At 42.8% G+C, this 144,179-nt stretch overlaps 7 protein-coding genes across 11 annotated transcripts in view; 3 read left to right on the top strand and 4 right to left on the bottom strand.

The window, feature by feature from the left end:
* Positions 1-6,965, bottom strand: part of LOC149275643 (beta-1,4-galactosyltransferase 5-like) — a 19,442-nt gene extending 12,477 nt beyond the window's left edge. The window contains exon 1 of the mRNA XM_089504508.1: positions 6,845-6,965. The gene's annotated coding sequence lies outside the window, so the exon portion shown is untranslated. The remainder of the gene's footprint in view (positions 1-6,844) is intronic.
* A 19,957-nt stretch (positions 6,966-26,922) lies between these two features.
* On the top strand, positions 26,923-46,601 carry LOC149275642 (sodium/hydrogen exchanger 8-like). Its single transcript, XM_089504510.1, has 16 exons — positions 26,923-26,936; positions 28,063-28,241; positions 29,412-29,492; positions 30,862-30,920; positions 32,312-32,395; positions 33,565-33,666; positions 34,028-34,062; positions 35,214-35,357; positions 37,866-38,007; positions 39,372-39,477; positions 39,601-39,717; positions 40,242-40,324; positions 43,598-43,709; positions 44,251-44,471; positions 46,152-46,298; positions 46,494-46,601. The coding sequence occupies exons 1-16, from the start codon at positions 26,923-26,925 to the stop codon at positions 46,599-46,601; spliced, it is 1,734 nt and encodes a 577-aa protein (XP_089360636.1).
* A 6,368-nt stretch (positions 46,602-52,969) lies between these two features.
* On the top strand, positions 52,970-60,968 carry LOC149275641 (plasmanylethanolamine desaturase 1-like). Its single transcript, XM_089504491.1, has 6 exons — positions 52,970-53,150; positions 56,227-56,346; positions 58,873-58,964; positions 59,940-60,084; positions 60,434-60,646; positions 60,847-60,968. The coding sequence occupies exons 1-6, from the start codon at positions 52,970-52,972 to the stop codon at positions 60,966-60,968; spliced, it is 873 nt and encodes a 290-aa protein (XP_089360617.1).
* Positions 60,969-66,656: 5,688 nt separating this feature from the next.
* LOC149275640 (ubiquitin-conjugating enzyme E2 variant 1) lies at positions 66,657-70,495 on the top strand. Of its 4 annotated transcripts, none has more exons than XM_089504493.1 (4): positions 66,657-66,672; positions 69,080-69,228; positions 69,489-69,614; positions 70,349-70,495. In XM_089504493.1, the coding sequence occupies exons 1-4, from the start codon at positions 66,657-66,659 to the stop codon at positions 70,493-70,495; spliced, it is 438 nt and encodes a 145-aa protein (XP_089360619.1). The 4 variants fall into 4 exon arrangements, with proteins under 4 accessions (XP_089360619.1, XP_089360621.1, XP_089360618.1 ...); XM_089504495.1 differs by having other exon boundaries at positions 66,657-66,678; positions 69,089-69,228; XM_089504492.1 differs by having other exon boundaries at positions 66,657-66,678.
* Positions 70,496-73,449: 2,954 nt separating this feature from the next.
* LOC149275639 (DDB1- and CUL4-associated factor 7-like) lies at positions 73,450-76,154 on the bottom strand. The gene is made up of 7 exons (XM_089504514.1): positions 76,017-76,154; positions 75,327-75,485; positions 74,996-75,107; positions 74,723-74,841; positions 74,361-74,570; positions 74,133-74,250; positions 73,450-73,622 (listed from the first exon to the last, which is right to left on the bottom strand). The coding sequence occupies exons 1-7, from the start codon at positions 76,152-76,154 to the stop codon at positions 73,450-73,452; spliced, it is 1,029 nt and encodes a 342-aa protein (XP_089360640.1).
* A 2,865-nt stretch (positions 76,155-79,019) lies between these two features.
* Positions 79,020-117,931, bottom strand: LOC149275638 (voltage-gated inwardly rectifying potassium channel KCNH6-like). The gene is made up of 14 exons (XM_089504524.1): positions 117,856-117,931; positions 108,428-108,658; positions 95,638-95,796; positions 94,955-95,169; positions 90,331-90,756; positions 89,728-90,127; positions 88,970-89,169; positions 81,814-82,066; positions 81,227-81,420; positions 80,750-80,855; positions 80,294-80,602; positions 79,807-79,987; positions 79,507-79,705; positions 79,020-79,289 (listed from the first exon to the last, which is right to left on the bottom strand). Exons 1-14 carry the CDS (start codon positions 117,929-117,931, stop codon positions 79,020-79,022), a joined length of 3,219 nt encoding a protein of 1,072 aa, XP_089360650.1.
* A 4,912-nt stretch (positions 117,932-122,843) lies between these two features.
* On the bottom strand, positions 122,844-141,233 carry LOC149275637 (angiotensin-converting enzyme-like). Of its 2 annotated transcripts, none has more exons than XM_089504501.1 (25): positions 141,021-141,233; positions 135,849-136,016; positions 135,251-135,344; positions 134,441-134,584; positions 133,529-133,720; positions 132,959-133,056; positions 131,277-131,449; positions 130,733-130,956; positions 130,434-130,578; positions 130,153-130,251; positions 129,822-129,944; positions 129,517-129,728; positions 129,235-129,371; positions 128,836-128,994; positions 128,514-128,601; positions 128,104-128,247; positions 127,638-127,829; positions 127,328-127,425; positions 127,002-127,171; positions 125,801-126,024; positions 124,962-125,106; positions 124,554-124,652; positions 124,274-124,396; positions 123,377-123,558; positions 122,844-123,055 (listed from the first exon to the last, which is right to left on the bottom strand). In XM_089504501.1, exons 1-25 carry the CDS (start codon positions 141,231-141,233, stop codon positions 122,844-122,846), a joined length of 3,858 nt encoding a protein of 1,285 aa, XP_089360627.1. The 2 variants fall into 2 exon arrangements, with proteins under 2 accessions (XP_089360627.1, XP_089360628.1); XM_089504502.1 differs by having other exon boundaries at positions 122,844-123,031; positions 123,383-123,558; positions 141,021-141,140.
* Between the last annotated feature and the right edge of the window lie 2,946 nt (positions 141,234-144,179).

The raw sequence follows: 144,179 nt of genomic DNA, 5'->3' as shown, positions 1-144,179 counted from the left end.
TATTAATATCCTCCAGTTACAGAGATCACAACGAGTATGGGGAATGCAGACCGCGCGGTCAGTCTCGCCGCGGTATCCATTACCAGTCACTGGATGTTAATTCACAAATGGAACGTCACATCTGAATGGGCTCTAACTGCCCGACCTAAGCAGAGGCAAGCCGGAGAAACAGCCTGCGCCGTGTTAATCTATTTCATGTCCCTAATACAGAATGTCCAGCATCGCGCGCTGAAGGTCATTTAAACCACGTTTACAATACACTGGGGAATGGCAGCCTGGGCCCACCTAATAACCTACCCCAATTACCCCCCGGACAGACAAAACTGAAACGAGGCATGTTGAGAGCAACAATGAACCACTTCTTAAATCCAAAGTGTCCCGAAAACCTGTGCACCTTTTTACTCTCCCCGGTGCCCCTCTTTCCTAGGAGGTCAGCATGTTTGCTGGGTATGGGGGTATCACAGGGTTCTACGACCCTAAATGCCCCAATAATGTGTATAGAAACAGAATGTTTGGGCACGAGTATCTAAGCTCCTGGAAAAGATGGACATCAACGGAGGAAAGAAGGATAGGGGAATGTGGGTCCTAACCAGCGACATTTGGGAGGTATGGGTTAAGTAACTGACCTTCCTGCCACACTACTCCATAACCATCAAGACAAAACAGAAGAACACCAAGTCTGATTTACCAAGACTCAACCAGATTACAATGTAGACGTCATGAAAGGATAACCAGAGTACTGCTACTGAACTTGGGCTTTGGGACAATCCTAAATTTATGATACCGCAAGGCGATACTTAAAGCTGAGAATCATATGAATACTATTCTCGTGCCTCGTCCTTAGTGTGACCCAAGCTGGTGTCACAATGTTGCACCATAAAACCAACGGATCAAAAGGCGTGTCGAAAAGATACAAAGTAAAGCCACCACTAAAAAGGATTGCTCTACTAGAATACTTACTAGATTACTACATATACTTACTACATATATTCTAAACCATCAAACCAATCGGTGCACGGGCACCAGAGAGAATGAGGTTGCGTGGTCTTACTGGTGGCCAGTGGACAAATCTCACTATGTACATCTAAAAAAGTACGTGCCTTCAAAACAACACATTGATGGCCATCTTACCCAAATCAACTCTAGAGATTTTGTTTCATTAGCCGCAGGTGAGTGAACCTGGGTTCATTGACCATGCATAGGGGAGAACGTGGTGGACAGGAACCTACTCAGATCGATTAGGAACTCTGTGGGGTCAAGGGTTCTCCTCTTGTGACAATGACATCATTTGCTATTTAAGAGCAGATATACCATATTCATGCACGTATAAGTCAGAGAACACAATAATAAATAAAATAATACAGTTACACTGTATACAATCTCAACTGATTAGAACTAGAAGTGTCCGGGTGACTTTTTCCTAACCAGGTTTTTCTGAACACAGCAAAGGAATTTCGTACCATATTAAAAATGTGTAAATTTAAACATAGCCAGCTTTAAACTTAAAATTAGATCCGTTTTCTATTTTGTCCCAAACCTGGATAGTTTCATACACACTTGGCAGCCATTTACTTTCTTTGATACAGCTACATGAAAGAAGATGACTTTATTTACTGAATGGTATCTGAATAATAAAAAGGGAGTTTGTTTACTCACAGGGTGTACATGGCAGAGTTTTAAGTTATTAGTGTGGATGGAAGCCAACCTCTGGCTCCCTGGTTACTAAAAATTACAACTATGAGTTGCAAGAATCGACTCAATTCCCCCGTTTCCTTTTTAATGCATGAACACCTGTGCATTTTCCTTCATTCAAATCGGTGCATGCATTCTCCTTTTATAGGAGAAAGTGGGACTTCTGTCTCATTTAACTCCTCCCCCTGCTGAAGACAGGAAGTGTGCTCAAGTACACTTCCTGTTCGTGCACTGTAGAACTCCTAACTCAGTGCACAGCTAGTGCACAACTCACAAGCATGGAAGGTGAAATGTTTCTGACTTGGAGTTCATTCCAAAGGGACTCCACTATGGTCAAGCTGTTGAGTCTCTGTCCCGTTTCCATGATCTGAATGATGGTCCACCTTTTAGAGCCAACAAACATCCTTTTGAATTTTTACCCAATAGGAAGATGCTTTCTTCATTATCCTGTGCGGGTTGCGTAATAAGTCAAGACTCCTGCCCACACACGACGCCACGACGCAATGCAAGAGTTAGGCAGAGACGGTTAATTCTCTGGGTTTTCAAGCCTGATCCATTGACATAATAAAGAATGATTCGACTTGACAAAACGTCCCTGGATGCTCTCAAAAAAAAAAAAAATATATATATATAATACAAATTTTTTAAAAAAAATAAAGACTTGAGGGATAGCTCGGTGAACAAAGGTTTATATAACATGAGAAAGAAAAAAAAAAGGTTAAAAAAAAATGGCAAAATCATGCGTAGCCATTCAAGACCTATAAAATACATAATACATGCACTTTTAGCACCCAAGCCTAAAAACATTAAAAGGTATCATTTAATGTTAGAAATATTTATACAAGAAATGTTACATTGTCAAAGTATAAAGTTTTTTTTCTATGCTGTATTTTCTGTAAAGGGACCGTCAAGCGCCCTAAGCTGTCTCACCGAGCATGAACTGGTATTAAAAGTTATGCCATTATGTCTTGCCGGGAAGCAATCATTTCACGGACAGGTTACGGTTTGCCCCAGTTACAAAAGCAGCACTTCCTTGATAAAGCAGGTAGAAGTTCTCAGGTATTACGAGGTTGAGATTACTCAATGTCCTTCACCGGATTGTTTGGATCTTTCCGCCCACAGAGCGTTCTCGAGTTTCATCATACACACAATCACTCACACACCTCAAAATGTGATGTTCCGTTTTCTGGTAAGGACTTTAAGAAGCCGAATCTTAGTCCTGCCAGAAGACACAACAGAATCTCAATTTGGTGGAAAAGGTGGCTTATAGAATTCAGGAGTGGACTTCCTAAAAAATGTTATTGGTTATATGCACACCATGGGCCGGTTAAAGGGACACAGAGTATCTGCTTCAGAAGAAGCAAAAGTGGTGGGGGAAAGAGAACTAAGCCTTGGTTGTGAACCCAAATTAAAGACCTATTGTCTGCATGTATCTGTATGCCACAAAACGCGTTGGAGTCCAAGCAAAACGCGCTGGAGTCCAAGCGTTGGGCTCTAATGTGCATTAAAGATATATAGTTAAGGACCTGAAGGTCCCTTTAAATCTGGTGGAATGAGGTTAAGTCATCTTGCAGCCAATTCTCAGATGAGTGGCGGTTTGTTGGGAGGTTAGGACCTCATTCAAAGGTGGGAGTTCTGGTCAAAATTTAAAACAAATACAGATTATTATTATTAAAAAAGCATAATTGGGACACGTGGCTGATTTAGAACAAGGATTCAAATATTTCCGGACGGGTCTCTTGTCTTCTCCTGTCTGATTTTTGAGCTCAGCAAACTCAAGCCGAGTGGTAAGATGTCACGGGTTCAACAAGTCTTAAGACACAGCACGTGAATACATACACAAGAAGGTCCCCCACCCCCTCTTACTTTTGCAGAACTGAATTAACCTCTAGCCTGCCTATGGGGTGGTAAATAGCACCTAGCAAAGCAGAGGGCGTATGTGACCTAAAAAACAAAAACAATTTGGTAGAGAGGACCAAGGGCATATTTAAGTTCTCAGATGAATGTAATGTGCATTTATACACGGGTTTCATTAGGAGACATCTGGTTCACGCTTTTAAAAGATGGACCACTTCAGAAAGATGAACCTACTTAAATTTACAATGAAATCCTTTGTTCACTAAGTTCAGACCTTTTTACTTCTGCAAAAAAAATACCGAGATACAGACGGGACCATAAAACATCCATTCTCTTGTGGTGAAGAGCCAAAAACAGCAAGGCCATCCACCACAAAGATCTTACATGTAGCACTCATCCCTTGGTGAGGCTACCCTCGGCCGCCTACTCATTCTGCTCAATTCATTCTACTAAAACAGTAGAAAACTTAAGTTTTTCCTATAGAACAGAGCTAGTGTGTCCCCCCTTACTACCTACCTAAACAACTCTTCTTACATTCTTAGTGTCTTATGGAGGACCACCTTCTAGGTCCAGAAGATGCAAGGTGGCCATCAGCCAAAAGTCTTTTGAACCGACGTTCTAAACCCTAGTGATTCCATATCTTATGAGTGTCTAATTGTGACTGACCGCAAGATACAACTGTGTAAAAAGTTACACGTTTTCAGTCTTCTTTCCATCTCTTTAAGATACATTTTTTTAAATTCTACTCTAATGAACAGTATGTATAAAAACAGACTAGGATAACCTCAAAAAACCACCATAGTAATACTAAAGGGAAGAAATGAACCTATCGCTGATCATGTTCAGCTTCTGGAACCCCCAATCTTAGAGGCTGAAGTTCTAGTAAAAAAATAAAAATATAATAATTTGTCAAATATTCTACTATAACATTTCTGCAAAATAAGCTTCGTGGCGGCGGTATAAATCATTGATTGGGTCCTTGGACACGTTGTAGAATCATAGGTAATTTTTAACACATCCCTGTTTAAAGAATTTGGTCTGCGCCTGCGATGGGTCCCACTGTGGGGGAAAACAGGAAGCTTATTTACTACGAATTACAAGAAAAAAAAAGAAAAAGAGGAACTCCACTCCCCCTCCAGGCACATGTAAAAAAAACCAATAATAGTAACGACCTGTCAGTATCCTCTTATGTTTCCTGTGTATATTTGAATCAATGAATCGGCTTCCTCTGGTGCCCTCCCAGTCTCCTCCTGGACAGAGAAGAAGAAGACACGACGGACAAAAGTCTTCAGGGATATGCTAGGCTGGTTAGCTATCCAACCCACAAATCCCATCCGTAGACCCTCAACTCAAAAGGTCCGTTCAATGGTCACAGTCGCCAGTAAAAAACGGCAGGTCGTGCATCATGAAGGCACCTTGATTAGTATAGGATGCTGGAAGATGCATAGGTCAAAAAGTGACATCTAAAATTTTTTTGGGGTGGGTTGCGAGGGGGTCGATATCTACCCTACCCTCCAGTGAGTATACATACCACAAGCTCAACACATCTTTGCGGCTACTTTTACAAGCTCAACACAATTTTTACGTCTCTATACAAGCCAGATGCGGATGACGGGACCACTCAAAGGATGCTGCAAAAGACGCATGGCTAATTATTAACTGAAATTGGCAGAAAGGGGGGGCTTTTAATGTATACTGAACACGGGAGGTCACAGAACCCCTATGTGTCTCTGGCATCCCATATCTGCCCGACAAATGCACCCAACAGAGAGAAGACAGCAGTGGCCACTGCAATGCGTCTCGTGCAGCTCTGCCATGCTACCCCCATTGGGTTTGTTGACAACAGGGTGGCTCGAATTGCACGGTGCCGGTAAAGAAGACCCCCAACCAGGAAGCTGCCAACTAAAGGGTTCGAACTGTACTAGTCTACCAGACACATTAAAAGAATAGGGTTTTTTTATGTCACTAAGCCACCATGTGATAAAACGTAAAAAAAAAAAAATATTAAAAATTTTAATTTATATAGATGCCGTAAATAATAAAATAATTTTGCGCTAAAAAATTAAAATTCATTAAAATGAATTAAATGTAAATAGGGGGGCAGGAACATTGGCCCAACTATCTCAACGGGCTGCTTTTACCCGTGTATTCCCATTAGAGTATTACAGAACCCATTAAAAACCATGTCCGCATGATACAAAAATCCAGGATCTCCGCGGTGCATGGGTTGGGAACCTTTGGATATTCCCAAAACCAGCTGTGACTGAGCTACACAGGTTGGGGAAACCCCGACAATGACTCACGGCGTTCTCCCATCCGCTATAGATTGCAAGCTCCCTGGCATTTCTTCCTTGCGGCTCCTGAAACCATCGCAATTTAACCTTTCGCTAACAGCAAACGCTAGATCGTAGCAGCATAGAAAATCATTAAAAAAGGAATTGCATCGCGTGGACTCCTGACCCAAGAGGTCTACAACAACAGTGCTGAGGAACCGGGTTAATCAGCCTTCAAATTCAACACGTTATCGAATAATTTCCTCCTTCCCCATTAAAAAAAATCCACAATTATTTCAAGCAGATCTCATTTTTCTTTTGGTCGGTGGGCACTTTGGATCACATATCGAGGATAAGGCGGGTGCACCAGCCTTTAAAACAGGTTTGATTATGAAGAACACAAGCAAGCCTATTGTATTGGGTAAACCCACCCCCAGAGAAGGCCTTATGGAGGTTACATAGAATCTGACGACAGATCGGCCCCATTTGGCCCCCGTCTACTAGCCCGTTTCTACTGCTGTAAAGACTCAAACCTTAATCAGTCGTTGGTCTCGTCTTAGATTCAGGAGCCGCATGTCTATCGTATGATGGGCGTACGGCTATAGATCATGGTTGGTTGGTTGGTACCGGTTACATTAAATACAACATATATAGATTCCAAACTATAATCCCATATGCAAGTCTTAACATTGGCAGCAGAGCTTACAATCTATTCCCCAAATATAGAAATCCAAAGGTCCCATCACATAGGGGGTTCTAAGAAGGCACCCTTTGGAGCGTCTCCTCATTATAGGAGGGATAATTCTTAAATTCTGTTAATACTAGAAAAAAAATGCAGTATTCCAAATAGCTGGAATTCTAATTTGGAATGTTTATACATTTTGCTTCTCCTCCCCCCTTTCCCACGTTGTTTAAGGGGTCTCCTGCAATGTGTCAGCACACAAAGGGCATCTGATGGGTGGGTGATCACTGATCACATGCAGGGATAGTAAAATATATTAAAGAAAAGAGGATTGTCTTACCTATTCCTGGAGCGGCGTATATAAAATATAAGAATGAGGAGGACAGGGAGAACAGGAACAGAACTGCGATCACTGATCGGTTGGGGACGCGGAGGATCTTCCTCATGGTAGCAGAAGGCATTTAAATGATGTCTTTCAGGGGGGGAATAAATATGTGATCTCTGGAGGGAGAGAGAGAGGATTCCTGGAAAGGCTGCAGAGGATTAGATGCTGATCTCAGGGCTGGTTAAATTGGATCTAGGAAATAATAATGATTAATCCCATAGAAATATCCAGATCTGGGCTTTGGATCTGCAGGGAGGCAGCAAAAAAAAAAACCAGAAATCCAGGCTTCTGCAGATGGGTGTAAAATAAGGAGAATGGGGTGTGTGGGTGTAAGAGGTGCCAATGGAACTGTGTGTGTATATATGGGGTGTGGGGGATTTGCCCTAAGAGGGGGTGAGGTCCTAAGGGAAGGGCACAGATGGGTATCCCCTGTCTGAGGCTGGGCTCATGAATGGAGAGAGACCAGAGCAATCAGGGTGGGAGGTGGCTGGGGAGGGCGGGGAAAGAACGCAGGGGGCGGGGCTTATCCGGCTGCTGGGAGAGGCTGAAGAGAGAGAGAGAGCGAGCGGAAGGACTCTTGTTACAATGTTACAATGAATCACAAACAAGGAATGGGGCGGGGCTCCGCAGGGAGTATCTGCAAACTATCCACCGCTGGAAATAACGTAGGGCTCTCCCTCTTTTTTTTTTTTTTTTTGCTTGGACACATAACCCATTTAGTGCCAAAGGGATACAGGGGTGGTGGTTGAGGGGTTAACATGCATGGGTTAATTATGTGTTAAATATGGGATGATGCAAGCTGTGTTTCCTGCAAGGTAAAAATACTGCAATTATATTATTAATATATATTATTATGTCATATCAGAAAAGGGGTTAGAATGTTCTTTAGGAACATGTATTATTGTATTGGCCTCTACCACTTCTGCTGGAAGGCTGTTCTACTTATCTACCACCCTCTCACTAGGGTAGAATGGTGTGATGTCTCATTGACACGTGTTTCTATTTGGTGCAGTTGGGTGCCCTGGGAAAGTCTTACCCCAACCGGGGACGTTACAAGAAAGCCAATAGATTATAATTTAGGTTTGATATTAACTTTGTCAAAATTTAATTAGTTTTGTAAGTGAATAGGAAAATGTAAAAAAAACCCAAAAAAACAAAACTAGAAAAGACTGAAATAAAGTGTCGTAAGTCTTGGGAGATGACGTTATTTTTCTTCTTAAGCTGAAGGACCAACCCCAGCAGACAGTTCAAGGACCTCGACGATTAGCAGCTGAGTCTCTGGAAAAGTCATATCTGATGTCACAAGGTGTGAGAGAGGCAGCACAATGGAAAATGTCACTTTAGGTTTTCTGTTATCTTATCACTTCATAGCGCTTGAAAGAACTTGGGTAAGAGACTCGATCAAAGGCAGAACTGGGGGAGGGAGGCCAGGAGTCGGAATAATTATGGAGTCTTGTGTGTTTCTGAAGAGCCTAAAGGAGGGATTCATGGGCTAGATGGACCAAGAAGGAAGACACTCGAGGACCTCTCCTTCGCATGGCTCTGGAGCTCCACTGACAAAGAATGCAGGGATATGACATCACACACATGGGAACAGAGCAAATGCGACGAGGGCCACCAACGGCATGGACCTTGCTGTTGCCTCAAAGTAGACCTGTACACAGTATGACACATTCAGATGGCCATGACAAGGGCCACTATACCATTGTTAATAAGTGCAAGAAACCTTAGAGGCCCTAAGCTGGTATGCTGTACCACCTACATGGATCATGATTCCAAACAGGCCACATGGAGAGCCAATGGGCCCTCTGGCACTTAGGACCCGGTTCAATAGCAATCCCTGAAGCTACATCACTGACCCCAAAGGTGCATTTTACCCCTTTAGAACACACTGTGATAACAATATGGACCCCTCATGGTGTAACAACCCAGCCCCCTGTCTACAGCTCACTTCTCCCTTGACCCCCTAACCTCTCCCATTCCATGCCCTTTGCCCAGTAGACTGCCAAACCCCAGTCCACTCTAAATAGATTTCCCCGAAACACAATGATGACACATTTAACACACAGATAAGGGTTGGTCATTTTGCGTCCTAATCACAGATATCTGCCGAAATGCCAATACCACTATTTATAGATAATATTGTGCATACAGCACTGGTATCAATGCTATATGATGTATGATGTCATATGAATGAAATCACTGCTCTGGCTTTAGTGTCGGCTATTTTTAGTTCTGTCACTCTCTTCCTCATTCTTACCATTTGAGTCAATGTTTCCTTCTACCTGTCTAATTTCACCTTAAATAAATAATATTAATAAATTATTTTAATAAAATAATAACAAATAAATACAGTTAATGAATTAAATAAATAATATTAATTGTTAGAAAATTTTAAGATCTTACTTAATTTGGTGGCTTAGGAAACAGAAAATAAAATGAGAAGTAATTATTATTATAACAATAATTATATTATTTATTATTAATATTGTTATTATTATTATAATATTAATAATAAGTAATTTAAAATTAATTTCCAATTTTTATTCGAAAGGCTAAAATTCTTGGTTTTGTATAGAACCCTTATTTATTTAATTTAGTTGTCTTTATTTCAAACCACAAAACATCAAGCCCAGAAAGGGTTATGAATACTGCGAGAATACAAATAGACACAATGACGTATCGCACAATATAATGGAGGATTAGACGAGACTGCGGTTTTAAATAACAAAGTCACAGATTAGGTGAGTTGATCCGGTGTTATCAGTTAACAAAATAAATATTACAGTTATGTGTTTCTCGGCAAAGCAAATAATGGGAAAAATATTTACAACTCCTGGAAGTTAAGGCCGGCTATACGTGGAGGTGATCATCGCGATGGAATCTTCAACTAGGTGGTGATCACCAAAAGGGAAGCTTCAACTAGGTGGTGATCACCAAAAGGGAAGCTTCAACTAGGTGGTGATCACCAAAAGGGATGCTTCAACTAGGTGGTGATCACCAAAAGGGAAGCTTCAACTAGGTGGTGATCACCAAAAGGGAAGCTTCAACTAGGTGGTGATCACCAAAAGGGAAGCTTCAACTAGGTGGTGATCACCAAAAGGGAAGCTTCAACTAGGTGGTGATCACCAAAAGGGAAGCTTCAACTAGGTGGTGATCACCAAAAGTGATGCTTCAACTAGGTAGTGATCATCAGGGCTGGACTGGCGATGACGAGGTGGCTCTGGTACTTTCAGGCCAGCGGCCGCCTAATGACATAAGTGCAACCGTTGACCACGCATACCCAGCCACTAGCTGCAGCACCGGGTCTTGTGTCTGTGGCGCTGTCAGTCAGCAGCCCACTGGGCAGTTACCCGGTGTGCCTGATAACCCGTCCGTGCCTGGTAATCATCAAAAGCAGATATTCATCTAGGTGGTGATCATCGAAATTGTCCTTTGTACTTGAGAATTCTATCTTGAGAAATGTGATTATTTGACGTGGGTCCAATTCACCAGCTGTAATTTTATTGGTTGGTCTTTGCCTATGTCTTGTGTCTCTCCTCGACCTGTTCTCTGGAATTCCCCTCCAGGCTCCCCACTGCTTATTCCAACTTTAAATGCTCTCTAAAACCCCACCTGTTCCGAGAAGACTCTTGGAGATCGTGGAGATAAGTTGGGTTCCAGTTACGATACCCTCCCTTGTGGTTGAACCACCACAGTTGGGAACAGCATAATAGAATAAAGACCAAAGGCTAAATACTTCAGATAAGTAAGACAAAGGATATAAGTTTTTGTACACTCAGGGGATCATGGCAACAAAGAAAGAAGATGTGGCAACTAAACTAAGCTAAGTGGGAGAACTTGGAGCTGGTGGAGCTGCTTTGAGTTCCATTCACAATACCAACCCTTGTGGTTGGACCACCATAGTCAGCAACAACCCCAATAGAAGTAATTAGGGTGGTCAGATAGAATAAAGACCTAATAAGATTAATAAAACAAAAGATTAAGGACTTCAGACTAAGGACTGGCAGAGCCAGGCTGGCCATGAAAAGGACACTAAAGGCTTGACGAACATTCTTAAAAGCGTGGCTTCACCATAACTAAGTGTGCAAATATCACACGCAGCCATGCATGCCGGGGTGCGGAAAATTGTATGGTTGAATCACAAATGGACTACGATGGGAAGTTATGAGGGACGGGGCTGACATGTCTTCTGCTACTACAATGTTTTGGACACAGAAACGCTCTTGCAAAACTATGAGAACAATCAATCCATCGTGTGCCAGATGGTGCACAAAGAATTGACAGAATGAGTCACTTTTGGTCAAGTGACTCACATAACCTTTTGTGAAACTGAATCCATACGCCTATTCCATTCCCTCACTGTATCATCCTCTACCACTTCTGCTGGGAGACTGATCCACTTATCTGCCACACTCTCAGTAAAGTAAAACTTCCATTCCATCTCAGAATCTGACCCTCTAGTGTTAGATTCCGGTCTCTTGTTGTAATTTTTCTCCTCCTTTGAAATAAACTTCTCTCCCGTCCTTTATTAAACCCCTTTATGTATGTAAATAGTTCTCTCCCATCCCCTCTCTCTCTTCTCTCCCATCTTCTCTCTCTTCTCTCCCACCCCTTCTCTCTCTCTTCTCTCCTATCTTCTCTCTCCCTTCTCTCTCATCCCCGCTCTCTCTTCTCTCCCATCCCCTCTCTCTCTTCTTTCCCACCCCCTCTCTCTCTTCTCTCCCACCCCCCTCTCTCTCTTCTCTCCCATCCCGTCTCTCTCTTCTCTCCCATCCCGTCTCTCTCTTCTCTCCCATCCCGTCTCTCTCTTCTCTCCCATCCCGTCTCTCTTCTCTCCCATCCCCTCTCTCTTCTCTCCCTCAAGCGTTTTAATATAGATGTCATTTTCCTTTCATGTTGTATACATTTGTTGTTCTGCTGACGATAGGTATATAAACAGTGTAGATATGTAATGTAAGCTGTTGGCACACATCTTGTGAGTCATCCGATGTACCTGCATCCCATATGAAGAAAGATATACTTTGGTTTCGTGACATCACATCAGATCACAAGCTCTGCTAAGAAATTGTGTGGAGGTGCAGCCCTTGGATTTCACAATCGGCAGCGAGCAGTTTTTAAATGGATAACAAATACTTGACAAATAATTGATGTTACGTCAGCCACAAAAAAGGGCAGGAGTGGGAGCTTTATGTTACATTACAACACAACTCGTAACAAGGGCAGAATATGACATCACAGCCATCCTTTTAAACTAAACTGAGTATATCTAGATATTAGAAAGAAGTCATAATCTAAAGCTAGAGGGTCAGAGGCTGAGATGGAATGGAAGGAAGTTTAACTTGACTAAGAGGGTGGTAGTTAAGTGGAACAGCCTCCCAGCAGAAGTGGTGGAGGGTAATACAGCGAGAGTATTAAACACGCATGGGATAGGCATAGGGCTCCTGAATCTAAGACGAGACCAACGACTGATTAAGGTTTGAGTCTTTACAGCAGAAGAAACGGGCGACTAAACGGGGGCCGATCTGCCAGCAGATTCTATGTTTTTTATGACATATCATTGATTAGCCCAGCAAAAGGAAGCCAGAAGTTGGTAAGTATGCCTGTGAGGTCCAAACTTGTTGAAATCAACCCTTGGATACTGACACAGACAGAGGAACGTAATCACTAAACCAGGACTTCTAGGGTAGATGAAATTTTTCATCTCACTCAAGTCACTTAATGCTCATGGATGGTTAAATAAACATAGAATCTGCCTGCAGATTGGCCCCATCCGGCCAGTCTAGTCTGCCCATGAAGACTCTGTAAACCTTAATCAGTCGTTGATCTCGTCTTAGATTCAGGAGCCGTATGCCTATCCCATGCGTGTATAAATCCCCTCGATGTATTACCCTCTACCACTTCTGCTGGGAGGCTGTTCCTCTTATCTACTATCCCCAGTAACATGAATCATGTTGCTGTAAAACTAATTTTCTGTATGGCTCAGATTCCTCATAGGACCTATCTGCTTTAAGCCGCTCTCACCTTGTAAATTAATCAGGATGTTCTCAATGAGGCGTAGCCACCAGATCTCACATTACCCTCAAAACAACAAATAACCGGAGTCCCTTCAAACAAACACGGCTCACTTTGTGTTGTCTTTTCCTGATGAGGCCTTTGCTTTGTGTACCTTTAAAGTTCTGCTGTTTTCAGACGTTGTCACGTCTAAAGTAAATATTTTGAGTACACCAAAAAAATAGAAATATAATAAAATTACTTTAAAAATAAATACATTTTAAAATAACACAATTAAAAAAAAATTTGAAATATAATATAAAAACTAAAAAAAATTAATTCTGAAATCTAAAATGAATAAAAAAAAAATTTTGAAATACAATAAAATTAATAAAAAATTTTTTTTGAAATATAAAATAATTCAAGAAAAAGAACTTGAAATAAATATTATATTCATTTTTTAGAGGTTGTAGATAGAAGTCTAAAAGATGTCGTTGGTCTCAGGTTCAGGATCCATATGTCTATCCCATACATGTTTAAATTCCTTCACTGTATTACCCTCTACCACTTCTGCTGGGAGGCCAAACCACTTGCGGATACACCCAAAAATGTTTCTTTTTTTTTTTTAAAAAATGCGAAATAATTACTGCCAGAAGTAAGCAGCATGATCTAGCTACATCAAAATATATGTAAAAATACAATTTTTTAGAATTTTACTAACCGCAATGAAAAAAAAAAAAATAGCGCATCGGGATTTTTCTGGCTGGCGCAGCTTTACGAACGGAAAATTTGTTATGTCAACAAAAATCATGATTTTAGAAATAACTGTTCAGCTTTTCAACCTTAAAAGTGTTTTTCCGTCCCTTTTCCAGTATAGCCCAGATGGTATGTTTTCTAATAATTTTGGTTGAATTTGCCCTTTAAAAGTAGCTCTCGGTGAATATAATGGCGGATACGCAAGTATCGTGTATGGCTTGAATGAATTCTACAAGGTCGATAATTCATTAGATCCACGTAGAAGTTCGGATTCGGAGAGTGGCAGCTGCATTCTGACGCCGTCTAAAGTTACATGACGAGAGGTCAGCCACCGAGCGAGCGCCTGCTGTAACAGTAGACAGAGGCATATTGCAGCCGAGACTCCATGACCCCCACAGATGAGTCAGCTCAGAGCGCGGAGGCATCGCTTTCTTTCTGAGGGGGCAATTATTCGCCCAAATGAGGTGTAAACCAACAGGCAAAACACCAAACATCCTAAACTCCAGGAAAAGAGGAACATCATGGGGAGGAAAGAGGGACGGAAGGGATCTGGGGTCCGAGAAGGGACTGGCTAACCTAAACAGGGACACTTGGTCCAGTTTGCCCCTTGGGCTGAGCGTCCTCATCCAGAAACCACAGTCGTTAAATTGTCAATAAGGGCGCTGCGCGCTGATGCGGGGTATACGTTATATGATATATATAGTATATGTTAGTGATATACACTAGAGATATAACTCCTCGGGAGGTAATATGTGTATTTGTCCAGCAGCTGTTAATTACAACTCCGACATGCCCCCCGTTACCCTGCTGCCTGTAGGGATAAGGCAAATAAGGCACATTTGGGCAGCGTTGATTGGAACATCAGGCATCGGAGCGCGAGTCCTGCTCTTGGAATAGCCTGACCCACATTGGGACAGTTGGCAGCTATGCAAGGATTCTGGAGACCAGGATATGCGCGGAAAGCTAATTTTAGTGGCACCCAAAGGTTCAGAAGTGTTTCCTGGCATTCATCATGGCCCTTTCCAATAAACTACTCTCCTCATCAAGTAAATAAAGCCATGTGACTGATGCCCCCCCCCCTGTGGTGTTTTCGCAGCTGAGTCCTGCACCAGTTTGGGCTTCTCCAGCTGTGCAGATCCATCAGAGAGGTGCGAACGCCTAACACCTGTCCGCTGGTGTATGAACAGTGTCAAGAGGCACACGCAACACATTCTAACACTATTCCTTGAACTTTACTCCGTTTCCGTTTGCTGTTGCTGTCGGATCGTGTTGCACGTCTCTGCACGTTAAAGGGTTAATTCATTAGAATATTTCATTTTATTTACAGAATATAATTTTGAAAACAAACTATGATATTCTTCTTCTAAAGCCTTTCTTACACAAATAGCGCTCAGGTCGCAAAGTCACATACATTGCAGTAAAGCCACACCCCAAGCCACACCTCTAACCACACCCCCAAAATAAAAGTGTCCCTTTTTAGCTGTTTTGAATGTTGGGAGTTATGATATCATAATATATGAAGGGGAAGTTATTTTTATTATTATCATCATCATTAATATAGTTATTTTTCTTATTATTACTATTATAAACAACATAAATCATGATAGTAATAGCATTATCATCAATATTATTATTAATATTTTTGTATTTGTTATGATTAATATTATTTCTATTATTATTATTATTACTATTATTATTATTATTTTGGCATCATAAATATTATTATTATAAACACTAGTAATAATAATATTGTTTTATTATTATTATGAATATTGTTGTATTTGTTATGATGAATATTATTTTTGTTATTATTATTATTATAAACACTAATATTATTATTATTACTAATATTGTTGTTATTATTAGCATCATAAATATTATTATTTTTATAAACACTAATATTATTATTAAAATTATTATTATGAATGCTGTTGTATTTGTTATCATGATGAATATTGTTGTTGTTATTATTATTATTAGCATCATAAATATTATTATAATAAACACAATTAATAATAATATTAATAATAAAAAGAAGATTATGAATGTTGTTGTATTTGTTATCATGATGAATATTGTTGTTGTTATTATTATTAGCATCATAAATATTATTATAATAAACACAATTAATAATAATATTAATAATAAAAAGAAGATTATGAATGTTGTTGTATTTGTTATCATGATGAATATTGTTGTTGTTATTATTATTAGAATAAATATTATTACAATAAACACGATGAATAATAACAATAATAAAAAGATTATGAATATTGTTGTATTTGTTATCATGATGAATATTGTTGTTGTTGTTGTTATCAGTAGTAACAATGGACAAAGCCATGTAATAAAGTCTCTAACTGAAACTCGTCATTGTCTATGACATCATGGTGACAGAATGCCGGAAAAAAACAGATGCCGCTTTTAATAGTCACATTTAATGAAGAAAGACCTGGAATTATTATTTCTTGGCTATTCGTAAAATGCTGTGAATTTGCCTCCAAACCAGGCTTCTGAGCCTTAATCCACTAAGTGGAGCAGGTGTGCAATCACAGAGCGCCCTGCAAGGTTAGAAGGTCAAGGGAAGAGGGGAGTCTACGCATGAATCCACAGCCCTGGGGAGATACAAGATGGAAGCATTTATTCTGCATCGGTGCGCCTATCCGTCTTACAGACACAGCCACACATGAGGAAAAGCTGGATTTTAATCTAAAAAAAACAAAAAACTTGTCCTGTGCCCTGTAAATAATTACTGGATCTTGGAGCCAAATCCTTGTGTCCCTTTTTCCATCACTGATGCCCCTCTTTCCACCCCACGTCTCCTTCTTTCCTCTTTTGTGACCTTCTTTCCTCCCCTGATGCCCCTCTCTCCTCCCCTGATGCCCCTCTTTTCTAGGATGTCAGAATGTTTGCTGGGTATGAGGGTTTCACAGAGTTCTACAGTCCTTAAAGCCCCGATAATGTGTATAGAAACAGCAGACGGTGCCAATAAACCCCATTATTCTTCTTCTAAATGCCCCGCTCAGTTACACAAATACCCAGCACTAGCCATAAAGTCACATTAAAAAGTCTGGTTAAAGCTCCACCCCCAACCACGCCTCCAACCACACCCCCAACAAAAGTGCCCCTCTCTGGCCACGTGAAATGTTCCTAGAAGCACTTTCCTGAAATAATTATTGAATCATCTAAAATATATGATTTATGCCCCACTTTTTTTCCAGGGAATGCTTAATTGTCACATGATTCAAACTCCAGCACTGAAAGGTTGTCTCCGCAGGAACTTAAAAAAGCTTTTAATGTAATTATGTGATTAAACTGTCAGCGTAAAGAATATATTTTCTGATCCGCTAAGGTTTATTTTTCATATTTTCTTAGAAACGGATTATGTGTCGACATCAGCCGCACCACAAGGGTGTGAAGGAGAGAGATGAGTGTTTTACTTACATACATGTTTATGTACATCTGAAACATCTGCTGGCACATCGGCCCCATTCGGCCTGCTGTAAAGCTATACCTATCCCATGCATGTTTAAATTCCCTCATTGTATTAGCCGCTACCACTTCTGCTGGGAAGCTGTTCCACTTATCTACCACCCTCAAAAGTGTAATTGAATGTTTAAAAGAGACAATTCAAATTAAATAGTTTTATTACTGGGGAGGAAGTATTAGGTTAGCAAATGCTCTGGCAGTGATGTACCCCACGCAACCCATCGAGAATGGTAGGAATAAGGAAATAATGTTTTACATCCGACTGCATGTGGTTGTAACTCAATATCTTGAAAAGCTTTGTCTCTTGGCCCCGACAAACAAATGGTCTCAAAGGACGTCTCTCGAATTCCCAGAGCAAGAAAAGCACCTGGAAAATCTCCTGTTAGCTACACGAGAAACAGAGATTCTTTGTACTCTAAGAATGAGAGGCTATGTTTCTAGACGGAAGGTAACATTAGCTACGTAATTTAAAATGTAGAACCTATTGTATTTATTATACATATGTAGCCGCTTCTACGCATTCACAAGCCTTTTATATTTAATGGTTTTATATTTGATGTGCTATTATTTTCATTTACCTGGGGGAAGCAGTTTTCGGTTACTCTCGTCACTTCCTGTGTCTTAAAACCAACCTCAGAGCCAGAAGCGGTCACTTTATTTCCATCGATCCTATAACTGGCCAAGAAGCTGAAGAACACAATTTGATTTCAGTCTTAAAATGAATCTTGCAGTTTTAGCCTCGTACAGAAAGCATCGTTTGATTAGCGGTCAATATTTTTAATCAAAAGCTCAGTTATTGTACAGAATAATTGAATGCCAAGGTGGGGGGGGGGCACCATGTGCAGCAAAGGCCGGAAAATTAGATTGGAACTTCGCCAAGGTCGAGATAATTTAATTTATGGATTTTTGTTAGTCATTTTAAAGAAACTGTGTCATGTGATCACAAATTGGAGCAAAGGCAATTAAACGCTATGATTCCATGCCTGAGACTACAAGTCCTATGATACGTAACCACTGTTTGCTAGAGGAGCATCATATGACTTATAGTTAAGGCGTAGCATGACAGCTATGGAGTATGCCTGGTGGGAACCATAGTTGTGGAGATCTAAATTTTTTACCATCCATGTTTGGCCCCATAAAAGTGATGGGTGGGGTGAAGCTAGGCTCAAGGTGGTGGACCTAGAGGAATGGCAGAAGGTGGCACTTGGCCAGAACTAGAGAACACACCTTCAACCTGAAGGCCAAAGACTACTCCGGGGGCTTCTCCAGGTAACCATTTATGATGCCCGGAGCTTGAAGGACACATCTGAACATTTCACGGGTATACTAACACTTGGCAAGTCAGCTGAATGTCAGTGCCAGAAAATTAAAGAGCGTGAGGACAACTGCCCCTTGGAGTAATAACATTCCATTGGTTGCTACGGTGACTGCACCATTTCTACCAATTTGTCTATTTATACATAACTCGGATGATTTATACAAGGGTTTTGGGGTGATTATAAAGCCGGGGGTCGATATTCCATAATGACTAACCAAATACTATAAATTTCCTCTAAATGCACCCCACGGGGACTGGCATTCTAGTACCCGTCTAATTTTCTGAATATGCCCCAATATTACAGCCAACACACTGTATTTGCAGCATGCTCACACTGTTTGGTAGGCCTCGTATTATACATTTGTATTATTTGAGCCTGAGACTAGCTTAGCGCACCGACATTTTTTCTTTTCCTTATGAGTTACTTTACCCAAAAAAAGGCTTGTGTCACGAACTTTACAAATAGCTACACAGACACCTAAGAAATACCAAAAAAGAACAATGAATCAATTGCCTCTATTGAAGTTAAAAAATATTTTTATCTGGGACTTCCTTGTGCATTCCTCAAATTCTTCCCGTAACCACGCTTTGTGCTAAAAAATCTGCAGAAGGAATTTTCTGTGTGGCAACCAACCTATATGTGAATGAACTCCTCCCACCCGGAAAATGGTGTTTTTACCCTAAAAACTTAAATGTTTGCCATGGAGTTTCTTTGGTACGACTCTAGTTTTGGTCCATAATCTCCCTATGTGCCCACCTATTCAAGCTATACATACACCCAAAAGTTTGGGGTCACTTAGAAATGTGCTTGTTATTAAAAGAATAACATGAAATGGATGGGAAATCCAGCGCAGACGGGGTTAATGCTGTAAATGACTATTGTAGCTGGAAACTGCTGATTTTTAATGGAATCTCTTCATAGGAGTACAGAGGCCCTTTATCACTCCCATCACTCCTGTGCTCCAATGGCCCTTTATCACTCCCATCATTCCTGTGTTCCAATGGCCCTTTATCACTCCCATCACTCCTGTGCTCCAATGGCCCTTTATCACTCCTGTGTTCCATTGGCCCTTTATCACTCCCATCACTCCTGTGTTCCAATGGCACGTTGTGTTCGCTGATCCAAAGTTTAAGTTTAAAAGGCTAATTGATGGTTAGAAACCCTTTTGTAATTATTTTACAGCCAGAAATGTCCTCGTTTTCCATGAAAACCGCTCAGTGACCCCAAACCTTTGAACCAATATTATATATTTTATGGAATATAAGATCACATGATTAAAGAACATTTCCAAAAAGTCTTTGAAGAAACAATGTACGTACATATACTAATAGATTAGGAATGTAGGGGTACTTCATTAATAACACATAACAGCACTTGGGGCGCTTCTTTCTGCAAAGTCTTTATTCTTGACATTATACAAATATATAGATTTCATCTTTAACTTTATAAAGTCCCTTTCTGAGGTTAAACATATTACATACATGTACTGGCATTTACACGGGTAAACAACTTGTCTTCTTGTGTGAGCCATACAAGCAGAAACAATATAATCCACAGTGATCTTCAGCATAATCCACCGTCATTAAGAGTCTTTTTTTTTTTAAATTTGTTCCGGCTCTTAACAAGTTCCCCGTTCGTAAAATGAATACATTTTTAGGAGGTTGTACTGGGGGATCAACCTGACCCAGTGAGGCAGCTTGACGACGAAATTTGGATCATCATCAATTCGGGTCATTGCATATCACCAGTGGGTTTGGATACGGTGGTGGTGGGACGTTCTCTTGAGTTCAGTCCTCGAGCCAAATCTTCATCGGAACTAGGACCTCTGGTGTCCAGTGGGGGACCTCTTGCTGGATGCGCACCCCACTTACGCTTACTCGACCCAAAGAAGTATAAGGAACTAGAACTCTTCAAAATCCTGATTGGCTTGGTTTGTTTGTTGTGGTCACATGAAATGTTTAACCTGTAATTTCTGCTAATGTATGATTTGTTTGACGTCGGCTGCATGATGGAAGTTTTTAATGTAATCTTACATAGTTTCATCATGGAGTCAGAAACCGAACAGGAAGTGCTCTAAAGAGCAGGTGCACATAAAAACGGTTTCCCCCTAACAGGTGTAAATACATCAGCTGCATGTTTTTTGTGTTTTCTGCGCACTAAAGATGAATTGGGTGGCCTCCACATCATTGTCCATGCTTCCAATTTTGTGAGAAGATCTCCATTTTTTATTTACGCCTTCAGAACGATTCATGACCTCACAGGTGAAATAGGCAGCCTATAAATTAAACTGTCGACTGTCGAGTCTCCGGAATGTTCCACATTGACCACATGGCTTAATTCTGTGGTGGCCACCATGTGAATTTCACTCATTCCAAACGCTTGCCCAGAACCACAAAATGAATTGGATCAATCTTTTCGGCAGCCCTGGTCTGGAGTTTTTATTCAACACTTTCCCTTGGTTCCATGTTCCATTAAACTGTCTACAGCTTGCGAGCCTGGCTTTGCGTTTATATTTAAACATATACACCGATCAGCCATAACATTCTGACCGCTGACAGGTGAAGTGAATAACGCGGATAATCTTGTTATCGTGGCAGTGGGGGAAATATTAGGCAGCAGATGAACCTTTTGCTCCTCAAAGTTGATGGGTTAGAAGCAGGAAAAATGGCCAGGGGTAAGGATCTGAGCGACTTTGACAAGGGCCAAACTGTGATGGCGAGACAACTGGGTCACAGCATCTCCAAAACTGCAGCTCTTGTGGGGGGTTCCCGGTCTGCAGTGGTCGGTATCTATCAAAAGGGGTCCAAGGAAGAAAAAGCGGCGACTGGCAACAGAATCATGGGCGCAGGGCCGGCCCAAGGTAAAATGCCGCCAGGGGCGAATTTTAAAATGCCGCCTCCCCCCCCCTTATCTACTCTTCCTCCCGGCCCCCCCCCCCTCCCGTTGTGCTTACCTTTCAGCAGTCCTGCGGCGAGTCTCCCCGTTCGGTCTCGGTGCCGGCTATGAGGAAATCTTCCGGCACTCAGCATTACAAGCCGGCACCGAGACCGCACAGGGAGACTCGCCGCAGAGGAGAGAGAGAGGGGCGCCGAGCGGGTACTGACAGCTTGGTAAAAACCACTCGCGCCCCTTTCTCTCTCTTTCGCTTTAGAAGGAAAAAAAAAAGGGCTTGGGGCGGCGAAGTGCCGCCTGGAGCGGCTGCCCCACTCGGCTCCATTGTCGGGCCGGCCCTGCATGGGTGCCATGGCTCATTGATGCGTGGGGAGGGGGAGATAAACAGGTTTGGGTTTTTTTTTGCCCTTTTACCTTCTGAATGAAGACACCTGTATTCAAGGAGGAGTTCCAGCTGTGATTTAGAAATAAGAAAAGCACCGATTCTCAAATATCATTCCCTGGGGTTAAAGAGCCGAGCCTGTCCCGAATCTCAATTTACCTGCGACTGGTGAATAAACCTTTGTAACACTGCGCATGTATTATTTATCAAAAAATACTTATTTTCAGTAATATTTTCACACATACCCTCTGTGTTTTTGCTTTATTTTTTTCATCTCAAGGGGTTAAAATACACACGGATAACATTGGTTCACAAACATTTTAATTCTTTTGTATTAAATCTTTTGTAACAAAGGCTTGCTTTAAAGAATCAGCATACAGGGAAAAATCCCCAAAATGTAAAGTGTATACAGCAATGGGGGGTTATATTATTGTATACAGCACTGGGGGTTATATTACTGTATACAGCACTGGGGGTTATATTACTGTATACAGCACTGGGGTTATATTACTGTATACAGCACTGGGGGTTATATTACTGTATACAGCACTGGGGTTATATTACTGTATACAGCAATGGGGGCTTATATTACTGTATACAGCACTGGGGGTTATATTACTGTATAAAGCACTGGGGGTTATATTACTGTATACAGCAATGGGGGGTTATATTACTGTATACAGCACTGGGGTTATATTACTGTATACAGCAATGGGGGGTTATATTACTGTATACAGCACTGGGGTTATATTACTGTATACAGCACTGGGGTTATATTACTGTATACAGCGCTGGGGGGTTATATTACTGTATACAGCGCTGGGGGGTTATATTACTGTATACAGCGCTGGGGGTTATATTACTGTATACAGCACTGGGGTTATATTACTGTATACAGCACTGGGAGTAATATTACTGTATACAGTGCTGGGGGGGTTATTACTCTATACAGCGCTGGGGGTTATATTACTGTATACAGCACTGGGGGTTATATTACTCTATACAGCGCTGGGGGTTATATTACTCTATACAGCGCTGGGGGTTATATTACTCTATACAGCGCTGGTGGGTTATATTACTGTATAGCACAAAATGTTATATCCACGTCATCCGTATTTACGTGTCTTCGTTGTTTTTTGCACACAGACCTCGGTACTTACAGGTAATCCGCAAATACTCTCGCTGTCCTCTGAGAAGACGGTAGATGTTTTCACTCTTATTCTCGACCTGGCAGCTGCAATTAATGGAATTATCTGCATTTATCCGATAATCTCCATTTAATGCCTTCTAATTTTGCTGGGCGTGGCTAATCCTTGCGTAATGTGAAATTAACGAGCGCGAGCTCACTGACAGCTTTCACTACAACGCATGTGACTCGGAAAATGTATAACATAGATGGGGTGTAGACTCCATAAATGTAGACAGAAACCCCTTTTATAGGGGGAAAAAACATTACTTTATATTTGTCAGAGGCTGGTAAATAAGTGGAACAGCCTCCCAGCAGAAGTGGTAGAGGGTAATACAACGATGGAATGTAAACATGCATGGGATAGGCATCTAAGACGAGACCAAGGTTTGAGTCTTTACAGACCTTTAAACATATGTTTACGAGCCGTAACGAAAAGAATATACGCTTTGTTGATGTATATTGTCTGCGGGTGACAGATCCACTTTTACCCTCATCATATGATGTCATACATTAAGATATCTAGGAGTAAAAGTAAATATATTATTATTATTAATAATAATAATAACTATAGATAAGATTCCAAAGATTAAGGAAGTTATGCACGGTATAACATAAACTAGGGACGCTGAGGAAATTGCTTCCTTGACATCACAAACGCATCATCGACCACAACCTCTTCTTCAGTGTTTTTTGAGCCGTGTGTAACCCTACGCCTCTGGCAGGGGAGTAAACACGGACTGTTTGTTCAAACACACTTAATGAGGATTCCTTACACAGTATGCGGGGAAAAAAGCTTGTTATATATTTTTTATTATAGTCCGCATTATATATTTTCTTTTGTTAGATCCTTTGTTAGAGCAGCGTAGGGAGGTGCTGGTGGTAAACACACAAAGGTGCGATTGCGTTATCTACGGTTGTTGTAGAGACGGGAGAAAGAAAAAATACATATAAATAACATAATAAAAAATATTATTACCGTGATGGGAGTGATAAAGGGCCATTGGAACACAGGAGTGATGGGAGTGATAAAGGGCCATTGGAACACAGGAGTGATGGGAGTGATAAAGGGCCATTGGAACACAGGAGTGATGGGAGTGATAAAGGGCCATTGGAACACAGGAGTGATGGGAGTGATAAAGGGCCATTGGAACACAGGAGTGATGGGAGTGATAAAGGGCCATTGGAACACAGCAGTGATGGGAGTGATAAAGGGTCATTGGAACACAGGAGTGTGCTCCTATTAAGAGATTCCATTAAAAATCAGCCATTTCCAGCTACAGTAGTCATTTACAACATTAACCCCGTCTGCGCTGGATTTCCGATCCATTTCATGTTATTTTAAAATTTGCATTTCATCGAAATCAAAGAAAATTCCTAAGTGACCCCAAACTTTTGAATGTGGTGTAAGTGTGTGTGTCTATTAAATAATATAATATGTTCTTTTGGATTTTTGGTACATTTTAAGTTAAAACCCATGAGTGTTTAAATAGGCGCATGAAGCAAAAATTGTAGCCGTATGGCAAAAGCTCAGGATAAATCAGAGGATGGGAGGATTGCATGTTTTCGGAGACTTCTTCATGTATTTGTGCCAAAATTGTCATCTTCACGAAGTCGTCTGGAAGGTGTATGTGGCTTCTATGAAATGATCTTGTTGATGCTAATGAATATAAAAATATCATAAACATGGAAAGATTTTAGCATAGCTGGGAATTTCTGGGGCTGGCCCTGGAGCTCTTCCTCTCTTGCTCCTCGTAGGAGGGAGGAAGGAAGGAGGTGTGTCTGGGTAAAGGGGGCAGGACTAGCCACTAGCAGATGGCCTAATGGTAATGGGAGGGGCTGGGATGGGGTCAGGGCAGGATCTAGGTGGAGTGTAGGCAGTGGAGTATTCTGGTTTAGGCTAAATAAGCCCAGGCTTAGGGCGGAGGTCCGCGGGGGCAGCAGGATTAGTAACTAGTAACGCCTCTAGTCAGTGGGCTGGTTGACTTATCGCTGTGTATAATAATGCTACATTAAAGGTTGTTGTAGAGATGCAGAAGCTGCGAACCAGACACAATGTAATACATTTCGGCCATGTTTTTTCTAGCAATTTGCATGCGCAGTACACAGCAGTACAAGGCAGCTTCTTTGCTTCACCAAGTACAATCGCATTCATTTTCGCTCACGCATCATACAACCATTCACACCACCCCTCTTGGGAGAAACTATCCGCTTGTTCGAAGTCACTGGCCTGTGACTCCAATGCAAAGTCCCAATTTGCTTATTTCATGGATCCCGATTTGCATGTAAAATGTCTCTGTTTTCTTTTTTTTTTTGTAATTCTAACTCTCCCTCTCTTTGTAATTTGAGATCCCAGCCAAGGTTAACTCCAGTAATATGCAACGCTGCGGCATTAAAGGGGGCATTAAATATTAAAGGAGACCCTTCACTTAAGAACAACATTAATCAATAGTGTGTAATGTATGCTATTTCTGATGGTCAGTATTTACAAATCTTATTCAATATATTTTACGGATAATTATTAGAGATCCTCAGATGACAGTTATCCTAATCCAATAACCCCCAGCACTGTATACAGTAATATAACCCCCCAGCGCTGTATATACAGTAATATAACCCCCAGCACTGTATACAGTAATATAACCCCCAGCACTGTGTATACATTAATAACCCCCAGCACTGTATACAGTAATAAAACCCCCAGCACTGTATACAGTAATATAAGCCCAGCACTGTGTATACATTAATAACCCCCAGCACTGTATACAGTAATTTAACCCCCAGCAATGTATACAGTAATATAACCCCAGCACTGTATATACAGTAATATTAAATAAAAGTGAATGATATACCAGTAATAAAACATTGGTGCTTTTCTTTTAATACATAAGTGGTTACTTAAAGCTGTAACACAGACATGCGCAGCCGCTGCGTGTTTTTAGCATGGTGGATGCTTACGCATAACTGCGTTTTTCGGGATAGGTCGCAGCATTATCAATACTTTTATTGTTCTTCTGCGTAGCATGTGGGGCGGCTGAAGGGCAGAGGCTCGTAAAAGCCACGGCAGATGGATGGGTATAAAGTTATAGGCCTTGAACATTCCTAGGACCACTGCCAACATGATAATTAAAAGGTAAAAGAGGAGAGCATGCAATGCTCCATCAGGTTGTCTCTCCGATCTAGACGGTCGAGATAAAACAATAGGTTGGCAAGAATGCTACTTTTTGGGAGGTTTGTTAAACATTAGTAATTTTTTGTGTGTTTTCATATTATTTTAACAAGTTTTAGAATGGCACGGTCCACCATGTGACAATGTTGGGCTGTTGTCCAGCTCCCCCGATCCAACACCTGTCGTTGTACACATGGACACGATGCAGTAAATATAAAGCAGAGATGGGGTGTCCTTCAGGGTGAGGAGTCCCTTCTGCACTTTTTTGCTTGTTGAAACCAGGCGGCAGCACCCCTAACCGGCTCAGGGCCCTTAGGCAGCCCCCTAAAATGCCTATAAGGCTACCCCAAAAAATCTTTCATTGGAGTGTCATTTACCCTTGTTGTGGTTGGGACAGAATTTGTCAGTGATCAACATTTTATACAACCCCAGTTCTAGGGTGAAATTGTTTTATGATGTCATAAGGCAAATGCAGTGTACCATGACACGCACTAGCTGCCAAGGCCAAGCTTTAATAAATGAATGTATTTATTCTTTAGTTTAGTTCCTGGTTCCCCCAACCCTTTATTAACTTCATTTTGCTTTGCTTAGAGCTTTACATTAGGACCACTCAGAAGTCATGAAGCTTCATTATTACCAGAGCAACAGCTGACGTCAGTCATTTCCGGAAACAACTGTTCACCAGGTTAGCGTCAGCCAGGTCGCGTCACCAGCTGCTCCTAAGTTCCGGAAACTCTATGGTTGCAGCTTGGCCATTTATATGGAGACTACACACCGGATGTGGACTCTCTGGCACTCCGGCAACCGCACTCTATGGTAAAACTCAGTCCTGCTGGGTGTACCAAGATGGCGGATGCGGAGTGAGTGGGATATTTAAGCCACAGGGGGATGTTTTATTACACTCTTATGGTTACCGAGGGGCAGGGGACTGGGGGTATTATTTAGGGGGCATCTTGTGGGTGGCTAGCATGCTACTGTCAGGTTTTAATGGTGGTGTCGTGCTTATAACCAGGGCTATACCTGCACCTGTTACCTGTACAGGAAGCAGGATGTGCAGTGTGTATGTCTGTATGTATGTATGTATGTATAAATATATATATATAGTTGCTCTGACTACATCATGTATACTACTATATTTCAAGATTTAGGTAACTGGGGCTTATGCATAAGAAAGGATTCTGGTGGAAAGCTGGAATAAAGTGGCCTTGTCACCATATCCACCAATAGAATTGTACTGGGAACAGGGATATCCGTTGCTATGGTGATAACACCACTTTTCCAGTTTTGCTCCAGGGTCTTTTTTCCATGCGTAGTCCTACCTCGCGGTGTTTCTGAAATAAATGATTAAAACGATCTCCTCGCACGTCAGTCTGTGTTCATCTGCGTTTGATCTGCGGCCGAGGCAGGGAGTTAATACGTTGACGTGTCATGTCGGTAAAGTTACGTGGTTTTGGGTGTCAAATGTGAAATGGAAGTACATTTGACAAAATATACTTGCTGCGGTATGATTTGGAATAAATTGGGATCATAATGTGGAAAAGTCACTGTGAGTTTAATTACCATACATGGGGTCTCCCCGTCTCAGACCTTGGGGTCCCCGAAAATAGCCAAACAGTGTTTCTCTGACCGCGCAGTTCTTGTAGCCGCCGGTTGTAGAAACGTGCCCGTAGTACCTCAATGAGACATTTTTGTTGTCTTAAAAGGGGCTTTAAATTTTGCACCTTGGGGACCGTCTTGGCATTCTTCTCCAAACCCTTCTCCGCAATACAAGGAATACTTGGGTCAGAATGTTATATTAAATTGCGACATGTTCAGCCCCGATTGGTTATTAGGGTATCTTAGTATCTTAACCTCTCTATATGTTTTATTCCTGTAGGTTAAATAACAGGCAGCTGCTCCTCCAACCTCTTGTGTACGGATCAGATTTGATGAGCATATTATAGAATTTTCTATACTACTTAAAAATGTAAATTTTTCATCCCGCAGGATCCACAATGGGACACGTGGGGATTTTAACTCCACGCTGTTTACCACCCTGGCAATTACTACGAAGCTGGTGTTACCCACGCCTGCCAAACCCATTATCCCCGTACAGACTGGGGTGCAGGCCCAGCAAGAGGAACAATCCAGTGGAATGTCCATATTCTTTAGCCTCTTAGTGTTAGGTGAGTATGGCCAATTGCAGCCAAATAGAATGGTCTTTAGGGGGGTGAAGCCTCGGGGTAAGCCTTCTACACTTCTGTGATCATATCTAGGACTCCCAGTTGGTGCTTTCTCTACCGGTATGTTATGGCTGATATACCTGTTATGGTTGAATGCAGGTGACCCAGTAGAGTATATCCTTAAATAATGACAAGTGAAGGTTTCTATGAGGGCCGGTAATAGAGCCATTTGGGTAACCCATTTGGCGAGTCGGTACCTAGAATCTTCATGATGGCCTATTAAAGGGTTAATGTTTGAGAGGTCTCTGGGTCAGCTCATTTAGAAGGTTCCCAGGTGTTTTCCTGTTCCACTCCCCACCGACCCAGATCTCCGGATACCAGAACAGGCAGATAGTTGAGCAATTACAGGAAACAAACTATATATATATATATATATAAGAGCGCATTGTTTTCAGGAGCAAACTAAGGCCACCAGACCTGTTTCTGGGCCATGGTTTGGTCATCTGACCGTGATGGTAGCCAGCAGCTTCTGCAGAACTTCCTCTTCCTCATTTCAGCTCTCAGTAACCCTTCGTGCAGTATAGATATAGATATATATATCTAGTAATGTGATCTCCAACGTGAGGTCTGGTCAGATGGTCAGTAGTCACACACAACTCATGCCCAATGTCTTTGCCATCATATGTTCTAGTCATGTGGCTCAGCCTAACGAACCGTGTAATCCAGGAACTCATTCAGTTTTGTTTCCCTTCTCTGGGATTCCTTTTCATGTTAATCACTACCATCATCATCATCATCATACTCCTTGCCTTCCTCCCAGATACGAATAAGGCATTACTGAAACCACCATGTTTTAAATAAAGAGAAATGAGAGAAAATACCCTCATTTTGGATTTTTCTAATTCAATCCCTTATTTAACAGAATGTAGATAATTCTGAGGCTCTTCTGCTTTTGTGGCAAGATGCTTTCTTTTATGAAGTCTTAGAGGGGGTTTATTATTAAAGAATCGTTAACGTCCATAGCAGTAATAGTGAAGCAGTAAGCAGGACCATGCTGTTGGTTTCCATGGTGACTACTTCACATTTATAACGGATGCCCCCAAGTTTAAGCTTTATTAGCGTAATTATCGTTTCCTTGCGTTGTGACAGTTGCTTTTTCCTATTTCTCCATAGCTATTTGCATCTTCTTGGTGCATCTGCTTATAAAGTACAGACTCCACTTCATGCCGGAAAGCGTTGCTGTTGTGTCATTAGGTAAGCGGTCACTTCACATGTTTGTTGGGCAATTACATTTGTTACGCTACGTGGAGGATTTAAAGCAACAATAATGCGAATTTTTTTAGAATCTTTTTTTAATTTAAATTAAAATAAAAGCCCCCCCCCGTAACAAAGCGTAATGTGTTTGATAAGTGGAACAGCCTACCAGCAGAAGTGGTAGAGGGTAATACAGCGAGGGAATTTAAACATGCATGGGATAGGCATACGGCTCCTGAATGTTTACATCAGAATTGTCCTTTGTATTTAATATATTCTATGTATATTATATGTATATGTAGCACCATCCTATTCCACGGCGCCGTACAATGAGAATAACATCCTCTTTTTAATAGGGTGATTTTTGAAATGCTTTGACTTCCAACTGCCCCAGTAAATCTTAGATATTTGCAAACCCGTTCACTTTATTTACAGACCGGACCGCGGCTTATCGTTAGCGTCTATTAATTAATCATTCTGCTCAGAACGCCCGGCTTTTTCCACACTGATTATTCAGCCTGGACTCCGGACCCGTCCGCTCATTAAGTTTTATCTCTTGATGACTGCCTCGGAACAAGGGTGTCCTTGTCTCTATCTTACCAGCAATGGAGACGGGCCGGGGGGTAAAGGGTGACGAGTGATGTCTTATGACTGACCAGTTCGATGTGCTAATGTCCCGTGTTTGGCACTGAATAATGTGTGGGGCGGAACTGGACGGGGTTACGTAACTATCCATTACACGCTAACCTAAATCTAATACACGTTTACTGTGCTTTTATGAAATCCCCTCTTTTCTTAGAATCAGTACCAAATTTTAGAGTTCTGTATATCTATGTAAAATTTCTGGCTGTAACATAATTTGCAAAAGGGTTTACTGACCATCAATCAGCCTTTTACTTAAACTTGGATCCGCGAACACAACGTGCCATTGGGACACAGGAGTGATGGGAGTGATAAAGGGCCATTGGGACACAGGAGTGATGGGAGTGATAAAGGGCCATTGGGACACAGGAGTGATAAAGGGCCGTTGGAACACTGGAGTGATGGGAGTGATAAAGGGCCATTGGGACACAGGAGTGATGGGAGTGATAAAGGGCCATTGGGACACAGGAGTGATGGGAGTGATAAAGGGCCATTGGGACACAGGAGTGATGGGAGTGATAAAGAGCCTCTGTACGCCTATGAATACATTCCATAAAAAATCAGTCATTTACAGCATTAACCCCGTCTGCGCTGGCTTTCTGATCCATTTCATGTTATTTTAATGGACAAAATTTGTTTTCGGGACACAGGTTGGGGTCTCCATATTACAGCGTCTGGGGGGGGTTCAGGCAACCTGAAATAATAAAAATCTTTCTGTATGTGGCAGGCATCCTAATGGGAGCCGTGATAAAGATCATCGAGTCTCAAAAACTAGCAAATTGGAAGGTAAGAGCTCCGACAGACGCCTCAACGTGAAGGTAATGCGTAGGATGGCCATGCAGATGCAGAGCAAAGGGCAGCACAGCTCCTGTCCTCAGGGGCCACAAACAGGCATCTCAATTAAAGATTCATTAGAAAAACTCATGCTCTGAATTCCTGGCTCCTTTGCCGCCCTCAAGGACGGACGTTGTGCAACCCTATTCCTCATAATCCTCCATAAATACTTTGTATGTTTTTCTCCTCATATAGATAAAGAATACATATTACATACCTCCCAACTGTCCCGCCTTGCGGCACTCTATCCCGCCAAGCTCTTCCTCTGTCCCGCTTTTCAGGGACAGGTAGAGATCGACAGGGCAGCGGAATTCGGTACTGTCCGGTGTCTTACTGAGTATATTTATACGCATTCATGTGTTTGGGGGAGCAGACTGTCCCTTTAACGTTATCCTACAAGTCTTTTCCTTGGCCGCTGTGCCGTGGGGGGCCGTTTCGATAATCTCCGACCTTATGGTCTGCATTAAGGGGTCGAAAGTCCAGTCCTTCACTTTCTTCCTACTCCGTGAAGAATAAACCGTTTTCAAAACTCTTAACGCCGGTTCATAATGAAACCCATCATATTACATGCGGATGTCGTTTCCGTGGCAACATGCTGCAAATTTACATTAAAATTGCCCCACAGGTGGAGGCGGCATTGTTATATTGTTTACAAGTGAAACTACCTCCTCCGGTTCTCAGAATCCCAGCGTTTCCTTTTCAAAGACCGCAGGCCAATTACCATCAAGCCGCCTTTGTTTTAGGATTAAATGCGTATGAAAGAACCTATATAAATGGTAAATGTCACGGAAAAATGCTTTTTAATGCAAGGCCAAATTACTGAAAAATAACAGGACTTCTAAAAAGCGAGCAGACCCTATTCTTGTGCTAGAAAAGACTGAGATTTGTAGACTTTTTATGGGACACCGCAATGTCTCTTTATTAAATTTCATTTATTTATTTATTTTATTTATATTTTATTTATTTATAATTTTTTACAATGTATATTGGTCCAGATGTTGTTTGGTTATTGCAGTTAGAAAAAACAGAGACCTGTGTCTCATTTTGCTCCGCCCCCAGCCACCTCTGCTGAAAACAGGAAGCAGACTTAAGTATACTTCCTGTGAATGCATTGAAGTCATTGGGGGCCGAGTTCCTATTAAAATCAATGTGAGTAGCAGGAGCCAATCACACGAATTCTATCACCCTTTAGAACCTTGAAACAAAACTAGAATTTTTTTGGGGGGATTAACGGCCTTTATGTGTATAGTAGACCATTTGTATCACCAAAACACCCCTATAATCTCAATTATTTGTGGTTATATTAATGGGAAAAAGATATATATATATTTTTGTTGTTACAGGAGGAAGAAATGTTTCGCCCAAATATGTTTTTTCTTCTCTTGCTTCCTCCCATAATATTTGAGTCTGGTTATTCCCTACACAAGGTAAGCAACTCATTTATACGTTTTAATGTAGTTTTTTTCATTAAAAAAACAAACAAAAAACTTTTGGTGCGCCAGCTGAAAATGTTAGCGAATCCCTATATGTTCCCGGGCAATGTAACTCGCTCAGGAAAGATGGATCAGACTGCGGGTTCTTTCAGCGCCTGTAAAAATGATGACTGCGTTAGAGGACTGCACTGGGAGGCGGGTCCCGCCAAAAAACTTGCGGGCGCGGGCGGTCTTGCTGGGGCTGCGGGCGGGAGTGGGCGGTCAGGCACTGTACCTGCGGGTCCCGGTAATCCCGCGCAGTCCCGCAAGGCTGCCTTCTTGCTGCTCCCTTACAGTGTCTCCTAGCTTGCTCCGCCCAGGAACAAAACGGAGTCACGTGATGTGACGTCACTTCCTGTGACTCCGCCTTGTTCCTGGGCGGAGCAAGAGAAGAGACGCCGTGAGGGAACAACTCGAGGGCAGCCGGCCGGGACTGCGCGGGAAATCAGGTAAGGAGGCGGGCATGATTGGCCACAAATGTGGCGGGAGCGGGCGGGATTGGCCACAAATGGGGCGGGAGCGGCACACCCACATTGCGGGAGCGGGCGGGAGCGGGATTAAAAACCGCGGGAGCGGGCGGGAGCGGGATTAAAAAAGTAGTCCCGCGCAGGGCTCTAGACTGCGTGTCTATTCATGTGTAAGATTCCTCAGGTTTGGGAATGTAGGTATTTTGAGAGATGTCGTTATTTTCGGGATGTCATATATAAGCAAGTCAGAGTTCTGAATTAGAACACTGTGTAACCAATAGGAGACAAGCGAAACAGAAATCCCACCTCCTATTGGCTATATGCACTTTGCCAGCAGAGGGGCGCCTTGCAGCCATACTGTTCAACATTACTATCCCTTGGAGCTCTGCGGGTTTCGCCTGAGACCCGCACTCCCCACTTTACTGAGAGGGTGGTAGATAAATGGAACAGCCTCCCAGCAGAAGTGGTAGAGGCTAATACATTGAGTTTAGTCTCTGAGATCCTGCGTGCCTATGAGAACTGTAACTATATCAGTTATTATTATTATTTATGGTTTATATATCGCCATCATATTCCGTAGCTGAGATTGTCGCCTATACACTTCGTGAACACTGTGCTGGCAAATCCCATTGATAAAATATTTTGCTTATTTTTTAGGGTAACTTCTTCCAGAATATCGGCTCCATAACCCTGTTTGCCGTGTTCGGTACGACCATATCGGCCTTCATCGTAGGAGGGGGCATTTTTTTCCTAGGCCAGGTGAGGATTTATAGGGTTAAACTGGAAACCCCAACGTTTATAGAAATCTGTCGATACTGTCTCAGCAAGGGTTAATTTCATTGATTGACATCGACCAAGAAATCGTAAACCAATGGGCGGAGCCTGCGATTTAATATGAATAAAAGTGGGCTGGCCATCTAGTGTAGGGGGAGGGGACATCATATCCCATGACGCTCTAGCAACAGGATAAAAAAGGAAGGGGAGCATCGGTTTCTGGTTGAGCATCATGGGAGTCATAGCAGATGGGGAATTACAGATTGGCCACCCCTGATCAGGACTCCAGAGGCACAGCAATGTAACTACTACTATTATCTCTGATGTATATTTATATTTCCCACAGGCTGACGTCATTTACAAGCTTACCATGACGGACAGGTATGTTTTTAATAATCAGAGACACTGATTGGCTCCTTTTTTCAGAATGATGGGATTTAAAGTTCTGTCTCTTCTGATTGCTGCTGATTGGTCCAGGCAGCTTTATAAGGGGCGGAATAAGGACTTCAGGATGCTGCTGCTAATCTCAGCTTCCTCCATCTAATAATGTTTTTGCTGTGACGAGGGGCTCGTGGCCGAAACGTTGGCTTATTTTTTTTGTAGTCCTTTTTACTCATCGTCCACGAGATGACCCTCAAAACTCCGGATCTCCAGAACAATCACACTGATATTTCTTATTATATATATTGGTTTCTATGGAGCCACCGTATTCCACAGCGCTGTAAACCACAAATGAATATTTTTCTAGAATAAATATATTTCCCCAAGCATCTAAAATTTAAACAATCGTAAGGGGGTAGGTAGATTCCGTCTAGTGGGCCGTTTCTCCTGCTGTGAAGACTCAAACCTTAAAAAGTCGTTGGTCTCGTCTTAGATTCAGGAGCCGTATGTCTATCGCATGCCTGTTTAAATCCCCCCTCTGTATTACCCTCTACCACCTCTGCTGGGGGGGATGTTCTGCCAAACTTCAACCCAAACAAATATCTGTGCTCTGAGAATTTCTGGCTCTAGACAATCCTTATGTTTGCGTAACTCGAGGATGCGTGATGCCAAATCCGAAGACGATAATTGATTGATCTTTTTGCGAATCCTGACAGCGTTTTTTCCTGCGTTTGGCCGGCCGAAGCCGTGTTTTTGTAGTTTAACGCCAGCTGGAGCAATCTAGTTATTTCTATTCCCACGTCTGGCACTTCAGCGGCTAGCTTGCCAAGTGACCTCGATTTTTACAAGGCTGGGATTGGATTTAATTAACCCTTTCTTTAGTCCCTCAGCAGCCCTGGTGGTTGTCAGCCATTTAATCGGTCCACTTCCACCTCAAATTAACCAAGGAACTTAAAAAGTGTATATTTGACCCTAAAAGCATGTTTGAATACTTTGAGTACTTTTTTAATTTGCAGGTTTTATGCTGTACTTCTTATAGGGGGGTCTGTGGCCCTTTGGCTCCCAGTTTGTTAGATTAGCAACAGTGACAAAAATGAGCATTTCCTTATCGTGTCTTTGCAAAAGCGTGTTTAAGGTCCTTTTCTTTGCAGCTTCGCGTTTGGCTCTTTAATATCGGCCGTGGACCCGGTAGCCACCATTGCCATCTTTAACGCGCTCAACGTGGATCCTGTTCTTAACATGTTGGTGTTTGGAGAAAGCATTTTGAATGACGCGGTCTCCATTGTTTTGACCAAGTAAGTAACACTATGTTTCCGGGGGTTTATATAATGACTATTTGTCGTGAGATCTGTAGGCATCGTTTACTGTCCTCCAACTCCGCAAACGCTCAACGTTCAACTGTTCAAAAGTTTGGGGTCGCTCAGCTGTGCTGGACTAAGCTGAGCCAACGTCTCTACAAGAGGACCTAACTACCCCAAGCACCTGCCTACTCCATGGCCGATGAGCAGGTAGCATGAAGTTCTCGCTCTTCTTTTTGCCAATCCTCGTACCCCAGAGAATCCCATTGGAGCTCTTCTGAGAGCTCCCGCGAGTTCTCCGGGGGGACGTGAGGGACCCTTGCAGAAGCTGTCACTAAGAGAGCTCTTCGTACTCTGAGGTCTGAGCATCCATGAGACCCTGGCTGGTTTCTCCTCTAAAATGGGTCAACTTAGTCTTTTCTCATCTTAAATTTAATTCTCCAGGAATAAATTTTTCATGAGTTTAGCAAATCCAACCGAGTGAGGTCAAAACCTGAAAAAATCCCCGGATAATCTGTAGGCTTTGGTGTCAGCTTTGCATCACTAATGGTGGTTGTAGAAGTAATAATCAATTCGTATTCTGTAACAATGTCGTAACTGGGACAGAGAAGTGAACACAGAAGTGGATAGAATACTCGGTTTAGAATTCTATGTTCCAAGGAAAAAAATAAAATGACGTGGGAACCGATGAGCTCAGCTTATAAAATATAATAATTACAGACCCTCTTGTTACCTAATATAGACCCTGATGGGAAGTATTGATTGTGGGAATGCTAATCGAGCAGGAAACGGCCACAAAAAAAACCAGTTCCAAATAAGTTGATGTACTGATGGAGGGTGCCGTGGGAGCTGTTTTTTATTTGGTTCCCCAATAACATAGAAATGTTGAGAACTAAGAATTCTGTTTGATCCTCTTCTTTCTTGATTTAGTCGTTTGCAATGTTTTTTTTAACCCCGGAGGACTCCACATTCCGCAGTTGACATCCATTGTTTTATCTCTACGTGTAGCACATCCTCCTCCGTTTTCCTTTTCCTGTCTGTCTCTCTCTTGTCTCATTTGTTTTGCCGAACCCATCATTACTGTTCTCATGTTTTAAAAAGAACCACGGACCGCAATGTATCCAGGCATGATCTGCCCTTGTTTAGTGTGTCCAATCCCTCTTTGGGACCCAAACCCTTTTGTCCCTCTTTCCTCTCCCTGGTGCCCTTCTTTCCTCTCCCTGATGCCCTACTTTCCTCTCCCTGATGCCCTACTTTCCTCTCCCTGATGCCCTTCTTTTCCTCTCCCTGATGCCCTTCTTTTCCTCTCCCTGATGCCCTTCTTTTCCTCTCCCTGATGCCCTTCTTTTCTTCTCCCTGATGCCCTTCTTTTCCTCTCCCTGATGCCCTTCTTTTCTTCTCCCTGATGCCCTTCTTTTCTTCTCCCTGATGCCCTTCTTTTCTTCTCCATGATGCCCTTCTTTCCTCTCCCTGATGCCCTACTTTCCTCTCCCTGATGCCCTTCTTTTCTTCTCCCTGATGCCCTTCTTTTCTTCTCCATGATGCCCTTCTTTCCTCTCCATGATGCCCTTCTTTCCTCTCCCTGATGCCCTACTTTCCTCTCCCTGATGCCCTACTTACCTCTCCCTGATGCCCTTCTTTTCCTCTCCCTGATGCCCTTCATTTCCTCTCCATGATGCCCTTGTTTTCCTCTCCATAATGCCCTTCTTTCCTCCTCCTGATGCCCTTCTTTCCTCCGCCTGATGCCCTTCTTTCTTTTGTCTGATGCCCTTCATTCCTCCCCTGATGCCCCTCTCTCCTCCGGGGTTAGAATGTTTGCTGGGTATGAGGGTATCGCAGGGTTCTACAGACCGAAAAGCCCCGATAATGTATATCGAAATGTTACTATATTGTTCAGAGAAAGACAGTTGGATAAGGACTTGTTAGCCATATTGTACAGACTGAGTTTAGTTAAGAAATATATATTTTTTAAAAATAATAAAGGCATCAAACACGGGAATTTACAAAAGCGACCACTGTTTTTAAACGGAAAACTTTTGCCAAAGAGGCTAGAAATGTCGGCTTCTGGATGTTTGGAAGAAGCGACAGAAAAAAGGAGCGAGGAAAGACAAGACGTGGAGGTTTCCGGGTGTAGGAAGGAAATCGAGGGGGAGGGGATATTTATCTTTTAAACCGCTACGTTTAAGTGTGATTGATCGTAATGTTGATTTAACCATACTAAATTATTATAATTTTTTTTTATATAGCGCCATCATATACAGCAGCGCTGTACAATATTGCCACCACCCCCCTCATCTGCGAAACATTGGTTATTATTCTTTATTTATGAAACGCCAACATATTCCGCAGCGCTGTACATTTCAAACGTGACACGTGATACATTCACACACAGAGATACAACGGGAGTTGGGGACCCCGGCTGTGGGCTTGACCTTTCCTGCCGTGAATGGTGGGCTTCCCGAGGGTCCCGCTCGTGTGCTCACAATCTAAATTGTGTCTTGGCAGCACGGCAGAAGGTTTGACCAGAGGGGGGGATATGTCTGACGTGAACGGCTGGAAGACCTTCGCGCAGGCTTTGGGGAACTTCCTGAAGATGTTCTTTGGTTCTGCAGCCCTGGGAACTCTGACCGGCCTGATTTCTGCTCTAATATCCTTTTTTTGTGTGTGTGAAATGCTCATTGAGTTACATCCCCGGCTAATAACAGTATGATCATTCAGCAGCGAGCTGCCCCCCCCTTCTCCAAGGGTTTTATTGTGAGTCCGCTGATTGAAAAAGAGCCACATGGCTTGTCTTGGGTTTTAATCTCGTTGGACGTCTATTACTTTCCCCGGGCTGGGAGCCGCATTGTATTCATCCCGTGAATCCTTCATTGTGATAACTCAGTCTTTTGATGGTTTTCAGATGATTACTTTTGATCTGGGCCACTTAAAGGGACAGCACCTTTCTTTAATCCTCTATAAAAAGAATCGGATATTATCAGATGGTGATGAGAAAATAAGACGGTCCTGCCGTTAGTAGAAGAATGGAGACAGGCAAAGATTAGTTATGAAGCAAGAAGAAAAGAGACATGCGCTACCGTTCAAAGGTTTGGGGTCACTGAGCTGTTTTAATCCATTAGCCTTTTATACATAAACTTGGATCAGCGAACACAATGTACCATTGGAACCCAGGAGTGATGGGAGTGATAAAGGGCCATTGGAACCCAGGAGTGATGGGAGTGATAAAGGGCCACTGGAACCCAGGAGTGATGGGAGTGATAAAGGGCCATTGGAACCCAGGTGTGATGGGAGTGATAAAGGGCCTTTGGAACACAGGAGTGATGGGAGTGATAAAGGGCCTTTGGAACACAGGAGTGATGGGAGTGATAAAGGGCTGTTGGAACACAGGAGTTATGGGAGTGATAAAGGAGTGATGGGAGTGATAAAGGGCCTCTGTACTCCTATGAAGAGATTCCATTAAAATCAGCCGTTTCCAGCTACAATAGTCATTTACAACATTAACCCCGTCTGCGCTGGATTTCTGATCCATTTCATGTTTTAATGGACAAAACGTGCTTTTCTTTCAAAAACAAGGACATTTCTAAGTGACCCCCAACTTTTAAACAGTAGTGTATATGACATACATGTAGGTAATAAGTCTATGTTCGAGCACTAAACCCCCGAGCTCTGTGTCGTATAACACCTTGACGCATCTACGCTAAAATTGTGGATTTTATAGTTGTACAGCTTTCGTATGGGTGCGCAGCCTCGTATGCAAATAGATTTCTGGATTTGCATATCGGGCTGCATTTAATTTAGAAAGATTTTGAACGTATCTTTCTTGGAAACGTGCACCATATTTATACTTACCGGGTAATAAAGAAAATATAAAATACATTATATATTAAATATTCCCCCCAGTTTAAATCCTGTTATGATGATCCTCCAATGATATTAGGGTGTCCCCCTCTACTCGTATGCCCTCCATTATTCATCAAACAGACCCCACGTGTTCCTTAACCCTGCGTTCACGTCTTGAAGCATCTGGATTTGAGGAAGACGCCCTCCTTGGAGTTCGGAATGATGATCATCTTTGCTTATCTTCCATACGGGTTATCGGAGGGGATCTCGCTATCAGGTGAGTTTAATACATAAAACTAATAAATAATATATATATTTTTAATTTCATGAATTTCCTGGGTTTTCTCGTAAATGTTCTATTTTTGTTTATTTATTTCCTTGTGTTTCCTCGTGTTTTCAGGTATCATGGCCATACTGTTCGCCGGCATCGTAATGTCCCATTACACTCATCACAACCTGTCTCCGGTTACACAAATACTGATGCAACAAACTTTACGAACCGTTGCCTTCCTGTGCGGTAAGTTTTTTTCCCGGGACGCTCATTAACCCTTTAATGGCTCCCGGTTAATAAAGGGTTATGAAGCAGCGTCTCGAACCGAAGCTGGTTATTCGCTGTACTGTATAGACAGATTTGTCTCAGCCGGTTAGAAAGAATTTCACGTTCCAACTAGGAATGTTTTTTCTCATGAAGATTTATGATGTATTTTATAATGTTTACTATAAGAGGACTTAACGATGAACCAGAGAAAATGTTCAGAGCAGTAGTATTGAACCTATTTTGTTGCTACTACTATTTCTTTACTGAGAGATAAGTGGAACAGCCTCCCAGCAGAAGTGGTAGAGGGTAATACAGCGAGGGGATTTAAACATGCATGGGACAGACATACGGCTCCTGAATCTAAGACGAGACCAACTAACGATTAAAGGTTTAAGTCTTTACAGCAAGAGAAACGGACAGACTAGGCGGGGGCCGGATGACATTTCCACTGGGATTGTTGTCTGATACCAGATGGTTATTCTGTCTTTATTTTCTCCCCCCAGAAACCTGCGTTTTTGCATTTCTTGGTCTTTCGATATTTAGTTTTCCCCACAAGTTCGAAATGTCCTTCGTGATCTGGTGCATTGTAAGTATTCATTTAAAAACACACGTCTATCATGTGCCGTTGACTGGATTCATTAATGTACCTGCTGGAACCGTGCTTCGAAATCCAGCGTAGATGGGGTTAATTGTTGTAGCTGGAAACGGCTGATTTTTAATCTTCATAGGCGTACAGAGGTCCTTTATCACTCTCATCACTCCTGTGACTCCCATCACTCCTGTATTGCAATAGCCCTTTATCACTCCCATCACTCCTGTGTTCCAATGGCCCTTTATCACTCCCATCACTCCTTTATCACTCCCATCACTCCTGTGTTCCAATGGCCCTTTTTCCCTCCCATCACTCCTGTGTTCCAATGGCCCTTTATCACTCCCATCACTCCTTTATCACTCCCATCACTCCTGTGTTCCAACGGCACGTTGTGTTCACTGATCCAAGTTTACGTTTAAAAGGCTAATTGATGGTCAGAAAACCCTTTTGTAATTATGTTACAGCCAGAAATGTCCTTGTTTTCCACAAAAACAGCTCAGTGACCCCAAACCTTTGAATGGTAGATATATATATATATATATAAGTCTCAGGTAGAGAGTCTTTCTGGGAAGACCACGGGGTCGGAAGGTCCATATCTGCTGTCAGACCCAGTTTCTTCACATTAAACTGCCTGTTAGTACCAGTTCCATGCAGAGCTCCAACTCTCCTCTCCGGGGCACGAAGGCGGCCAAAGTGAAGTGCCGTCCTCATGGATGCAGAATAAATAGATGGTAACCGGCAGGTCTCTGCCCGCCGCAGAGTGAATCACAGAACCGCTTTCCCTCGCTTGGCTGCTCGGCTACAACAAGTAACGCTGCCTTCTGGCTTCCTCGCTGAGGGTAGTCGCTCCGCACTGGAAACAAAGTGGTTAAAGAATAGACCTCTCCAGCCCATCTGTACCAAATCCAGTGGGTTTACTAATGTGTTCTGCATACACATAGAAAGAAGCCATATTATAGAAAGATTGTGCATGTATATATATGTATATATACCAGTATATGTGTGTGTGTATATATATATATATATATATATATATATATATATATACATACGCGCACAGACACACTATTGTTTAAAAGTTTGAAATCTCCTTGTTTTCCATGAAACTTTTGAACGGTAGAGAGAGAGAGAGTGTGTGTGTGTCTCTCTCTCTCTCTCTCTCTCTATATATATATATATATATACATATATACATCTATATATATACATCTCTCTCTATATACATACATGCGTAGTGTATGGCTAACTTAAGTATAATAGATTGCAAGCTTTCAGGGTTTTTTTGTGTATAATATTCAAAGAAGAACAGACCTAATTAGTCTCAAAAGCTTGTCTCTTGCTCAAAAGAAGGACATGGAGCATGATGGCTGCTGCTGCTGCTCTTTGTAGTTAAATGTGCCGTAATGCAGACTCATCGCCGCACGCTGTTTAGGTGATAGGATCCTTTAGATGCTTCGAAATTCTTATCTGAAGAATGCGCCCAGCAGTCTGTCCGTGGCAGGGTCACTCCGAGTCCGTAGGCATGCAAGGAATTTGTGGACTGATTCCCCTTACAGGAATGGCGCGTTTAAAAAGGGCCGTTACGTGAAAAGGGAAAGGTGTGCAACGCAAAGCAGGTTAATATTTAGGAAATATGTTATATATAAGACTCCGTTTGGGCTGATCTGCTAACTTTTGTGTCAACGTCCTCTCTGTTATCTGCTTTACTGGAATTTACTACATGTTATCGTTCTTACACTAAATAAACCTGTGATGGTATTTGCAGATTTAACCCCTTAAAGACAATGGGCGGTCCCTAAACCCATTGAAAACAATTCTTTTTGAGCCCGTACATGTACGGGCTTTGTCATTACGGGGTTAAAAAGGCAATCTCTCTCTCTCTCTCTATATATATATATATATATATTTAAACACACACAACCCGTTCAAAAGTTTGGGGTCACTTAGAAATGTCCTTGTTCTTGAAATCACATTTTGTCCATTAAAACAACATGAAATGGATCAGAAATCCAGCGCAGACGGGGTTAATGTTGTAAATGACTATTGTAGCTGGAAACAGCTGATTTTTAATGGAATCTCTTTGTAGGAGTACAGAGGCCCTTTATCACTCCCATCACTCCTGTGTTCCAATGGCCCTTTATCACTCCCATCACTTCTGTGTTCCAACGGCCCTTTATCACTCCCATCACTTCTGTGTTCCAACGGCCCTTTATCACTCCCATCACTTCTGTGTTCCAACGGCCCTTTATCACTCCCATCACTCCTGTGTTCCAACGGCCCTTTATCACTCCCATCACTCCTGTGTTCCAATGGCCCTTTATCACTCCCATCACTCCTGTGTTCCAATGGCCCTTTATCACTCCCATCACTCCTGTGTTCCAGTGGCCCTTTATCACTCCCATCACTCCTGTGTTCCAGTGGCCCTTTATCACTCCCATCACTCCTGTGTTCCAGTGGCCCTTTATCACTCCCATCACTCCTGTGTTCCAATGGCCCTTTATCACTCCCATCACTCCTGTGTTCCAATGGCCCTTTATCACTCCCGTCACTCCTGTGTTCCAGTGGCCCTTTATCACTCCCATCACTCCTGTGTTCCAGTGGCCCTTTATCACTCCTGTGTTCCAGTGGCCCTTTATCACTCCTGTGTTCCAGTGGCCCTTTATCACTCCCATCACTCCTGTGTTCCAATGGCCCTTTATCACTCCCGTCACTCCTGTGTTCCAATGGCCCTTTATCACTCCCATCACTCCTGTGTTCCAGTGGCCCTTTATCACTCCCATCACTCCTGTGTTCCAATGGCCCTTTATCACTCCCATCACTCCTGTGTTCCAGTGGCCCTTTATCACTCCCATCACTCCTGTGTTCCAGTGGCCCTTTATCACTCCCATCACTCCTGTGTTCCAGTGGCCCTTTATCACTCCCATCACTCCTGTGTTCCAATGGCCCTTTATCACTCCCATCACTCCTGTGTTCCAATGGCCCTTTATCACTCCCGTCACTCCTGTGTTCCAGTGGCCCTTTATCACTCCCATCACTCCTGTGTTCCAGTGGCCCTTTATCACTCCTGTGTTCCAGTGGCCCTTTATCACTCCTGTGTTCCAGTGGCCCTTTATCACTCCCATCACTCCTGTGTTCCAATGGCCCTTTATCACTCCCATCACTCCTGTGTTCCAGTGGCCCTTTATCACTCCAAATTTCCTTGTTTTCCATGAGAACAGCTCACTGATCCCAAAGTCTTTGTAAAATCCTTTATTCTCCTTCACGCAGGTGCTGGTGCTGCTGGCGAGAGCTGTGAACATTTTCCCCCTTTCCTACCTGCTCAACTTCTTCCGGGATCACAAGATCACCCCGAAAATGATGTTCATCATGTGGTTCAGCGGTAAGACATGGACCGCTCCCAATCCCCGATTGTAGCATCTTTCTCTTTGTAGATCAAGGATCCTTACAAGGGGCCGGTATAGAGACCCTATATGTGGTGGGGGGGGGTGAATGTACGCGCTTCGTGGTGTAACTCCAGCTAGAGACCTATTCAAATGCTCCAATGCTGGTCTGAGTTCTGACAACCCTGTATAATGTATAGTTAAATCATAGAGTTGGGGCTGAGTACGCATCATACCCTCTGTTATCAAAGCAGCCTTTTCTTCCACTCAGAGCCCTTAATCTATACATGGTGCCCGTATCATCTTTTATTTATATAGCGCCAACAACTCCCGCAGCGCTTCTTACAGTCCCTACCTTCTGTGTTATAACCCCCAAATTTCCCCCAGCAGCTTCCGCATTAGCTTTATTAGCACACTGTTTACCAGACACAAAGGTAATGAATGAATATGGAGCAGTTGAAATTGACTGCTCTCACCAAAATAATGACATCACTAATTGAACATTGTGTTCATGGACGCTCGCGACGCTCTTCTCGTCAGGTCTGCGGGGAGCCATTCCGTACGCCCTCAGCCTTCACTTGGAGCTGGAGCCGATGGAAAAGCGTCAGCTCATAGGCACGACCACCATCATCATCGTGCTTTTCACCATCTTACTGATGGGCGGGGGCACCATGCCGCTCATCCGGCTCATCGACATCGAGGACTCCAAAGCGCGCAGGAGGAGTAAGAAGGACGTGAACCTCAGCAAGACCGAAAAAATGGTTCGTTCCTTTTATCTATTCCAAACGATCAAAAAGAGAACGTGACCGACTTACTGCAGAAACATGCTAATGATAGCTCCGCCCATATCCCCACCCATATTACTCAAACCCTGCCCACTACAGGGTCAGAGGCTTAGATGGAATGGAACGAAGTTTTACCTTACCCAGGGGGTAGGTAGATGAAACAGCCTCCCAGCAGAGGTGGTAGAGTGTAATACAGTGAGGGGATTAAACATGCATGGGATAGACATACGGCTCCTGAATCTAAGACGAGACCAACGACTGATTAAGGTTTGAGACTAGAAGGGGGCCAAATTGGGCCGATCTGCCAGTGAATAGTATGTTTCTATGTAGATAACGTGCAATGCGAGTGGCTGCCCTTTTGACCCCTTATGCATAATAACATATATTTTTTTAGAGGGACATCTTAAAAAGAAAAGTACGTTGAGGGGTTTGTGTATGTAAAGGAAGACTGCTGTGATTCGCAGCGATTTCTCCTCTGCTTCATGCACAGTTAAGCCTCGGTCGGCTGTGAGTGCTCGGAGCAGTGCTTGTTACTCTCAGCGGCCCTCCTCCAGAGCGTTTCTTTAAATGGAGAGGTTCAGCCGCGATGCTGATCCCAGGAGCCGCTGCCGGGGCCCTGCTCTCCGCCGGCGGCCTGGCAAAGGCTTTGTTTAGCCCATAAATCTGCCTTTTACGTCCTGGAGTCTGGATGATATAAATATTTCCATTATGAATGGCACGGCCCTTGGCGGTAATACAGGTCCCTGACCCCCCCCTCCCCATTAGATTCACTTTAACCATTTTAGGTTTTTTTATGAAACCCCAGAAGGGCAGGAAGGTTGTTGCGGGCGAGAACGTATCCGGCAGGAGGAGGCCACTTAAATCTCAAGATAGTCTGTGTTTTTACCCAGTATCCTGTTTATCCGTCACACAGGAGCTGCCATTTTTTTGTACAAAAAAAACCTCTATCTAATCTGCAGCGGTCCGATTCATGGAGAACACGACCGTTATCTCTGCTGTAGAGCTCCCTGTTTCGGTCGCTGGCATTGTCAGGGAAGGAGATAAGTCAGTGAAAGATGATGATAATCTCAAGCACCCGGCTTGACCCTTACAGATCATGTGACGCTCGTTACAGGACCTCATTAATACGGAGCAGTCAGTATGTACAAACGAGGTACGATGGGCGATAAACCAACAAAATTAGCGGCCGCTTGAAGAGAAACCATCACTGAAAACTCATATTGAACAAATATTATAATATTATATAAAATGTGAGGACATTTAATTGGTTTGAGGTTCCCTGTGAAAATACATGATCTGTACTGAAGGCACTATAAACACTATGATGATGCGGCCAACTTGATGGAGACCCTCCTAGCAGTAGGGGTCCGTCATGGTGGAGCCCCTGCCATCGGTAGCGTTCCAGCTTGTTGGAACCCATGCTGGCAGTAGAAGTCCATCTTGGCAGACTCCCTGTCTACAGTAGAGGTCCGTCTTGGTGGAGCCCCTGCCAGGAGTAGACGTCTATCTCAGTGGAGCCCCTGCCAGAAGTAGAGTTTCATGTTGATGGAGCCCCTGCTAGCTGTAGAGCTCCATCTTGGCAAAGACCCTGTCAAGGCAAGAGGTCCATCTTGGTGCGTCGCTGTGGACCTTTAAAGCAGATCTTTATACTTTTAGGGCAACACTATTGAATCAGAACATTTATCAGAACTGACAGAAGAGGAGTATGAAGCTCAGTTCATCAAACAGCACGACCTCAAGGGTTTCATGTGGTTAGATGCCAAATATCTAAATCCATTCTTCACCAGGAGGCTCACCCAAGAGGTAAGCTGGGGGGGGGGGTGTTATCCCTGGGATATGATCTCGGAAATAGTCATTATTCTCAATGACGTCCTACCGGTCCCAGTATAACCCTGTGAATTACTCGAGTCACCCACCGAGTCTCCAGACCCATATGGTCGCAGGAGAGGTCTGTGCCACAGCATCCCACCATACTGACCTGTCGGCTTTTTATCATAGGACCTTCATCATGGTCGGATACAGATGAAAAGCCTGACAAACAAATGGTACGAAGAAGTGCGTCAGGGACCTTCTGGATCTGAAGATGATGACCAGGAGCTGCTGTAGAGAAAGGCCAAGGAATCCCCTTCATCTGAGGACCCTCCTCTCACCAGCAGGTCACCCGTGGGGGACACCGGAGGCGCATGCGGCACGGCAGCGAGTCCATTTTACTTACCTTTGTTCACTTGTGATAAAAAATGCAAATATCTCTAGCAAACGCCTAGAGCGTCCCGGAAACGCTAAATTGTTGCACTACGTGTTCTGTTCATAGTTTGTAATTCTGCGAGGTGTGATTGTAAATGTTACAGAAATAGCTCATTATTTCGTTTTCAGCGGGTGGCTCGAGCGTGGCCCTCGGCTGCCGTTGTCTCCTGTGATCAGCCAGCACGGGTTCGCTGTTCTGGAGGAAGCTGCTTATCTATCAAAAGTTATACTTTGTATCGTTCCACATCTTTGCAGAAGATTGTCGTTTAGGGAACGCCGGGATCGGCCTCCACCAATGTAGATATTTACGGGTGTACAAATTATATTTACGGAAAATATTATTAGAATTTAAGGATTTGGGTTTTGTTTTTTTTGTATGTGGCCCTTTAAGAAGAGTAGCTGTTGCTTATATGATGTAGAAACTAACATTTTTTTTTAATTATATTATTAATTCTTAAAGGCGCAATAGACTAGACAAACCTCCCGACTTCTACCCAAGCAGATCGGGACTGTCCCACACGAAGCGGGACAGTTGGGAGGCATGCTTTAAGGTATGGATTATGCTTAGCTTTATCCGGTCTCTTCGTTTGATCATATACCGGAAACGTTCTCGAGATAACAAAGCATATTTTTTCCCGGGATGAATATTTTTTTTAATATCGCCATTCTCCTTTCGCCCAAATATTTTTTGGGGGGACGATTGCAGGATTTTAGGATTCCGGAACACTTGGCTCACGGTTGGTTTTCCTCGAGCGATTTGGCGATTCCCTGAATGCGTTCTTTCGGGAAATTAGATTCGTCAAGATTTTCTTACATTTTTTTTTTTTCTAGTTTTTTTTTTTTTTTTTAACAAAAATGACATTTTTCATTTTTTGGTTTCTTGGGTTTTCTCGGTGTTTACAAATCTATTTGTTGGGGAAATCTAAGAATTCTTGAAATGCCACGTGAAAATATTAACGCTGTTTTAGAACTGTTATATCGGTTGTCGATAGGAATATGTCGTGCTGTATAGTGTTTAAAGTTTGCAATTTTGGCACTTTATCAGGAAATCGCGGGCGCCCTCGACGCGGCCTCGTAAAAAAATAGATTTGTGTATATTTGCTCATCTCTCTGTGATTTAAATGAAATAATATATAATAATTTAACAGTTCTCACAAATTCACTATATTGAGTGTTCCCAAAATGGGGTGACCCGACCGCAGAACTCTTCGTTTAGGAGATCAGCCCTTCTCTACATGTCACGTGGATGGGGAACGTGCACTTTTTTAGTGGAAAACGGAAACTTTAGAAATAGGCTTAAAATGTGAATTAAGACAAGGCTCAGAATACCAGTCCGTATTCCGTATAGACCGGAATTCACCAGCTACTTCCACCAAAGTCTCCTCGGCAGGGGGTTTAACGTCGGGTAACTTTGGTAGATTTACGAGCAACCAATGATTTTGTCCGATGATGGGAGGTGACCCCGGTTGTTATTTTAGGTCCATTGTTCCAAAAAGAACGTTCTCCAAACCTCAAGCCATCTCAGATGTTCTCCTCGGTTTTTTAAACCAGCCAAGGAAAGGGGACATTAGCCAATCGCATGATCCTTTGTTAAATCCTCCATTGCATTGTGTGTCCTTTTCTTGCAAATGACATCATATCCTGGTTACAATGTGTCGTAGAACGCAGACCAACATGGACTGTTTCAAGGGAAAGTCTCCTCAAAAAGCCTGTTGAACCGAGACCCACCGGGACTTAAGTGCCATATGGGCTACAAATGTCCAGGACCTGCCACCCTAGAGCCAGACCAGGAGACCCCGCAGCTTATAAGTTCATGTATCAGCCTAGGGGTTTCCCAACCAGTCTTACGGATACCCCAGCTGGAGGACATCTCCAGATCCTGGACCATCGGTGATCCTCCAATCAAAATACAAGAAAAGAGTTTATTATCCCCAAAAAAATCTATAGCCTCTCCCAGCAGATGAGTAGCCCCCCCACGAATCTGTTTAGTCTACGGGATCGGGCACTCTAGTTCTGGGGCGTCCTTTCTACCTTGGATAATGTGAATATAATTAATAACATAAGCAGAATTCGTTTGAAAATGTAATATATATTATGTAATGTATTGTCTTTTTGTCAAAATAAAGTTTTCACTTTTTTCCATTTTTTTCTTCCTTCCTTGTAATAAAAAAGCTTGAATTCTATTATTCCATTGTTCCTTTTTATAATTATCCGGGGCCGCTTTGTCGCTGGGAGGTCACCTTTTCCGAATAAATTGTAGAATGTAAATTGTTTTGCTTTTCTGCATTTAAAAAAACCCAAAACACCAATATTGCCCTATTTTATCTAATACACCAAATTTAACTAATGTCCTCCAGGACATACTTGAATACAAGAGAAACCCCAATATACGGTATTTTTCCTGGTTAAACATTTTTTAAATAAAATATGAAATATATATGAAATATATAATAATAATATATTATTATATATAAAAAGATATTAATCAAATTGATAAATGCAAGCACCCTCTTGGAACAAAAGAAAAATATACTAATACATAAAGGGACCCCCAGGCAGGATATCCAACAAAAAAAATGCATATTAAAGTATGTAGTGAGTAAATTAATAGGCATTCTTCAAACCTGAGGGGAGGGGATATTAACCTTCAGGAGAAGCTGCAGCTCCTGAGCTGAAACTGCCAATCAGCTGCAGAAAAATGCCCCTAGTGAAATGAATGAGCGCTTTTTTCACAGGGGTCTCATTAAACTCCACCATTGAATGGTCGATGAGCCAGCGCTGGAGCTGATTGGTGGGAAGTGTAGCACATGGGGGCAAATAGCTGTCTGCGGGGGAAGGGGGCAAATCCATATGGGGGGGGGGATTCCCCAGAATCCATCCATGCATTTGTAATGGGGACCACTTGGCTATTGTGTGATGGTCGGGTGTCCCTTTAAACACAAATCCAGCATTATTTACCCTTTAAGGATAAAAATATACCCCAAGGAGTTCTCCCTGCCGGGTAATAAATTATTACTTTTCTATGGAAACTTCAGACAAACTGGGTTATGATTTTCTAGACATGTGATGTCATAACACAAATATCCTGTCAGGGTCAAAGATATTGTTTATTCTGTCTCTTTAAAAACAGTGTATGTAAGTGAATAATATGTATAGGGCGTCAAACACAGGATATACGGGACAAGTGGGAATGTGCGCTAAACTTCCGCTAACCTTACCCTTTATTACCCGCGTGCAGCAGAACACATGGACATTGGAACTATTAAAAATACAATTAGGATTTGCCACCTAAGACACGACTATAGTAAAGAATTCTAAACTCCATCTTTCTATCGCTACTAAATGCATATGGAGGCTTGGAAAAAATCTACTATTTCCCACCCAGCGCGTTTCATTTTAACATGTTTTTTCATCTCCCGGTCTAGTGAGTGATCAGTGTCTCTCTGAATCAAAGGCCCGGCGAGTTACTTAGAAGTGATTTTCCTTGCCGGCTGCGATTTCTTGAAGTTATTCAAAAATTCTAATTTGGTCGTTTGGTTCTAGAATTCTGTCGACAGCTCAAAGAGGACACCTAGTGGTCAAAGCGGGTCGTGCACGTTACCCACATAATGTATCTATTGTGCAAAGGATCTGCTGCAATCAGGTGTAATGTTGACAATGATGTATGTGCTTGGATGCAGCTAGCCAATGAAAGCATTCCTGTTGATCTATACATTTACTTTCAATGCTGAGATCCGTTTCTATGGATGTTCACATACCACCAAAGCCCAGGGATAGGAAAAAGCACGTCTAAAAGGGCTTCAGTATCTGTTGTAAGGCGCGCGGAGGTTAGTGGTGTCTATTATTATTATTATTTATTGTTTTATATAGCGCCATCAAATTCCGTAGCGCTGTACAATGGAGCAACTAGCAAAGTGTCGCGAAGCCTTTCTCTGCAGATCCCAGCCAGAGACCCCATGCGCAATCAAAGAATGAAATCCGCTGACTCTGCAAAAAGAGAAAGCTCTATGGATAGCTGGGCATATACAAAATATGTACGTGTGATTGGCTATGGAGGGCTAGATAGGTTCAGTGTTAAGTTTTGGATTACCTTGCGCATGGTTGCGTAGCTCTGCATTCACACTTGTAGACACTGTTCATATGACAATACGTTTTAAGGCGCTAACTGGGGCTGGTGGGTGATTATTTCACATATGTGCCAACAGCAAGGAAGAGAGGAGAGGAGAGTATGATTGTTTCACATATGTGCCAACAGTGGAGAGGAGAGGAGAGGAGAGAGAAAATAGGTGCTGAAAGTACATTAGTGATTCTTTAGAACTTCAACATGAAAATGATACTGTTGTATTTGGTTTCAGGGAGGAAAGAGTTTACAATTTGGTGATGCCTTCTACCTTCTGTAATATTAATCGGAAAACATCCTGCGACCACATAAGCTTTCAAGCTTAATATGTAAACATTTATTTAGATTCGTATTAACAGATTCACATCTCAAGGAGCAAAGTCTACACGACGAAAAAGGTTTTTCGATTTCCTACAGAGTCAGCGCAGCTAGCAGTTTGACCACTAGATGGCGATGCTCGATTGAGTCTAGATATGTATTGATATAGCGCCAGCAGATTCCGTAGCGCTGTTTCAGTAACTGCCAATCAGTAGCTTTGTTTGTGTCAAATTAAGTGTTCCCAGCAAAATTATGAATGAGCCAAAGAAATATTTCTGGGAAGGGTTTGGATCTTCAGCAGTACGAAGGCTGTTCTTTTCAATGGTACAGGTACTCCTCGACTTACAACGGGGTTACGTTCCAATGAACCCAAGTTGAAAATATCGTAAGTCGAATTCACATATCACTATGTGTTCTGTCCCCTCGTCATCCTTGGGTAATCAAGTCAATTTACTGAGCTGTTTGGAAATGAAAGTGTTAAATCCCACAGAGTAGGCGGAAGGACACCTTTAAATTGGATACAAAAAACACAAAAAAACTTTAGGAAATCATTCTTCCTACACCCCAAATAACATCCCAGTTAAAAGGGGCGGTATTGGGGGCCTGCTTTGGACGCTACCTGGGAAAAGCGATTTAGCAGAAAACTTCTATGTCTTGATGTGTTAATGAGTTCTCATAGTCTGTCATTGTGATGGACTAATATGTCATACCTCCCATGTGTCACACTTTAGGACCCAATTCCTGTGCCCCTGCCCCCCGAGATGCTCTTACATTTAAAAGTAAAATATATTTTAAAAGCAAATTATTTTTTTCATTTTAATGCCATTAATGTCAACAATATTCATATATATATATATATATATATATAAGGAATCCAATCTACTGTATTGAATATTAGCAGCAGCGACGCGGACCCCGAGAGAAGTCACCCGTTTACACGCCGTGGGCATCTCAGACTAAACAAGGTTTATTTCCGACAACGCTTCCTGTACGATGGATACATTTACATCGGATACATTGTATCCGTCCGACTTCCAGGAACTATAAATATATAAATAAAGCATTAAAGTGTTTCCTTTAAAAAATCCGGTCATATATAATTACATTTAAGTACGTTTGAGTACATCTATATAAATATATATATACAGCACTACGGAATCTGTTGGCGCTATATATATATATATATATATATATATATATATATATATATATATACACATATATCAGCATTAGGGGGTCGGTACCAAGCAGATCGGTGTGGAATCCCATTACCCATTCAATGTGCTATGTTGCCTGATTCATTAAACTGAAGAATTCACCCCAAATTGGCACTCTGAGCCTTGGTCTCACTTTACTTCTGCCTGTAAAGTTTGTGTCAATGCAGTAATACAGGTTAAATAGCATTTGCAGCGCTCGGTTCCCTCGGCAACCACAGTAAAACATGCTAGGGCAGGGCTCGTGGTGTGTGGATGTACGTGACTGTATCAGGTGTCAGCTGTGAGACTGAGCGAAGGGCACGGCCTCGGTGCCAGAGAAGAGCAGCAACACCCACCCAGCCCCACTCACGGGCAGCCGCCCACTGACCAGGTCTCTGCGCCACCACCCTGCCTCAATCCCCTGCCGCTCTCTCATTGGCCGCCCGTCACATGCCTGCGTTGCGTGGGCGGTATCTCATTGGCTTCCATGTCACGATTCCCCGTTCTCATTGGTCTTTGGTTCCCTCCCCTTTCTGCCTTCGCCCAATGGCTGGGGAGTTTGTGACACCTGCCTCTCTGGTTGGCTGGCAGGGAACATGGCGAGGAAGGCGCACGGAGGAGCCGTCAGTGACCCCCGGCTCTGCTCGCCGATGGCCGAGGAAGGCGAGGCTCTTGAGAGCGAGCAGCAGGGGCGCCCCGAGGTGTGCAGGGAGGGCAGCCCAAGGTGGGGGCCCCAGCACGCGGGGGCCAAGGAGTTAGCGGAACTTTATTCTCCAGGTGAGCAGGGCAGGGGGGAAGACATGGGGGCGGACACACCCGGGGGCTCCAGCGGCTGTCACTGGCCTGTCAGGCTGCGGGTCCCTTTAATGCACGGTACCGGGGTGCAGGGTTATTGGGGCCCCGTTCTGTCAATAGTGCTGCATATGGGGAGGAGAAGGGACCCCCCAGGCTGCCTCTGAGTCTCACTCTACCTTAATGACCCCAAGGGGGATCTGTGTAGGGAGTACAGGGACCCCCACAGCCTTCCAGGATCACACTGAATCTTACTATTCCCCACTACATCAATTTCCCCAGGACAGATCTATGTGGGGGTACAAGGACCCCACAGGCTACAGGGATACTGCTTCCTGCTATATCCCAGCACATCAATTACCCCAGGGCAGATCTATGAGGGGTACAGGGACCCCAAAGGGTGCCTGGTGACACTGAACCCCACTGTGGGCAGTAAGCGGGACCCCCAATCAATAAAAAAAAGAAAAAAAAGAAATGACCCTCTGATGAATCATTAAGCTCCTGGATAGCTTGATATCAGTGAGCATACAAGCTGTTGGGGTAACAGTGGCCCCATGGTACCCCTGCACCTGGATACTATATGTGTATAAATAGGGGTATTGGCAGCCATTGGGCCTTCAAAGTACGGGGTGCATATTCTTCAGCGTTGTACAATGTTTAGGGGCAGGTTCATGTCATCGGGCAGCAGCCCACATTCCCATTTAGTGAAAACCAAAAACACAATCCTTTCCTCTCCGCTGTATCTGCCCCAGAAGACGTAAAGCAATTCATTATTTACCACAACGCTGGGGTAACAAAAAAACACGGGGTGGGGGGCGGTGTATGTAATCTTCCTGTAACAGCCGAGCCTTACTCACCCTGTTTGTGTTGCGTGTTACTATGTAACCCGACTGCATTCTTCATGCGTGATGTGTCCGGGGCTGCGCTTTATGTATTGCGTAACCCCTTCTGGCTGATCGGGGTGTAAAAGGCCGGAGCTGCTGCGGAACTTCGTTGTCTTTGTTCTCTTTTGCACCGTATTGGGCAGCGATGCGGAATTCTAGGAATTATATCGATGACTAAAATCGCAGATCGATACAAAGTGTTAATACAACCCTGGAAATGTATTGATCGGTAGCCGGTTTATGTAACGGAACCATCGGTCTTGCAGCTAATTGATTGTTTATTAGATCGGATGCTGTTCCTACGTTTGCAAACCGCACTTAGGTGTTTAGGGCTCGCTCACCGGCGATCTTTCATCTTTTTTTCAAGACAGCAAATCCCCCCCCCCAGTCCTTCCGCCCCCCGTTCAAAAGTTTGGGGCACCAAGGAATTTCCTTGTTTTTGAAAGAAAAGCACATTTTGTCTGTTAAAATAATGTGAAATGGATGAGAAATCCAGCGTAGGCAGGGTTAATGCTGTAAATGACTACTGTAGGTGGAAACGGCTGACTTTTAATGGAATCTCTTCATAGGCGTACAGAGGCCCTTTATCACTCCCATCACTCCTTTATCACTCCCATCACTCCTGTGTTCCAATGGCCCTTTATCACTCCCATCACTCCTGTGTTCCAATGGCCCTTTATCACTCCCATCACTCCTGTGTTCCAATGGCACGTTGTGTTCGCTGATCCAAGTTTAAGTTTAAAAGGCTAATTGGTCAGAAAACCCTTTTTGTAATTATGTTACAGCCAGAAATTTCCTTGTCTTCCATGAAAACCACTGAGTGACCCCAAACTTTTGGCCGGTATTGCGCTGTGGACAGGTGACGGTGGGCTTCATGGGGTAATAAAACCTCGTCTTCAGTAATGAGTTCTCTTTAAATCTGTTACAGAATATGGGGGGGGGGTTAGCGGCCCCTTTCTGTCGTGTGGCACACTTGGGGATTCTCATATGTAAGACATGTTGTTAACATGCTTGATGCAAGTGGCGCCGAGTGGCCGTTAAATGGTTAAAGCAATGGCTGCTAATGGAAGCTTTGGTCGGAGAGCCCCGGGGCGGGGGAGAGGAAGCCGCCGAGGGGCCTAAGGAGAAGCGAGTCGCTGGCGTCTACGGAACGAGAACCGATCTGTTACCGAACGGTCAACGTGCAACGGTCGGCAGAAACAGTTTATCAGTTGCTATGGTGATTGCGTCAGTCTCGCCACGTAGCTCTTTATATAACCTTCGTGGTTTTTGCAGATAAGCCCGGTGACTCCATAACTTCATTAACCCCTTCATGATAACCGTGGCATTTATATTTAAACAAAAAAGAACCCTAAGCGCGTTCGCTCTGCTGCAGAAACTTATGATTAACGATTGTCGGCGCTGACCTTGTACTTAACCCTTTAGCGTTTAATTAATGTGATGTATCAGATGCTATACGGTTTACTTAACGCTCTCGAACCTCGAACCAAGAGCTCTTGTACAACCCGTGAGACGACCTAGGCGGATATATAAGGTTCAGGAGCTTGTCGTCCGATCGTTCATGCGCGTTACCGTCCTCCCCGATCGGTCGCACCGGCCAAACACGCTGTAGGCGGCCATATCCTACTATTCCCCTCCCGCTACTCATACTCATCCCGTCTGCAGTTTGAGGCTACTCACAGAGTATGTATTCTTCGATAGTAGGGATGTCTGAGACATTAGACTGTCCCTGACAGCAATGACATTTATGTGATCTGCAGGATTATTCCTCCCCATTCAGTTGCCGTTTATAACATTTATCGGTCCAGGCTCTACAATCTCTCGGAACCCGTGGCCCTGAGTTCTAATGTGTGATGTCATTTTGCACACTTTAGAATGGGGGGGGGGGGTGCGATTTTATAGAGATCCGTGATAGAAAATTACAAAATAAATAAAAAAAAAAAAAATATATAGATCGACTAAGCTGTTTTCCTTCAGCTCCCCGCAGCCAGCCGCGACCTGTTTGCCGAGTCGGCACATGATTTTAATTTGCTTATTGTCACAAGTTTCAAGATGATGAACTAACTGCCCCCCCATACCCCGCAGTATTTCCTAGGAAAATAATGCATTTTTAATGTTAAAAACAATAATAATAAAGGTTTATTTATTTTTTTAAATATATTTATTTATTTTTACAGGAAAAAGATTCCAGGAATGGGTCTCTGTGATCCTCTGCTTTGTTTTGCTCGCCTACAATTTCCTCAGCCTGATTCGCTACTTCAGCCTGGACCACACGGCCAGCATCATCTTTAGTATCTGTAAGTAAACCCCCCCCCCCCCCCGTAAAACCCCCCCCCCAAAAAACGCCCCTGAAATGAAACCTTTCCTGAGCTCTAAACACGGCGGATTTCATTTAAACCTCTAGCCGACTTAAATCATGATTTTTAAATGTAAAGAGTCGTTATTTCCGGTAATTATTTCCGGTAATTAATATTTGCAGCCAGATAAAGAGTTTATATTCAGAAAAATAACCCGTCAATTGCTTTTGGTTTAATGGGTTAATCACGCATAATAAATTGTTTTATTTAACTCGTAACAATAACATTATATCGCATGCTTCTCACCCTAATAAAGTTGGCAACAAATATATAAACATAATATAAATGAGAGGTTTTGGTTATATGAATTGGCCAAAGCATAATTAAGCTCACCCGCCACGTCAAGGCACTCTCTCAATAGGGTGAGAACCTACTCTCACCTCTACATAGTGGGCACACAAAGCAGTTTATACGGCTACCAAAACCTTATTAATGTGTTGGGGGAGGGGCAATTAAACCTCCTTCAAATGCTTTGGCCAATTCATATAACCAAAACCTCTCATTTATATTATGTTTATATATTTGTTGCCAACTTTATTAGGGTGAGAAGCGCAGACAGTATTTTGTATACATTGTACAGCCAACACACTGTATTTGCAGCATGCTCACACTGTTTGGTAGGCCTCGTATTACACATTTGTATTATTTGAGCCTGAGACTAGCTTAGCGCACCGACATTTTTTCTTTTTATTTTCTTGTATTTGCTTAAACGTCAGCGTTCATTAACTGAAGGGGTTAAACAAAGCTCTATTCCATGCTGAATAACCTTTGAGCTACAATGCATCCTTAATAGAAAACTATCTTTAGAGAGGTTTTTCCAACAAAAGCATTTAAAAAAATAAAAATAAAATCTGATTTAAAATTTTTTTTTTTTACATTTATTTCATGTAATTATTTAAAATCTATTTTAATTTACTTTCTAAAACACGTATCGCCTGCCTATAGCGTGTGCCCCCCCCCCCACACGCCACTTGTCTCACCGCCTCGCTTCTGCTATTTATCATTCTGTATCCCCCCCCCCCCCAGTCTCCTCTTGCGTAGCCCGGGGCAGCTGGGGGGGGGGGGGATACTTCCAGCTGGATTATAAGCCCCCCAGGGTCCAAATTTAATGTACACATCAGGGTTATTACTAGTGGATTATAAACCAGTGTTCAAGCAGGGGATAGCCGGATGCACACTGCTTTTCAACAGGACACACCAAGCAGGTGACGGGCACATACCGTCGTATAACCTAAATCCTGAGGCCCCCATTATAGAGCTCTATGTGTGATGTTATTATAGAGGGGGTCCATGTGGGGGCATTCAGGTTTGTAGAGCAGATGTTATTTAGTTGTTGTGGATCCGTTTCTGAGCTTGCTATCGAGCCACGAGTTAAGAAAACAGAGCCCCGGGAGTTGATATTGAGCCGCGTACAGAGTAAAACCTAAAGGGGGGAGGGGGAAACGGCCTCCCGAAGTACCGAGTGATGACAGTATACTTTAAGATAATACTCTTTGATTGGCGCAGTGCCGTCGTATTCCGCAGCGATGCACGTTTAATGTTTTTTGTTGAGCATTTCTGGCGGTTTTGGTGAAAAATAAATAATCTCGCTTCTAATTAGAACGTCCCTGATGCGTTTGCAGACGGCGCGAATGAATTGGTCGGCAGAGCGAGTCCCCCGGTGGGCTGCGATCTGTAACGCGCATTAACCGATTTCCCAAATGAGCCGGCAAAGATCACAGCGGCGGGTTGATTCAGCGCAGCGCATGCACGGAGTTTAACGATGAAGGGAAAACACAGTGATTGTGTTTTTGAACTCTGGATCTTAGACGTTTTATGTTAGATCAGTAAATCACAGCGTCTTCTTATGCGTTGTGTTAACTGTATAGATTTTTACTCTGGTAGATAAGTGGAACAGCCTCCCAGCAGAAGTGGTAGAGGGTAATACAGTGAGGGTATTAAACACCCATGTTTGTTTGCAGATTCCCTCTCGGCAGGTTTGTCAATCCAAACGCAAACAAGCGAAGGGGTTTCCTCTCCATATCTCTTCCGATCCCGCTGATAAGATAGTCGGCGGGCTGATAACGGCTGTAAGGGGGGGGGGGGGGGGGCAGAACATACAGGCCAACAGCCTCTGTGTGTGAAGAGGGGGCAATAAAGATAGCAGGTGCCTTTATCAGATCCAGAGGCAGGAATTCCACTTGGAACCAATGAGATTCACTCATGCATTCTTAAATACTGTACCATTAACCCCTTCCCGCACAAGACGGAAGCCTGGTGCTTAAAAGGTTAATGACCCGTGATGCAATCCACACTTCTGGTTTTTGACCGCAGAAGGCGGTAATTCTGGTCTTTTGGTTACTTTTACAAAGGAATTTGGTTGTAAATGCCGGACCTGCTTTTGCTTCCCCTGAAGATTTATGAAACTTTAGAGCAACTTTTTATCGTCCAAATTCATTTTCTTAGTGGTTTTTTTTTTCTTCTCAGTTGCAGGAATCATCACTGCGGATTTCGCCTCTGGGTTGGTCCACTGGGGGGCCGACACCTGGGGGTCTGTGGAGCTGCCAATCGTTGGAAAAGTAGGTTTTGGTTTCTGTATGGTTTGGATATATTTCCATATCATTTATGTCGTTATTCATGTAGCACTGTCGTATTCCATGGCGATGTACAATGGGTAAACCGGATATAACAAGCAGAGCGTTACACAACGATTTGGACCCGCAGAAAGAAAATGAAATGGGGCCCCTCAAACCTCCGCTACTCATTTTTTAATAATAAAAAGATCGATTTAATTCAGAAAAATCACTTTTTAGAATGTTTAGGATGGGCTCGAGCTGCATTAATGGAGAGCGGTCCCGCTGCGTCGGGGCAGGGGCTCGAAGACGTGTCCATGGTTATCGGAAGCTGAAGGGTTACCCTTATCACGCTCCGCTGTCTCTTTGTGTAATGCCTCTGCTGAAAGGGTTAACGTTTGCCCGATCCATCGCTTGAGTGCACCGAACATGAGTGATATCCGATGTGAGTGCCGCCTCCTGCCCGTGTAACGCAGCTAATGTAATCCGAGAGCCAAGCGCCACTCGATTAAAAAGCCGGCGTCAAACCGCAGCCGCCGGCGGAGCGCGTGAAACGTTTTACACCCGACGAAACGTATCAACACGCGTCCGGATATCCCTTTCCAACGCTGGCTTTAACCCTTTCATCGTATACCCTGGCTCTGTCGCTCATGGGGAGAAAAAGGTTGGAAGTCTCGAGACCCCCCCCCCCCCAACGTAGGGTCACCCTGGCCTAAGGTTGCGCATGGATCGACCTTTAGCGTCTTTCGCAGGATAAGTCCACCTCGCACTCGTCTTCGTTCTTCTCATATTTTTCTTTTCTTTCTTTACTTCAAAAGTCTGGTGCAACTTCCGAAAGAATACGGTTATATGACGGTATCTGCCGAGTCTCCTCTATATTGATACGAAGTCCCTCGTGAGGGAAAGACTTGGAATGTTTAGTCCTTTTTTCAACTCTGCCATATTTATTAAACGTTCGTGAATGTCTTTTTTTTGTCCCAGGCATTTATCAGACCCTTTCGGGAGCATCACATCGACCCCACCGCAATTACGAGGCACGACTTCATAGAAACCAATGGAGACAACTGTATGCTGACCATCGTCCCGCTGGCGAGCATGGCGTACAAATTCACATTCCTGTCTTCAGGTGAGTGGGCCGTGCCCCTCTCCCACGGTCGCAGTCTTGCAGGGGTTTTCCTGCCGCGCTGACACGGAGGTAATATTGGTCGTTAGGACAGTTATTTTAGAAGGGGTCCTCCTCGACTCTTCTCCAAAATGCCTCTTTGGTTTTAACTTAATAAACAAATCTCTCTGGGGGGCCTTGGTGAAGAGACATTTTATTGGGGGGTCGGCTCGCTTCGTGATGTCCTGTTGGCGAAGAGGAGGTCTCAAATGATGAGTATTTCAGGATCTCCTCAAGGTTGCAGGTTGATCATGGAGCTTCACATGTTTGTCGTACTCATTTCTTTTCTTTTTTCCCCCTCTTGATTCCGTAGATTTAATACACAAAACGTACCCGACGGAATGTTTCGTGTTCGCGCTGGCGATGTTTGTGACGCTGACAAACCAGATTCACAAGTGGTCTCACACCTACTTCGGTCTTCCTTCCTGGGTGGTCTTCCTCCAAGACTGGCACATCATATTGCCGCGTAAACACCACCGGATCCATCACGTGTCCCCGCACGAGACCTATTTTTGTATCACCACAGGTAACAAGCGCTTCCCTTTCTTATAGGGGAGTGGTGGGGTATGAGCTCTCTTTTGGGAACGGCTCTTAGGAAAGCTTGAGAACCAGAACTGGGTCGTAAATAACCCAAAAGTAACGAATTAGGTCGTAAATAACCCATGTGATGGTGATCGTGGTATGTTTGATGTTGGAGCTTTGACCTCTTGATCTCCCTGTTCTAAGGTTGGCTGAATTACCCGCTGGAAAAGATCGGTTTCTGGAGACGCCTAGAGGAGATCATCCAGGGAGCTACGGGAGAGAAGCCGCGATCCGACGACTTGAAATGGGCTCAGAAAGTGAAATGAGGCGACGCCAGCCCTACTCCAACCCTGAACGAGAGTTTGCCAACATTTTAACACAAAAAAAATCTAAGCGAAACCTAAAGCCATTAGCCAAATATAAGACTTTTTATGGAGTAACTGACTTACTAACTGTGCTAACACCCTAGGAACTGGTAACCAAGGACTTTCTCTCCATAAACGAACATCAGGAAAGGTCCTCGTGTTCCCGTCTCACCAGAGCGCCGACCGTTCCCTTTGCTGATGTCCTAGTGACGTTTCACCAACCGGAGCCTCGTGTGACCATCTCATGAGCCGGTAGAGAAGATTGTAAACTGACTTGCACTACGGAAACACATCGGCGAACTCGATAAGCATTTGTTGTATCAACATGAATGAAATCAAGCATGTCATGCAGCTATGAATAATTAGAGCAGTTTTGTTTTTCCGTTTTATTTTTCAGGATTTTTACTTGTTGTTTTTGATCACCTGATATCCGAGAAGGGCTAACTCTGCATGTTTCTTTCTCTTTCGGTTCATATCGGTCGGTCTGCGAGAGCGCGGCTCGAGTGAGATCGGTGGGTCGCTGTTTCAGATCATAGAACGGCTTCTCCCGTTCCCTCATCAGTCGGTACAGGTATCTTCCCGGCCCATCAATAAAGAGCTGACGTGTCCGGGCTCCGCAACTGACACCTCAAACCTGTGATCATAAAAGATAGAATCTGGGATATGAAGTCCTGTTTTTGTTGTAGTTATTACAAGAATTCTGTAGAGTACATGGTATCACTCCAAGGTTTAAACCCGACAGCAGCGTAGGTCACCTTCGATGTTTAGGGGTCCAGCTGCCCCTCAGACTGCGGTTAAGCCATCAATTGTTCGCTGTTCCCCGTGGATTGTGAATTGGGGGTCCGTCTGTGGATAGGTAGACAGTAGAAACCAAGTCCCATTTTATTTGTCGTCGTTGAAACAAGCGGGGGAATCGGCCGTCCCGTCGAATGTCCATTTGTTGTGAATAAACGTGGCTTGTAGGTTTTCTTGCCGGTGGCCGCGTAAACTCCAAAGTATTCATCTCCGTGTCGCTGTATAACGGAATTATAGTGGAAGTTGCCTGTGTTTTTTTCCATGGCTTCTGTTTTAAGGCTCAGGACTGCCTTAATTGAATAGTTGGTTTGACAGGTATGCCGGAACGGGGGTCAAGCTGCAAACTATCTCTTATCAGTGTAAACGTGTACATCCGCATACGATTGTCAATTTATACCTCTTGGAATATAATATTTTAAACCACTTTTTAATATATTTCACCGTTTACACTCCGTGGTGGCGTTTTTTGTTTTATTTCCGTTGGAAAGCTGCAGTTTGATTATTAGTATTACACGGCGGGGCTTCTCACATCACTGACCCGCCGCCGTCACATCGTTTCCAGAGCGCGAGTATAAAGGGTCCCTGTGTGCGTCAGTACGACCGATTATTTAATATAGAATATTCTTTAATAGAATCAATTCATTAAAAAGCAGCTTCAGCGTAATATCCTATCTTTTCTCCATTTTTATATGTTTGTTTTCTTATATATATAGATTACACGCTGCCGTTCAAAAGTTTGGGGTCACTGAGCTGAAAAACAAGGGCATTTCTGGCTGTAACATAATTTTAACAATCAATTATCCTTTTAAACTTAAAACTTGGATCAGCGAACACAACGTGCCATTGGAACACAGGAGTGATGGGAGTGATAAAGGACCATTGGGACACAGGAGTGATAAATGGCCATTGGGACATGGGAGTGATAAAGGGCCGTTTCCAGCTACAATAGTCATTTACAGCATTAACCCCGTCTGTGCTGGGATTCTACGTTTTGGCTGCGCGATTGTTAACCACCACATTGCAGAAATGCCTATGTCTGTTTAGCAAATGTTGTTGATTTGGATAATTATTTACCATGAGGAGAGAGGTTAGAGAAGAGAAGTCTTATTATATGGAGGCTCCTTGACTATGTGGCTCAGTATATTTTAGTGCTTTTACTTGCTGGGCTTCCTTCCGACCATTCGTTTCCATGCCATGTTAGGTCGTTTAAACCCGGCCCTTTTATCGGGTTCCCCAGAACTTGTTGACTTCAGCGTGGATGTAGATCAAATCTGAACTTTGAATGTTGCTCTTGTGTAGCTACAACTCCTGTGACGCTCGGTCAGCCAGGCAAAGACCAGGCTCCAGCTGGAGGTTCAGCTACACAAAGGCTCGAGCTGTCCGCCTGCTACCCTCGTTCTAAGAATCCCGTAGAATTCCGTGTCGGAACGCGCCGCACTTGTGCCAGGTGTATTTTTAACGAGATACCTTCATTGTCAGATCCTTTCCTTTTCTTCCCGTACAAGTATTTGCTGGATGTTGATCCTGTCAACAGCCCATCCTCTGGCCCGTGAGGGCCTGCAACGCCACAAAATCCTAGGACCTCCTCGCAGGTGGTCAGGGCGCTCTTTAAGGAGCAAAAGTCAGAACAAGAAGAGGCTGGTAGAACTGTCCCAAAACAAATGTGGTTGGGGGGCTTACAAATAATACACCAAGTCTGATCCAGGCACCAAATGCAAAGTAGATTATGTTGGGGAATACATTTGTCTTTAAGATCTTCTCTCAGACACACGATGTACGGCCGGCTTTTTAAGGTGCTTCTATTATTTTTCTGTACATTATATAAAGCCTTAATTTTTTTTTTCTTCTTTGTGTAACGGGGATTATTTTAATTTCATGTTCTAAATGTAAATATATTTATAACAAATCTAGATATTACTGGTTGTGGACAACTTACTGGTTTCCTGCGTCTTTCTTTACAAAACAAAACAAGAAATCACCAAGAAAAATCCACTTATATCCCCGATTCAAAAATAAACTGCGGACAGGTAATGCTGGGAATCTGCACATACTTTGTCCTGCTGTAATGACTCAAACCTTAATCAGTCGTTGGTCTCGTTTTAGATTCACAATCCATATGCCTCTCCCATGCTTGTTTCAAGTCCCCCGCTGTATTAGCCTCTACCACTTCTGCTGGGAGCCTGTTCCACTTATCTACCAAGTTCTCAGTAGGAGAATTAGATACCTTAGCTGTCTTCAGACAATGGATCAGTCAAAGCAATGTATTCAGAGTTGTACCGACGGCGTCACGCATTTTATGGGGCTTAGTTTGTTGCGGATGATCCGACACCGTGACAAATAACCTAATGATCTTAATACTAGAGAGAGCTACTGGATCCAGCTGAATGCAACAGGAACACGCTGGGTTCCAACCAGTAGGTGACCTCAACTCAAATATAAAAAATAAGTGAAATCATTAGTTTTCATGTAAGTAAAACATACCGTTTATGGCGCTAAATAGAGGGGAGACAGTAAATGTTACGATAGTATACAGCGCCATCTAGCGTCAGATTATAAGATTGGGCAAAGTGATCCATTTGTATACAAATGATGCTTTATTACTATTTATTGTTTTATACACCGCCAATAAAGTGCACTTGGGAAACAGGACATAAGTAGTGTATAATGTTTCTATGCTCTTATGGATGTAGCTCACCATTTACCAAAACCCCTTCTTTCCACGCTCTTCCCTCTCATCTCCAGCACAGTGTGATCAGCAAGCAGGGCCACATAGCCTTGCACTGCTGATTGCAATGTGTGCGATCAGCCAGCAGGTGGAGCAAAGATGCCAGTGGTGTCTTGACAGTACCGGAACGGAATGGTTGATTGGGCGTTCCTTATGTAATGGTGCTCACACACACATTTGGTCAGCAGGAAGGCTGCAGGCAATAGACTGCCCGATCTCCCGCGCAGCGGCAACAAGATGCCCCTGCCACGGTCAAAAGTGCATCCTAAGGGTAGTCTTGCCACAATGTACCTAAACGTCCATAAGTTAAGAGAGATGTTAAAGGCAACAGGTCTAATTTCCATACTTTGCAACATATAGTTTTCATTCTCCATTTCTAAACGCTTAATTGCGAGTCATCTTTAGAATCCGGACAACCAATAACCTTCCTTCGACGTATAAATCCTTGAGTACAATCACAATCGGTGTACGTTTTAAGAAAGCGTGAGCTCTTCTGCCTGCGTATCCTCCGATGAGTAGTAAGATTCCTATCGTTCTTCCAACATCCCAAACGCGACCGAATCCTCCTGTGTCTCCCGCCTCGCCGCAAAGCGTCCGTACGAATGGCTTCTCTACTTTATAGACGGTCTTCTTACATTTCTATGCCCTGTGTGTGCTGCTACCTGCAAGCCATTTCTGGTTTGATTTTAGATCTTTTAGGTGCGTTTTAAGTCTGCAACGCCACTGCTATAAGATCTACGCTCTGAGGATGCAACAACACCCGGCGGATAGTCTTCTTTCCTTGAAGCCAACATCTCCTCGATGCGATGAAGCATAGACTGTGTGCTATAGGGTCTGCTTTGACATTCTATTGGTATACAAGACCAAAATTTGTGCAAGTTCCTTCTTCATTATATGCCTGCATTGTGTGTCCTTCTGTTTCCACTTCCTCCATAATCAACACTATGTTGTCTTGCAACATTTGCTTTGCTTATTAAAGTCGGTGATCTTTCCTTCTTCACAAAGGACCGATTCAATAGAAAACCAGAGATTTCCTTTAAACGGGGTTGACGTATATTTTTTTTTTTTGACAGGTTGGCTCCGGATCTTCCGTTTAGGGTCAGACTTGCTCCTTGCTTATTTTAAACAATCCTCGTATCTTCCTCTGCATGACCTGATGCTGATAGAGGGGTCTTAAATCCCCCCCGCCATGTTTCTACCCATGGATCCATTCTTTTGGATGGTTGTTGAGTCTCCACAATGGAGGGTCGTATAGATTCTTGTGTTTTTCTCCTCCTTTTCAAAAGAGGATAAGACAGCCGCATTGACGTCTTATTGGCATCTCAGGGGGGTGACCGTCAACTCGCTCGTTTCCAGACGCCATTTTCTCGAGCAGCAGAGACTGAGGGGGATGATCCATGAGTGGGGGGTCCGCATCTTTAAGGCACATGGACTGCCCTTATGGGTGACAGATTCTCCAGTCTTCCTTGTTGCGATTTAGGCCTCTCAAGCCAACAGGTTCATTACCTCCAGGGAGGGTAGCAAGAGCCCTCTCAGTAACCTCATCATCCATTATCTGTGGGAGTGGGCCCTGGACATCCTGCTGCAGCCTCCACGTGAATATTTTATTACTCTCACCTGCTTCTGCTGGCACTTTATCTATTGTATTCCTCTTCACGTTTTCAGAGAATTCCTTGACATACAGCGTCACTTCCGGAATCTGCAGTCCATCAAAGAGTCCTAAATACTAGAGGTGTTATTCCTACCGAAACTTCAAAAAAACCCAAACCGCTAAAACACAAAATGCACATAGTTTCGTTGGATATCACCCCTTGGTCGTTCTCAATTGCCCCGTAGGTGTAGATCACCGGACATTCTATGTTATGTCTGTGTCTTTCCTGATTAGAACTCTGAATACCAATTGCCAGACATACCTAACTTTATGCCCTCATCAAACATGACTTCCGGACTCCGCATATTCACTGCAGCGCCGTCTGCTGGCCGTCTACCCGAACTTCCTGCCTGGGTCTCTATGGTTCCCTTTTGTCGGCTGGCCCCCTCCCACAGCCTTTGCGCTCTGACAGCCGGGCGAGGTTCTCGCCTTCCGTGACGTCACCGGGAGGCCGGCTCTGGAACACAGCGAACGCAAGATGGCGGCCACCACGGGCTCGGGTGAGCGGGGTGACGGAGCAAATTGGGGGAGCAACTGGCGATAGCGGCGGGGAAGGAGTATCCTAACGGGCACGGGCAGCTCCCGGGGACCCTAGGCAACCTCTCCTGCTCCTTCTTGCCGCTGCTGAGGCGGTGCCTTGCCGGGTAGAGTCGGAGCTGGGGCCTTCCCACCACCCCCTCAGCCCATGAATCTGCTCTGTCAGGACCCCGGTCTCTCGGGGAGCTCAGGACCCCCAGACAAGACAGGGCAGGGGTGACCTGGAGCTTTCCTGGGGTTCATGGATGCCTTTGGGGCGCCTCTGGGTGAATGTATCCCACCAATACTGTGGGATCTAAAGCCCCTGGCACAGGAAGAGTTAAATTCTGCAGTGTCCTGCCATTCATCCTAATGGGTTAATACCCCCAGTGGGAGCACTGTGGGTTCCCAATGGGATAGAGTGCGGTGAATGGGGAGGAAGTATTTAATGCCCCCTGCATCATCGCAGTACCTGCCCCCTCTCCGGGTCATTAGGACTTGCTGCAGAGCGAAACTACCCCATCCCTTCATGGCAGACGTAGGGATATCCCCGTTCGCGAATCATAAAGTGACATATGTCGTGAGGTCATCGGCGCGTCTCATTGTTAAATATCTACCTGATCCACCGAGACCAGCGCGGGGGTTTAAATACCCTTTTCTGCCAACATTGTGGTTTTGGGGTAAATATAATGAAAACAGAATTGTGATTAATATGCGGCCCCCCCCCCCCCCACGGGCTCCGCAGCCGGCGCGTGATTTATTGCCCTGTGGTGGTGTGGAGATCGCTTACGATGACCCAAGAGATTTCAGCCCATCTGCCCAGCGAGACGCTCCGAGTGTAACCGGCGTCTGGGGGCAACCGACGTCTCCTTCTGCCCCCCCGGGGGGTCCTTTCAGAATTTACCAATTCATAAAAATTTCACGATGCGCTGAAACGGTTTCTCCTCCCGAGGGTTATTCCGTTCTCCAGAGCCTCTCTCGATTGTTGGTATGAAATACTTAAGGGTCGGCCGTGTCTTCCTGGGGGTTAAAAATCTAACGCCGTATCTTGCGGGGCCGCTATGGCCCTTCTTGCAAGAGAAGCTCTGTTGGCAATCCTCCCATGATGCGTAATTAAGTCACTCACTGTTTAGTGAATAAGCAGCTAGCAGGAGAGCAAAACTCCAAATAGGAGGTAGAAACGCAGAGCCTGCCGGCAGATCGGCCCCATTCGGCCCCCATCTAGTTCCCGTTTCTCCTGCTTTAAAGACTCAAACCTTAATCAGTCGTTGGTCTCGTCTTAGATTCAGGAGCCGTGTGTCTATCCCATGCATGTTTAATACCCTCACTGTATTACCCTCTACCACTTCTGCTGGGAGGCTGTTCCACTTATTAAGAAAGGAAATATAATCTATTATTCCAGTCTTATTGTAGTGATAATAAATAACATAGAAATAACATGCACTAACGGTCCATGGGTCATTTTAACCCACGCCTGGCTCTCTACACACCCTTGGCCATATCTCCCGCGCATCAGGACTGGATCTTCCTGCCCCATCGAGGCATCTAGCGCTGGAACGTCGTACTAGATCCCGGTGTGGGGCATTTATGTGGCTCCGCAGACCGTTCCGGCTCCGGATTATTTCCCCCGCGGTGTTCGTAAGAAAGGCTGTAGCGATCAGTCTCAAGGCAGCGTCGCTGATGAAGAACGCCTGTTATATTACACCGAGTCCTTCAATGTCAAAACTCCAGGAGAAGCTGCGGATCCGCGGGGGCCGGCATTCGTGCTGATTATTGGTTGCTTGCAGCAGGAAAGCTCAGCTCGCTAATGCCCGGTTTCGGTGTCTCGGTTCGCGCAGAGGGCCGCCTGGTGCGTCTATCTCCGAACCAAATGGAATTCCCGCGATAAACATCCTACGCTCCGGTCCTCTCTGCATTTGCCGTATGCCGGCTCCTGTTTTCACCCCTTGCCCGTGAGCTAACGGCGCTGATTCGATTATCTGCGCTTCTTCGCTGTCGAGCTCAATGAGCTCGTTTCCCATCAGAATGAAACCTCTCGCGTCTTTCCTTCCAGGATCCTGCATGCGCGGCAAAAAAATAAGAGGAAGTTGACCAAAGCTTTAAAGAGACAGAGGGTCTTACCGGCTATAGTGACATCATCTCCTGTCCTCCTGACATCAGAGAAATAAACCCCAGCCCCCCCCCCTAAAACGATTGCTCCCGTCTCGCTGCTCAGATACGTCTCAGGGGGCCGGGTTGACCCCCCAAATGACGAGACCGCTAATGCGATTCAATGTGTGGAGTAATAGGGACAGGTTCCGCGTTCTCTGATATCCTTCACGTCGCGTACCGTTGCGTTCGTGTGTCATTGGAACGCTCTGTAACGTTTCGTCTCTTCTGTTCCAGGCGTTAAAGTTCCACGTAATTTCCGGCTTTTGGAAGAACTCGAAGAAGGCCAGAAGGGCGTAGGGGATGGAACGGTCAGCTGGGGCCTGGAGGACGACGAAGACATGACGCTGACAAGATGGACCGGTATGATAATTGGACCTCCTAGGGTAAGTGAAACGTTTAGTCCAGATCCCACTCGGCCTTTTGCTGCAGCAGATACTCCCTGCTTTGGCCGATTCTTCGCCTATGATGTCATTGCCGAGGGGAAAGGTTTCACCTCCTCCCCTGACGCGCGAAGTGCGGCACGTAACACCTCGGTTGAGATACCCTGCGCTGGCCGCACAGACCTCTGCCGCGTGGCGTTACGTTTCGCCTCCATAACAAACTCATCTCTGGATGTCTTCCTTTCTTTTTTTTTTTTTTGCAGACAATTTATGAAAACCGAATATACAGCCTTAAAATAGAGTGTGGCCCTAAATACCCAGAATCACCTCCGTTTGTTAGATTTGTAACAAAAATTAATATGAATGGGGTGAATAATTCAAATGGAGTGGTGAGTATGTTTCCCTCTATAAGCTACGACTGTTTGATGGGTTGATGCGCATGATAAGCAGGATTCTGTTGTAATAATAGAATTGGGATAAATTGGGATTTTTTTCTTCTAGATTTTTTTTTTTCTGGTGCGCGATAAACGTTTGTAAATATGATGTCATGCTTTGTCATTTTCCTTCACAGATCTGCTTTTTTTTTTTTTTACATCACTGTCAGCCGTGTATTCTTTCCTAGACCGTCCCGGGTGGCAGATCCATGGGGATGGGGGGCACCATAGCCATTCTGCAGCAAAACCAGGGGCATGTCACCCTATCGGGCACTGAAGCCCCTTACGGCTCAGTGGGCAGATCTCTGATCTCCCCAAACTGCCTACCTACTCTACACTAACCACATCTATAGCGTGCAGTACCCAGCGACACACTTTGAGGTATGATGTCATATCCCAGGAAGGGCACTGGGATATGACATCATACCCCGGTGCTCATCAGTAAATTACATTATATTCATAGCCACAGCACTTTTTTTTCTCCATTGTTTAAATGATTTATTTTTTAATTAAGGCAGGAGCTAAATGCTTAAACATCAAGCAGGGTACCGAGGGACCTTTCTTTACACGCGTGGCCAGTCATACTCTACTAAAGCCACATAGTGTCCGCCGCGTCCTGAATGTATCTTATCGCTGAGTGTGTTAATTTGCAATATTTAACCTTTTTTTTTTTTGTATTATTATTCTAGGTGGATCCCAGAGCCATATCTGTTTTAGCCAAATGGCAGAATTCTTATAGCATCAAAGTCGTTCTGCAAGAACTCCGACGTCTTATGATGTCCAAAGAAAATATGAAACTTCCTCAGCCACCCGAAGGACAATGTTACAGCAATTAGAAAAAAAAAAAACCCACATACAAGACAAAAAAATGATAAAAAAATGTAAAAAAAAAAAAAAAAATCATGCCCAGTTTAAAATGAATTTAAAGCTGTCTTCATTTTCCACAGTAGTAAATTTTCTAGATACATCTTGTAGACCTCAGAGTCCCGAAAAAAAGGCTCCCAAGATAAAAATCACTTTATCTTGAGAAGACTGTAAATGATACTAATATATATATTTTTTTTTTTCTTTTTTTTTTTTTGTTCCCATTTCAATCTCCTTTATGTTGTGCTTAAAAAAAAAAAAAATTAACCCTTTCACGTCTAACCACTGTCTGCTTAGTTTCGAAAACTTCTGGTGTCAAGAAAAATCTATTTAAATTTATTACTGTTCCAGAGGCGTGTGGCACATAAACGCGACTGTGAAAACATGTATCACACAATCACATTGCTGTAGTTTATTCTTTTTTTCTTGGCCTGATTTTATCTTATTTGCTTGTAATTCTGAGCTGTTTCTAAAAGTTGTTCCACAGATTTTTTTGGGGATTTTTTTTTTCCTCCCCATTTTTTTTTTTCTTTTCCAATTTGTATTTTTCTTTTTGTTTGTGCCCAGCTTCAAACTGGGACTCATGGACTACTAATGGGAATGCGTGCTAACTTGGGTCATCTTCCCTCTCACCCCTTTGTGTCGTCGCTAATAAATGCTCAATGTGGCAGATCGTGAATTGTTTTTATTTTTTTTATTCACAGATAATTTTTTTAATTTTTTTTTAATTTATTTATTTTTTTATTTCTGACCCGGGAAGGATTTCTGTAGTTTGGGGTTTCATGCGGTGTTGGAAAAGGTCGTTATTTTCGGAGGAGTATTTAAATAATATTCAAGTCGTTCAATATGGTTTAGAATCAGTTTGGGGCAAGGCCGTGTTATTCTAAAAAAAAAAAAAATACACATATATATATTTAATATAATGACTGGTCCTTACTGCTCCATGTACACCGTGCAGTAAAAAAAATAAATGTCAGTTGTCATGGAAACACCACCTATAGACCTCTGTGGTCCACACAACCTGGTGTTTGTATGTAGAGATGCCAGAGAACACTTTAAAAATAATATGTAAACAAACTTTACGGCAGTGGACCAAAATCTTTAAACCAAGCCCCCTTAGGGGGCTATCAGCCCTCAGCTCGCTTGCCAGCCCTCCCCATTAATCATCAAATTAATAGATTTTTTATTAGTTTTTTTTATTTTAACCTATTCTTGGTTGTGTTTATATTGGAAAATCTACACAATTTCTAGATTGCTGGAAGAATCTCTACCTGGTGCGTATTTAATGTGATCAGCTGGAAGTGCGTCAACGCGGCGTTTAGTGAATAAATCCCATTGCGAGGTTAATAAGAAAGCTTCTGGTTATTATGAGTTAAACACCGAACTGATGTTTATTTTACATACAGATGAGGAGATAGACATTGGTGTCATTTAGACCCGGTTGTACAGCGGTTTGTGTCTGGGCGGGCAGGGACGTATCGCTTAGGCTTGATATAAGTGTGACAGAGCCCAGCTTCGTCCTATATGAGAAGAATAAAGACGCGACGAGACATCGGTCAGCGAAGAAGCCATCTAAGTATAAATTTGATTCGATGGTAGTTTCGATCTGCGGCCGTTGCCAGCGTCTACACCCCTTGAATATGTCCCCTTTACCCAATCCTATCGGTCTGTAACCACGTTCCTCAAACTCACGCGATGATGTTAGGAGGCTCAACAACCGGGACCTTTAAAAGGTGGAATGGTGAGCTTCCCGCAGCACACGGTCACGGCAACGTCACCCTGGGTTACCACTTACCGAAGGTGGAAGTGAAGCTGCACCTGTTGCGGCAATTAAGGACTAACCCACCACCGCCTGGCTGCCCGCCGTAATAATTAGCAATGGAGGAATGACTGAAGACCGGGTTTGGACCCAAAGAATTAGAGGTTATATGAGATGCTACCGCCTTCCAACCAACCTCTGCAATCCCTTAATGGTAAACGCTTCCTATAATAACACAGCTGGCCCATTAACCCCTCTCCATACCAACCTTTAAATAGAAAGTCCTGTGGGAAAAGGGGATAGCCCCCCCCCCCAGCACTGTATACAGTAATATAACACCCAGCACTGTATACAGTAATGCTGGTCGGAGACAAAAACCTGGTTTATATCAATAAGGCATGGAGGAATAAATGAGAGTACAAAAAATGGCAAGTTTATTGTAGTCCATTCACAAGGCTTTAAATCAACAAGTCCTGCAGCAAAAGATATGCCCCTTAACCCCTTCCCTGCCTGGCCTTACAAGATGCATTGTTTGAAAGTGTCCATGAACACATCCAATTTATATGGTGAAAAGAAACTAATTATATATATATATATATATATATATATATATATATATATATATATATATATATATATATCTCAAAGGGTATGGACTACGACGACATAATAAAGTCTACACTGTCAGGAATTTCAGAGCATTCCTTCTTAACAGGTGCTTGGAAACACAAAATATATAAGTGTATACATGGGGATTATAACAATACAAAGGGTTAAATCCCGCTAGCAGACCCCCCCCCCCCCCCCAAATACCATTAAAGCACACAAATAAGATACAAGACATCAAGCCGTTTATGTGAAGCGGAAGAAAAGAGTCCGTAAAAAGGGACGAAGTTCATTCCAGACCCGTTCGGTTCCTCTCCTCCATAACTGACCTAATAAGCATCACCGGCTATCGATGTGTCCGGAACGGAGCGGCTCCTCCTGCCGGGGCCTCTGCGATAGAATTTCAGATTGAAAAAGGGCCCGGAATCCATAACATTTTCTTTTTTTAAGAGATTCCGGAGCCTAGGAGTTAAAAAAAACAGAGGACCTCTGACCGTATAAAACTCGGGGGACGGGCGGAGCGGGTAGGGTTGGGACAGAAGAGACGGGAATAAATAATTATCAGACTCTGAGGATCTCGAGGCAGTTGTTGTAGCAGATGGCGATCCAGTCTGGCTGAGTGCTAGCCCACTGCACGTTATTGATTTCTCCCTCCGCCGTGTACGCCAGGATGGGGTCCTCGATCGCGCGTGGCATCTGCTGGATATCCCATATTAAGGCCTGGTGGTCATCGGCTGAAAGGGAAGACAACATACAACGTAACCTCAAACACTTTGCAGGTTAATAACCACTCTCTCTGGATCCCTCACCCGTCCGACCAGACTGGAATATCAATATACCCACAAGGCAGGGACCTCCTTTCCTAATGTATTCAAGTCACTCAGATCAAGATGTCTGTAGCCTACTGGACTTATTCTAGCTTCTCTTTTATATTGTGAACTGTAAAGCATTAAATACGACTGCTAGTGCTAAGTAAAGACACACGCACGCATTACGCAGGTCTATAATGCTATGTTTGATCACAAAATGTAGAAACAAAAGCAGGCGCCGCAGAGTGCAACAAGCTCAAGGTGGGTACACCTTGGAAAGCAGACGATCACCGAGACGACTGTCTGCTAAAGGCGGGGAAGAAGGGTTTAATCCGGTGGGAGAAACTGGATCCCCCGGGTCTCTCCAACGGCCAAGGGTTTTGTGGTTTTTTTTGTAAGCTCACGGCACCACGGCAACTCTGGGAAGGTACTCACCGGCGGTACAGATGTGACAGGATGAGTGCGGGGCCCAGGCAATACCGTTGACGCAGGCACGGTGGTTGTTAAGCCTGGCCACTGGCGTGCAGGGCACACGGACATCCAGGATAACCACCTGATTCAGACAAGAAAGATAAATCAGACCCTGTAACCAGATCTCCAGTGCGGAAGAGTCCTGTCTCAGAGACAACGGGCTGACGGCACCAAAACGCTGACCAAACTCACCTCCATGCCATCCATAGCCATGGTGGCCAGATAGTTGGGATCCTGCTTGTTCCAGCACAGTCGGAGCAGCGGGTGGTGTTGGGGGTCTTCGTATATGATGGTGCTGTGTTCCAGGTGGCGCAGGTCAAACATGCGCACAGAGCCGTCAGCTCCCACGGAAGCAAACATGTCGCGCCCGCCGCCGGCACGGCTGAAGGCGATGTCATACACCTGCCACACAGAGGTATCCAAGAGTTAACCTATGTTGGCAGCACGCGCACTTACCTCAACACGGACACGTCCGCCGCAGACATTCTATTCGCAATAAACATGTGTCTAAGAACCAGTCTTTGAGAATAGAATTAAATCAGGGGATCTCTCACCTCCTTGTCGTGGGCGATAAGCTGTGTTTTCACGTGTCCGGACACGAGGTTGACCCTGCCAAGGACCTGCCCAGTCTCTAGACCCCAGATGGTGCAGGTGGTGTCAATACTGGAAGTTCCTGAGAATCATAACCGGAACGTGTGTTACACACTAAACCTTCCCCCACACCCGGGGAGCACAAGCACAGCAGGCTTCCAATAGTTTACTCCAAAAGAATATTTAAGCAACCATTCGGATTTTAAGGGCGAGTTTTCCCCTCCAGACAGCCTCACCCAGTAGATTAGGGTCCACTTCATTCCAATCAAAGGAGGTGAGAGGGGCACAAAAGTCTGAATTTTTGTTGTTGTTCAACAGACATTCCAGACGGGTCTCTGTTTCCCCAACCTATACAGAAAATAGACAAAAAAAAGTGATAAAATAATAATAAAAGACATCCCAGAATCCCCAGCACACACATTCCTGTGGAATCGTTTGTCGTCATGGCAGCAAGAAGAATAGAATCTGCCGGAAGATCGTCCCCATTCGGCCCGTCTATTCGCCCGTTTCTCGTGCTGTGAAGACTCAAACCTTAATCAGTCTCCGTGGTATCAGGCAGGCGCTTACCCTCCAGACGCGCAGGTAGTCGCCGCTGGTGGCCAGGAGGTCAGGGTAGACGCCCTTGGTGTCGGGAATCCACATGAGCTTGGTAGTAGGATACGGATGGTCGAAGGTGTTCCTGCAGATGAACTCTGAGCTCTCTTCATCGAGGCCGACCAGCTGCACCTGGAGACCCAGCCAAATCCGAGACAGGTTAACGGACAGCCGCCGACACCTCGGCTCAAGACAGCAGCACCGGGAACGCGCGCTCTACTCACAGTGACTACCCCTCTCGCAGAAGGGTTTATTCACTTCATATACATGGATGTGTGTGTGCGCGCCCCCTTGCCTCTCTCATAGAGCTGCCTGCGCGCCCCCTTGCCTCTCTCATAGAGCTGCCTGCGCGCCCCCTTGCCTCTCTCTCTCATAGAGCTGCCTGCGCACCCCCTTGCCTCTCTCTCTCATAGAGCTGCCTGCGCGCCCCCTTGCCTCTCTCTCTCATAGAGCTGCCTGCGCGCCCCCTTGCCTCTCTCTCTCATAGAGCTGCCTGCGCGCCCCCTTGCCTCTCTCTCTCATAGAGCTGCCTGCGCGCCCCCTTGCCTCTCTCTCTCATAGAGCTGCCTGCGCGCCCCCTTGCCTCTCTCTCTCTCTCTCTCTCTCTCTCTCATAGAGCTGCCTTGGTGCACTCGCCTCTCCAATAGAGCTGGGTGCACTTACCTTATTGTTATATTCCTCCACAAAGCTGCCAAGGGCCAGGCGGAACCTCTTGTCCGGCCTCACACTCCAGTTCATGGCATACACGGTCCATGGCGCCTCGTACTTGTAGATTTCCTTCCGTTTCCCGTGCAGGGACATAGCGGATAAGAAGCAGGTTCCGTTAACGGGGCACAATCACTGCAGCAGTTCGTTAAACCCTTCACGCATGCGCAGCTCAGCTCAAAGGGTAATGGAAATAGCCAATTGGGAGAAGAATGTAGGAAACCCCCACACAGCCAAGAGAGAACTCGGCGCCGATTGGCTAACCATGCTGATCCTTTTCTCAGTGGTGATTGGACACAATTAACAAGGCGCTCGGGTGACGTCTTGGCTGTTGCTGCGTCTCAAACCTCACTTTCGTGCCGGGATGTTTTTGTGCTCCATTTGGTTTATAGGTGGGAGAAATGGGCGTGGTGTAACCGAAAGGAGGGTTGGAACACAAATCGCGCGCTTGCATGTGACGTATTCGAGGTGCTGTTCGGGTTCGAGCTCAAAGGAAATTAGTGGCGTTTGACGGCGGTTGTCCCACGTCGTTCACGTGCCCATAAATTGCCCTTAATACAAAGAAACCCCTAACTGTAAAGTGCCGTGTAAACTGTTGGCTCGTTATCACTAATAATGGTAACAAATTATTGTATCTGGGGTAAAGATGGATTAGACAATAGTAATATTTTAGAAGCCATGCTGCAGCTGGTTTTTTTTTCTTTAAAAAAAATGGCAGCCCTAAATCAGGTTGTGTCTGGTGTTGTGTCAATGAGTTATAGTCCCTCTTTTCTCCCCTGAGTCTGAGGGCATCACAGGGTTCTACAGCCCTAAATGCCCCAATAATAAAAACTCTATAAATAATACATTAAACGCCTCATTTAGTTACACAAATAACTAACGATAGGTCACAAAGGTACATAAAAAGTCTTGGGAAAGCTCTGCCCACAGCCACACCCCCTAACCACACCCCTAAGGCAAAAGTGACCCTTTTTGGTCATTAAAATTGTTTCAATTTCTATACACTGGAATTTTAAAGCTCAGGGATTTTAATAATTCTCCGAACTGATGAAGAAAACAATAGAGAGAGCAGCTGGCAAAATGAAAGTTTATTTAAGTTTTTATATCATTCTCTAAAACTCCATAATAAAAACGTTCACAGTTTTTCCTAATGAGCGTTCAGGTCATATGTCGGCCGACAGTTTGTCCATCCTATGGAGACTCCGTAACCAACCTCTTAGCCGAGGGCCGCTGTGGCTACGGACCTATATTAACCAGAACACTCCTGATGTCAGCCAATGTAGAAATATATAAAACATCAAAGGTTAATTATAGAGTAATGTTTCCAGTTAATTTCGTGTGTCGGTAGTCGTGGAAACCATTTATTTTTCCTGACATGCTCTACACGGCTTTACTACTTTAAACAGAGTTGGTAGGCGTGGGGCTCCAATTGGCCAATAAATAGATTTGTTTCTATTCATGATTTTTTTTTACCACAATTTAATCTGTTAATTAAAGATTTGTTTTTTAACCTTTTATCCCCCCCCAAATATAATAAATGCAACAGGAAGAACCCCCCCCCAATAATATACCATAAATACATTTTGTGGCCATAGCAGCAGAAAAAGCTTCTTAAAATCCTTTGTACCGTTGCTTTAATATGTTTAAAACTATTGCTTAATTTTTGCTTAATATGTCTTACTTTCTATTTTGTTTACTAGTTTTCCTAGAACCCCCTCTGTTCCAATATAAAATACGTTGCGTTATATGTTAACAAGCTGTTTTTTTTTCTGTTTAGAAATGTCACCCTCGTATATACCTTCCGTGGATCACCGTCCTTTGATATTTTTCAGAAAATTTGATGACAACAGCAGAGGTAACGCGAAAACAAAATGATCCGTACTGTTATAAAACTGATATATTTTTTGTATTTTTTTCTTTTAATATATTTCTATATATTTATACATTTAACAATTAGTTTTGTGCCAATGAACTTCTGGGTCAGGCAATATATTATATATAAGTAATATAAAAAAAATCTTAATAAAGCAGTTATAGTTTTTTTTTTTTTTAACCATTTTCTTTTATTTTTTGGGGGGCTCGGTTTGCAAACATCCTCTAGCGTTTATAAATCTCCTTGCGCCTGGCACCTCGTTATGGCGTTACACGTGGCTGGGATGTGGTATCATAAACACGTTACTAAGCAGGCGATTTGCATATTTTGCGCCGGGGTAAAAATGCAACATGGAGAGAGAAGAGAGGTGAAATTTTGGATTAAACATTTTCTTTCTCCTTCCGCTAATACAATAAAATATTTTTATTCGGCTATTAATATTATTATTTTACTTGTTCTATAAACATTTTGTTATTCTTCTTTTCTTTTTTAACATTTTGAGTATAGGGGGTGAGCTTTACTCGCTTTCAAAACACTCTTACAGAGTTTAATTTTCAATAAGCTGGTTCCCGTGGTGTCCACCTGAAGCAGCACAGTTTATATTGGAAGCTCAGATAACGTAGGTGTCCTGGAACCTGCAGTCTTTTACGGTCTCTGGATTATTTCTATGAATCCGGTTTCCACAACCAATTTCTCATCATGGACCTCCTCAGAAAAGAGAACCCAGAGACTTCTCTTGAGGTCTTAGAGTGTCAGCTGCTTCCCAGTGCAAGAAAAGTGAAAATGAGTCTGTTCCTGTACAGGAAGAACCTACTAGGGCAGGTAATATATTGGAGTGAAGAAGACAAACCTTCCAGAGGGCAAACTTTTTTTTTTTTCCCTCGAGAGGTACTCAAGAAGTTGTGCCCTTTTCGAAGATGAAGAGCTATGCTTCATCATCTCCCTTCTCCTCGCAGAAGAACCGCACCCCACAAGAAATCTATTCTATGCATAGACAATAGGAAGGAGTGTATCATGCTCAGACTCCCTTCCTCCCATTCCAAAGCTGGGACCAAAAGAGTTCCTTCATCTGCCTCTTCATGGTGACCCTAACTTCCTGGTAGACCTGGATCTGAAAGGTGTCTTTGAAATTCCTGGTCCGGAGGAGAAGGGCACTCTAGGTGCTCTGGAAGGGATGGGAATCGGAAGCCTCCAAGGATTGTATTGGAGTGGGTGTCAGAAGGTGGGCCATTGTGGACCAGCTGAAGTCTGGGGGCTATGTTGCGGCTCATTGGCTCCTGAGGGACAACATTGAGGTTGAAAACACTGGATTTAAGGTTCAGAGGCTCTAAGTCATTGTAATCGGTCAGTCCAGGGCTCTGAAAGACAGAAAAATCAGTATCAGAAACTCATGAAGATGATCATCTTGCATACTTACTTGGGGATAATTTAGCTTTCATGGAACAGGTTCCAGAATATGATGCTAAAAATATATATTATATTATGATATTAATTTATTATTATTCAGCGTTATTGCACACTTATCAGCTTACAGAAATCAGTCACCCAAGAATTACAAACAATGTGTCTACTGACCTGAAGAAGAGATTCGGGGGAGTCCTTGGGTAAGGATGGGTTACTCTGTATGGGCTCCAGGCTCTTTGAAGCCGTGTGGTAAAGCCCCAAGGTGTGCGAGCTGGGTGAAATGGGGCTGTATGCGGGAGGTATCTGAGAAAGCTGCCTTTGCAACAGCTGTAAGATTATGTTGATGTCAGAAGACATTCTGGTCTCCAGTCTGCAAAGAAACGTTTTTCTAAGTTTCATTCGTCTTGTATTTTTTATCTCCAAAATTCTCTGGGGACCTTTAAAATGTCATGGACAACCCATTTTGCTCACCTGTCTAGCTGATTTTGGAGGAGTTCCAGACGCGATTCCACCTCTCCTGGTCGGTCGTCGGGGCTGAGAGGGGGATCCATAGAGTTGTGCACCAATGAAATGTGCCGCGATGGTTCAGGACACACAGACGCACGATGTTCATCCCAAAAGCTGAACAAGTTGGGAACTTCGAGGGGTGATGCTGATGGAAAATAAAATGGGCAGTAAGACAATGGAGAAAAGCTTCCCCCAATACAATCAACCCTAGTATAAGAAGCTGTTTTATTTGCGGCTACCTTTTCACCATTTAGCTGTGGAACCAAAGACAAGGCTTTCTCAAACTCAATGTTATGGCTACAAGTAGACGATGAATATCGCATTATGCGATGGGGAGAAAAGCAAAGTTTTAAGAGGCAAGAGTTAAAAACTATTTACTTTAAGAGCAGGTGGTCTGTCTGTCTAAATTCTTTGGGACCTAAATGTCTTTCCATGCCCGTGCAGCACCCACCTGAAAACGTCTCCACGGTCTCCAGCACCTTCCTGCCACCTTCCCTGCTGCTGATGTTGGCTGTGACCAAGTTCACCACGGCAGGGATGAATTCCTGCTTGTCTGCAGGTGGCATTCTGTCGGCTCGTGCCGAATTGAGAGGCTTGGTCTCGTCATCGCTTGTCTGGGAGCAGGGAGTGGTGCTGGAGCCCATCTCGTCCCACTGTTCGTGACTTAGGGGATGCTGGAGGCTGGTGAGATCCGAAAACAAATGATGTTGCTCGGTATCTGAATTGCCATCATCCAGACCATCTGGGAAGAAAGTATAGAGTGGAGAACAAGAATAAATAAAATAGATACATTAAAGGAAATGTAATTTTCAGTTTTAAGCTCATCACTCATTCTAACTATGCATGTCCATTTGTATTGGCTTCTTAAGCTAAGTATGGCATGACGTGGGTCCTTGGCACAATTGATACTTGCCATGTTTCCTGCGGCGCCGGTTTGGTTGCTTGCATCTCCTGGTCTTACGGTAGCTACCGTTGTAATCTTCACTTGAGGGGGATCGGGGGATACTGTCTGCCTGATATGGGGAAAGGAGAAACAATCTATTTCTGACGGCGTTTTGCCACACAGCTTATTATTTTTTTCCAACGTCTACATTAGTTCCTCCACAAACTAAACATGTAGAGTTTGTTTCTCGACAACTCTATACATTCTAAGATTCTCAAAGAACCAAGAAAAAACTCAGCATCTCACGCGGCTCCCCAAAGGACAGGCTTTTAGCTGTGTATAACGTCTGTAGTTAAAGCAAAGCTTCTATAACATCTTGGGTTCTAGAGAGGATTGGACAGTTGGCCTTCATGGAGCTTTAGACCTTTATATGTTCAACACTACAACTTTTTATCCATCCAGATGCTAATTCTCTTCAACTCTCCTCTGTAACCTACTCACATCTCTAAGGTTAAAGGTGATCTCCAGGTTGCTCCAGAAGGAGTCTGAGAAGGTTGGATACATGTCCAGGACCTCAAGAAGGTCCTCTCTCTGGATTTTGTGCAGATCGCAGTATGTTAACGCCCTCACATCTGCATTCGATTTCCCAGGACGAGCATATAGACTGATTGGCTCTCCAAAAATATCATTCTTTCCTGGGAAAAGATAAGTCAGTGTTAAAGACCTTACTCTACATACTCATTTTGAAGTTTGGGTATCTGATATATGGAGAAAATGTGGGAACGGCCAACCATGTATATTAACCAAACAGACCTGCAGGGTACCAAATGGGGCAACCGACCATATGTGTTATTGGAAGCAGACCTGTAGGACACCAAGCCTTGGAGCTGGCAAATGTTTTTGTTGATCTAGGGGGCAGTCACATTTCAGGATGTATAATGTGAGGGGGGCAAAGTTATATTTTGGCTAGGAGAAGAAGAGCAAGACAAACAGCTCAACTTGCTGTTTTTCTCCATTTCTCCATTAGTACATCTTAGAGTCACACATGGTCATACGTAGAGAAACATGGTAACCATTCTCCTTATTACCCAGAATGGCTACCACAATGTCGTCCCTGAGAATCTCTATAGAACCGCGAGAGATGAAGTAGAGGGTGGTCAGCACGTCTCCGTAGTGAACCAACGTGTCCCCTGGAGGGGCGTGGGTGGTCTTGAATTTCATCGCTAGAGCCCGCAAGCAGCCTTTGGTGGCACCACGGAAGGCTTTACAGTTTTGAAGCAGCGTGCGGTTGAGGTGGAGGCAGATGTCCGCTTGGAGGCACTCTGGAAAGCCTTTCAACACCTGGATAAAAAAAAGGCATGGCGTGGGGGAGGAATAAAATCAAGGAAAGGAATACAGAGAAAGAAGGAGCAAGTGGGTTTAGGATTGGAGGGTGATGGAAGGAAAGAGAAGAAAACATATATCAGAAAAGAAGTCCTTCTTGCATGACCTCAAAGTGTTGACTACATCAATGCAATCACTGCCGCCTTATTTTCTATATAATATTGTGTGTTCAAGAATCAATATGTGGTTGGACACATATTAATAGGATAGGAAGGACAGAATGTACCTGCTATGAGCTAACGTGCTGGTGTTTATTGTAAAATATTATCCTGCTATCCCATTGAGTGTCTGAGCCAGATCTAGGCTTGTATTATGGTCATTTTTATTAGGTGTTAAAAAACAGAATCAAGACATTTTTTATTTCTTGTATAAATCTGCGGCCTTTTTCTCACCCAGGAAAGGTGAATTTAGAGAAAGACTTTGGTTTAAAGAAAGTAGAAGTGAAGATACAGTATTATATGAGATCGCTTCAGATCTCAGATCATGCATTTAATTGACAGCTAAGTTATAGTTCTTCTGCTCTCTTCAGAGGATTTTATAGTTTAATGTGAATGCCCCAGGAATTTTTTTGGGAAAACTGCTAAAAATATTAGGGGTTTTTTTAAATTAAATTTAATACATGTAATAATCTAACCTGTAAAGTTCTCAATTTGCCCCAAAATGTTGAGTGTTAAATGAAATAAAACTCCAAGCAACATTGTAAGAAACACACAATATTCTCCTATAAGAATGATATGACAGCCATGCATGGGTTGGCGATGTGGATTGGCTAGGACGTCTGCTTGCCATGGCACCCCTAGGATATAGCGTGAACTGGATGAAGGGTCCAAGAATGCCCCAGCAAATTCCAGTTGCCATTCGGTCCACCCAGTAGAGCTATAAGCACCTTGGCAGAGAACGATCACCTCCAAGCGCAATTAGCATCCCTCCCAACTCTCTAGAGTTGCTCGGAGCTCTAGTAACATGCTCATTAACAAAAACATATGATTTTATTTTGGGGGAAAAACTCTCAAGATCATGTTCGTTATTGTGGCTTCTTTTGTCTTCTAAGTTTTAACATTATTGTTCTATAGAATCCAGAAGTTGTTATAAATCATACTGGCTTAAACATTCACATGTACACACATATACACATATACACTGAGTCTCACAGGGAGAAAAGCCCCCCAAAATAGCAAATTATTATTTTTATTATTATGCACACAGACATGTATTTTACATACATATTCCTTCCCCGTCCTTTATTGTGTATGTCATAGAAAATAGTGTAGAAAAATCACAAACTACGCTTTATACTTACAGGTGCTGTTCCACATAAATAAAATATTTAAGAAGCTTTCTATTCAGTTTTTATGGGTAACCTATCAGTTTTCTGTTATATGACAATTAAGTGTTTCCTCCCAAAAATGTGATCAACGCAAACTTGAAATGCTTAAAGAGTTACTATCGGGAAAGGTTTGTCTGGAATGTTGTATTTAATTAGAAAAGTAGGTGGAACAGCACCTTTAAATTATGGTGTGGCCAAACAATTTCTGATCATTTCAGCAATGTAAAAACAAATATTATATTCAATGAGTTTAATATAGAAACACGGATGTAATACCCAACTCCAAAAAGCTTTGGGGGTTATGTATAAAAAAAGTGGCTCTGGTACAATGGTGGAAAAGTGATTTTATCGCTATAGCAACCAATGGAATGTTGCTGCTGATACAGTTCTAATATCTAGTAATTAATGTAGCTTTAAATTGGCGGGTCCAATCTATAGTTTAAAAGGAACACCCAATGGACTGAGATATCTGCTGGGTTATGTCATGATGTCTCATGGTGCCATCATTCCTATCTCCGGACGTCTGATTGACTTGTCCAAGTGACTACACTTTGTCCCCCTGGCCAGATGTTTAGGGGTCACATGGGGAATCTTTCCTGCTTATACACCAGCTTTTATAGACCAACCACCCACTATTCAGTTCTCATTCCAACTTCTTTATTCTATGTCTCTATGTTAATTTGTAAGCATGTTTGGGCCATCAGACCTGATGTGCTAGTGTGAGTCTACCCGCCGGGTCACGTGGAGCAGGGTGGAAGGCCTGTGCCCTTGCCTGGCAGATGATCTTGGCTTGAGATCCAGCAGCTGGTTGCATATTAGCCTTTTAAAGGGAAGAGAAACCATAAGGGGTGCACGTAATCCCACAGAAAGTACAATATTCAACACCTTCCCACCACAATGGAGCACCACGGAACCTGCGTAGATTCAAATGAACATATGAAGACAAAATCACATGAAAAATGGAATTTATTCACGTCCGTACACGATTAACACTCCCTCTACCGTAACACACGCACAGCTTTAATACACAATTGTAACTGTGATAGACAAGACGAAAATAGACATTTTTTTCCCCACCAAGACAAGGTTCATGCAATACAGAAGATACACACAGATTCGGTTTATGGAGCCACGCAAACCCCTTACACATATTTTATGGGTTCTGAAATGTTCTTACACAGACAGGGAATTGATTGCGGACAAACAAGACATGATTCCTTCAAATAAAAGCAGAATTTTTAGAAAAAAGCAGCCCATGATTTTGAATTAAATGATATATCATGATTCTGACCCGAATTCCAGTTCTGAGATGCTATTCATACACACGGGATAGACACAGATCTTCTACAAGCAATGGACTAATGCTATGACACTCACACAAGACTCTATCGCACAGCCTGTATTCCTACAATGCCTCGACGCTCGTGAGATATATGTAGGGAAAGGGCTTTTCTTAATGTCCTCAGACAGATTTAGGATTCCATATATATTATTATAGTGACTTGGTTCAGCTGATGATGCCACTAGACATGCAATTTATTCCGCTAATATTTATAATGAGGCACTGGCAGTGATGAGATCATTTGCATGCAATTGATGATGTAATATGTGATATTGTGTGTTAAGACATTAGTATGCCATTGATGATGTCATATGTAATTTCATGTATGATGTCACCAGCAAACCTCGAGGTTCAAATAATTTAACCTGAATTAATGCATTTCCTTGAGAACGTAGCTTTAGCTTTAATGATTTAATTATGTAACTTGCTGGTAACACAGACAGCGTTCCCGCGAGTAGACTCTGACTTATTGATACAGTGTATATCTAAATAATATTGTTTCTATTACCAATACATTATTTATTCATAAACAAAAACCAATCATTCTTCCCAAAGACTGACAGGGATATATACTAAATAATTATGATCAGTAGAATATGGGATTTGCAAAAGTTACTGCTACACAATTGTGTTGAAACCCCCCAAAACACACTTCCTACTTGGAGACATATTATTTAAACACAGAATTCTCGCTCACAAATAAAATTGGGAAATTCTCACCCAATTCCACTCTAGAAATGCAGGATTTTACACTGGTTAGCGACTAGTTGACTCCTTTTGATTATGTCATACAAATAGTGACTTCTATGCTATAATACGCACACACACAAACACCATTCCAAGATATATCTTAATGATTACAATGACCCCCGATGCATTGTGAGACACGGGCAGGTGAGCTCCAATGAGCAGGGCTCTTCTTATATTCAATTAACCCCTTAAGGACCAGGCTCAGTTTTCGTTTTGTACCCTGTGGGACCGCAGCTGTTTTGACACTTTTGTGGTGCTTGTGTTCAGCTGTAATTTTCTCCTCACCCATTTAGTGAACCCACATAAGTTATATATTGTTTTTTTCAGGACAAGATGGGCTTTCTTCAGATACCATTATTTTGATCGTATCATCTTATTTACTATAAAAAAAAATAAAAAAAACATGGTGAAAAATTGAAAAAAAACACATTTTATGACTTTTATTTGAAAAATCTTTTACTCACCTAAAAAAGCAAGTAAAAAAACTAGCTAAATAGATTCTACTACTTGTCCTGAGTTTAGAGATACCCAATGTTTTTATGTTTTTTTGCTGTTTTTTGTAAGTTATAGGGCAATAAGTACAAGCAGCGTTTTATGATTTCCAAATCTTTTTTAACAAATCTGGTCATTCTGCCTCCATCTCCTCTTTGGAATATCTTTGAAGCGGGTTAACTCAATTTAACCCATTTAAACCATATATTTTTGAAAACTAGACACCCCAGGGTATTCCAAATGCTGTTATTTTAACCCTTTCCATGCACCAATTATAGAACTACACTTTGTCAAACTTTGTAATAGTATTTTTTTTTTATTTTTTTTTCCACACAAATTGTACTTTAGTTATAGATATACAGGTTCTGGTATATGCCACTGTCAAACAACCCCCCAATATGTGTTCAGGAACATCTCCTGAGTGCAGTGATACCCGACATGCATGGGTTTGTCGGGTTGTTTGAGATTTAAAATGCCACATTTGGGAAGTGCGCTTTTTTTCTCCGTTTTGGTCAGTCTGGACCTATGCCCTATCTTTGAGCTTGGCCACTCCAATTTACCCCATCAGCCATTTTTTTATATATTAGACACCCCTTGGGTATTTGAAGTGCTTTTATTTTAACTCTTTGTTGAGATTTTTGAGAAATTTTAGCACTTGCTCAAAATAATAAACCTTATTTTTTTATTTTATTTTATCTTTTTAATACTTTTTTATATTTTTTTTACACATTTTGCAATGTACTGGATGGTTCATCTAGTGACATCACTGCATAATTATTTTTAAATGTTAGCACATTTTTTTTATTTTTTTTTTAATATTTTACTAATCACATAGTGATTAGAAAGCTGGGCTCCATTGACTTGCATGGTTGAATGCAGTACCTGTATTCAACCTGCAAGTGGAGCCAGAGTTCTCTAGAGGGTCTGGAGACCGTCTAGCTAACTCTATCATCTTTATTGTTTATTTTCCCGGACCGCCGCCATCTTGCTTGATGGCGAAGATCACCGGCAGCGGCGGCTGTGACCGCTCTCCGGAGCGGTCACAGCCCACCCAGAGGTAAGTGTTTGGTGTCGCTGGATGCCTCCTGATTGAGGCATTCCAGCGACACCATTTAAGTTTAGGAGGCGATCGTCGATCGCCTCCTAAACGCTTTTAAAACGGGCGTCCGCCGCCATACAATGTATGGCGGCTGTTGACGCCCCGGGGAGGGGCCAGACATGGCCCCCGATGCCGATCTCGGCGTTACTGAATGCCTCGACATCGAGGCATTACAGTAACGCCGTTTAAGCGAAGAAAGTGATCGTTGATCACTTTCTAAGCTTATTTTATTTTATGACGGTTCAGGACCGTCAAAGGTCATTTAGCGACCTTCATGTCATGACGGTCCTGAACCGGCAAAGGTCGCGAAGGGGTTAAGCTAATAATATATAGTTTTGCGATCCTTGCTTCCCGTATATCACAGAGCTGTGAGAAATGGTGTGGATTTTAAATACATTTTTAAAATAATGTCAGCTGTTTACATGTTGTAATGTTATATATTAAAATTCAATGATAAAATATAATATACATTATATAACAAGGTAGTATATAATAACTTGCTGATATGGTCCACAGTTTGCTGTTGGTATGAAACATTCATGCTCCTTGCTCTGTAGACCAGATGTTTCATTATTAAGAGGGCTAAGTGGGCCAATGGGGAATGGCGTTAATGGCTAAATGAGTAGTTTGGGGGTGTTCGGCCTATTATGTGCAGTTTTTTAACAGCTCAGAACAAGATCTATATTCTACAGGGCCCTTCATAAAAGCCTTCATAAAAGGCTACCACGGTCTACAAAGTAATTGGGGGTTTTCTTTTTTTATTTATGTGTGTTTTGTAATAACAATGAGCTTCTGTGGTGGCAGTGACTTGTGGTTAAGTTAACAAGCTGTTTACTTTGATTTTATTAGACATTGAATGATTAGGATGTGTGCAGGTAGCAATTGTTTTTTTTCCTTTTTGCTCTGGGAGTTGAATTCCTTGCGTATTAATTTGGATTGTAGTAAGTGATCTTCGTTGTATAAAGGTCTCTGACGAGTCATTTCTATGTAGTGGCTTTTTGCGTGTATTTAGATTTAGTTACCTTAACCCTATCTACTAACCAAACATAAGTCATTGTTATCATCCTGTGGTAAACAATAGACTATCTCAGAAGGATCCAATGATTTATGGGAAAAGGGACTTCACTTGCATAGGCTCAGTGTCGTGTTTGAGTTTGTAATGTAACCACCATCTCACATGACTGCCTACAATGATAACATCCAGTGCTACACTGCATTTAAAACTAAGAAAATATATCTTCCAGTTTTCCGCCTTTAAACTTACTGAGATATTCTAAATACAAACAAACCCCATCAAAAATCCAACAAAAATAAAATATGATTAATTATCAGTAAAAGTTGGAAAGGGAAACTGTAAGCCAGTGACGTATCCCTGCCTAGGTCGACTAAGCCTCTTGGGAAATTAAGCCCACCAGTGTCCCATTGCCCAATGGGCTGGCTACAAGGGAGATCTTTAATCCCCCAACCCGCCTATTTATGCCATGGAGGCTGTGCCGGCTCAGCACACCCTACATAGTCTTCAATAAAAGTTCTTTACGACACGGCGCTCGGGGAAATGGCGTCATATCCCAGAGCTTCATTCCTTAAAGGCACGCATCACCTTTTATTGTATTTGGGATGCTGACTGACGGTTTGGGGCGCTGCCATAGGTTGGACCTAAGGGGGCCCCACAGGTAAATCTATCACTGAATACTGTGCATACAGTGCAGCCTTATAATTTTGTTAAATTATAGAGCCCCATGTTTAATTTATAAATTGTGATTAATTTAGTACTTAATATTTGCAATATGGCGATTATATTTGTTGTTTTGCTGTAATGTAACCATTTACCAACTGGCAGGTGGCACTTACCGCATTCATGTCAATGCCATTGGTGTATGACCAGGCGTGCTGGAAGTATTCTTCAAGACGTTGTCTCAGAGGGTTCGGAATCTGGTGAAAGCGAATGAACTCCTTAACCCGTAACATCTGGGTATGGTAACGTGCCGTGCCCGAGTACAGTCGCTGGATGATAGCAGAGACATTCCCGAAGATGCTGGCGTACATGAGAGCTGAGAGTGGGAATGAAGGAGACCAATACATGTAAAAAATAATAGCAACACCAAGAAATTGCAATTTGTGGGCATATGGTGGATTCCTGACACCATCTACAGATGACTGCCCGTCCAAGTAACATAATTAGAAATGGATATGGATGTCGGAAATCATAGGAAACAGAAAAGGATGTCAGACAAAAGTATTCAGGGTGACTGAAAGAGACAAAGTAGGAAAGAAAAAAAAAGAGTAATGTTGACCTGAAAAGTCGGAATGTAACCAGGTCCCTCAGACAATGTAGTACGGAAAACCTCCATTTACCTTAAAACTTGGGATAACACGGTTGTGGCACTTAAATACTGTTATTTTACCATGATTTCATCAAAGATGAAATGATTAAAAAACACAGTAAATTGGGTCATTATAGGCTATTATTAACTAAGTGGAAAGTCCTCATGAATTCAATTCTAACCAGAGTCTATATGTATGGCGTCTCGTTCTTGAGAATGTTTGGGCAGCTGTAGGCTTTGGTATACCGGTCAGCTGCAGAAATAGGTCAGAACCAAAATACTCACATCCAATCAGCATGACGCAGATGGAGAAGATCTTCTCCGAGTTGGTGTTGGGTGAGACATTCCCAAATCCCACGCTGGTCAGACTGCTGAAGGTGAAGTAGAGTGCAGTCACGTACTTGTCTTTGATGGAAGGTCCAGAAGCCTGGTCGGTGTCGTTATAACTCTTTCCGATCTGATTGGCCAGATTGTCCAGCCAGCCGATCTTGTGTTCCATGTATGGACGCTCAACGTTGCCAATGGCGTACCAGATACAGGCCAGCCAATGAGCGATGAGAGCAAAGGTGCACATGAGGAGGAATAATACAGCCGCCCCATACTCAGAATACCGGTCTAGCTTCCTTGCCACACGAACCAAGCGCAGCAACCGCGCAGTCTTGAGGAGCCCAATCAACGTGGTGGTCTGCAAGGTAGAACATTTTAGGTCCCCTCTGTTACATGTTTTTGTAAAGCTATATCTATATGTATATCGATGTCTGACAGCATTATTGGCGACTTTGTTTTAATGGAAAACTGTACTTTGGGGCGAAAACCCAAAAAAATTCTAAAGCACAGAATAAAACATCAGTGCTGCGGGATGGAAGACAATTAGCCAAGGTATCTTACCTCATCTGATCCTGTCCTGTAGACAAGTAAGTCAAAGGGGATAGCCGCCACTATATCTATAAGGAACCAGCCTTTGAAGTAGTGGATGGCGATCTTGGCTGGGTGGCTGACCACCTCATCGTTCATGTTGACGTAGGTGGTACGGAAGTTAATAATAATGTCTACAATGAACATGATATCCACAATCAGGTCCACGATGTTGAGCGGGTTGCAAGAGTAGCCGCACGCCCAGTTTCTCTCCTCCTCCTGATCGTTCAGAAGGAAGGCGGCAGAGTAGGGGGTGAAAATCGCGGTGTAGATGACAAGCAGCAGGATCAGCCAGTCCCACACCGCTTTGAAAGGGCTGTAATGGAGGATGGTCCATCGGTGAATCCGCGGGGCCTGCAGTTTGTACTCTGGCAAAACGTCTGCCCCCAGGGAAAGAACCTATGGATGGTAAAAGGGAATTGAAAAAGACTGTGAGTGACACCAGACAGTTCCCATCCTTGGAATCATGTTTGTAATCTTCTTCTTCTGGTGTAAAGTCCGCTGATGAGACCTCATCTACCAGATATCATCTTTAACATCTTCAGAACAATTCCTAGCAGGCTCCTCCCTCCTTTAACATCCCTTGTCTGCTTCTCCACTTTCCATACCTCTGTTCCCCCTTAATTGTTTCCCTTTATAGCTACAGTTTCCCTTTTCTTCTTCTATGACCTATAAAACATAGTTGAGTCTCTCATTACAGATTTTTAAGGAATTTATGCTGGATGGTCCACACAAAGTCTGATGGTTGATTTTGGGTGTAAACTCCTTAATTTTCCTTTTAAATACTTCATGAATGCTTTTGAAGGACCGAAAAACAAACAATCACATTTCCATTTCTTGGTATAGACTTTTAGAGAGGCCATTCCTAAAAGGGGCATTTTTGTGGGGGCAAAAGACTGCCATCTGTCGCCTCATGTGGCACTGCGGCAGGGAGACGTTAATTCCAAAGGACACGGTGCACAAGTCGGCAAAGGGCAGTGGAAAGGCAAGCGCATGCTAATTAAACCCAATCAATGAGGGTCGCCAGTGGGTAGTACGAGATAGACCAGCCAGGCAGAAGAGCCAAGCCTGAAGCCACCATTTAACCCTATTCAACCTTGGCAATGGCAAGGCACCATAAGGAGTTAAACATCCTTTAATGAGCGGTGTCGTTAGAAACCCAATAAAATGTTTTATTGTATATTACTGCATCATGTATGGTAACATTATACTCTCTTATGCATAATGATCAGCTCCATTCCAATTTCCAACATTCTATAATGATATTATTATATTGTTCAGCTGTTCTGGTTCGAGGCGTTAATGTAGATCCCTTAAAGTACCAAATAAAACAAATTGGAAGTATTTTTTTTTTTTTAAATCACTAAAAATTTACATCTGGGTAATTTAGGATAATATCGTCTTTGCGTCTCTTCTTCATCCACCCAGTCTCCCTTACCACACAGCATTTCGTCTCTGGCTGGAACGATTAGCTGGATTTTTACCATGTTTGGACTGAAATTCATTAGAGAAACATATGTGTTTTATTGTTTTTTTTTCCTACCGCACCATAAATCTTTTTGCAGTTGTTGCTTACTATTCATAAACAAGCTTTCCCGAGATGTTTTAAATGGAAAAACTAATCTGATTTGATCAAATTGTTACTAAAGTTTAGTTATTTATATTATATATTTAAACAGAAGTTTCTCATTCTTGAGGAATTCTACCAATGTAGATGTTCAAGTCTCCTCGTGTGGATGCAGGTAGAAGAATCAGTGATTTCTTTATCCCAATCGATGACTTATTCGAACTACGTCCCAAAATAAGACAGCTTTAAATATACAGGGCATTAAGGCTCCAATGTTGGTCTTCTCCTAATAATGTACTGCTCAAAATTCTTATAACAGCAGAATCCCCCCCAAAAAGAACCCTCAGGTTCGATACAGTATCAGCACTTTGTACAGAATGATTTGTGTCGGTCTCCGTGTCACAGAAGTAAAATATTCTTGGAATACAGAGTTTAGACATGAATATAAAAAAAACCCCACAAGGTAAAACAGAACCCGGAAGATTAATCACGGATGATCTGGGAGGACTGGTGGAATTTTCAGGTCCCCTATGCCCCTTTATTTGGTCGCTAATTAAAAAGAAAATAGCAATGAGAATATTTTCATTCATAGAGGAGATTTAAGGATAAGGTTAGCCCATCAGCACCTACCTCAGCAACCTCAGCTATGGTAGGTCTTCAGCTTACACAGCTATAGATGAGAGGCTTGGAGGACGAAGAAGATGGGTGATCGCACCGGGGAAACGACTATAATTTATATAGTTTTATAACGTGTCCCTAAGCAGAGCTCATGTGGGAACCCCTCCTACCAGCTCGATCGAGCTCTGCTGTCAAATTCACCCAGGCATAAATTAAAAGGAGGAAAAAAAATAATCAGATGAGCGTCCAGAGTCCCAGCACAGTGACGAGGGACCGCCGCCCGGCTTCATTGACCTTTGTGCAAATTACAATGTATCAAGAGGTTGTCCACTCTGAGGACACCGAACCACTAGAGTAAGTTCTGGGATGTGGTGGACCATCGGGGGTGGACAGTATCTTTGTGTGACAAACAAAGAGACGACTAACCTCTAAATAGTTTATATATGTAGCAGTTACAGTATTACCCCATCAAAGCCTCAATTAACCCTCCATCCTTGCCATACCTACCGGTTTCAGCTGCTTCTTCATGCTCATGCTGCCCATGCTTGGTGAAACTCAGAGTCACACTCACAGCTCTGCCTTACGTGACGCATTCCTCCTAACAGTTTGACTTCGCGCTGCAATTCCAACCCTCTGTCCTCTCTGCTACAATTAACTCTGCTGTACCTATATTCACACAAACCTTTCTTTCGTGAAGGGTGTAATAGCTGGCATACTTTCCCTATCCCAAACTACATGAGATAACCAGGGGACGGCTGACAAGAGGGGTCAGCGTCCGTTTTTTCCGTGTGGCGTTCTCAATTAAAGATTTTGGGCCACTGCCTGAAGCCTTTTCATTTGTGTTAATTGCAGTTCCAGTTATTACCACTAGGGTGCTTAGAGTAACAATGCTTCTGGATGCATTTGCACAGCAACTGGGTCCTTTTTGTCATCTTTTAAGAGCTTTCAATGCTGTGCTTTTGGTGAGTGTGTGCTCGACAGGGTTGGATAGAGACCACTGAGGCTGGTCTTGCCTCCTGAGTGATGCCAGCCCTGTACATGTTGCACTCATTGAGTAAGAGAAGAACATTTCCTCAATGACTCAAAATACCAGATGAAATCACTATTGATTTTTCTCTAATCCATTAAACTGGTTACCTACATATTTTGTAAATTGAAACAATTGTATAAACAGCTATATTTAAAATAAAAGACAGACAAACCCCTCTGAACTTCCCCTGCAGCGAGGCTTGAGCTGGCCCTGTATAATGTATAGTTAATAAGAAGAAGTTTCAGGAACATCAGCTCTCTGATCTAACCATCCATCGGGGCAAACTCATGCTTCTGGCTGGTATAGCTATTTATACGTATCATTATGTATCAGTATGACACTTTTATACATAACGACTACCTTGCCACCGTAAAATTGCTTCCGAGCGATCTGACATGAGGGGGTTCCTCAAGAGGAGCACTAATGATGATAAGAGTAGAAATGACCCCACGAGTGATTGAATTGCTGACTCTACTTAACGATGACCATTGTGGCAGGACGAATACATGGAGTGTAGTTCAGGAAATAATCACCAGAGGGAGCTATTGTAATTTAAAATTACGGGCGGCTAGTATGAAGGTATAGGGAGAACCCTAATTTAGTATTAAAACAAAAGCAATCCTTCTAACATTTTTTGGGGGGGGGGTGCTATGGGGAAACAAAAAAATCATGCATTTAAAAAAAAAAAAAATTGGGTCACCCTGAAAATAATTATAACATATTCAAGGACTAAGGAATTTACCGTCTTAATGTTATTTTTGTCTCTATGCCTAAAGTACAAAAGGTAATTCTAAATGTTGGTCTTCAAGTTCCCACAACATTAGGTTTTCAGGATCTCCTCGGATGAGCGAGGGTGGGTCATGTCACACGTCCTCTTTTCCCTACCTGTGCTAATGGCCGAGCCATCTGTGAATATATGACAGAAACCCAGTGCTGCTGGAGAAACTGGGGACCTGAGCTGAGTTTGATCCAGAGAAATCCCACCAAACAGAAGACCTAGAGGATCAACCCAATCCTCTGGCTGTTACACTCAGGACCCACAAATTGATTTCTATTTTACGTGAAGTTAGTTGATCGCTACGCTGCATGTATCGGGAATCAATACTTTTTGGTGTCTGTCACCTCCACCCTGTCATTCGCTTCCTCAGCTCACTGCTGGGCAAAGAACCTTCATCGGGACACCCAAGATATTCACTTTATCTGGCAGGACAGGGACGTAGGCTATGGAGTTTTCAAAAACTTTCAAAGATTCATCAGGGATGATTAATACTAAAAGTGAATGATTATACTGATCGATTAGGTTTATTATTAATGAATTTTTCACCAACGGTGTCTCCAGCAGTAGATGTGTCTACAGATGCAGCAGGTGAGGAGATGCTTACCTGAGTCACCTTCTCTGTGACATTCTGTGTCCTCTCGAAAGCGTTGCTCGGGGCCACAATTTCGATCTCGGTGGTGGAGGCAGAACGATGTTTCTCTAAGTTAAACTCCACAAAATTCAATGTGAATTGTGGGATCTGGCTAATGGTCCGGTACTTCATGAGGTCAGACTCCGAGGTAGAGTTTAAGAAACCCGGCTTCATTTTTGACCTCTCCGCTGGAAAAAGGGAGTGAAAAAGATGATGAATGTTTCACCAGAAGCCAATAAACATATAGAACACAATTAAAGATACCTCCCTCTCAACCATGTCATAGATTTTGATCAATGGATAACCACGCATAGACTACACAACTCAACGAGAAACTCAAATGTTCAATCACAAGAAGATCACGTTAGGTTTCATTGGGTCGCTCAGGTTAGCTCTATAAGATGACTTGGGCTTTAATGAATAAACCCGGTGGGGGTGTGATGGCTGCTTTACAGTGAGTTTTAGATATTTAGACTAATCTATGCATGGAAATGGCCAATGAACAAAAATTGTTCCTGAAACCATAAAGAGCACCATGGATCTCCATATCAGAGGAGCCTCCGTAGTTTGGGCTTCCATAGTTCCAATTGGTATTTCTTAAATATTAAATATGAAATAGTACAATTCCTAGGATCCAGATAGATGACAAGACTCACCCGAATTGAAAGCAGCCCGTGTCAGCCTCTGATGAAGTGTCCTATTGGCTTTTCTGGCCAAAAGTAACGCAAGGTCCTCAAAATTCAAGATGAACATGATGACTTCTCCTTCTTCGTTCTTCACTGGGACCACGTCAATGAGACAACGTAGGCAGGTGCCTGAAGAAGGCAAAAAAGGTTAATGATAGGTTTAAGCTGGACCATCACGTGTAGCACCTAATAGAACTTCATTACAATGTATAAATAAGCAATGGCTTTTGAAACTTGATCCTCTTGAGCTGGATTTGAATTTTTTTCTATCTTTTTGAAATCGTATGTGACACACAGTCTCATGTCTAATCTAATAACGCATGAAAGCACCTGTCACCAGACAGCAGATTCCTTCACCTTCTCGCCATCCAGGTTGATAATATTTTCAAATCCAAAAATAGCAAAGTTACCCAGCCATGTCTGTGTGTCTGATATCCCTGTAATTTGACGATTCCCTTCACCGAACATTCCAATTTATACTCTTTGCGCGGAACTATTCATTCCAATGTAGAGTTATTGAATGTAATGTAACAATATCGTTTGCACTCTAAGATGTGAAACAGGCTGAAAAATCAGATGCAATTCTTTTAATCAACATCTCATGGATATTAATCACGAATACGACCATCTAAAGGGATATTAAAGCAATATACATCCCGATTTCATTTCTTTGGAACCATATACTTCCACGTTATTTTTTCAGATACAAGACAGATACATTTAAAAGAAACATTAGATGCTTATTTTTCTCCAGTTGTCTTGTCGGTTATTTCCCATGTCACATTTTCACAATCCAAATAGAAGGAATCATTTTCCAGTCTACTGTGGGGGTGGAGCCTAAGTGTTGAGTCACAGCATGATGTAATAAGACACCTTACAACCAGTTTTCACTGTTGCTGGTTCTGCAGTGATTCTCTCTAAGATCTAAAATGTCTCCTTCATTCTCTTTGCTTATTAATAGTAGCGCTTAGCCCTAGATAGCACATCCCTGACTGACACAATGAGTTCAACTCACCCTAACTTCTCATTACTGATATTCGCCATGTATCCATTTGGTTGCGCGTTAACGCCTGGTCTCTTGTTTCATACGAGAAGCCATGTCTTGCCCATTGTGGTAATAACATATCACACTTGCTTAGCATGTATGTTTTATGGATACTGTAGAAGTGTTCATATGTTGAGTGTGTCATATGATAAAGCCAACTTTTTGAAATCCAAGATATTTTAAAAATTAGCCTTCAAATTGCCATATCTGGTACACAATTAACCCATCATATGATACATAAGTGACATAAGACATTCTTATTAACAATCCCAACATACACATACAAACAGAAGAAGAGACTAACAAGGTCTGTTGTGATTTTACACACAGTCAGGGGACCAGCTCCGCAGTGAAAGTATCCACTCTAACCACGCGAGGACCTTCCCTGCTCTCTCTATACCCGCTTACGAGTAGAAAGCTGCATTAATCAAGCTAATAAGAAACCTGGAGACAGCTCCCCGGGGACAGGTCTCCGCCGCCGCCTGTGCGCTGAAGACATGGCTTCACAGCTGCCTTTCCTGACTCTTTTATCTGATAAACTCAGCCGACACAAAGGAATCCTACTTACTATTAACACGCAAAGCCTCCTAAATATTGTTTGGGTGGGCTAAATTAGAATCTGAACGAAGGAGCCCTGCAGCCCTCAGCCCGGATCGGACCATTTATAGTGAAGAGTCGCCATTTTAGATGTTCGATAAATAAAAAGGAGGTAACGCAACTCAAAAAGCGGCTACTACCACAAATTCAAGTTGCCATTGAGTTGAGTAGTGTCGAGGGGAACATTGCAAGTCACTGTTAAGTTGGTATCAACTACTGTAGAATTCAACTTGACTGTAGTCGAGTTGAATAATGAGCTGGCTTGATTGTGGGGTCCATTTATTCTGCACTCAGGCTGAGTGGCCCTTTTGAGATTAATTGACTTCTACAGTGTTTGTCGAGCTGAAGCCCTTTATTGAATGGACCTTCTGATGTTTCATCATCATCATCGTTTATAATATTTATCCAACTCAACAGCCAACTCAACTAGAACCCTTGTGCCTATGCGTGTTGGACACAGATCCAATAAACTAATTAGATTTTTTTAAAGCCAAGTGGTCCCGACTCCTAGCATGCTCATGCAGTCTAGTGGTCCAAATCAGATGGAATATCAGATAGTTCCTGCCTCTCCCAAGGGCAAGGAAACTATAAGATGATTTGATTAGCGCATTGTTGCAAAACAACCCAAAGTTAATTAGTTTTCTGCCTGCTAAGTGCATAGAGGATATGCGGTATACATTTACGGTGAATCTCAAATTGTTTGATATATGGAGCCCGCACGGAATCAGACATTCAAGTGCGCCGACCATCTGCATAGAGCAGGAGGGCACATGTAACATTATAACGTGTGTCAGGGTAACATCATGAAGCGCAACTGTTACCGAAAACTATTTGGCAGACAGCCTATAGTTTTTGTCACCTCTAATCACATTGCGGTTGGGAGTAGATGTCACACATCATATCCTGAACAACCATCCTGCCTCCTGAGTCCTGCTCCAGTTATGAAGGAATCTTACACGATCATTACTTGCCATCAGTCAAGATCTAATCAGGATAGTCCTTCATCGAAAACCACATCCATTGAAGACACTTTGGAGTACCCCATTTTTCCCCCAGCATGTTTTCAACTCAGAGAGGGTACTTTGTCCCTGGTTTTTGTTTATCCCTGAAAAACACTTTTTAGCCTTAAATAAAATGTATTGTTCAAAATGATCTTTTCTTATTGAAAACCTCCATCAGTTAATACGTATAATAAGTATAGACATGCATAAACATGCCAACTGTTATTTGGGCAGAATATGACCCAAAAAATGTTACATCCACGGATCTCCATTCTGCCCTTAACAAGAAAGAAATGTCGGCAACTTAGTAACGTCTTTGGATAATGTCCCTGTTGGGCTTAGAAATGAGGGAAAATCACAAAAGATCTGGATTTTTTTTTTTAAATGCAGCATTGGGATGCTGATAGAAAGAAAGAAAGCTAATAGCGGTGAGTGCCGTGCAGCAGATGGCAATGTCATGTATGGTCTGGACACGGCATATAACCATCATGCAATTTCATGAACTGGGGATTTTATAGACGCTGTCTGCATGCTGGGCTCCCAACGTGTGATTCCACGAGTAGTCTATGGATGAGTGCCTGGAGTTTATTTTCAGTAATTTAAGTGATAATAATAATAAGAATAAATAACAAGAAAATAGTAATAATAATGAATAATAATAAGAATAAATAAAAAGAAAACAGTAATAATAATAAATAATAATAACAAAAAAATATTAATTATTAATAATAATACGTAATAATAATATGTTTTTAAAAATGCCGATATTATCAACAAAACGGCTCTGCGTGCGTCAGTACCTGTGGACTGAGGATACTGACGCGTGTGATGGGTGATTAAAAAAATATATATACGTTCCCGGCTTCCTGATTTAAAAGGGTCACGCCACAGCGGGAGACCCCGGCGGAGCTAAGACCCTCTCCCCGGCTGATCTGCTGCAGATGAATTATACGTTGGCGGGGTCTCTGAAAACTCTCTACCTCTTCATCTGATTAATTTTTCATATTAAACCAAAACAGATGGGACTGAGATTAAAAGGAAGGTAGGATTTAACTGCCGCGCGGCCGCCCGTCGGAGCTCTGCAGAGGGTGGGTCGGACCTGGTCTTTGACACTATTAACTCTTTCAACGAAAAGGGGCAACCAAAGCCTCCCATCCGCCTTCTTCAGCATATAAGACTGTAGTCGCTAGATATGAGAAGCTGCTTGATACATAGTAACACTCCAGGGTACATATCTCCCTTTCTTACCGACACGCAGCGAGTGTGTGTGGGGGGGGGATTCTCCAGCAGCCCAACTCCCATTATTCTCAGCATAATTTGCACTAAACCAAACTCCTTAACCCCAAAATTACAGTATTTGTTAAGCAGGTGGATGAGACCATCAAGAAGTGGTTGCTAGGAGTTGTAGTCAGCACCCTTTAAACGAGACATAACCTGGCCCTTCCAATTATATCAGCGGAAAGCGCAGGGAGGAAACATGACGACGGGGTTGGGTTTTGCTTTAAGATAAAAACTGCTGCATCCGCAAACCTTTCTTCACCAAAGGGTTAATGCGGAGCAAGTCTAAAGATCCTTATTAATTTAGTGATGTCCGGAGGCTTAAAATCCCATAATGAGTTCCCAGGAGTGAGCCGTGTAGTCACTGAGCTCAACGGGATATTGCAATAGTACTGTGAGCAAAGCCACCTCTATGTTACTCACTGTACCCCGCATCCTACTTCCTCCCCGATACGCCATTATACCCTTATCACCCCCCATCCTACTTCCTACCCCATACACCATTATACCCGCATTCTACTTCCTTAATCCAGTGTTTTATGTGATTTAACTACAACTCCCATCGTCCTCATTCATCCTATTCCCCCCCATACCTTTCCCTGAAAAAAAAGACCGGAATCCGCTATATTCCTACTGCCCCCCCCCATCCAGCGCATGCATTTTTCATTTTTCCATTTGCAGGCTGTCCGCCCTCGTTCTAAATCAGAAGTTTCTTTTCTGGAGGCAAAAGCCAACATTAATGGCTTAAAAAGAAAGAGAATAAAAAATAGTTAATGTCTCCCAACATTTAACCCTCCGATGCCTTGATCGAAAAGCACTATTATAAAAAAAAAAGGAAAACGAGATTTTATCTGCTGCTTTTCCCATTTCAGCCTGGAAACATTATCGTTTTGCTAAGTTATCGTGACATCTCTAGAAAATGGGCAGCAGTTATATATGTTTTTAAGGCGTTATGACCTGCCGAGAACGATCATTTTCAGGTATTCATCCAAAAGCCTAGAAAAACGGTTCATTTATTTATTTATTTATTTATTTATTATTTTATTGTATTTATTCTTTATTTATTTTTTATTATTTTATTTTATTTGTTCTTTATTTTATTTATTTTTTATTTTTTCAGGAATAAATTCTTTCCACCGGCTTCAAAAATCTAAAGTTTCTTTTAACACAGGATTTCCCTTCTTTAAAAAGTACTAATTATCCCCCCACCCCAGCATGTGCGCTTCTCTTGGCCCAGAATATTTAAGTCTTTTTTCACGGCTTGTACAATTATGTTACTAATAATAGGTCTTTTAATCAGACACCCTGGTTTTTTCCTTGATTTTACACAGCAATTTTCCTAGTTTTTTTTTTTATAATTTATTATGCACATTCTACAAACTCTAGTACATGGACCTGGCAGAATCTAACTATATTTTTAATGGCGAGTGTTAAAATTTACCACGTTTTGTGTCTATATTTTTTTTACCCCAATTAGTGGGAATAACTGATATATACCAATTTATGCATAAATTGTTTGGGGTAAAATGTATTTTTTTTTTAATATTTCTTATTTTTTTGCAAATTCTCTTGAGAAAACACCCAGTAAAAAGTTTTGTGCAAATTATAAGTATGAATTTTAAAGTCGATACCAAATTCTTTATTTTAGCAACGTTTATGAATTAGAAACGGACCTTCGTTAGACCCCCGTCGCCTTGATTCAGAAGATGGGAGGTATGTAAATGGACCAGTTGGGTGGATCAGAGATCTCCCTTATAACTCCCCCGTTGAGCATCAATACACAGGGGGGTGGGGCTGATCGCCTAAGCGAGTTTTGCAGTGTGGGAATACCGCCATCCTGGACCTGCCGTCCTAACCTATCAATGCTCATGTCCTCCTTCATGCTTTGTTATGTTGAGTCGGTCGCCGACCATGCAGGAGCCAACAGCGTCCGGATCCTACACGCTCGGCTTCTTTTAATGGGAGTAAAGGTCCCTTAATCATATTGCTCTAATAGTAAAAAAACAGGTCCACTGCCCCTTTAAATACAGTCTGTCTTCTGTTTTGCCGTCTCGTTTTGTCTTCCGCCCTCCCGTCTCCCATTTCCCGCGTCTCCCCTCCGTCTCGCTGTTTAAGATTCACAGCATGCGCAGGTGTGGAAATTGTGAATCATTGGAATTCATGTTCACACGTCCCCAAGTGAAGCGTAAATACTGCTGCGTTATACTCGCTGATCTATACCTGCCGGGAACGCCGGCCGCCGCGGCTAGCAGAATCTTCTATTAGTATCTCACGTTTTCCATTGCAGAATATTGTAATTTTTTTTCGTCCTTGTTCAGACCAGTTATACCTGCATGAGGTTCAAAGGCACCAGAAATGTATGTATTTTCTCAGGAGAGGAGCGCTTTATTACAGATATCAAGGGTTAACCCATCAAAAACACCAACCCATTCATATAAGGTTTATCATAAATTGTCGCCGTCCCTTTAAATGTGTCTGGGATCTAAATGGAACAGTCTCTGTGTTTTTCCTTGTTCCTGACACCTGATTGTATCCCGTGCCTGCGCAGCTTTCTCTGCACGCCACGCGCTCTATACCAGCAGCAGGTAACATATGGGTTTTACTTCTGAGACGTGGAAATGAAGAAAAAAAGTGATTCTTATTAGCAGAGTGCTGGCCTCCTAATTAGCGTTATGCATATTTATCAACACAATGGGAAGTCTAGCAAGAAAAAATACCATAGAGTAATAACCATGCTAACATTACACACTACATTCCTACTTATTCCTCCCCCTTTGCATTGCCCATCCCATGTTTCGATTGTAAGCTCTTCTGGACAGCCGCTTATTTATCTGCGGTTCCTTGTAATATATTGCTGCATCGGGAATTTAAAGGTACGGTTCCGTGACAGCCCCACTAAAGAAGAAACCACTTGGCTTAGGTAGAAGCTGCAGCTCTGGGGAATTTGCAGAAAGCACTCCCAGAAGCACTCTATAAGCTGCAACTTCCTGTTTCTTCTATGGTCCTCGCCACTGATTGGCTTCTTGAATCAGCCAATCAATGGCAGGAAAGCACACGGGGGGGGTCTTATTAGACTCCCTCCTGGGAGAGATGCACCGAGCCAGTGCTGGAGCTGCCTGGAGGAACATATATCATGTGGCATTACATATGTTCAGCTGAAGACACCTCCTCCGTGGCAAAGGGCTGGGGCAAAGGGGGGGGGGGATTCTGCAGGATCTCCAATGCATTTGCAAAGGGGGATACCATGAAAGTTTAAAGGGGTCCCTCGGCTATCGTATCATATACAAATACGCACATTTGTTGCCACCATAAAAGTAAATATAGGCAAAGTGTAACAAAGTTACCCCTTTCCTAATGGGGCATGTCACTGCGGACAGCGGGGGTACATAATGGCCGATGGAATCAGGGCCGGCCCTACAATGGAGCCGACTGGGGCAATTGCCCCAGGCGGCACTTCAGAAGGGGCGGCACTTTGCCGCCCCAAGCTGGTTTTTTTTGGTTTTTTTGAAGCGGAGAAGAGAGAGAGGGGCACCGAGTGGTTTTCGCTTACCCGCTCGGCGCCCCTCTCTCTCTCCTCTGCGGCGAGTTTACCTGTTGGGTCTCGGTGCCGGCTTGTAATGCAGAGCGCCGGAAGTGACGTGAATTTCCGGCACTCAGCATTACAAGCCGGCACCGTGGCAGCACAGGGAGACTCGCCGCAGGACTGTTTAAGGGTAAGTACCGGTGGGGGGTGGGGTAGATAATGCCGCCCCCCCCCGGCGGGGGGCGGCATTTTAAACTTTGCCCCAGGCGGCGTTAAGTCTTCGGCCGGCCCTGGATGGAATCCATCCTCGTATCCCACCCAGATTGATCCGTCCCCTGCGTGATATCATCCCGGAGAATTAATCCGAGGGATTCACTGGAGTTAAATCTGTATCGATGTTATATAACAGGGGAGGGCAGCGGATGGGGAAAGGCTGAGCATGGAGTGCGGACTAAAAGGTCAACAACGATTGTTTATATCAGAGAGGGAGGGAGGGAGGGAGAAAGAGAAAACACGGAAAGGAGAAAAAGGAGGGAAAAGGAAAAGTGGAGAAAAGAGAGAATGAGACAGAACGTTGGGGAGAACAGACAAAGATATTTAGTGATGGAAAGATTCCCCGTCAGACTAGACCGGCCGAGTGGGTCTGATCTGCCGGCAAATTCTATGGTTTACACAGAATAGCGAGTTACCCGAAAGTCCGGGTTACTACACTTAGCACCGGCGGCGCAGTCAGAAAAATCCCACAAAACAGAGATCTGTCATCGTGGCTTTTAAAATAACGTGCGAGACGCCAGCGACGGGAGGATTCCTGCGGCCACTTTCTCTGGAAAACCACATGAACCGCTGAGCCGCCAGGTGCCGCCGACCAAGAGACGCGGCAGAAAAGAGCCACGCGGCCCATCGACTATGACCGTTATCACAGTTGCTGCAAGATCTCAAAAGTCACTCGGTCCTCGGTCATGTCTGATTTTCAGGCCTGTCCCCTTCACGGAGCTGTTTTCATGGAAAACAAGGACATTTCTGGCTGTAAAATAATTACAAAAGGTCTTTCTAACCATCAGTTATCCTTTTAAACTTAAACCTGGACCAGCAAACACAACGTGCCATTGGAACACAGGAGTGATGGGAGTAATAGGAGTGATGGGACTAATGGGAGTGATAAAGGGCCATTGGAACACAGGAGTGATGGGAGTGATAAAGAGCCTCTGAATGAGATTCCATTAAAAATCAGCCGTTTCCAGCTACAATAGTCATTTACAACATTAACCCCGTCTGCGCTGGATTTCTGATCCATTTCATGTTATTTTAATGGACAAAATTTGCTTTTCTTTCAAGAACAAGGACATTTCTAAGTGACTCCAAACATTCGATTGGTCGTGTATATATATATATATATATATACAGTAATTGTATTCTGGGTGTCGGAGCCGCGCGTTGCCCCTTGATATATTTTTCCTGCCGCACACTGCGGTGGGAGGAACATGGACGATGTTTATCGGTATGGAAGGGATAGACAACATCTCTGATATAGCTCCATGCTATGGTAATCTTTTTTTCTAAACCATGGGATTATCTGGTGGAAATAACATGACAGATGTCACTGAAATAGTGACTCTAAGATGCCACGGGAAACTGCCCTTCTTGGACTACGATGCAGACGATGCACACAAGGATGGATCCTCACCATCTTTAACCCACCAACCTGTCTTCTCGTTGCCTCCAACCGAATCTTATCCCAATGACACTTTCCAAACATTGACTTTAATAGCCCATCATAAAGACTTTCTCGCAGTGCCTCGCCAACAGCGCCAACTATAATTTGTACTTTTTTTGTATATTTATTTCTTTTTTTTTAATGCTTCTGGAGACGATGACTTGATAGGAGCTAAAGATATTCCGAATGACGTCACCTGTATTCAAGCAGGGCTAATCGAGATCTTAAGCTCTTTTCATTGATGGATCATGGGAGTTGTAGTTCAACTACAGGCACAGGAATCTTCTCATAACACGCCAACGCGATGACAGTTTATTTGTCTGTAGCCCAGAATAGGTACTGTCACATAGTGTGAGAAAATACAAGACACGTCTATACATTGTATCCCCGGCTCGTCATAGACCCAAAAGTTTAATTCCTGATGTGAAAATGGATACCCCCCCAAAAAATTGAATATACCTACAAAGCATAAATTGTGTACGAAGCAATGTTCAATATTAACCTGTGGCCAAAAATTGATCGCTTTCAGACGAAATCAATTTAATCTAGATTTAGAAGTATCCTGCTGGATAAAGCCTGTGGTTTTTTTACTTTATTACTACTGTAATTGTCACACGGATTAAGAAAAAATAAAATTCAGATGAAAACTTAATTAAGAATTTCCTTAGGGGTCTTATTACTGGTCCTAATGGAAACTTATGACTTAATCTGCATTCAAGCAGGGATATCAACCATAACATACTGGGAGCAAAAGCACCAACTGGGAGTCTTATATATGACCCCAGCGATGATAAAATAAGAAGGAGTCAGATCCAGACTGCGTGACCCAGAGAATTTGCCCCTTCAATCTGAGACTCCGGGGCAAACCCTGAGACCCCGGGGCAAGTTCTCAGGTATGGTCATCGCGGTAGTAGAAGAACCACATTTCCTTATCTATTCCTTGGGACTTTTTCAGAAATGTTCTTCTTTTGGTGGTCGACCCTTCTTCAACAATAAAAAAAAATATATAAATATTTTTGTAAATAATATTACAAATATTAAAAGCTTTCAATACAAACTTAAAAAAGCATTTGCCCTCCACATAAAACGCCCTCCTCTGTCTGTTCCTTTATTGGACTTTCTCGCACCCTCTCAACTGCATATTGGTACAATGTCATACTTTGCCCTCATTAAACAGTTTTTTATGTTGTTTCTGCCCTTGTAATTAACCCCACCGTCAGACACAATATTGTCGCTGCTCAGCTGTCTCGAAAAGAAGAAATGTGAGAGTTGTCTGCATGTATATGAAATGGAGTTTCGGATTGCGGTTAAACAGCAGCGAACCGAAGATGTATTGTGAAGGACCTCAGGGTTCTGTCATCTCGAACCACCACCAGAAATCCACAGATGACAGGTGTTTAAATCCCCTCACTGTATTACTCCCTACCCCTTCTGCTGGGAGGCTGTTCCACTTATCTACCACCTTCTTACATTGCATCTAAACCTAGTTTTAGATAATGGCCTCTTGTTCTAAATTTCGCCTCCTTTGAAATAAACGTCCCTCTTTTGGTTTCCTTAATCCCTTTATGTTGTAGACATCCTAGTCTTGTGATTGTACTTCAGCCTCGGACCGTACAAACTGTTTCGGGTCCAGTGGCTTAAATCAGTGTCAGAGCTCCTAACCCATCCATCTGATGGTACTTAGATTGGATGATGGGGGCTTCCGCAGGAATGCCCACCCGCAGGCATTTGGGGCATATGGATACGTGTTTATCTGTCATTGGTATATACTGTCTATAGAATTCCACCTCGTGAAGTTCTACAAAGTGCTATTTTTTCCTTCGAGTGCGAGTGTAAGGTTTTGGCAGTTCCGGCTATATCGTTACTTTAATGGTGACAAAGTAAGCCCCGTCTGTCTGGGAATGGGAATTCAAAGGCAAACAAAAGAAGTGCGATGTTCTCTATGCATTTGTTATGAGACGTGTTCTGGGGGAGAGAGAATGATGGAGCAGTATCAGCTAAAAGCTTCCTGCAACCGATGCAATTATTATATGCTAATTATCTACAAACTTCTGTAAGTGTTATGTGTATGAGTGTGTGTACGTGTATATGTGAGTGTGTGTATGTGTGTGTTTGTGCGTGTATGTGTATCAGTGTGTGTGTGTGTGTGTGCATGGATGTGTATCTGTGTGTGTTTGTGTGTGTGCGTGTATGTGTATCAGTGTGTGTGTGTGTGTGTGTATGTATGTTTGTACCTTGTTTTTATGTCTTAACATTAGAACTTTATACAGCTTGAAGGCAATGAAGGCTCATTCTTCATATGAAGGACCTCTTCAGAAAAGGTCCTCAAACCTTTTTCTCAACATGTTGGTCCACTAAGGGATTTCACAACCTTTTTAGACTTTAAGCTTCTTTTTAGAATAATGAACATCTTGGTTATCTTCCTTTAAAATGGGTATGATTAGAGAGGACAGGGCCACCGTTACAACTTCTCTCTTGGTCCACCAGAGACGATATCCTCCTCTCAGCCAACCGCTAAGGACATCCTCAGTCCCTTCCAAGTTACACCTTCCTCATTGCTTGTGCTTGAAACAGATTATATACAATGTAACAAATGAAACGGATACACTTTCTTCATGAGCAAACAATATTCCGCATAGATCCATATAAACACACGCTCCTGCGCCAACACGGCTTTTGCTGGCCCAAAACCAGACAGAAATAAACCTGGAACGGAAAGCTCTATTGTCTCGAATAACTCATTAACATCTCTCTTTTATATTTTTTTCTAAATAAGACTGGTATTACTTAGATGTATTCGGTTTTACCAGCTTTTGCACCATTCCCCAGAACGAGAAGAAAGATTGCGTAAAGTGGCATTAAGTAATAAAAAGCTTTGCACATACACAAGCTTTGGTTATTGGGGGTTCTTCTCTTCGCACCTGTCACTTGGCGACATGCATAGAGCACATTACCACATTCCTAATGTCCCACAGAGCATTCTGGGAAGGCCGTCTCACGGGAACTGTGTTAAAAGCAAGGACGTCCTTGGTATGGGATCCAACAACCTTCAAATATCATGCGTGGGCACGACGGAACCCGGTGATTCCAGGCTAAGCGCGACACGAGCATGCGGTGTATTTATTTAGGTGATAACAAGGCGCTCGGGCTTTGCAGGTCGCGATATATAGATGGAAAATGATACATTATCCGAACAGCTTTACTGCATTTTAAAAGAGGTTAAGTTTTCATCTACTCGAAAGCCCACGAGATTAATTAAACCTTTCCATGCCAGATGTGCCTGCAACAAATTCAATTACTGTAAAGTATGGCTCTAGTCCTCAATTACAAACGGGTTAATTCCTCTTTAGCACAAGATGTATATTTCCACAGTCAAACAGAAGGATGGAAACCTTCAAAAGTAATAATTCCCCAGTTGCCTAGAGAATAAGGTTGAGCACTGCTGGACTACAGGGACCCCCGACCACCAAATGACCCAGGACCCAACTGGAATACCTATTAATGCCTAGTCGCCAAGCTAGCTGATTAGAAGGTAACACGCATGGAACGCGAAAAGCCTACTCCTTATGATTTGTAGAAACGAAGGGATGGGAATGTCTTACCTTCCTTCCTGTAGTAGAGGATCTCCAGCTTACGTTCCTCGGACCCCAGCAGGGCTTGGGTAAGTTGGGTGATACTATTGTGCGTGGTTTCTGGACCGGTGAGGAAGTCGCAGGTGCATGGTCTCTGCATGACCTCCACCCTGGAATACCCGAACATGTCACAGAACCCATCATTGCAATAAATGATGGCGCAGTTGTCCATCTGAGCATTGGCAATGAGGAACTTGCGGCCTGCAGGGAAAGAAAACAGTCATTCATAATTCTGCTTACGCAACGAGACAGCCTGAGATGTGACTATACAAGAATATCCACAGCAAGAGAAGAGAGCGAGAGATGGATGGAGTGTAGGAGCTCTTGGAGGGATTAAAAATGGTTCCTCATCTCATAATGTATCAGACGCGTGATACTAGCAATGCTCTTCTTGGAATCATCTGGGGAGCTGTCCTTATTTACATCAGCTGTGGATTCATGGAACTGTCACACAGAAGAGACCCTCTAATGTAAACAAGATACATTTTAAGTTCTCGAAAGAACGCAAAACTACTTGGGAACTGACAGCAGATATCCAAAGAGAAGACAGGACAGAGAAAATAATTATAGTCTATATCTCCTCTGATGAGACCTCTGTGGTCTTTAAGTGTCTCATACTTGGTTTCAAGCTACTGGAAACATATTAATCCAAGTAGTGGTCTGTGGGCACAGCCAATGCAGGCCTTTAATGATGCAATTCTAGACTTTAATCGCGACTCGATGTTTGTGCCGCTATCCTTTTATAGAAATGTAATTGTGTTTGTTTGCGTTTCACATTAATAGCTGCTGGTATTATTATAAAAGCATTCTGGCAGAGCAAATGCCTTAATAAAACATAAGCGAGCTAACAATCCCGATGACCATAATATTTCTGGACGGCCACCCGGGACTTGCCAAGCGGTAATGAGAACATTGTTGCAATAATGGACTTTTTCCTTATAAAAGCAAAGGGAGAAAAAGTGAATATTCTCATGAAAATCCTGTACAGTCACCATTATCTGCCCTCTGTGAATCTTTACATTTGGAATTCCCGTCGACGTGTTTCTCAGCCTATGGGCCACCGATGGACCATCCAAGATCAAGTGAAACAAATACCGTGTTCTAATATATACGTAAAGTGATTAGCCTATGGGCCACCGATGGACCATCCAAGATCAAATGAAACAATACCGTGTTCTAATATATACGTAAAGTGATTATGGGCACAGGTCTCAAAGACCTCAATTCCAGAATATTCTACAGAATAAAGTTTCAGTTATCTCAGTATCCCAGATATTAAAGCTAAAACGGCTGAGAATAAGGTGAAAACATGGTGGACACCATAGATTAGGACTTATTCTGTTCATGATTCAGATCTAAGCGTGGGTTGCTGTAGGCCACCATACAACATTAACCAACTCAAAAAACACACATATTTTGATCTCTTCTCTTTTTGCAGTCACCATCTTTGTTTAGGTGTTAGACGTACATTTAAGAACATTATTAAACAACTCATCTTTTGGTTAATTTATGCCACCTTGGGAACGGGCTGCGTCTATAAACTTAAATGCGTTTGGAATTAGAAGTGCAACTCGCATTGAAATCAGTGGGAGCCGCAGCCACCGGTCCCACGATACACAAAACTGCGCAGCTATATATATAATTTATATGGAAAATACTCCAGGGCCATGGAGATAACTGACGACATATTGATAGAGGGTCAGGACTGTGAGATATTTTAAGTGGCTACATTTTGTACTGACCACCCAGCAGCTCTCGGCACTCGTAACACCTTCTCAAGTATCAACATATAGAGACGTCTATGCCTAGGAGAGAGGCTGATCCTAATCTACAAGGTACCCACCAGGTGTCACATTCTTTATTGTTGTCTATTAGCTATTAAGTGCTCTCTTGCTCGGCCGAGAGCCCTTATATATGACATTAGTCTTAGGGGTGTCTCTAAATCTCATAATTCTCAGCCAGACAAAATGTCCTTTGATGTTGGGGGGAGGCTGCGGATGCAGAGACTGTCTGATCCTGCTCTCGTCTGGTGTTGGAAACACGATAACAGTATAGGTTATACTATATAGTCCATTGATCCCCACAATCCACAGATGAAACATCTGATGTCTGGCATGTCTTATGCTCTCCGAAAGCTTCAAAAGGGGTTAATTCTCTGCAACAGGTGTCTGAGAGGTAAATGTTCGAAAATACAAACACAGCTGACAAGGCATATCATCTTTTGCTGGGTAAAACATCGAGCCTGATCCTGCCAGGATCTCTGAACGTGTGCGGCCAGCCATCTGTTACCTTCGCTGCTGGATATAATTAAATGGACAACTGAAAGCAGCATATATTAACGGCTGTCACCTGTGCTTGTACCTTCTCCCGAGAGAGTCATTTATCAAGGTCCCCGAACTGCTGAATTTGTTTAATGGCAACCCAGCCACCTGATTTTATCTGGTGACGAGGACCCAGGGTCTTTACATTTCCAGATCGGTCCATTTAATCGCTAACACAAAAGAAATAGGGTCGGAATTCCTAACACAGAACCTCGTAAATTCCCTATCATTTTTTGAACATTCTATAAAATTCTGTTTGGAAATAAAAAAGCCTAGTTTCACTCAGGGACAATTAATTTCATTTCGGGACGGCTGCTGACAGCGCAACTGTAGACTCTGAAAACCTTCGTACCACAAATATCTCAGGAGGTACATCAAAGAGACACAGATGTTACAATAATTGAACTGTTAGTAAGTCAAATGTGCTAATCTATAATTTCTGACATTCTGTTTGTTTTGAAATTACATCCAGGTCTCATTTTCTACGGCAAATTGATTTATTACAATAAATGTTTGTAGAGCATAGTAGCTTCTGGGAGAGAAACAGACCAGCCTATTTACTGAAGTCAACGGTAACTCAACCGACCAACTCAAGATACCATTTTCAACAGCAGCTCATAAATCCATTAATGGCTAAGTCTTATGATGTTGGGTTGACGTTATAATTCTTCTGGCAAGTTGAATTGCCTACGACGACTCTTTCTTTTCTTTTTTTGAGCCGGACTTGTGTTGGTCAGTTGGGGTGGCTGGAATCAGCAGATGACTTTGAAGTCATGTTGCTCAGTCCAAATGAATGATTGAATGTTTGACGTCATCTGGGTCACCTTACCCCTACTTAAGGAATTAAGTTTTTTGAGTTGGCGGACTTTTTTGTCTCAAACGAGGCCCAACTTCACTGCCAATTCCAAAGAGTTCAACTCTTTCAACTCTTTGTGAGTAGACAAATGCATATGGCTTCTATTTCATCTCAACACTAACTCATCACACCACATCTCTAGACAACATCTCTAGACAACAACCCCAAGGTTTGATAAAACCTTTTGAACTAAGCAATTACCTTCTTTACCGTAGGGTGTACAGAGTCATTGACTAGAGTCAGGGAAAGAATAGGTCAACTTGCCCCAGGGGCTGGTCTGGGGGGCAAAAGCCACATTGGACTGGCTAGTAGCCAGAAAGAAAGCTGCCAGTAAAGTAAGGGGGTGTGAGAGGGAGTGAGTGAGAGGGTAAGGGAGATGTATGAATGTATTTATGTTAGAATGAGAATGTATGTATATGTGTGTTAACATGAATGTGTATGTGTATATGAGCATGAATGTGTATGCGTATATGAGCATGAATGTGCATGTGTATATGAGCATGAATGTGTAAGTGTGTGCGCTTGAGTGTGTATGTGAATGTGGTGTGAGAGGTAGGATGATTTAGCATGAGTGTAAGTGTGTGTTAGTGGGTATGAGTAAGTGTATGGTGGTATAAGTATGTGTTTAAGCGTGAATATGTAATATGTGTGTTAGCATGAGTGTGTAAGTGTGTGTACATATGTGTGCCAGTGCCGATGTTGGGGGGGCAATGTGCCGATAGGGCCACTTGGATTTACTTGCCCCTGGGCCAGAGTGTGCAAGCCCTCCCCTGACTTTCCCCCTTATACTTTTTTCTAGGGCAACTTCATGAAATGATGGGTTCTATCTCTTAGTAGGTACGGCAGCTTCCCTGCTGTTATATTTACATTAAACATACCCTTTCCCCATGCTTATACGCCCATTATCTTGCGCTGGATTGGATAAAAGTAATTTGATGGTACATTTGGAAGGGCATCACATATACGCCAGTTTTTCCCGTATTATTTTGGCATTTCAAGAAACCTGAAAGAATTTTGCAATCGGACGTTGGATCGCTAAGGAAAAGAAACCTGTTACCAAATCTACATAGAAAAACACTTTTTTCAGAGTTATTTATAACACAGATCCCCGCGCGCTCATACGGAGAGCATCTGTGCCAGCTGCCTTTATATTTCTTATTTAAATTTTATTTGTATGAACGCTTCTTCTGTTTTTTTAATGTGAAGAAAAGGGAAGAGACTAGAAGACAGAAGGCAGAGGAGTCAAGGAAACAAACACACGGTTTCTCGCCTCATTCCAAAACACTCAAGGTGTTTGCACCCTTAACCCTTTGAGTACCGAAGGAGTATATAGTCCATGTTTTATTCAATGGAATCCCCAATAAAAAAATGTCATTGCTTGGGGTAATAATGCGTACTAAATTCAATTACAACATAAAGCCTACATTGCTTGAAGTTTTTTAATTCACCAATTGAGGTGTCTCATGATTATATATAGTGCAGCTCAGTTTACTGGGGCAATAGATAAGTGGAGCAGCCTCCCAGTAGAAGTGGCAGAGAGTAATACAGTGAGGGTATTAAACATGCATGGGATAGACATTCGGCTCCTGGATCTAAGACGAGACCAACAACTGATTAAGTCTTTACAGCAGGAGAAACGGGCTGAAAATGTGTCCATTTACCGGTTCATATTGTTTACTATGAACCCGGTAAGATCTCTCTTAACAAAATTTACCTCGTTTCTACCCATTTATTAAGCCGCGTAAATCCCGGCAATTTTTAAACCAGCACAGCCTGGAACAGGAGGGGCGGCTCAGAGGATTTAACTTCCCATTCAAAAGATCAAATTACAGACAGATACCCGGCTGGCTAAATCAGCCCTGGATGCAATGTCGCCGAGGGGGGCAAGTCCATCGCGGCCAATGGGCATCGAACAGACGGACTCGTAATCCCAGCGGCGGATTCCCCCGAACCTGCCCCCTTTTAAATAGATTTCCATTTCTTATCATCTCGTGTTTTTTTCCAGAATACCAGAGACCAGAAATCTAATAAAAATCTTTAAATACCAAAAGGGGTCAAATAAAGTAATGGAGGGTCGGAGAAAAGCTTGGATTTGGGTGGTAGATAGGTGGAACAGCCTTTGGACAGAAGACCGAGGACCATGTGAGGTTTGAGGTTAAAATAATTAAAAGGACGGCCAAATCTACGATGGTGTCGCGTAGTTGAGTGCCACGGGCAGTTAAAGTGCCGGGTTTCTGGCTTTTAAATGTCTTATTGAACTAAAATCTCCCCTCTTTGGGGAATAATTTTAGATATATTAAGAACATTTTTCTGTCTTGGCCGCACCAACCGAGGGCTCCACCGTCTTAATGGGTAATCCTATGTCAGACAGAAATCAATGGAATGAAGTATATTCAATGGCCGTCGCTTTTTATTGAGTTACTGTTCTTTTTTATAAACTATATATACAGGTGTAATGGTCCCGGTGTAAATGGGGTTTAAGAGTTCATGATGCGGTTCAGTGGATCAGCAGCTAAGGAACGTAAAGTCACAAAAGCCAAGAATTACATAGAAACATAGAAGATTGGCCCCGTTCGGCCCGTCTAGTCGCCAATTTCTCCTTAATCACATATCGAGAGAAAAAAACTTGTATTTGGGAAATTTCGAAGACGTATGTTGCTATATAGGTTTGTATCCCGATAACCTCTAGGGTGGTCCTCGTCGATGGAATTCCCATAAAGTAGGCCATCTACCTTGACGACGTCCCTGGCGTTACTGAGCGCGTAGCTTTGATATCTGTCATATTGAGATGAAAGGAGCCGGGATTTCTCAGCGGTATCAATTAAGCGGTATGTATGAAACATTGTTACCGGTTTGAAACACAATAAGCCAAAGCTTATTAGAAAAAATAGGACGTTGTGATTGGCAGAGGAGAAAAAGAATCGTAACCGACTGAAACTGGAGAATTTTTGCATTTTTTTTTTTTAGCTAATATGACTGCATTTTATATTTTTTTCCCTAATGGGCCATATGATTACGAGTTTATTAAGTTAATGTTCAAACCGTTAAATAAATTCTATTTACAATATGTCTGTGATAGAATCTAGAGTTCTTTCAGCATAGAAATTCTCTAGGATAGAAAAATTTCATTTCAATCACGCATTTATATTTTAGTTTCTCGCTATAAAATTTAATAAAAGATCATAAAGTCTCCTGGTTTCAGACTTTGGCTCTGACGCTGTTGAATTACTGGTGAGGTGGGAATATGAAGTTCTCTGCCGGGTTCCTGAAGAGGAGATTCATCTTCTAATGTCTTTAATTCTACAGAGTTGTAGTTTGTAGATGAGTTTCTGTGAGCTGAAACATTGTAACGTACAGCATCACCTATACAGTACATCGTAGGGCCAACCTAAGGGAATTCCATGCAGAAGAAGACCCACCACAGTCCTTCATAATGCTTCATGAAATAATGTGTTCGAAATATTTCTCCTTAACTCAAGTGGAGACTCAAGTTTGGAAATGAGATGTTGTTAAGGAGTTGTATACCCCATAAATGGTATATTTAACAAAAAAAAATGGATATTGAAGTAGACATCCCAATCTGAGGTCTACTTCAACGTTGTGTAGGCCTCTGTTTCCTGAGTGTTGTCTTCTGCAGTGAGTTGTGTGACGTCAGTAAATTCAGATGTATATCGAGGTGACCACCGAAGGGCCATGATAGTCAGCCAGACAGAATATGTCCTTCAAGCTCTGAGTCTACAATTGGGTTCATACAAGATCCGGGGGAACATGACGTCTCTCTATATTAATGTAATCTGATATCCCTGTCACATAGTTTCATATGATTGAGTGTAGAACCTGGAAACATTTTAATAATAAATTATATCATGTGAGCTCATCCAGAGACAGTTTAAAGGGACAGCAAGAAGACGCGATGGCCCCTATCACCCGGGCAAACTAAAAGCATGAAATACTCAAGAACAGCATGTCTGCTTTCGGTTTTTAAATCAGCGAAGGGTTACATCGTAGACAGTTTTTGCAACATAACATTCTGTACCGAACGATGAATATCCCCGGCTAAAAACCTTTTAAAAAAAACGTTAAAAAAAAAGATTAACATTCAAAATAAAAAAACATAATAAAGATGGGGGTGGTTGTTTTCTGTGTATTAATTTCTTAATGCTTTCAGGAAACCGCTTCTAAGCTTTCAGGTGCTGAGTATTTCATTAGGCCGCTAGGCATTAAAGCTCAAGAGATGAGTCTGTTATTAAAACACTATATTGTGAGCTCCGTGCTGTATTATACAGATTATAGGCTTTGGAGGACCGTTTCCCATTTTAGTTTTTTTTTTTTTTTTTTATCTTGTTGGTTCTTAAATGCTTTTTTTCCTACGCAAGTTGCTTTCTAATCATCTCTAATCATAACCCAGTAAAGTGCCGTCCGTTCAAAAAACATATTAAAATCTAATCTAAAATGCAGCAAATGTAACTAATTTGTTTTTATTATTCTGCAAATATCCTCAACAGCTTACTCTCTTCAATCGCTAAAATGAATTTATTAGCACATATTCCTCGAGATTTATTCGAGGGTTGTTACTATATTCCCACCTTCTCTCGCTAGTTCCTATATAGTTTTATGCAGAAAAGGGGGGGGGTAGGACTTTTTCCCCCACCAGAGGGTCGCTAGTAGGTCAACACATCCCTGGCTTTTTATTTTGGGTGAAATTTACACTTTGTGTTGTCTGTTAGATCGTTACCATCTCTGAATCCAGACATGTTTTATTTTCAGCCTACGATGTGAAACCAACAACAAAAAGGGGCTTCATCAAGCAGGTCTGGGGGGTCCCAAATAGAAGCATGGATACAATCTGGCTTCTTTTTAGGGCTCACCTTCATTTAATTTTCTCTTGAAAATCTATGTCTCCAGTACAATTAAACCAAAATACCTGCTTCCTGGCGTCTGCCAGAGCAGGAAAACCGCTGATGGAAGTTAAGGGTTAAGATGAATGGCTCTGGGGGCCACAAATTGCCTAATGATGAATGACTATCTCCACAGCAACTAGAATTGCCCCCCCACACACGATGAACAAAAGAGACACTAAGAGCTAATTCATTAACTATACCCCATTGTGCATTGTACACCTAGCCGGAGCAGACCATAGGTTGCCTATGTCACTTAGGTAGTGATGGCAAGGGGGCATTGCTCGGGGGCTGTAGCCTTTGTTGGTGCAAGAGGGGCAACACAGTCCACCTAGGGGTCTAGAACACTAGGTGTGGCCCTGCACAGGACAAAACTCACACTCGACACGTTATAGACACAACACACGCTTACACCATAGCCCTCTCCGTCTGTCTAACTGAGTTCAGAACGCTCTCTAAGTACTTGTCTCCCTGTAGGTCTCAGATAACGGTCCCATTTCAATGACAAAGCCCCCGAATTAGATTTAAATAGTGGCACCACTGCCGCCGCTCTGTTCTTCGCTTGCATTGTTTAGAATTTGTCAACAGGCATAATAACAACAATAACAACAGCAGAGGAGGTTCACACCCCATCCCCCAACCCCCTGTCTCCATAGGACTCAAAACGCACATCGGCAAAGTCTGGTTGGTAACTGATGTCGGGATACTTTGATTTGGGGAAATATATTAAAAGATTAAGCCAACTCGATAGATAATGTTTTGCATGAGCAGCATGAGAGTTGTTGTTAAAGTCAACAGAAGAAGTTTTTGTAGTAGATCACAGCTGTCACAATGTATCAGGGGAGGAGGTATTTGGCTGAAGATCCAGAATGTGGATTAAAAGAATACGAAGCCTCGGTAACCTGAGACAGCCAAAATGATACTGGGAGTTGGAGTCCATAAAAGTAAACTATGCATCACTGTTTAAACCTTTGGTTCCTAATAAGGAACATAGAATTTGCAGGCAGATCAGCCCCATCGGCCCCCGTCTAGTTGCCCGTTTTTCCTGCTGTAAAGACTCAAACCATAATCAGTCGTTGGTCCCGTCTTAGATTCAGGAGCCATATGCCCATCCCATGCATGTTTAAAACCCTCACTGCATTACCCTCTACCACTTCTGCTGGGAGGCTGTTCAGCTTATGTACCACCCTCTCAGTGTAGTGCCGATCTGTCCTTTTCAGCGGTTGCAAGCCTGTGTTTGCTAAACGTTGCTAATAATTACTTGTTGATTAAGCATTCAGTATCTGAATCAGTAGTAACGTATTCAGGGTCGTTAGTACTTACTTTGCCCTTCAAACTTCCGGATGATGGTGTCCAGATAAGTGTTCTGGGGGGCCACATGCCCTCTCCTTACCGGCATCTTGGAGTCTTTTGTCTCCTTTCTCTATGAACTCTAAAAAGTTACTAGCAACCTCAGCGTCCTCTCCTTTTAGAGAGGAGATCTCACCGTAGAAGGAAAAATAACCCCTTGAAACATAAAAACATCCCCGAGCGGATCCCTTCCCTTCATGGAAAAGACATCTCGACGTTCACATCCAGGTGCAACTCTGATCCTCGATGCCACACAACGGAAGCTGAAACTAATGCTAAAGAATATGGATCTTCTCCCTTTTTTCCTGTAGAGTCGGGAGAGTCAATGGAAACAAACTGTTAATCGTTCCCTTCCCTACTCCCCAACCTCACGCAAGAGCCGGAGGAACAGAGTTGTCAGCAGCAACAACTGCTAGAGTGACAACCTCCATAAAAACTCTCGCATTTGTCCTCTTGTTCAAGTCCCCATGGAGGTCAGAGATCAGAGGAGGAGGTGACCATGAAAAGGCTGGAGACCACAGGAGGTTATGAGGAGCTCCTTCCGACCTTCTCTGCTCCCGAAGCTTTTGTCTTGCTCTCACAATTCAGATCAATGGCAAGATAGCAGGAGCTGTCCTCTGGCCGCGGTGCTGGGCGTTCAGCGAGTAATCCGCCACTGGTGGTTGGGGGGGAGTTGGGTTGGGAGGTGGAGTAGGACTGCTGGCCATTAAATCCAGCATCACGTTGCATGTGCAGACAAGTCTTATTTTCCCTTCTATGTAAGACATTTAGAGAGAGAGAGCGAGATAGAGAGAGAGAGAGAGGAATAAACAAAGAGAAATCCCTTCTCTACACTCTCTAGCTGCCGGCGAAACCTGCTGCCTGACAAACGTTGCATCCAAACAAAAAAGGTTTATACGACGGGCTTCGTATGTATCTGCGTAAAGAGACAGACACATCGTACCGAGTGCAGACTGAGGTGTCTGTATCACAGAGCAAGTGTATAATGAGAATCTTCAGAAATCCTCGAGCAGAGTTTTCTCCATTAACCCGATGGTATTCAGAGATCCCGTCGTAACACAGACAGAGACATTTAAATACACAAGGGGTTAAACAAAAGACAGGAGGGGAGTTTTTATTGTAAAAGAGGGGAAATGTTATAAGAAGAAGCTGTAATCTAAAACTAGAGGATCAGAGGCTGAGACGGAATGGAAGGAAGGTTTTACTTTACTGAGAGGGTGGTAGATACATGGAACAGCTTCCCAGCAGAAGTGGTAGTGGGTAATACAGTGAGGAGATTTAAACATGCATAGGGTAGGGATGCGGCTCCTGAATCTAAGATGAGACCAACGACTGATTTGAGTCTTTATTGCAGGAGAAACGGGCAGACTAGACGGGCTGTAATACCAGGTGACTTATGATGATGTCATAAGCTGTAACGTTGCACAGCCTGTAACTCATACATCATTTTCCCGCAAGTTCCCCACCCATTTTCGTAGCTGGAAGAATTGTTCTGTTGAGCTTCACTTATCACGTGGTTTAAGGCCGAATGGGCTGCTTGTCACATGTTAGTTTAAAACTAAAATATTTTTTCATTGATGCATTGCAAGAAGACACTCAAATTCCTCTCTTCGGTAAACCAGAGTAAATCTGGATTCTGGATCTCGATCACAGTCTGGATCTGACTCCCTCCTATTCTCCCCCCCTGTGATTATATATAAGACTCCCAATTAGTGTTTTGGCCCCCAGTATGTTATGGTTGATATCCCTGCTTGAATGCAGGTGACTCAGTTAAGTGCCTCTTTAAATAGAGGTTTCCCAGAGGGCCGGGATTAGAGCCATTTGGCTAACACATTTGGCGAGTCATAAAAGGTAATTAAAGGGTTAATATGTCGAGGGTCTCAGGGGCAGCTCGTTTAGCGAGTCCCCAGGTACGGTGATTACCCGGCTGCCGGTCGGGTTCAGAAGAAACCAATCATTAAACAAACTGATATTATTTATCCCAATAAGCGGAGAGATAAATCGCTGCGCGACGCTATCAGGTGCCCCTTAAATCATCCCGAAAACAATTTCATGGCTGAAAAATCCGAACCCTGAACAATAAAAGTTTTCTTTTTTTCTTTACAGAAAACTTTGTGCGATATAACTCACCGTTTAAAAAATATAATTGGGGTTATTTTTTATATTAACCCTTTGTGCTCTGGAATCCACATTTCGGATGCAGGGCAAAATATTCTTAATGGACTAGATATTTCTACAGTTCCCTGCCTATTTCCTCCCCGGCAAACATGTTGCCGGTACATCAAATGGTTAAGTATTCACAGTTTTTAGGTTGGGACTCTCAGATGCATGTTAGCTGAGCGCTGCAGCGACTACTCTGGAAATCCACATTTCCCTGAGTGACAGGACTACCGATGCAAGACCTGTTGGCGTCAGGACCCTCTTTTTTTTCTCATTCACGTAGGAAAATATAAGTATGTTTAACCAAACCTTGGCACGTGCGATGGCCTCCACGGCCATATAACGAGTGAGATGGGTTTTAGTGACGTCCTCTCCCCAGACCCCTGGGAACACGATGAGAAATTGCCACGGGTATATTCTCTCACGCTTTCCTGACTTTGATGAATAGTCCGCGCGGACAAAACCTTTAGAAAACATTAATGCATTCAAAGAAGTACAAAAAAAATAGGCAAAGTCAAAGACTGAGATGGTAGAAGCATACAAGTTCATATCTTAAAAAAGGGGGGAGGGCGAAGATACTGTTCTCTACAAAAAAAATGGTGGCTTATTAATAGAATTCAATACCCAAAGGCATTAGTAGAAGGCAAATACAGTAAGAGAATTAATCTCCATTTGGAAGAGATGCCAGACTAATGCATGAATATTAAAGATGAACTAACAGGTAGATGGAGGCGAAGGGGCCCAGGCTTAGTGTTCAGAGGAATAATCCTGTAGAGAAGTAATTATCGTCGTCTTTCCCATATTATTTGGTGTAGAGATTTATAGACTTTAGATCAGTGCAGAAACGTATCTTTTTAGGCTATCGTTTTTATAATAAACATCATTTCATTGTAGACTTGGAAGCTGCCATTGCAGGAAGTCATGTGACGTGTTGATGCCACTTCCTCCTCGGACACCACAATGAGAGGATTGCTTTACGGCAGAGCCAATGAAATTCTTGATGTACTTATAGTATAATCTTTATATATATAATATTTACATGGAAACCAGTAATTTTGTGGGATGAAGTAACACAATTTAAAACTGTATCTTGTAAATTCTACTATAAAGAATAGCAAAGGAATGTATTTGTGCGTTCACAAGGTCAACTCAATGAGTAAGAGCCTGGACGGCAGGACCATAAAGCAAGCTCCATAAAGACATGGTTGGATGAGGTTGGGGTGAAAGAACTTGAGCGGCCGCGTTTGGGATATTGGAACAGAGATTGCGGGGCCAGGCGTCTCATCCAACACCAGCGCCTGACCTCACAAGCGCTCTACTGGATGAATGGGCAAAAATTTCCCTAGAAACTTCCCAAAATCTTGTGGAAAGCCTTCCTGGAAGAGTGGAAGCTGCTATAGCCCCAAAGGGGGGGACCAACTTCATATTAATGTCTATGTATTTAGAACTTGATGTCATCGAAATCCCGGTTGGTGTAATGGTCAGGTGTCCCAATACTTTTGTCCATATACCGTATGTATTATCTGGGAGTATCAAAAAGATAATTGTATGTTGGCCAATTCTCATCATTTTAAACCAACCAGTCCTTTTGATTAAACTAATATCCTAACTATGCATCAATAATTCCTGCTTTTTCTGCAGTGAAAATCAAAGGTTTAACCAAAAAGTTTGAGAAGAAGAAAGAGAGGGAGAAATGGAATGTTGTCAAGTTCTGTAACTAATCACGCGATTAGAGAGAGCATGTGTTTCAGTGGCCGACATGGGAGTTGATGTCAGAGCTAGCAGCTGTCCGCTCGTCATTATAGATCACCAGGATGATCGGACACTCGCTCCAACTGTGTTCCCATTAAATCTTGGCACTTTGGCATCCCAATTAAAAAGCTGCAATACATTCTCAATAATAAAACCAGTATCACTGGCAATAAACTTTACCACTTCATGGAAGTTTTGATCTACATCTGTTTGGCCAAATGGGTACAGACCTCCTAACATGATGAAACATGATGGGTTTGTAGAGACAGATATAGGGTATTACTGTATTAAAGTTTATGTGGACACAAAAAAACATAATCCAAATTAGAGAATGTCTATAAAAAAATATGCTTGGGTCAATGTCAATGCTTCGAGGAAAGAGTTACCCTAAGGAAAGGGGACAACTTGACCTTGGTCATGAAGGTTGTATTGTGTTGGTAAATGTTGTTGGTGTTTTTTTTAAATTAAAGATTAATTTTTAATATTTTTGTTCAAATAATTAATAATTCTGTATAACATCGCAAATTAAAAAAAAACGATCATTTCCATGGGGCAATAATATTTCATTAATATAATAAATATATATTAATATATAAAAGTTCTGCTGTCTGTCCTGGAATGTTACCATATTTATACCAAGTAGTAGTAAAGACCTTCAACACCTGACGACCGAAAAATATTCACAGTGTAATTTGTGAATATTTATGAACCTTTCAGGAAAGTGAAAACAGACTTTTTTTTCTCCCACAAATTACACATTTTATTGCTCCCGTTGGAGAAAAGATCTCAGAAGATCGTGGTCTCAATAACAAAATTAAAACTCTTTCCCCCTTTGCCCAAGTGTTCCCCACCCCCACCCCCTTCCCCGTCAGCACCTGTTTCACAGTTCGTCTTTTCATTTGTAGGCTTCAAGGCGCTAGTGGATTGGTCTTTCATGGATTAAGTTCTTTGCATAGTCAGGAAGGTTCCTTCTTGATGGATCTCATACGCTAGGTGTCCCCAAGACCTCAGACAAAGGAGGCCGTTATTCCAGTTGGGGATTCTCTCTATTATTTGAGTTCCAGTTCAGAAATAGACTTCTTAGTGTTGCGTTTCATCTTTGAGAACTTATAACCCAAGAAAATACAGGCGATGACCAAGACCAATGACAATGCCAGCAGAATCCACTGGCCAGCAGATGCTTCACTCTTGCTCAGGGATAATCCGAGGAACTCAACTTTGTTCTGTGGTGGAAGTTCTGTGTGCGCCGGCCCAGAAGTTGCTGGCCCAGCTGTTGTTGGATTGGATGTTGGCGGCAGGGATATAGCTGTATAAGCGGAGTAGAAAAAGACATTAAACATAAGAAAAATATCAAGATTTGCTTTTTGGGCCATTAAAAGTCTACTATTTCAAGTACTCTGTGGTCAAACTTTAACCATGAAGACTCACAGGTCTTTGAGAAGGTCTTCTACAACACTTGTGAATAGATAACAAAATATAATTATTATAGACAGTTAACACACAGCATATTGTACCTAGAGTTTAATGAATGCTTATTTTATCTGCACGAGGCTAAATCTCAATATTTCTCTTGTTTTATTACCTGGACTCCAGTTGTACTCTGGCCACCCAAGGGTTTCTCCATTCTTTCCATTTTGTTCTATCAGCCAGTTAGTCAGTGGCTCAAAGTATTTGAGGAGGGAAGATGCCGACATGTTACGCTGCCCGGTAATGAGCTCCATGGCATCGGGCCAGGGTTTGCTGTTACCCAACTTCATGGCATCTCTGATGATAAAAAAACCCCAAAACATTGGTGACTGATAACCATTTACATCACCAAACCCAACTGATGGTTGTCATGACCTCCACTGGCCTGGTGTCTATGTTGTGACATAATAAGTATTGTTGTCAATGTTTTTGGCAGCTGAACTCTTCCTGTATCACATGTATCTTTTGATATGTTAACAAGGGCATACCTCCAGTGAAAAATCTTAGTTCAGTCTCTCTCTGGCAACCATCCTGCATGGATGGGGCAATCGGTGGTGTGCTGGATTATGTTTGGCCTTTTGGTTGCAGGTTAGTCTTGGAAAGTGTTGCCTTGTATGTTGGGCTGCCACTCATTTATTGTATGTTACTGTGTTTTTGTCTAAATATCTGTTATACATGAACAGTTGTGATATATTTTTATATTTGGTTTAACACCACAGTCTAGATGAACGCTTCATGAGCACATGCAAATAATGGTGCCATCTCAACAAGCTCTGTAACTCTGACTGCTATATCACATACAGATATGGTTGGATCAGAGATGGAGGTTATGTTTACTGCTTTTAAGAACTATTGGCTACGGGATGAAATCTAGAAAAAAATCCAGAACTCGCATGTCCACAAAGTGAAGTTCCCATTTATGAACAAGAGCTTAAAAGCCTGGGAACATTAACCAAAGCATTCTAGATGTTTTCAAGTATAGTAACTATATCATCTCTTTTATGACACTCACCCGAGCAGTTTTCCTGCTTCTTTAGACCTGTAGATGTCACATTTATACAGTGGCCCCTGCTGGTTAGCTGCCTTGCAAAGAGCTTCATGGAACTGGAACTGAATCACGAAACTGATGAAATATCTAAGAGGAGAGAGACGGGAGCGAAATCAGCCCAAAGCAAAGTCACAACCCGGTCACGTGGTATTAAATATCTTAACACCACCACACTTTACAACGTCAGTAGCTTCGTACTGCAGAATGCGGAACCCGGTCCTGTTTCATGGGGCAATTTAGTTACCTGATGTAAGGAACACTCGACGGAATGTGGAATTTTGCCCCAGGGTCAAAATCGCTTTCAGATCTTAATACTGGAGGACAGAGACCCTGGTACTTCAATCTGAAAAAGAAAAATAGATTAGATACATTGGTCTTGTATATATGGAAATTATCATCTTGATATATTATGAGGCAACATGTTTAAAAGCAATATCAAAACTAACTGATAGCACTTTGATATTTTTTTAACCTGTATTTTTGGTCCATTAGTGGCCAACTGTTCTTCTGGGTTCTAAAGTTCCGTAGAACTTTGAAGAACCTTCTAGCGGTTGTTCTCAGCTCTCAGAAGACCCAGTCTTTAGGAATATCAATTGCTTCATTATTTTAATCTGGTTTTGTGGTTTTCTACAAAAAACCCAAAAACCCTCACCTGAGATTCCACCACTGCTGGTTGTACTCTGAATTGGGGGTCCTGCCGTCAAACACCTTCCACCTCCATTGGTCCATCAGGTAGCCAAAAGGCAGGAAGGCGATTTTATCCAGCGCAACGCTCATAAGGTAGTTAATATCACTCTCTGAAATCAGACACAGAATTATGGGGTCGCTCATTAAAAACTTCACATTCAATCACAAACACCCAATCACAATATCCTTTACTTCTATGTATTTAATAATCAACATTCCAGAGATACAAATTCCTACAATATATATAAAACACAGATAACATTGTAGAAGTAATAAAACCGAATTGCCAATCATTGTAAGCAGTTTATCACTTATTAAGCTGAAAACATCATTTTAGAAGTTTTTTTTATTTTTTTCCTATGACACGCCCATTATTTTGGTATTCATTCTTTATGATCTAGAAAACTGCTTTTAAAATTTCTGGATGGATCTAGAAAGGCTCTGAAACTCCAAAGGTCCACTTCTATACTTTGTGCTATTCCTGGAGTCTTAAATATACATAAACAGATCTGAAAAACTAACACAAAACCCAACATTCTAGAAAAGAAACTGTTCCTTCCTACTGCCAATTTGTATCATTTTTTAAAATCAATTTTTTTTAGCTTTCCCTATGTTTTTAGTCTTTTTATGCTCAAGTCCACCTTGAACAGTGGACCACCTGTGGTTTGAAGGTCATATGTAAGAGTCCCTACTCCAATTGTTATTATTTTTTCATCCTACACTGATGTCCTTAAAAACAACATAGGGGCTATACTACCAACGACACAGATACGTCAGATACGTCAGATATAATAATCATCTCACCCATGTTGTCCTGTACTGAATCCAGAAGGCCAATACTGTGAAGATGTTGCATTGTGGAGACAGACAGCGCCAGGACATCTCCGATAGCTTCATGGAACCCGGGGTTGGCTCCTTCGCGGAAAGAGATTGGCAGATCCTTATACTGTAAGAAGTACTGAACGTGTCCCATCTCGTGGTGGACTGTGATGAGGTCGTCCATATTGATCACTGTGCATTGCTTGATCCTGAAATAAGAAGTGATATGTTACCGAGCACGGCAAAGAATGAAACCAAACCAGCGGTGGCCAAGGTAGGGACCTCCGGCTTCACTAACAGGTGGTGATAGACAGTGGGAACCGTAGGTACATCCCACTAGGTGGACTGAATGGCTCTTATCTACAGCACATTTCGAGCTTCTATGTCATTAGAATGTCACGGCTGTCACATGAGAAGCACATATTCCAAACGAACATCATTTTCGGTGTAAATGATCTAACGACTCAGCAGAACATTTAGCAAACTTTAGTTAACCCAGAATGTGCTTTGATTGCCTCAAGTACTTTATTTCAATAATCATGTTGGCCTTAATTAGGTAATACCAGCGTTGCGGAGACCTTACTGTGAGTTCAGATGGGGTCTTAATCATTGTTCTATTTTATGGTGCAGAAGTTCAGCATGAAGCCCTTTCAGATGTTATCTCTTAAGGTTCAATTAATTATCCGCTCTGAAGACCCTGACGGGTACAGACAATTTGTTCTATCGCAGCAGAGAAAGGGTATGTAGTTCATTATCTCAAGAGAGCTAATCAACCGGTGAAACCGAGCACTAAATGACAAGAGTACCAGCGGACGCTAACTGCGATAACACATATTTTGGTGTCTTTCTATCCAAGACTCAGCTTCCCTTTCCTATAGAAGAAGCACAATTTCTGTCTCCCATCAGTCGTTGGTCTCGTCTAAGATTCAGGAGCCATATGCCTATCCCATGCATGTTTACATTCCCTCACTGTATTACCGTCTACCACTTCTGTTTGGAGGCTGTTACACTCATCTACCACCTTCTCAGAATGAGATTTGATTTTTTTAAATCAGAATCCTGATAATAAATATAATTTTTTTTTTAACCGGTTCCATATAATGACTATATACTGACTATGTACTGACTAAATACTGACTATATAGACCGTTATTGTCTATAATAATAAGAGATGAGGCAAAAGTACCTGAAGTCTTTTCGGTTGTAGAAGTCCCAGGCGGATGCGTGGCATACCACCTCCCGATCAGCGGGCTTCTCAATCATAGACTTGTCCCAAAATTCTTGAGGCATGGGGATCAATCCGAGGGAGACGAAAAAGTTATCAGATTCCTCGAACATTCTCTTGGCGGTCCAATTCTACAGACAATGGAGTCGGCATTAACAGAACTATCAGCCTATAATAAACCTTGCTCTGATTACAACATCTAGGAACCACGTGTGTCTTTTTCATCGCAACTTCCTAGCGTCGGTAAGTTATTATTATTATTATTTTTTCTTGCGTAACTTCCTTACCTGGGCTAACATTGCCGGAGTGGCGTCCACTTTGGAGGCATCAGGATATGGGACAACAAGGTCAAATATGTTTGACCAGGACTGAGCCCACATGTTCCCTTCAAAAGAAAAGAATAGTACAAACGTCGCTAAAAATATTCTCATTTTTTGACAATAAGAGTCACCTTCTGCTTAATGTTTAAAAGGAAAAACTTTAACAATGTTTCCCTTTGTGCCGGTCAATGATTATCAGTCAAAATATGTTCCTGTGCAAACGCCATCAATGAACTTGAAACATTCTCATTAGAGAGAGCAACGGTCTAGGACTTACCCAGAAGGTGTGCAGGAATGGGTCCATTCAGATTAATTTTCTGGTCTCCATACTTCTTGTAGAGCGCTCTTCGGACGTACGCATGCAGATTCAGATAGAGAGGTTGGAGCTCCTGGTAAAGGTTTTCCAAGTCGCTTTCCAGTGTGGGAGTCTCATACCAGGACCTCCAATATTCACCATTATCGGCATAAGCTGGACAAAAGAGTCAGGGCATGAACAGATAATAAAACATGTCTGTCCAAAAAACTTTTATATAACAGACATGCCATGGGCAGTAAGAGTTCTTTTTTAGACTCCTATTTTTTGTGCAACACCTCCAAAAAGAAGAAAGAAATTCCAAATTATCTTCCGGCGACAAAAAAAATATGTCGGCCCCAGGTGTCCAATCCAACATATTTCATGGAATTCTCATTCCGGAGAAGAAGAAGAAAAAATACCCCACAAAATTTAAAAAAGCCTTTTTTACCATTAAGGTGAGCTGCCTTGTTGGTCAACTCCACGTATCTATTAAAGTCAGATCGGATTTTCTTGCCAGAAGCATCTCTCCACCCCTTCCAGGCAAAGAGCAGCTCATCGTAGTCCCGCGACTGGGCCATGATTTCCGTTAGATCTGAAGAAAGATGGGAAGAGATACACGGAGGTGTCAAAACAAATGTTTCCCATTGCATACCATGTAATCAAACTAGAGAACAGATAAATAACTGGATGTCTTTTGCTCATGGACGATACTAAATAACCCGTGGGCAAATAATTCAATATTTTGTATGTCATGTCTTTCATAGTTGCCAACACACAGATTTGGTCAGGGATCTCCCGTTGGCCAACTCGCAAGCTATACGTGGACAGAGATGGAGATGACATTTTCCACTCTCTCACCTGGATCGAGCGGAAGGCATGTTGTTCCATTCTTGCACACTTTGGCCACGCTGTATGTGGTTTCCATATTGGAAAGTATTTGGTTCAGCTGTAATGAAACAGAAATAACAAATAATTGAATCAGTAAAACTTTTTTTTGCTATATTTACAGAGATCAATTCTACTGCAAAGTGTAGAGCAAAAGTGGAAACATTCCACTGGATTCCTCGTTGAGTTTTTCATATTTACAACTTTCGTACCATAAATTTATAATCATATCTCTTCCCTTTTGGACAACTGTTGGGTTCTCTTTTTATCTCTTTTTCTCTTTTTCATGTCTCACCTCTTTCTGCTCATGTTCCGGCAGGGCAGCTTTATCAATCTCGCTGAGTTTCCTCAGTAAGCGCTGTGTCTCTGCGCTTCGGAAATCGCTGTAGTCATAGTTTCTTGCTTGCAACCCATATTCTAGAGTGTGAGCAGACATTTCCAGATTCTTATCCAGCTACAAGGGAAAGAAGAAAGCCAGGTTGGACTACTCCGACCCAAAGGAACACTTCCATATCGTTAGGCACATCAATATGACCTGGATATCCCATTGCATGGCTGAATCCCTTTCCCTCTTTCGAAACCCCTTACCAATGTTAATGCATCGTTAACCAGAGATACCATCATCATCTCTTATCACGTGATGATGCAGTAACTCAAAAGTCTATGAGGTCATAGTTCAGAGAGACATCCTCACCATGATTAGCCTGTTGTGCTCAGTGATGTTGGTATTGTATTCCCATGATGCCTCAGTGTATGCGTTCCACACGACCTCTGCCGTCTTGGTGTAATTTTCTAGGAAGTCGTCGGCTTGTATCTCATTCGCTATTTTCTCTTTAAAAAAATAGAGTCAAGCAATGTAAAAATTGAACCAATTTTAGAATTAATCATCCCATTCTGGGGAACTCTCGTACACAGATATTTAGCTGATATAGGAAGAATGAGAAAATCCAGCCATTAGTGATCCCAAAGGTCTTACCGATGTCCCCAGGGTATCCATCAGGAATAGGTGGGGTCCATGCATAGTCTGGCCAGCCAAGGGTCTCATTATACTTGCTGTTCTGCTCTTTCAGCCAATTAGTGACTGGTTCGAAATATTCCAGCAGAGGTCCAACGTCCATCTTATCAGTTCCGGTCATATTTAACAGGATCTCCTGCCAGGGCTTGGAGGATCCAACCCGGAGAACATCACTAAAAGAATGGCAGAGGGATTCACCATTAGCAAGACAGGCAACGTTCAGCATTGTGAGTTCGAGTGCCACCGACCCAACGCAATGTTCTCACCTGAGAAGCTTCCCAGCATCTGCTGAGCGGTAGATGTCACAAGTGTGCAAGGGACCTGTTTGTTTGGCTGCCGAACAGAGCGCTTTGTGGAATTGGAATTGCAACACAAAACTCACAAAGTACCTGAAACAAAAGAAAAGGAGCCACGATACTTCAGTGAGTCAAGCCAGGTTATTGGTGCAGACGAGAAAGTCAAGTGACATTTATAATATTGGTCCTAATGGCGTAAGAATTTGTAATGTATTTAGGTTTAAAGCCTCTGGGACAAACTTCACAATTTTTAAAGCGCAACCCAAGTTAAACCTATACAAAGCTAGGGTGGTAATGTTACCTGATGTACGGGGTGTTGCCTGGGATATGAAATTTGGCTCCTGCATCAAATTGGGTTTCATCTCTTGCCACCGGTGGACAGATTCCTTGGTATTTGGTTCTGAGAAACAGAAAAGAGTCAGCCAACTCTTTTGAAGGTAATAAAGTGTCAGTCTTTATTGAGTCTTATAAGAGTGTTGAAGCTGGAGTCACATGGAAATTTACATGGGATGGACAACTATTGTGTAACATTAATGAGGTTTTTAGTTCTCCTCGTCTTAGCTACTGTTGCCAAAAACTTACCTGAGGTTCCACCAATCATAGTTGTATCGGTTAGGAGGTGTACGGCCGTTGAAGACGTTCCACCTCCATTGGTCAATCAGAAATCCAAAGGGCAAGAAGGCAATTTTCTCTAAAGCCATTTTCAGTAAGTAATTGATATCACTCTCTAGGAAGCAGAAAGGGACACAATTACAAAAATTAACTGAAAGCATGTGAAAAACTCCTAGATCTCAAAACCTCTGGCAGGTTAGAATAAGATAAAGAATGGAGGTCAAGCTACAGGGCTCCAGACGTTTAAGCTCCTTAATTAAGTGACTCACCTTGGTCATTTGTGACTTCATTGAGGAGGCCAATGGTTTTTAGATGGCCTGGGGTAGACACCGACAGAGAGAGCACGTCTCCTATGGCTTCATGGAAGCCTGGGTTTGCCCCTCGACGGAACGTGACTGGTTGGTCCTTGTATTGCAAATAATACTCCACGTGGCCCATCTCGTGGTGGACAGTGAACAGCTGTTCCATGGTAACCGTGGTACATTGCTTTATTCTATGGAAGCAGTAAAATGTATAGGAAAGAAGACAATTTAATCTGGAATTTGGGTCTCTAAAACAGTATGCTTATATGTTTGTAGCACTTGTGAAATGGAACAGTAGTAACAAACACGACAAAGCTAACAGATAACAGTGACGGACAATTGTTTGACTTGTTTGTCGTCACTATAGCAAAGTTCATGGGTATAGAAGGTCTTGTGATCGGGGGTGACTTTCCCTATTGACAAATGGTCAAAAAATTAAATATGTCTATGGAAAACAGTTCTTAAATCCTAAAATGGTAAGTTTCACAAGTTGTGGCTGCCACTGACTCACCTGAAGTCCTTCCTGTTGTAGAAGTCCCAGGCAGATGCGTGGCAAACCACCTCTCGTCCATCTGAAGGCTTCTCAAGCATCGACTTGTCCCAAAACTCCTGTGGCATCTCAAGTAGACCCAGAGAGGTGAAGAACTCCTCAGAGACTTTGAACATATGTGTCGCATTCCAACCCTGGACAAAATGTTTAGAGACTGAAATAAGCAAAGTGCTTTTTGGGTTGGTCAAACCAAAGGACCATGTGCAGAAAAATCTCCTATCACCTAATTAATATTATTTTCTTTGCCACAAAAACACAACTTGTCACGTGCCCTTACGGCTTTTGAGGAACTCTGTGTGGCCCCTACTCTTCTGTCCCATGGCATTTCCCGCCTCTATGGTCTCCTCCTTGATGCTTTCAATCCTGCGCCCCATCGTTCATGGGGCGTTGGGAATCCGATTTGCAGGTCTCTCTCACAAAGGAACAATGGGACAAGATTTGCACTCTTACTCACCGCTGCTCGCGGAGCACTAGAGACCAGGAGATGGGCTATAAACTTCTGGCTCTCTGGTACCGCCCACCTGCGGTCATCTCCGTGTACCGTGCGGATGTGCCCAACCAGTGTTGGAGGTGCGACGCCACTCCGGGATCTCTTCTTCACATATGGTGGCATTGCCCACTTATCACCCCTTTTTGGGAAACTATCTATTCCCAGTTCCATCACTTTACAGATGAGATCCTCCCCTTCACCCCGGAATTCTTTCTGCTCCACCTCACGTCTCACTCAATCAGATGGTTCCGGAAATTGGTGATCCGCCACCGGCTAAGGCCTTGATCCCTCTGCATTGGGGTGATCCCGCCCCCCCCACCTTCAGAGACTGGGTTCTTCGTGTTGAGCAGATACGAATGCTGGAGGAGTTGAGTCTCTCTGCTGACGGGGGGTATGAGCGCTACTTGGCCACGTGGTTTTATTGGCTGTTGTATGTACAAGATCCTCTTATCCGCCCCCTGCTTGCATAATTCTTTGTTTGCACTGTCCCTTTCTCTCCCCCCTCCCCCCCCCCTTTCCCCCCCCCCACTCTGTTCCTCTTGACTCCCTTGTCATTTTTCCTGTGGCTGGGGTCCTCTTCGTCTCCCTCATTGCCTACTCCCACGGCCGTGCTTGCCGGTTGGGTCACATTGTTGATCGGTATTTCCTGATGCTCACTTTCTGTTGTACTCGCTTGTCATCTCTCTTCGGGGCGCAGCCGCCGCGTTTACACCTGTGGTATGTTCTTGTGACCGTACTGGTTTGATGTGATATATTTTTCGCCAACTCCAAGGTGTACTCCTTGCTGTTGAGCACCTGCTCTATTCACTTACTGCCTCTCTCGCAGACGAGGACGCTAGGTTTTCATCTGTTGAATGCTCTTGTGACCGTCCTGGCTAGATGTGTTATATTTTATGTCAACTACGTTTTGCACTTCTTGCTATTCAGCTCATGTTGTATTCACTTGCTGGGAGCATTGTTGCTCTTTCTTGTATCTCGATTGAATCGTCATGCCGTTTTCCCCTCCCCCCCTTTTTTTTCTTTCTGTACCCCTCTCCCTTCGTTAAAAAACAAAACTTCAATAAATATTGATTTACCCTAATTAATATTATTTGCCTCAATCATAGAGCAATCACAACAGCAGTCGTTGTACGGGAACACCAGCATTTATTACCTGTTCCCTCATTGTATTCGTAACGTCCACGTTGGTCTTGTTGGGATAGGGGACCATCATATCATAGATGTTGTTCCACTGTTGCGACCACATATTACCTGTTGGGCACAAACAACACACCTCAGGATCACGTTTAGATCTTTTAGAATTTATTTCCTAGTTACATCATTTTAGGTGGGATAATACCCCTTTCCTCGCATTTTTGGGGTCTCTTTTTCTCGACTCAGATCAGTTACAAATAAAACTGTTTGACTTGGAAAATGTGGCAATTAGTAGTTCCTTTTCCCAGATGCTTTTTAATTTTTTAAAAGTTTTTTTTGTTTTTTACGGAATTGTCCAAACCTTTTATACTTTTTTTTTTACTAAAAAAAAATAAAGACCCAAAACCAACTCAGTTTTTCACAGGAAAAAATAATATCGCTTGATATTGGATCAATGATTGGTTGGAACTCATCGGCCATGGATGACATTGGTGGAGATAAAACTTTTAGTAAGATTTATTTGAAATTAGGGCCAAAAACATTGCTTTGAGGATCTGTGAAACAGAATCATGCGCTCCTGAGTACCCACCAAGCAGATGCGCTGGGATTGGGCCCTTCAGGTTAATGTATTTGGGTCCATAACGCTCATAGAGCTTCCTGCGCACAAAGGCATGCAGATTAAGGTAAAGGGGCTCCAGCTGGTGGTACAAGTTCTCCAGATCTTCCTCAAATGTGGAAGATGCATACCAGGAACGCCAATATTCTCCCGTGTCCTTGTATCCTGTAGGGGAAAGGAGGACACACAGTTATCTCAAGTGTCCCGCTTGACAAAATATGGCAGAATGCAGGAGGATGTTTCAATGGAAGGGAACATAGATCCGTGTGACATTGCTACGGGTCAAAAACCTAATATTGAGAAGTCAGTATGATGTGAACACAAATCTGCTGTGATGTAACTTGAGATCTAAACCGGAGACCTGGTGGACATGTTAATCGTTCTAAGTTGAGTTAGTCTAAAATAAGGAGTGTCCATACATGTAGTGGGCAGCTAATAATTAAGAGGAGACTAAGTCATGCTTGGCTTTATTTATATTTAGTTTTTGGCGTGTTGTTTTTTTTTTTTATTGAATGTATTACAGCAGCCTCCAAAAACATAATGAAAGACAAATGCCAATGAACACCGACCCTGCCAAACGAATACCCTCGGAATTCTGCAGTACACGTAACCACCACTAGAGGGAAGCAGGGAACCACTTATTGTTAGTGCTCCTTGTGGCTTCCAAAAAAGTAAATTAATATATTTCCAGGTTTGTAAAAAAAAACATATTAATAAAATTATGATGTTTAAAAAAACATGAATTCAGTAGTATCACAGTGTTCAATGCTAAAGCAATCTGCCCCTTCACCCCGAGACCCTGAGACTGGGGTAAAACCCTGAGAATCTGCCCTGAGGCGGCGTGTTATTGTGGTGATAACCCCTGTCCCGCACCCTCGCTCTTACCGTCCTGTCTATAAGCTTTATTGCTAAGCTGTACAAATCGCTCATATTTGCTCTTCAGGGGAATGCCTGCTGCGTTATGCCAGCCCTCCCAGGCGTAGAGCAACTTCTTGTAGCTTCGAGACGTAGCCATGATTTCGGTCAAATCTGGAAACACAAATGATTGCATGTGATATTGTAACATATTGTAACATGTAAACGGCACACGGTCCTCAAAATCTGAATAGATAGACTGAAATACCAGGTGACTTATGATGTCATAAGCTGTAAAGTTGCCGAGCCAGCGACATATACATCAGCTTCAAGGTTTTTGCAAGTTCCCCGGGGGTACAAAGTAGCTCTTCCCACCCATTTTCCGGGTGTTGAGCTTTACTTATCATTGACACGCACAGTTACTTCTGGTTAATTTACAACATTTTGGTTAAGTTTCCAAAACGCTTACACATATTGACAGCGTCTGCCAAGAGCTCTGTGCGTTCCTGGGTGTAAATGATAGGAATTCCCAAAGGTCGGCCGTGATATCAGGACACGTCGCGTCTCCTTCTGCTAATCTATTTCTATTCCAGATTTCAAAAAAAATATAGATAAAAAATCTATAGAAAAGTATTTGGTGGGGATTTATCCCATGTGACATCACAATATGACCTCATTTTTAATTAACCTGCTTCCATAGAGAATGGGTAAATTTGCATATTGCCCATCGTTGCAAAGGGGAGGAGCCATAACATATACCGTATCGTATCATATAGACACGCATTTATATTTATTCAGCACATGTAATATTGGTTAGAAGAAGAATGGTCAGAACGGTACCTGGCTCCAAGGACCAGCAGTTGGTGTTCTGGTTCGGAGGACAAACTTTGGCTGTCGAGTAGATGTTGTCCATCTGGCTGAGAATGGTGTTATACTAAAGGAGACAAAAAACACCTCCATAAATTACATACTGTAAGGAGAGCCCTAGCCACACTGCCCAAGTATCCCTGCTTTGGAGGACCAGTCCTTCTCTGGGTGGTATGTAGGTGGTTCAATGTCTTCAAATGAGCCGTGTGTATTCAATGTGAATGTTAAGGCATAGAATAAGGCTAATATATGGGGGGGGGGGGTAATTCCTTGTAGTTTCAATATGGCTTTCCTGGCATTACCATCCCTTTTAATTTCTTAGAAGGAAGCAGTATTACTAATTTGTGATTTAGTGTTTTTTTCTCTCTCCGAAGGACTCCCTGGTATTTTTCCAGCTCATCAAGGTCACTTCTGAATTAATCCTACAGCAAGTAATAGGAACCGGATTCGAGGGGGGGGGGGGAGTATCGGATATAGGGCAAAAAGAGGGGGGTGAATATATATTATATTGCCCCTTTAAGGCACAGAAGGTCTAAGCGTCCTCTTTATGTGTTAGGTGTTGAACCCTCACCTCTTCACGCTCTCCCAGAGCCAGGTTAGACGCTCCAAGGGTCCAGATGGAAGTGATGATTTTCTTGAGTTGGGTGTCGTTGAAGCTTGCGAAGGTGCCGTTGAATAGTTCTTTGGCTTTGGAACCCCATATTTCATTAAACTCCTGTTCCTCCAAAGAGGCATTTATCTACAAAAAACGGGGGGAAAAAGAAAAGAACATAAAATGATTGTTTTTTTCACAACTCTATTTGTTTAATAACGCGCAACCCGCCGGACTTCGGGCCAACGAGCCGGTCGAAGTCGTTGATTTGGCACGACTTCCCGCGTTACACGTTTATTTGCAAACTCAGTTAGCGTTGCCAGCTTGAAAAGGTTAATGCGTGCGGACAACACCTTCCGCTCCTAGAAGAAATAACAAATTACACAGAGAGACCCCCTGGGATATTTTCCGCTCTAGTTATTGTATGTTGCAAGAGCGTCGATAATATATTATTAGATCTATCCATTCCGAAGCAGAACATTCCAAACTGTCTGTAGAGAAGACGCCGCAGCGTTTTAATGTTCTGGTCCTTCTGCATATGATGTCATTAATCTGAGTTGTGGAACGTCGATGGGATTTGAGATGTAGGACGCTGATGCTGTTCTTAAAGGGATAGAGACCATTCTTGACCCCTGAGCCTTTGATTCCCTAACAATTGGCTATTAACTGATGGCCAAAGAAATCTGTTACTGTTTGGACCTTACAAACACCCCAAAAAACATGTGACATCTTGGATTAGAGGCTGAATTTTAGAGACCTTTAAACATTTAGAAGGTTTCTATGGTTTCCATGCGTTCCTATCCCTTTAAATGGTTACTGCATGCGCTACATTTATGTAAAGGTTTTTGCCCCCCCAGCTAGGAGAAGCTTGATGCTATGATAGTCCTATCTCTACAAAACACGCTACACATAGGAGGGAGTGACGAGAGCGCCCCGACGCCTGCTTATCCAAAACACCCATCGCAGGTCAACATTTGGACACGTTCACCATTTCTAGCATAAAGCAGATCTGCCCCTTATATCCCATATATTACATTTCTATACAGTGAATAAACCCTAACTCAGTAGCAACAAATCTGCATTAGAAGCCCTCCTTACGCGGATACAATGTGAGCGACCATCTTTAACTGCCTGTTCTCATGATCTGCAGGATTATTCCTCCTCATTAAGTTATCTCTCCTTTATTGTTAAGTTGCTGAACGTTGCTGATTGGCCCAGGCAGCCTTTGTAAGGGTCGGGGAGAGGACAAGCGCGAGAACTTCCGGACAAGAACCTGTTATATGTGTCACAGAAGGATCACTCAATTTAGTAGAAGGTTGCTCAGAATGACCCTTCTTCATACATAACGAAGTCGGGGGGAACGAAAAGCTTGACTGCTTAACAAGGGTCATCGTTAGAAGAGCAAACTGTCCTCTCTATGGAGACATGCTGTCTCTTGCTTCCGCTCTCCGGTGGCCACTGTCACCTTGTTGGCCTCCATCTCAATATTGATGGGAAAGCTGCTACCATCTGCTGGTGTCTGCCCCGAGGGCTTTCATTCGGCCCCCAGCCTGTCTTAAACATCAATAGATGTAATAGGAACTGGCTCTCTTGCATGTTACCCTCCATTACGTACAAAATAACCCTTTAAAAGTTATGTGCACCCCCGACGTGTAGGCGACATGCCAAGCAAGAAAAGATTACGGACGCCAGCCTATTGAAGTCGATTGTTAGGACGGTCAGAAGTCCCCAAATCTCTGAAGCTATTCCATTTACATGTATGCAAGCAGCACGGAAACCTCTTCACGCTTTAATCCAGTCCCGGAGTCAATCATCGCTCCCTCTTGGCCCTATCTCCCTTCCGACAGGCCTGCTTGGTCCCATCCAATTAGTGTCTAATCACCGTTGCGTTCTGCTGATTATAGCTCGTTAGTTTGCTACTCAGTAAAATCAGGTTTCATTTCACATCACTGCTTAATTTTTAAATATTTTTCATCTTTTTTGTGTTTTTTTTGGTTTGTTTTGTCCCAGTTCTGCAGCTGAATATCCTGTGAGCTTCCAGCCCTTAATTGCCTTCTTTATCTGGATAAACTCCTCTTCGCCTGCAGCCTTTTTCCCCAAGAAAACACAAGCTTGTAGATTTATGAGAATAATATTGTATTTGTGAATATATTAAAGGAAAGCTTGTGGACAACGTTGGGGGCAGCATTCGCTAGAACGAGTGCAGACGTCTAAAGCGAGTGCAGACTGAGAAAGGCAATGATTGTTACAGTGAAGTAACCCAGAGCGTAACTCCCAGCGCTGTATAACATAATAACCCCCAGCGCTGTATACAGTAATATAACCCCCAGCGCTGTATACAGTAATATAACACCCAGCGCTGTATACAGTAATAAACCCACAGCGCTGTATACAGTAATATAACCCCCAGCGCTGTATAGAGTAATATAACCCCAGCGCTGTATACAGTAATAAACCCCCAGCGCTGTATACAGTAATATAACCCCCAGCGCTGTATACAGTAATATAACACCCAGCGCTGTATACAGTAATAACCCCCAGCGCTGTATACAGTAATATCCCCCAGCGCTGTATACAATAATATAACCCCCAGCGCTGTATACAGTAATAAACCCCCAGCGCTGTATACAGTAATATAACCCCCAGCGCTGTATACAGTAATATAACACCCAGCTCTGTATATAGTAATAAACCCCCAGCGCTGTATACAGTAATATAACCCCCAGCGCTGTATACAGTAATATCCCCCAGCGCTGTATACAGTAATATAACCCCCAGCGCTGTATACAGTAATAAACCCCCAGCGCTGTATACAGTAATATAACCCCCAGCGCTGTATGCAGTAATATAACACCCAGCTCTGTATACAGTAATAAACCCCCAGCGCTGTATACAGTAATATAACCCCCCAGCGCTGTATACAGTAATATAACCCCCAGCGCTGTATACAGTAATATAACCCCCCCAGTGCTGTATACAGTAATAAACCCCCAGCGCTGTATACAGTAATATAACTCCCCAGCGCTGTATACAGTAATAAACCCCCAGCGCTGTATATAGTAATAAACCCCAGCGCTGTATACAGTAATATAACCCCCAGCGCTGTATACAGTAATATAACCCCCAGCGCTGTATACAGTAATATAACCCCCCAGCGCTGTATACAGTAATATAACCCCCAGCTCTGTATACAGTAATAAACCCCCAGCGCTGTATACAGTAATATAACCCCCCAGCGCTGTATACAGTAATATAACCCCAGCACTGTATACAGTAATATAACCCGCCCAGCGCTGTATACAGTAATATAACCCCCAGCGCTGTATACAGTAATATAACCCCCAGCGCTGTATACAGTAATATAACCCCCCAGCGCTGTATACAGTAATATAACCCCCCAGCGCTGTATACAGTAATATAACCCCCAGCGCTGTATACAGTAATATAATAATATAAGGAAAACCACAATATTTTTGAAATTTATCATTAAGTTGATCGAGATATGAAAAACATTGTTGTAAGGACCCCAAATACAAAATGAATAATACATGGGAAATTAGATACAAGTTATCTAAAGTGAGATTTTGACCATACAACTAGTTTAAAATTTCTTATCCAAATAATTCCAAAAACAGTCTGTTTTGCAGAAAAAACCCACAAGTGTATTACGGTGTTAAAATAATATATATATATATATGTAAATATATATATAAAGACAGAAGCAAATGGGAACTAAAGTGATAATTTAAAAATATCTATATATTTAAAGTATGTTTAGTGAGTGTCCTGGGATTTCCTTACAAAAAGGAGCTCCCAAGGCAAAGAGAAGAGGGATGGCAGGGGGCAAATACACCCTGAACTGCCCTAAAGAGTTAAGGATTTTGCGCCACTATTAGAAGCTTTCTCATGTGTTTTACATTCAGTACCATTTACAGCCACCAGGGGCTGAATGTATTGTACACCCAGTCTGGATCCTTTTTAAGCTCGTTGCATGGATTTTCAATGCAAAAGGTTTATTAAAGAAAACAGATGATTTAAGAGGCAAAATCTACAGTATGGTGAAATTAAAAGGCATATATTTGATCCTACTTGGAATATATCCATAAAGTGATGTTTCAACAAAATGTATGTAAGTGCAGGTATGAGACCTCAACAGTGAGGTGATCAGAAAAATGATCTCTGGATTATTTCTAACCCCATAATAGTCTGCTAAAAACTGCCCCCATAATTTCCAGCGTTGAGCCACTTTGCCTATAGTCAGTTTTTTGCATGTTTCTTTGTTGTTATAATTTTCATAGAAGAATCCAAACCTCATAGGATTAGCCTGGCACTGCTTGCTACCATATCATAAATGGTTATTGGACAACAACTCACACTATCCTCAGGAATCTGCTCAGAAAAGGCTGCATTTTAAGATTGTGACCCTGCAGCTGATGCCAGATGATCCCATCTGCCCTCTGCCTGAGGGTGATGGGGGTTACAGTAAAGGGCCACAGGTAAACCAACTTTTTCCTCCTAGGATTGATCATTGGCACAAGCACTTTCTAACTGGCCGATTCCAATCATACATCTGTATATCACTACGACACCTAGCAAGCAGTGCATGTTGGGAGTTGTAGTCCACAACATCTGGAATTCATTAAGTTGGCACCTTGGCACCTAGAAATCCTCCCTCAGGTGATATACTATCCTATCCTGATGAAGACCAAACAGCTGGAGATTCATATACCCCCGGGTGACATTTACAGTTACATTGTAACCCATCACAGAAACACATTCCATTCTCACAACTTTACACACAAACGACAACCTAAAAAAATGTAACCCCGTCCTGCTTAAAAAACAAAACACATTAGCCTTCTTCCCCAACCTTGCTGGCAAAACGCCATCCCTGTCGGGGTATCCATGGCTCCTATCTTTATTTTTTTTCTACTGGACCTTTATTTTATATCGATCTCTGTGGATCCATCTTTTACAAGGTTCTAAAAAAAAAGAAATCAAGCCGGCAGCGGAAGAAATTCCGTCTGGCTTTTAAGTGGTCCTCAGACAGATAGAAGACCACGTTCCCCTTTGTGGCTTTTAAATCCCTTCCGCTCCCCATCTTTTTTTTTTTTTATAACAGTGTCGGTCAGTCCACGGACCCCGTCTTACCTGGCGCTGTGAGTTATAGTCCGTCAGGTTAGTGTTATAGTCCCAGCTGGCTTCTGTGCTGATGTAAAATATTCTTTCCGCTGTACTGTTGTAGTCCGAGGCAAATATCTGTGCGCCGCTCTCGTCTTTTGGGTAGACGCCAGGCAGGTGTGAGTTGTCCAGAGCATCCGAAGTGGAAGCCACCAAGGAAAGCCCCAGGAGGACTAAGCTCATCATCTTGGCTGTCGCCCCACCAGGTGGTCCTGGGTTCACCTTCATTCCCCCCCTCCCTCTATTAGAGTGAGAGACTCACGACCGGGCTACAAGGTTTTTATAAAGCAAAGGAGAGACCCAGCCCTCTCATGCTACCTCCTTGCGGTGATAAGACAGAGCCTGTCCCTCTCCATCCTGCTAGCAATGTCACAATTCACAGGGACAGAGAGCCGGGAGGATTTCAAAGTCCTTCAAACATCACTCCTCCCTCACCAGCACAAGAGACACATCGCCTTAACTCCTTCACTGCAAAGCACACGCTCCACCGAGAACTCTCACGCCTGTCTCGGTCTCCACGTAGCACTCTACACAGAGCTCCCCCGCGCATGCAGGGCTGTATATGGGGCTCTCTAATGCATAGGGAACGTATGTTGGGCTTTGCCATGTTCGCCGTGGACACTATAAGCACCTCTGTACTGTATCGACATGTATGACACTCAGACAACATCACCGCATTCAGAACCACTCAACCCCTGCGATGCATGGAACTCTCCCATTCATCACGGACCTTCTTGTTGGTTTCTATGGAGACTGCACCAAGTCCGCTCCTAAGAACTAGAATTGCTTCTTGTATACATAGCTCTGCCGTGACAAATCTGCCGTGACAAATCTGTACATGCGCCCGACGACCTACAAACTTTGCCCCTGTATGTATTTCATAGTGTACTCGAAGCCCTGACATATGAATTGTCATACACCTGCTTCCTGTATAGAGAACTCTGCCCCACAATAAGAGCAACCCCTGTGGAACACGCATGGCATAACTGGATAGAGAAACTTTGGGCGGAAAACGGGTCTTTTTTTTTTCCAGGTGGCAAAATGTGGCATTGGTTAGTATTTGCAGAATATGTGTGAGCGTTCTTCACTCATTTCTACTGCTAACTGTGGGCAATCACCATGGAAACGTATTATCTATACCATAACATGCAGTCATGTATATCCAAACATCGACCCCACTTACATCATCAGGCGCCCAATGGCCTTAAAACGCCTCGTTATCCCCGCTCTGGCCATGCATTACTTATATATACAGATGTTCCATACACACAACTTCCACCTGGACATTATTTTTAATTCACTCACAAAGTCGTACTGCTCCTTTATCTCGAACCCCAGAACCTTTATGGTCTATATTGCCATGTCTTGAAAGACCTTAGACTTGATTTTGAGCTCCACCGGTTCATGTGGTGCCAACTAAAATCATTGAGTTTCCTGATAATCCAGCCGGTCAAGTTTTAAAATAAAGAAAGGGCGGAGGCACCGTTCGGAGAAACTGAAATCATGGAGCAGAAATCACACCTATTTCAAATGACACGGTGATAGAATAATCCAATTTGCATATTAATTCAGGTACGTGTTTGGTTTTTGAACAGGTGTGGAGGTTGTCAGAAGTTAAAAGTCGGAGACAATGTTATGTAATTAGTGAGTCTTTTGTTCTTCAGTCTTCAGTTTTTGATACATGATGTCTCTCGGCTCTAGTCTAGACTTTCCAATCTCTGGTTTCAATTCTGGTTCAATTCTCATTGTTTTACTTTATAAAGAGGAAAAAGTGAAGGAGGTGTTCTGCGATAGACGATTACTGGACAGGAAGGGTATTGTTGACCAAGCCGAGGTCTGTAAGTTGGATGTGATGTTCCTTCAGCTGCCTAAGAAAGATCTTTTGTTGTATAAAGTGATTATTTAATTGTTTCCATCTTTTTGCAAACTTGGCTCCTGAAAGGTGTGAAGGCCACCACATTGAAAAGCTGGACAATACCGTATCAGGATAATAAATACTTCAAGATAGTGAGGAACATGAGAAAGCTAAAGGGTGGCCTTTGTGTCATTGTCCCCAACATCTGGATTTCCATATTGGAATCAATTCCTTTTGGTTATCTGTAGGAGGTTATAAGCCTACAAGATCAGGGTCTTCTTCTTCTCCTTCTGTACCAACATGTCTTAAGGAGTGTTAGTGATATTATGGATTTTAAGTTGTACTATAGGCAAGATGACGAATTACTGAAATGGTTATAAATGTCTTTATTTGAAGCCAACAATGGGGAAAAAAAGAAATAATTAGTATCACATGGTTTTTGAAATATTGTATCAATGATTGAACATTTAAGAGATGATGGCGGTGGTAGCTTCTGGAGACGTATTGTCCACTTGTGTCCTCAGAAATACCAATGTACCCCAAGGTGTACTCATAGGGTTTCTGGGTGAAAGGCTATGATGTCGATATTCTGGAGCTGGTTTCTTGGGAAAAATTCCAAAAAAGGAAGTAAAAACCGTTAATTCTCACAGAAATCCTTTGTCTACTAAACTATTACATCATACTAATCAAAAGCACAGTTGTTTTCGATTGTGCAGGAGGCAATTTCATATGAGAAAACCGAGGACTGATTCTTTTTATTATTTTATTTTATTTTATTATTAATTTATTTTTATTTTATTATTAATTTATTTTGTGATACATGACAAGTTCCGATCATCTTAGAACTCAACCCCCGTCGAAAGGGCGAGGTTTGGTTTTAACGTTATGGACAACGGTTGCTTTGCGGCTATTTTATCAACTTCAAATCCGTTCGTGACCTGTTGAAAGAGACTTTCGGGACTTCTTACGTCCAGAAACAGACAGTATTCCAAGTTCCATTCTATAAACTTTACTCTGCCTCCCTATTGTCTTAAAAGTGAGAGTCGTTGGTTAAGTTATTGTGTCCACAGACTGCTGGCGAGAGAACCCAACGAGCTCTAGTTTAATTTCCCTTTTTTGTTTTATATATGAACAAAGCCCTTCCTTCCCTAAATAAACGAGTTCCAGTCTTTATTATTCTTTAGCTATGCTCCTGATTGCTCTTCCTGTAGGATTCCAAATTAGTTAGTTGTTGACTGGTACATACACCGACGGCATTAAGCTGATCCAGGCTG

The sequence above is a fragment of the Sceloporus occidentalis genome, unplaced genomic scaffold (assembly GCF_023333645.1).
Source record: "Sceloporus occidentalis isolate IW3139 unplaced genomic scaffold, rSceOcc1.0.p SCAF_274, whole genome shotgun sequence".
NCBI classification, from domain to species: domain Eukaryota; kingdom Metazoa; phylum Chordata; class Lepidosauria; order Squamata; family Phrynosomatidae; genus Sceloporus; species Sceloporus occidentalis.
Note: the sequence above shows the minus strand (reverse complement) of the source record. Positions and strands in the feature narration are given on the sequence as shown.

Bases quoted from the DNA above. Each gene is read 5' to 3' on its own strand.
- LOC149275642 (XM_089504510.1), top strand. The intron at 34,063-35,213 runs GTATGTTTTTAA...TTTTCTTTGCAG, and splicing joins AAGCTTACCATGACGGACAG to CTTCGCGTTTGGCTCTTTAA. The intron at 46,299-46,493 runs GTAAGCTGGGGG...TTTTTATCATAG, and splicing joins CCAGGAGGCTCACCCAAGAG to GACCTTCATCATGGTCGGAT.
- LOC149275641 (XM_089504491.1), top strand. From the start codon at position 52,970: ATGGCGAGGAAGGCGCACGGAGGAGCCGTCAGTGACCCCCGGCTCTGC. The intron at 53,151-56,226 runs GTGAGCAGGGCA...TTATTTTTACAG, and splicing joins AGCGGAACTTTATTCTCCAG to GAAAAAGATTCCAGGAATGG. The intron at 60,647-60,846 runs GTAACAAGCGCT...CCCTGTTCTAAG, and splicing joins CTATTTTTGTATCACCACAG to GTTGGCTGAATTACCCGCTG.
- LOC149275640 (XM_089504492.1), top strand. From the start codon at position 66,657: ATGGCGGCCACCACGGGCTCGG. The intron at 66,679-69,079 runs GTGAGCGGGGTG...CTTCTGTTCCAG, and splicing joins GGCGGCCACCACGGGCTCGG to GCGTTAAAGTTCCACGTAAT. The intron at 69,229-69,488 runs GTAAGTGAAACG...TTTTTTTTGCAG, and splicing joins TGATAATTGGACCTCCTAGG to ACAATTTATGAAAACCGAAT.
- LOC149275639 (XM_089504514.1), bottom strand. From the start codon at position 76,154: ATGTCCCTGCACGGGAAACGGAAGGAAATCTACAAGTACGAGGCGCCA. The intron at 75,108-75,326 runs GTAAGCGCCTGC...TTTTCTGTATAG, and splicing joins ACTACCTGCGCGTCTGGAGG to GTTGGGGAAACAGAGACCCG. The intron at 74,251-74,360 runs GTGAGTTTGGTC...TGTCTGAATCAG, and splicing joins TGGCTATGGATGGCATGGAG to GTGGTTATCCTGGATGTCCG.
- LOC149275638 (XM_089504524.1), bottom strand. From the start codon at position 117,931: ATGCCGGTAAGGAGAGGGCATGTGGCCCCCCAGAACACTTATCTGGAC. The intron at 108,659-117,855 runs GTAAGTACTAAC...CTTTCCCTGCAG, and splicing joins CCGGAAGTTTGAAGGGCAAA to GCCGCAAGTTCCTCATTGCC. The intron at 95,170-95,637 runs GTGAGTCTTGTC...CCCTTTTTCCAG, and splicing joins ACGGGCTGCTTTCAATTCGG to CGGAGAGGTCAAAAATGAAG.
- LOC149275637 (XM_089504501.1), bottom strand. From the start codon at position 141,233: ATGAGCTTAGTCCTCCTGGGGCTTTCCTTGGTGGCTTCCACTTCGGAT. The intron at 127,830-128,103 runs GTAAAAAAGGCT...TCTTTTGTCCAG, and splicing joins CAAGGCAGCTCACCTTAATG to CTTATGCCGATAATGGTGAA. The intron at 127,172-127,327 runs GTAAGGAAGTTA...CATTGTCTGTAG, and splicing joins CTCCGGCAATGTTAGCCCAG to AATTGGACCGCCAAGAGAAT.